Raw genomic sequence first — 121,607 nt, 5'->3', positions numbered from 1 at the left:
TTATTTTCTCAGGGTTTAAAGAGCTTGAACCTCCCAACAAGAGCTCCCTGGGTTTAAAGAGCTCGAACCTCCCAACAAGTCTTTTGCTGACTTTGTGATGTAAATAAGAAAATATAGGCCCTGGCTGGTTTGGCTCAGTGGCTAGAGCGCAGGCCTGGGGACTGAAGGGTCCTGGGTTCAATCCCGGCCAACGGCACATACCGAGGTTGCAATCGGTGTGTCTCTCTCACATTGATGTTTCTCTCGCTCTCTCCCTTCCACTCTCTCTGAAAAGCAATGGAAAAATAACCTCAGGAGGGTTAAAAAAAAAAGTGCTCCTGGGCCATTCTTCCTCCTGGCGGCCAGGAATCAGATCAGAGAAGCAGGAAGTTTTCTGCCCCACGTGTGGGCCCAGGAGCTCATTGGCAACGTTGACACCTGCACAAGGGCAGCGGGTGATCATAGCTACACACGGAACCTTCTCTGCTTACGGCTCAGGGCGCAGCTAGTTCCGGGTGTGGGGAAACCACAGAGCCCCTGAACCCCCACTCCCCTGGGAGAAGCAGTTCAGTGCAGTGGGAAAAAGCTTGGGAGCCAGAATCTCTGCCTCTTACTGAAAATGAGGGCCCCTAGCCTCACTTTCCTCATGTGGGGTGTGGATTAGTTTGCTAGAGCTGCTGTAACAAAGCAGCACACGGCAGGTGGCTCAGAGGACCGAAATTCATTGTCTCATAGTTCTGGAGGCTCGGAGTCCAAAACTGAGGTGTTGTCAGGGCTGGTTCCCCCCGAGGACCATGGCGGGAAGGATCCGTCCAAGGCCTCTCTCCTTGGCTTGTAGATGGCCACCTTCTCCGTGTGTCTCTTCACATTGTCTTTCCTCTGTGTGTGTCTGTCTCTGTGTCCAGATGTCCCCTTTCTGTAAGGACACCGGTCATACTGGATTAGGGTGCACCTTAATGACCTCATCTTATCTAATTCTGTCCATAAAGACCTCTCTCCAAATAAGGTACATTACTAGGGGTTAGGACTTCAGCATGAATTTTGAGGAGGACACAGCTCAACCCATAACCAGGTGGCTGTGATGGCGACAGGAGATCAGGGCTGAGGAAGCGTTCAGAAACATGTCCCCTCTGCTCTCCTGGAGGCAGCGGGGGCCTTCCTCTTGGGGACATTTCTACTGTCCTCATCTTCCCTGAGCAGAAGAAACAACTCTTGTAAGACTCTCATTGGACGGTTCCCAGCATATTCCAGACGATTCCACCATACACCTGTGATGGACATGGGCCAAGAGCTCAGCATAAAATGTCCTCGGGGAACAGAAACCTGGTTCAGTGAGTTCTTCCAGGCCATTTTTTCCTCCCCAAGCCCCAGGCCTCTTCCCTTGACAAGCAGTCTGGTGTGGCAGCCAAACTCCAGGCCTCCCAGGCCGACTCAGGCCCATCCGCCTCCCGGTGCCCCGCCCCCATCCCTCGGCTATAGCCCTCTGCCAACGCCAATAACCTTGGGAATCGGGAAAATGAATCGCATACTTTGTGTCCCGGATGTAGTATAATCTTGAATCATATCTATCAAGTGAACGTATATTCACCATCTGTCCTCTGTCCTAGGGCATGTTCTCTCTCAGCCTCTGTCTTCCTGGCAGCTTGTCCAGGCTCTGCTTCTGTTGTATATCTTTTGAATTTGGACACTGCCCTGTACCATTTGCTTTAGTATCTATTTTGTAAACAGAGTAAGAGTTCCTTAGCCCAAGGCATGATGGGTAAAGGAGCCATGTCCCCACCCTGTGACTGACTAGTGGGTGTCCAGGACATCCCCAGTGAGCTTCTGCCCTGGGCGGGCTCAGGAGGCAGCCCTGCCAGGCCCCCAGCCCCCTGCTGCAGCTGGTGAGCGGGGATGAGCTTCCGGGCCCAGGGACAGACCTGGCCCAGGTACACCAGGTGGGGATGTGAGGACCCCTCCCCCAGCAGGATCTGTGACCTCTGAATGACATTGGGAGGACAGTGCTCTGATGTGACTAAGGGGGGCTCCAATGCCCAGAGATGCTGGGCAGAGTCTCCCATGTGAGTGGACATTCCCAGTGTCAATCAGGCAGGATGCTGGGACAGGAAGTAGTTTGGAAGGCGGGCCCTAAACTGATGAGTGGTTGCCACCTTCGTTCCTGAGGACCCCTCTGTGGGGACCTGGCCCCAGGGAGTGAGTAGCAAGGATGGGTGCCAGGTGTTGTCAGGCAGTGGCCACTGCCCAGGAGGAAGCTGAGCCAGGCAGAGGGCAGTCTAGGGTGGCCTTCAGGGTTCTGAGAGCGGTCGTGTTGATGGCAGTTGTCAGTTATTCTGTTTATGTCCCTTTGGTGCTTCCAAGGTCCCCTGTAAAATCTTGCTTAACAGTCCGGCCTGGTCTCAGCGGAGCTGGGCCAAACTGAGGGAGGGAGTCAGCGTTCAGGGTTAGGCCGGGGAGCATAAAGGACAGCCAGGGTCTGTGACACCAGAGGTGCGAGGACACAGGGAGGCCTGCCCGCATCTAGCGGGGAGTCCCCTCCCCACGGCCCATCCCGGGGAATCGGAGGTGGAGGTGAGAATTTAATGACGCTGCTGGGGGAGGCACAGCCACCCAAGTGATCGAATCCCTTCTCTGTGGCTTTCCCGCCCACAGACTGCGCCGTGGGCTGCACCTGGCTCAGGGGTGCCTTGAGGGCCAAGAGAACCCGTCCCGGAGAGCCCAAGTTCAAACTCCAGGAGGCCCAGGCTTGTAGGGTCAGAGCAGAATCAGGCAGCCGGCTGTAGAGTTTAGGTTTTAAAAACCTTCATCTGTGTCTTCAGACCCCCCTGACCTCACTTCCCAGCACTGCGCTCAATCGGCCAGGCCCCTTGCTGCCCTGTGAGCATGGGGAGGGCCCCCGGATCCAGGCCTTTGCATCTGCGGCACTTCTCCCTGGACCCTCCTCCCAGAGGTATTCCCTTCACTCAGGCGTCACCTCAGAGAGATGGCTCTGACCACCCCAGGGAAAACAGCAGCTCTTGTCTATCCCCGACTCTTTCGTTCCCAACACTGGCTTCCTAAAATTACATTCTGTAGCAGGACGTCTGTGTGTTTATCTGATTATCTGTAAGACTCGGGAGGGCAGGAACTGTGTTCTGCTCGCTATTGACTCCCAAGGGCCTCGGACAGGACCTGGCACATAGTAGGGATCAGTGAATATTTGTTGAGCTGAAGATCAAAGGCAATGGGTGTCTACTGGGCTCCTACTAGAGTCCCAAGGCTTGGAGTATCAGCCGGCTTAAAGGGGCAGGCATGTGGCGGAGGCAACACTGACGAGCCACAGTTCTTTCCACCAAGGCCTTTAGTGACTGTCTCCCATCCCTCTCTGTTACGTGGCACCTTCCCTGAGACCCAGTCCTCTGCGGGGCGCCTCGACCGTGCCTCGCACGTTTTCCCCTCCTTGCCTGTGCCCCTGTTGCCTCTTACAATGTTCTTTCCCCCTTCTCTGCTTTCCCAGTCTCTCCTCTTTCAGGTGAGAGCTATTCATCCTTCCAGGGCTAGCTTGAGACTCTTAAACCTTCTTGTAAAAACCCTTTTGTGCCCACAAAAAGGAATAATCCTTTCCCTGGGAACTCAGCATTTCTTTATATAGCCTGTAAGGCAGTTTTTACAAATCTGGCCTGATTAAGGGCTTAACAGGGCTCTGTCCACCTTAGAAGGCAGGTGAGATTCTTAAAGGTGTGAATGGAGGCTTGATATCTATAGGATTTTGCATATACTAGGTGCTCAATTAATGTTCGCTTAATTGAATAAAATTGACATTGTTCTCTGAGTTTAGCTGGGACAAAGGAAGTGATTGAAATGGACAGTGTTACATACTGTGCTCATAATGCCAGCACTTTATCTCCCCAAATCCTTATTTCCAAAAAACAGTAACCTTACAGGGTGTATATCGCCACCCCTGTTTTACAAATGAGGCTCAGAGAAGTTGTGTGAGTTGCCCAGGGTCACACAGCTAGTTAGAGGCAGAGCCAGGGTTAAAAGTCCGACTTATATTTAAAGACAAAATGACTTATCGTCAGTTAAATGGCTTCTATTCAGTTAAATTATTTTTATCTCTATAAACTCAGTATGAAATTCTAGAACATGACACAGCTAGATAGAAACAGGCATGGATTTGTAAACCTGATTCTAATATGCCGATGAGTAAATTAAAATATGTACTTTCCCACAAGGAAGAGCATAACTATATCATGTTCTTTTTGTTTGAGGAGTTGCTGAACTACGGAGACATCTGCCTCCAGTGAATCAGAACCATTGGCCACAATGAGATCCCATAAATTGCTGATGCCCGATTAACATATTTTTGGAGGCTGGAGCAACTGGTGTAGCTTACCTAGGGCTTAAAAGGGCAAGAGAGGGATTTATAGCAACAGTAATAGCTGATTACAAGTATTTGTATGCCAATTAAATTTATTCTAGGAAATCTTCAAATTACCAAGTTTGGTAGCTCGTCAGCTGAAGCTGCTGTTTAAAATTTGTATTTTTAAAATCTCCATTGAAGTTAAGAATAGAAAAATAAGAGAATTGCCTTGGAGTTGTATCTTAGGGTAAATTTAGCTCAGTTCCCGAAGAAATAAAACTTTAACAACAGTTTAAATGAAATTTTAAAAAACTATCCATAAAAAGCATCTTTCCAAATAATAATGTACTCTGCCATTTAATGGAACTTATCAGGCATGAAAATTGCTTTTTAAAGCCTTTCCATGAACTCCTTAAACTACATACTTCCAGAGTGAAAGTAAATGCATTCTTAAACTTACATGCTTTTTTCCAGAAAAAAGTTGGTTAGCAAAAAGCATTACCTACAAACCTGAACAATGGAAAAGCTTTCAAAAACCTAAAAAGATTTATATATATTATAAGAGGGGTTGGATGGAAATACCTTTATATATAACTACAGTAATTTTTTTCCTTTTAATGATAAAGGAGCAAAGGCTTCTCTTTTTTTTTATAGAAAGTCTGGAATTACAGAAAAATGTTAAAAAGAACAGAAAAGTAAAAGAATTTGTCTCATTGCACCAGGAGACAGTCACAGCTAACATACGGGTGTGCTTCCTTCGCTCTGTTTTGCTTCGTGTGAGCTTGGTTTTTTTGTTTCCCAGTTTGCCCATAGTTACCTGGCCCTTGTTTTGCTCTCAACAGTATCCAGACGTGGCAAATGGAGGTCAAGGGAAGGGCAGGAGGCTGAGCTGTGGTCCACGCTGAGATCGCTGTGATCCCAGGTGAGTCATTTCTCATCTCCAGGCCTAATGTTTACAGGTTGGTTCTGAGAATCTGAAAAAAAGAAAAAAAGAACAGAAAGAAAACCTCTGTCCAAAACTGCACAGAGACCCACAGCACCCTGCAAACAAGTTCAGCACCATGTCCAAGCCCCTTAAGCAGCCAGGAGCCTCAGGTTCAAGGCCCCGGAGCGAGGTGCTTTCACAGACCTCAGGGCAGCTGACAGCCCTGCCGTCTCAGGGAGGCTGTCACAAGCCCCTGTGCCTTCTGAGTAGGAAGCAAGGAGCAAAGAGCCTTCTCTCACCGCCTGCACCGCCCTGCAACCGGTTTCCTTCTCTGTGACTCTCGCAGGCAGGCTGCCGGCAGAGGGAGGTCAGCAGGCTTTCTGCATGATCCCAGTCCGCACTGCTGGGGACACTCAGATTAAAACAGTCTACAGTCACCAGCTGCATAACGACATTTTGGTCAATGACAGACCACATAGACGATGGTGGTCCCATAAGATTACAGAGGAGTTGAGTTTCCTGTAAGAAATGGAAGGAGCCCTGGCTGGTGTGCTCAGTTGGTCAGAGCATCGTCCTGTACACCAAAGGGTTGCGGGTTCAGTTCCCATCAGGCCACATACCCAGGTTACAGGTTTGATCCCCTGTCAGGGTTCATACGGGAGGCAACCGATGGATGTTTCTCTCTCTGCCTTCCTTCCTCTCTCTCTAGAATCAATAAAAAACATATCCTCAGGTGAGGATTCAACAACAAAAAGAGACAGAAATGGAAATACTGTAGGCTGGACCAGATGTTAGACTGATGGGGTCAGACTGGACCTGGGTTCAGCAACCGTAGTACTTAAGGCCTGGCTAGGAAAGAATTCATAGCCAAGACTCAAACTATAAGAGAGCATTTATTTATAAAGTTACAGAGGTGGAAGAAGTACTTTGTAGACGATGTGGGCTTAGGAGACAAGTTACAGAGGCAAAGCAGTGGTCCTAGGAGCTTGGGAATGAGGAAGGTAATGGTAATTGGCCTGGGGGGTGGGAGGGAAAGGAGGGGGAAGGGAAAGGGAAAGGCACAGGGGTGCTCCCAGGAGGGAGAGCCACTGGGTCCTCCGTCCTAAGGGTTTTAAGGGTGGAGATTTTAGGGGAGGCCCCAGGGGAAGATCTCAATACAACATTCAGCAGCTTTCCAGGTGTGTCCTTTCAGGGTCTAGGTCTCCACTGATTGGTTGTCGCCAGGGCAGGGGGTCATTATCTAATGCAACTCATCCTAAAGTCAGCTGTGGGGTCACTTGTCTGGTTTTGCTGCTTTTCTGGGCCTGGAGCTGAAACACAACTGAGGCCTAGATGTTATCTCTAGGGAGGAAAGGTCAGGGGGCCCAAACCGCATGACCAGTGATGTGCTAGGGAAGGATAGGTCACCCTGGGGGCAAGGTCCCCCTCCCCTACAATTGTCCATTGCTGGTCATCTGGGCTTTCTACCCTGGTGACCTGCTGTACCTGGCCCATTGTCCTTGCTCTGCTCATGTCTGTCTAACTGCCTGCCACAGAAGGATATGTGGTTCAGGAGGAATTTTTTTTTTCTGACTGGAGTAATATCTCTGGGGCTTGGAAGTAGATTCCCTCTCACAGCACCTCAGTTTTGAGTGCACAGGTTACATCTCAGTCCGTCGGCCACTGACCTGGTTCAGCACCGAGGAGCTTGTCCCCCAGTGCTATGTATTCAGAGGGCGCCACAGCCCTCCCCGATCCAGCTCATGGTCTTCAGAGCACATTGCTGTAAATTCTTTGTTGAGGACATAAGGTCCTGTACAAGGACACAGGTCCACAGGAGCCACCTTAACAGGAAATAAGGGCCAGGACCACGTTAGTGAACGCTTTCTGTGGGAGTGTGGAGCCAGTCTCTCCTTGTACTTGGAAATATTTTCAAGTTATAATTATATAAAGCGCAGATAAGTTTTATTTCTGCCATCAGCTCAATGCCAGAAAGAGCCCTATGGGCCAGACAGCCAGGGTCAACAGACGAAAACCAAATTTCCAAAATCATTGAGTCCTCAGGTTTATAAACTCTCTCCATGTTAAGAACCCGATTTTTTAATTGACTACCACAAAGTTTCTTAATCTGATCACTGCTTCGACAGGCAATAGCCAAAACCACATTGCCATGACAACCCCTATGTTCCTTTATCTCTCCATCTTCATTTCTTATTCCTGCTGACTCTCTGACCTCCTTTCCCGCCCTCGTGACTGCCACCGTTAGGGTGATCCACGCCTCGCCCAGCCGGTTCCTCTAGATAATTCCGATCAGTGCAGCCCTCGCCCCCATCCACGGAGCAGCACCGGCAGCTTCGTGTTCTGCTCCTGGCCCCGTGCGAGGGAGCAGGGGAGGCTTGTGGGGCAGGGTTCAGAAAGGCCACAGTGGTGAACAGTGTGTCCAAGGCCCTCAAATCAGTCGCCACTCACCCAGAGCAAGCTCCAATCCTGCGAGCTCCGTTCGTGGAAGCTGCCCTGTACAGGTGTACATTTTTTATGTTTTACACCGCATTTTTACTGCACCTTGTCCACCTGTAGATAAATGAATACTTACCATTGGGTTAGTGCGGCCTACAGTGTTCGGTGCAGTAACTGCCATAAAGGCCAGAAACCCAGAGCAATAGGCCACAATACATCACGCGGCCTGGGTGTGCAGTAGGGGGGTGTGAGCTCACTCTGCGATGTTCACACAATGGCAGAATCGCCTAATGTTGCATTTCTCAGAACGTACCCTTGTCACTGAGCAGCATATGACTGTACCTGTGTCAGGGTCAGGAGAAGAGAAGCCATTAGTCAAGGCTGAAGGAAGGATTTTGTTTTCTCTGGCCCTGGAAAACGGTCTGGATTCATTACATGCCCTGGCGTGCATTCGGTGCCACCTGGGCGTGAAGGCCACACCCAGGCCCTGACCACACAGGGTCCAGGGCCAGCAGGACAGTGACTGGATCCAAGACTTGCTGATCTCCTCAGTCACAATATATGGCAACAGTGGCACACCCGGTCTCCTCTCCGGGGACACAGCCAAGCCAGCTCGGGGGCAGTGCAGAACGGGAAGGTCGTCCGCCGGGGACAGAGCCAGGTGCTAGCAGGCAGGGCAGAGGGCCTAGTGGGGTATTTGGGGGCCCAGGGGTGAATATTTGAGAGTCTGGAAGAAAGGGAGATGGGGTAGAAAGGAAGCTTCCTCTCACTGAGTATTTACTGACCCTAATTCCACGTATACGGCAATGCTCTTGTTCTGTCTTCTCAGTACACATTGTTCAGCTATTTGCCTAACAGATATTATGGGCTAGCGACACTGGGCCAGATGCTGGGGGACAGCAGCAAACAAACGCTAAGCCCCCACACCCCTGGAGCTCACCTTCTAGTGGGGAGCAGACAAGAGCAAATGAGGTGAAAAGCCTGAGATGACAGGTGCAAGGGGCCCGGAGGAAAACTGAGCTGCCTCAGGGGACAGTGAGGGGTGGGGTCAGGTGGGGCCTCCCGACCTGTGCCATGTCGGGGGGGCTGAGGCCCCAGGCCGAGGGCACAGGCAGGTACAGCCCCAGGGGAAGTGTGCTCAGCCCAAGGAGGGGTGGCACAATATCACCGGCCATGCTGGGCACTTAGGATGTTGTTTTGAGTGGGGGCTGAGATGGTGACCAGGCTCTGGCCTCCAATGTGAAAGTATCACTGTGGCCTCTGGGAGGAGAGTTAGACCACAGGTGGGCAGGAGAGAGAGGAGGGGCCACGTTATGACCTCCTGATTATAGATGAAGATCTGGAGGCTCAGGAATAAACCTCGAAAATCTGAGAGCGCCATGACCACCCGAATCTTCAAGTGAATTCCCTTCACTGTTAGGATCGAGCATCACGGACTAGATCCCACATGCTCTGTGTCTGCGTCGGCCTCCCTCCCCAAGATCCCCAGCTACCCCACTGCCTTGGGGCTTCTCTCTCCTTACTCCTCAAGAGGCTCACATTCTGCTACTTAACTGGCCTTTGGGCATCTCTCCTGAGACCTGCAATTCCCTCTTCCCACCTGTTCAACCCGCTAAGTCCTGGTCTTCCTCCATGTCCTTAAACACCTTTTTTTAGGGAAGCCACCCCTATTCCCACTGACCAGGCCAGGTGTGCTGGGTACCTCTGTAGGGTCCCCTTCCAAAGTGGCTGCATTCTCCACCTTTGGAAATTCCTGCTCCTTGACAGTCCCTCCCTGGCCTCCAGGATACCCAGGGCAGGCTGGCTCCTGTCTCAGTCACCCCAGCCAGGTGCGTGATCTGGTACATACCATGGCAAGAGATAAAAATACTTTGAGAGTTGAATGGAACACTTGCCCCAAGGTCACACAGCTAATACGTGGGAAGACCAGGGTTCAGACTTCTGATTCCAACTTCCCTGTTGCCTCAGGACTTGAACTCAAGTCTTGGCTCAGCCCCAGCTAGTGATGGCTCATGAAAGAGCTATTTTGTTTCTCTGGGCCTCAGTTTTTCCAGCTATAAAAAGAGAAAGTTGAACACTGAGTTGCTGTCCTGAGTTACATGCCCTGGAGGGGCCCTCCAAATTCATTTGACCACAAGAACCTTCCAGGCCACGGAGCTTCTTAAAAGTACTTATTCCTGGTCTCGCTCCAACCTGCAGAATGACAACCCCAGAAGATCAGCCTGGGATCATGCTTCTGTTCTTTGGCTTAATCAAGAGCCCCAGTTCTTACCACCAAAGAAGGGTTAGAAACACATTTCAATGGGGCTTCTTATCATAGGAGGCTCCCAAATGAGAAGGTCAGGCAGGAGTTAAAGACATGATTGCAATGACTGTTTCAACTCCAATAGGTGCTTCTCGAATGCCTCCTTTCTTTTATAGAAAGAAACTCTGCAACTAAAGCCTGATATTTACTTGTGTGAATTATTTTGGGGTCCTAATAGAAGGTTCCTGAATTTCCACTGAGAGTGCAGTTTCCTGGACAACTCTAAATAGCACATCGTCAAAGAGCGGTGACCAGGCCTGAATGAAGGAGCACTCACAGGGAGCACACGCAAAGGCAAGGAGGCTCTCACAGCCCCAAGAAGAGGCGGAAGCCCAGAGAGAGGTTAACCAACTTACCTGGGGGCTTAGAGCTCGTGGGCGGTAGAGATGAACCAGATCCAGCTCTCTGTGCCCCTGGCTGGCATTTTTCTTCTGAACCACAGGAGTGTGCCAAGGCAATGTGGGTTCTGCACAGAAACTGTGACTCCCACACCGCAGAGCAAAAGGTGCCCCAGAAGCATCGCGTCAGTGAACAGTGCGTGGCACACAGTAGGCACGCAGTAGGCAGGGGCTAGCTGCTTGGCAGCCCCACTCCCATCACCCTGACCTGGGGACAGGGCACCTTTCAGACGACTCCGTCCTCTGCCCGGTTGGGGTGAATCTATGGGATACCTCAGGCGAGCCCCGCTGATGAAGCAGAAGCGTGTTGGGTGACTTAAAAATCATCACCGCAGGGTCAAGGGAGGCAGACGGAGTCTCATGCTGTGACTCCCCTACCTCAGTTTCCTCATCTGGGAAGTGGGGTGATGCCTCTATCGTTGTGTTGTTGGTGAGGATTAGATGAGAAACTGCATGGGGCCTGGCAAAATCTGTTCAGTAAAAGAACAGACAAATGAATGGCAGGGAAGAAGTGGTTTGTCCAGCCCCGGATTTGGAATTTGTCTTCCATCCTCACAGCCTCTTACTCTCCTTATCAAAGCAGGATTTGAACCCAGGTCAGGGTGCTTATACCATATTATTCATTCAGTGTGTATCGATTGAGTGCCCGCTCTGTGCCAGGCACAGTGCTAGGCTTATGGGATGCTGCAATGAGCAAAGCAGATGAAGACCCTGCCCTTGCAGAACTTAAGTCTGTGGGAATCTAAAATTCCAGTGACGTCTAACAGGAAAGGGCAGGCAGGCCTTCCGAGGTTGCCGTCGTGGGCTGAGCGGCACACTCTCTGTGTGTCTGTCTCACATTTCACCACATGGAGCAGGGGACTGGGGGTCTCGAGGGTGGCAGAGGAGGAGGCACGGAGCCTCTCCCCTGACTGCCTGCATGAGACGTGTAAGGGTTTAAGTCCTTCTGATCAGAGGGGATTGTCTTAACTAGTAAATGCAATATTTAGAGTAATGGTGGCCTTGATAAATGGCGACTGTTATTCTTATTATGGGACTAATAAAGTACAGCCTGGGTCTGTGAACCTCAGTTTCCTTCTCTGGGAAATGGGGTAGCAATACTCCGTTAGCAGGGTTTAATTAAGTAAGAGAATGTATGGAAAGTCCTCCGCGCACAGCCTGAAGGAGCGTAGACAGCCAATAACCGGCACACAGCCCTGCCCCGGGTGTGCACTCCACCTTCCAGCACTTTCTCGCTGTTAGCACATTTATGTCTTCTTCTAAACTTAGTTTCACTTTATTCCTCTGTTTTTCGGAGATTTATTGAAGCCCTACTATGTGCCAGGCACTTTCTCATGAGGCCACGGGAAGTACAACTGCCAGCCCTCCTGTTCTGTTTTCTGAGTGCCTCGGTGCTCAGACAGCCCCATGCTAGGCTATCCTGAGAACAAGCACCCACTGGGTGCTCCCGAGTGTCCCACTGGGGCACACAGGTAGGTGAGCTACATTCCCCAAACAACTCCTTTTGCAGTCCTTCCAGGGCAGCTGTCACTGAGGCGATGTGGAAACCATGTGGGGGCAGGCTCCCCAGTGCCAGGCAGGCAACATAAGTAGGTCAGTTGGCCAAGGGGCACCAACCTGCTTCAGATCATGACCACAGTCCTTAGCCCTTGCCGAAGCTGACCCCAGGGACTCCCTCTTTAATATATCTTATAACATGCTGCCCAAACTCAGTCATTTCTCCTGTGAGTTAAAAAAAAAAAAATCAAACTCTGGATTTTGAACATTTTTGGTTGTCACAGTTTGGGAGGGGGTGCTGCTTATATCTGGTAGGTAGAAGTCAGGGATGCTGTTGAACAGCCTACAAGGCACCCCACAAAGAATTATCCAGCCCAAAATGTCAAGAGTGCTAAGGTTAAAATGCCCTGAACTAGAACAATTGTCTCACTTCGCTTGTAATTTTCCTTCCTTCCATAATGAAAACTGTTCTGGAAATCTCTTTTAGATTTGCCCAGATAATTGGAAGAAAGAAATTAGTCAGTCTCTCTATTTTATCCCATCTCCAAGCACAGTTCATGCACAAATACTCCACCCGCCCGCCCTTCCTCGACGCTCCCTGATCCTTCCTAGTGAGGTTGGTCCTGGTAAATTCTCAGGACGGCGGCGAGAGCCACACTTTGTAAACATTTGAACCTTCCTTCTAGCCTCTTTGCTTGGTTTTAAGGCCCTTAAGACTGTTAATTAAAAATAACAAATCACTGTGTGTGTTCCCAGCTGTCAAAGGAGTTGATTGTAATCTAACTTTTGAAATATCTCCCTTTGTGCCTGGCAGTTCCTTGGAGCCTCTAGTCACAGATTGTTCTAAATGCGGTTGCCGTGGGGAGAGGATTGAAAGGAAAGTTGACAGGAACCTTTGGTGTGAGGCTTGCAGCATCTCAGTCCTGGGGAAGGGCTGTTATTACAATATTATACTCTACTCAAAGGTTTCAGAGGTAGCTATGCACTTCCTACTTCACGCACTTGCATTTTAATTTAAAAAAATAATGTTTAAAATTTGGTCTTTGCCTTCCTAGAGATCATAAGCTCCATTAGGGCTTCTACTCTATGATTTTCAAAGAATGAAAAACACGATTCCCATGCAAACGTATAGTGAACACATGTCAAAGATTTTACTCAATTCATTAGTTAATGAGGGTACCAGTAAGATGTTATGACTGGTTCAAAGGATCCTTTGAAGAACAGACATTTGTGTAGGCAATCAGGAATGCTGGCATGATTTTTTAATTATTATTGATTTTGGAGAAAGGAAGGGAGAGGGAGAGAAAGAAACATGGATGAGAGAGTAACATTGACCCTCCTGCATGTCCCCTACTGGGAACTGAGCCTGCAACGTGGGCATGTGCCCTGACCGGGAATGGAACCTGTGACCTCCCAGTGCATGGGACAGCACTCAGCCAACTGAGCCACACCAGCCAGGCATGGATTTTTGCTAATGCAAAATTTGTCACTATCCTGTAGGGCAACAAAATTTTATGTTTGGAATCATCTTTTCTGCAGGCTAGAAATGAAATGATCTCTACTGGAGAACATGCACTTTGAAAAGCTTTTTCACATAAAGTAACAGATGTGTGAAGTTCACAGAAAAGGTAAAATCTCATTGCTGTTATATCTCTAAAACGTTCAATCTTGCTCTAAGAGAAATGCAAATCAGAATTAGGCAATAGTATTTTTACTTCTCAGATGGTCAAAAATCCAAGTTTGATGACGTAGCCTGTGGATGAGTGTGAAGGAAAGCAGGAATCCCAACATATTGCAGATAGAAGTATTAAGTGGAGGGTCCCTTAAAATTAAGGCAATAATGCACACGCTTTTTAGTTCCATATTCTTTTTTTTTTAAATCACTGTTTATTTTTCAATTGCAGTTGACATACAGTATTATATTAGTTTCAGGTGTACCTCCCAGTGATTAGACATTTATATAACTTACTAAGTGATTATCCTGATAATCTCAGACCCATCTGACACCATACATGAGCTACAAAGCAATCTGCAGATGGCTGCTACTTGTGCTGGGCTTGGAGGTACCCAGGCCAAGCTGCGAACCAAGGCTGGCTGCCGCTAGTGCCAGGCCTGGGGCCGCTTAGCGAGAGGTAGGTACTAGGCATGCCAAGTCCAGATGCTGCTTGTTTGAGAGACTTTAGGAAACCCTGAAGCATGAGCCAAGACAAGCTATTTGTATGGAAAAGCCACTGGAAACAGCTTGGATGGGCCCACAAGTTGGGAGGGGAGGGGTCTCAGGGAGTCACCAGGGCGGGCCCGGCAGTGGGACCCAGGCTGGTGGAGACTCAGACGTGGCACCTGCCTGTGGGCTCTGCGGCGGGAGGGCTCAGAAAAGGGACAAGGGCCTCTGCCAGCATTCTGTCTGGGACAAAACCTCCCCTTCTCCCTCGCCCCGATGCCAGGCAATCCAGTTCCTTCTCATATGTCCCAGGTGCCATTCAAGCTGCTGCCTCAGTGCTGGAGCTCAGAGCAAGTGAGTCCCAGTAAGTCTGTGCGCTGGCCCTTTAAGAGGAGCTACTGGGACCCTCCCAGCCTCAGCCCCCCTCCTGCTGGTTTTTACTGGCAGCAGTTGTGGGGACCCCCCTTCCTGGCATTGGAACCCTGGGCTGGGACTCCTCACTCAGGGGGGCCTTCTAAGCCAAGATGTCCCGCCCAGTTTTTACCCACGCCCTGTGGGTGTGGGACCAGCCCCTGCCCCCAGTCCCCAGGTGGCTTTGTCCCGTCCTCAGCGGTGGGCCTTCCACTCAGCCAGACGGCAGGTGACTGAAAGGCCCTGGATGGCGGCTCTGCGGTTTAGTCGCGATTTCGATGTGGGAGGGCGTGAGCACCACATCTCCCCACGTGCCGTCTTGACCCGAAGCCCCCAGTCCCGTTTTTCTGAAGGGTCATTTACTGCCGTCTCTGTCGGTCAGTTTTTGGAAACGTAGTTGTTTGTGGAGGAGGTTGTCAGGTTAACCAGAGCAGCATACTCGCTGACTTACTTTGTTTTAGTCTTAGTGACTCAGAGAAAAATGCCCGAAGTCCTGCATAAGGAACATCTTGTCAAAGACTTCGGGTTGTTGGAGCACCGAGTGTTGGGCACTCTGGCGATAATTTGTCTCCATCGGCACTTCATTTCGAATGTCACAGAACCCTGGTGACTTTGCTGAAACTCAGTCTTCTTACCCCATAGTGTAATTTTCTTTACTGTGGTTCACTGTTTGACCCAGCACCACCCAACAGACTACCCTGCGATGACAGCAGTGTCCTCTGTCACTGCCCCAGGTGGTCACTGAGCCGCCTACTGGGCCACTGAGGAACGTGAAGCCCTGGGGGCTTGCGACATTGGCACTTAGTGACGGAGCCTGAGTGAATCTCCTGCCTCTAGCTGGGATGCCACGGTGCCTCATGTCTGTGTCTCATTTGGGCAGGAAAAATGAGGAGCAGTTTCAGAAAGGGAGACTAGATTTTTGTATCTAATGACTGTGTGTGTATGGAAATAACATCACCCCTCTATCCTTGCGTATAACAAATGACATAGAAATGCAGTTGTGCCAAAAATGCAGGACTGAGGGATTCGGGCTCCAAGCCAAATTGAACCGAACAAATCATGGGGTCCCGTCACTGTCTGCCCAAGACGGCCCGGACCAGATCTTAATGTTGTGTTCTGGGTTTATTTCTCCATTCACTGATTGAATGCCTACGATGGTCTAGGTAGAGTGGGTGTTGGGGGAAATGAAAATGGATAAAAATAGGTGAGGCGTTCAGGGCCGCGCTCCACTGTCTACGGGGGAGCACAGGCCATGAGGGTTTTGCCTATCTTTGGGTGTCCTGGTGTGTTAGCGCTCTGGAGGCCAGATCTGGGTTCGAATTCGGTGCTTCACTTACTAGCTCTGTGACCTTGGACAAATGGTAAATTATTTTAGCCGCCTCTTTAAGATGGAGAGAGAATATGCCGCTGCTGTTGCTAAGACTACATAAAATAACACACGTAAAGCACTCAGCACAGTGCCTCCTTCAGAGCTAACCCATTAAACATTAGTGCTCGCCGCTGCTGCTACTGTTGTTGGTATTAGTATTATCAGAAATAAAAATGAGCCCTGTGAGGCTTAATAATTCTCTTCATTTTGCAGACGAGGAAACTGAGGCTCAGAGAGATAAAGCAGCCAGCATCCCACTGATGAAAGGTTCTGGACCAAGCCTTGAGGCAGGCGGGAGCTGGCTGCTCTCAGGAGGGAGAGCTCACCTGCGGGCCCCACCCGGGGAGGGCCGCCTCTGAGCCCGAGCGCTGGGCCTCCGGGAGTGCTCAAGCAGAGGCCCCTGGCCCGCGGGGCTTCAGGGGGGGAAACATCAGGCCTGCCGAGAAGCCTCTGGGTGCCGCCTACCCCTGCCGTGCCTGTAGTGTAACTTTCAGAAGTTTCCTGAACCTTGTATTTGTTGTCCTGGAAATATGTACATTCAGGATGACTTTAAACTTTAAATCAAACGATGCTTCTGCCTGCACCTGTTTTGATAGATTCTGGGATAAGTGAAAGAGCTGATGTTTCTGTCCGTCATTCTACGGTCTGTCTGTTCATCCATCTACCTATCCATGTTACAGACGTTAAACACCTACTGTGAACTAGCTACATCTTGAAGGCACTTTTCTTTACACATCTTATTTTTCCTCTCAGACAGTGTTCTCAGTTCAAGACAGGGGTGATGTGTGAGACGTGAGATGCACATGGGTGAGTGCAGTTAGAAGAGGGAACGATTCCTCCTGGCAGAAGGTTTGCAAGGCCAGCCTGGCAGCAGTGAGGACTGTTGGGATGGCCGGCAACTCACAGCGGGAGGGGCCGATGTGAACTGATTGATTAAGGCAGGTGTGTTCCCTGTTCAGCGGATGCCTGTATGCACATGTGGAAGAATATTGCTTTATGCCATGTTATAGCTCCAGCCACTAGCATTGTGATTGGTACAGACTAAGGAACCATATGATTTGGGTTTTGTTTTGGTAAATCGTTTTTAAAAGTCTGTTGGGAGCTGGCAGTGAAAGCGTCTGCAGCGGCTGGGGGGAGTCCACCCAGGCAGGTCTGAGTTGGAAGCAGTAGAGGGGGAGTCCCTAGAAGGGCGGTGGCACTCCAAGCAGAGGGCTCTGCCTGGGTGCAGGAGGGTGGGGGCTGTGAGAAAGGGAGGGGGTGAGCAGGGCTCCTGCCTCAGGAAAAGGTTGCAGTCCGAGTGCCAGAGGTGCCCGGGGGCATCCCAGCGACACTGCCGTGCTGGACCAATGGAAGTGCATAGGGAACCCCAGGCTTAGCTATTGTTGAAACACCCAGCCCAGTCCCCACCAGGTACCTGGCCCCACGCAGCTGTCCAGGGGCAGGTGAGAACGTTTAAGGAAACTTAGACATACAGGCGGCTCCACCGCAGGTCCCCGTCCTGGGGGAGCAGAGGTCCCCGGGTCCCTGGCCTTCTCCGCCTCCAGGGCAGACGCCTTTCCTGCTGTCTCCTCCCAGAGCCTCTCCGGAAGCCTTCCCGGTGGTCCCCACATAAATCATTCATGAGCCGGGCGGAGAGCAGGACCGCGAGGGGTGAGGGCAGCGCTGGCCAAAGCGGGAGCTGGACAGGGGCGCGCAGCGAGTGGCCGCCCCTCGCCCGGAGGAGCCCGGGGCCCGGGAACCATCTGCGGAACCGCCTGCGGGGGTGAGCGCGTCCCGTCTAGAAAGCTGGGGGCGGGGAACGGGGAACTGAGCGGCTCTTTCTGCACCCCTTGCCTCCCAGCGCCCCGAGACCCCGCCCCGACACCCATGCAGGTGATGGGAACCCCGAGAGCAGCCGGGGAGCCAGAGGGGCTGCAAGGTGGGCGACTGTGGTCTGGGCGCCCCGCTAGGGCGCGTAGGCGCGCAAACTTTGCGGGCTGCCTGGGGAGTCGTCTCTCCATCCACGGGAGGGGATCCGGCCGCTGTGGTCCCCAGGTCCTGGGCGCGAGCAGGCGGTGGGAGCAGGCACGTGATCAGGACCCAGACCCCAAGGCCGTGGGCTCGGTCTCGGAAGGGCAGCAGACCAAGGGGGGCGCATCAGGGGCTCGGGAACTGTTCCGCGGTGAGGGGGTGCTGGTGTGGCGCCGGACAGGGGCGCACGCTGGGCACCCAGCCTCCCGGTGGGCGTGGGAAGGGGCCACCATTCTGTGGTTTGCCCAATGGAGTGCGCTGTGCCAGCGACCTCAGCGGGGGGCTCTGGGGCGCAGCGCAAGGGCGCCCCCCGCCTCCGCGAGGGACTCGCTAACCCGCGAGGAGCAGCCCCCTGCCCCGTGGGCGCACCGCGCGGGGACCTTCCGCGATTTCGGGATCCAGAACTCGGTGCTGGGGCGCCCCCGGCGGTACGGAGCCGGCGGGACAACAAAGGGAAGCGCGGACAGAGGAGAGCTTGGCGGCGAGGGGGAGTCGGCGAGGTCAGTTTCCCCGAAAGCTCTCTCCGAGGGGCGAGGGATCCGGTCGCTGGGTGGGGGCCCCCTTCTCCCCGTAGACCCGGGTCAGCGCCAACCCGGCTGCGGAGCCCGCGCGCGGGCAGCCAAGTTTCTCGGCGCCCCTCCCGCCGGAGGCTGAGCCGGGGAGTCTTCCCGCCGCCCGGCCGCCGCGGTTCTTTTGTGTCCCGCAGCCTGGAGAGGCCCGGGAGGGGAGCGGGCGAGGGCGGCGGGTTAGCGGGAAAGGCTGGGGAGCGCCCCGCTTCCTGCAGCAACTGGTGGCGCCTGCAGCCCCAGGGCCGCTGCCGGTCCTTGCTCAGCTCCCACCCCGGGTCCTGCGGCGCTGGGTGCCCTTGTAAGGATCAGGTGTGTGACTGGGGTCCTTAAATGCACCCCCGCCCGGCACTGCAACCGCCAACTGCGGTCCTGTGTTAGGATGAACTATATGAAATAGCATTTTTTGTGTGTGGTTGGCAGACTTGACTATCGGTAACTTCAGATGCTTCAGCTACTTACTTTTCTCACCCACTGTGAGTTTTCTTTCAATATCCTTGGAGCTGCCCTGTCTCGTCAGGGTGAGAGCACTGCTGCTCACAGGAGGGGTACAGAGCCTCTGTTGGCTGCCAGCTGTGTGCCAGGTGCTGAACCTATTCTGTCCCTAAGCCTGCACCACCATTCCAAACCCCGTATCCCAGGGGAGCCCAGGAAACCGCGGAGAAGGTAAGCAACTGTCAGACTCAGTAAGCCGGACTCCAGACTCCAGCCCCGTTGTCTCCACAGTGGTGCCCTGTAGTTTTGTTTTATTTTCTTAGTGTGTCTCATAATATTTTTTATGGACTGCCTTATGATTCCATGCTGGACTGTTTCTGTGAGTCTCAGACAATGATGTAAAGAAGTGCATGAGAAGACAGGTTAAATAGTAAAACTTTAAACCACTGTTTTGTTGACTGTTTAAAATATGAAGGAAATAAGTTTTGCAGGGGGACCTAGAGCTACCTCTGAGATTTGTTAAAGATCGGGATGTTTTGTTCCAAATGATAGATGCCAACTCTGGATAATTGTATTGGGTGGCTCAGAGAAGTGACAGGAGCCCAGGGAAGCAGGCCTCAGGACATGCAAAAGAGCCCCTGATTTGTGTATGACTATGGTTGTCACCATGATGAGACTGAATGTGGCTGCTGGCACCGCAGAATGAATGAGAAACAGCCTCTGCCTCAATGTGCTGCTCCATGCATAAGCCCAGGAGCAAACCTTTGATTGGCTGAGCCCGAGTCACCTGCCAGGGCACAGTTTGGCCTCACAATGAGAGGCAGGGCTTGCCCACCACAGACTCACACGGGTGGGCTCAGAAGTTGGGCAGCTCCCATCACGCCCACTCCTACCCCCAAGCCCCAGATGACAAACATCCATACAAAGATCCTTTTAAAAGATTCCATCAAAAAGAGAAGATCAGAAATGAAGCTGGATGGTCACCATGCTTGCTTTTAAACCAGAGTTTGTGGAAGTGCCTGACTCTGGACTTCAGGCTCAGGATCATGGGAGGTATTTGCTTCAAATTCACACTCTTGGGCCCCTTCCCCAGTTTGAACTCAGTACATTTGGAGTGAAAACCAGGAATCTACACCCCATACACCAGGCAAATGGTGAGAAAACTTTATTGATCAGCCTAGCACCTAGGCAAGGACATAGCACCTGACAGAACAGTTTCCAAAGCCTGCTGGGTGAGGGTCCCAGCAGAAACTATGGCCTCCAAAAGGGTAGAACACTTCTTCCCTCCGTGACTCCAGTGAGGAGATAGTCACTGCCTGTGTTGGAGGAAGAAGCCACAAGCCAGCCAGCAGCCCCCTTCCAGAGGCCACAGGACTGCTCATAAACAAATGGTTGATACAATTTCAAAAGAGGTAAAATGGCCATCTGTGAGCCTACCCTCGACCCTCCACCATTTGGTTTCAGCAGTCCTTACTGAGTGCCTACTGTGTGCCTGACTCCGCAGGTGAGCACAGGGATAAGTAAGTCAGACACCTCCCAAGGCACTATAAGAAGGGCGGCAGGGCAGTGTTTGCATTACTTCTGTTGTCCTGTGGTTGTGTTTGGGAAGCCTGAGGTGCCTCGGGACAGCCGCCTGAATGAGCCAGGCAGCTGCCAGGAACAGAGCTGGTTTTCAAATCTTAGATGTCTTAAGAAGCACTCACCAGGGGAGCTTGTTAAACATGCAGATTCAGGGCCCTCATCTCTAGAAATTAGTTCTGATCATCTGCATTTTGAATAAACAGCCCCTTTGAGGCGGATGCAGCTGCTGGTCCAGGAGGGTTTTCCTGGGTTATGCTGGCAGTTCTGGGAATCGCTCTCAGGCACACTTGCTACGTGTGTGTGGTTTAACAGGCCAGCGCCCGGGCCTCTTTTGGCAAAGCTGGTTAAAACTGGGGTAAAAAAGTTTCCTTTTGGACTTGACTTTTATCAGTTGTCTAGTGTTTCAGACAAAGTGAAATTTTAACATTTTCTTCAAATGTATTCTGAACTTTAAGAGGGACCTGTACTTTGGAGCAAGGTGTAAAGATGTCTGGCCTGGGGCCCAGGTGCTGTCTCACCCACTGACACTCTGGCCTCCCCAGCACCTCCTTTGGGACTTCCCACTCCTGCTGTTTCAGGACGGAGCCTGAAAGTCTGTTTATTCCCATCTCTCCCAGGGGCCTCCTGCCACGTCTCTCCTGCTGTGTTTCTCACTACTCCCGGCGGGGGCTTGGTGGCATTCCCCGGAAGTCAGCCTTTCTTAGCAGCTGAGCCTTTAATCCTTCCAGCTGCTCTGCTCCCCGCCTGTCCTTTAGCAGAAAACAATATGTGAGTGTGTGTGTGGGAATGCGTGTGTGGTGTGTATATTGTGTGTGTGCCCACATGTGTACATACGTGTGTTGTGTATTAGTGTGTGATGTGTGTATGGTGTGTTTGTGCGGGATGAGTAGTATGTCATTGTGTTGTATATGTACATGGTGTGTGTGTGCGTGTGCAGTGTGTGTGATGTGTGTGTGCACACCTGCCTGCCTGCTTAGAGTAGCTCTGTCCCACCTAAACAACCACACACACCCCGTTTCATACCTTCCTCCTGCCCTGTGCAGCCCTGGAGAGTTCCAGACGAGGGGTCCTGCAAAAGCTGCCGCTCTGTTCTCTTGCTCTTTCTGGAAAGGGGTTGAGGACTGAGCAGAGCGCTGGTTTCCTGCTGGAAGCAGTGAGGGCTCGGGCGCTGTGGAGCCTGAGGACAGCTGTTTGCAGGGAGATCGCCTTTGGGAAACAGTTACTGGGTCCTGGTGTGTCTGTGGGTGAGGTGGAGAGCACACATGGAAGCTTGGGGTTAATGAGGCCGGTACTGGGAGCCACTAGGGGACCTGAGCAGCCTCGAGCTGATGAAGGAAGAGTTTAGGGCCATTCTATTGGTGCCTCTTTGCAGCAGTGATTGGAGTGGGACAGGACTTAGAGGACAGGCAACCCCTAAGGGGATTCCATAGGAGTTCACATCATTCAAATAGCTCACACAGTCCTACCCCCTTCTTTGACTTGGTGGAATGCAGGGAATGAGTCCACTGGCCCCTTGTACAGTGTCTTACTTTCTTGATGCTCCCGCTCACAGTGTGTGTTTTAAGAGCACTTTGTCTTTATTTTGAAAGTTAATGTCTACTATATACATAAAATCCTGGGTTCCTGACACCAGGATGGAGGGAACCAGCAGAGCACCCCAGTTCCTCTGGTACGTTCTGTTTTGTTCACTGGCGTCGTACAATAGCACAAACAAGTCAGCTGGTTTGGCTTATTTATTTTTACATTCAACGGCACTTTCTGAGCCCCTACTGTGTGCCCTGCCTTGTGTTCAGTTCTGGGGGTGGAAACACAAAGAGAACAGGGGCCACACTGGGCATTCTCAGTAGACGCTGAGTTGATAGCTGCTTTTAGGATTCCTGTTTTCTGTCTTCCTTTCCCTGGGGGGGGGGCAGTCACCCTCTGCCCTCTCCCTCGTTGATCAGGTGGTGACTTGGGAACCAAGGTTTCCATCAAGACTATCTGGTGAGCGTGTGAGACAGATAAATTCTAATGTCGTCCAGCCTTGATGAGTTTGGTCCCTGCCCTTGAGACCATGCTCTTCCAGTTTGGGTTGGGGTGAATGGGGCGGGGGTGTTTGAACTGAGATCAGTGAGCAAATAAGTAGACACAAAGGGAGAGTAAGATTTGTCTCCAGAGACAGGGAAAACAGCCCAGGCTTGGAGGAAAAAGGCTGCAGTCTGTTGCTTAGGGCCTCTGAGCCTCTGAGCCCCTGAGCCTCTGACTGGAGCCCTGGAGGGAGGGCTCTGGAGGGAGAGACTTGGGCTAGGAATTCTGGCCTCACCTTTAATCAGCTGTGATGCTGGGCAAGCCACAGAAATCCTCCGCCAGTGTCCTTATCTGTAAAATGGGATAATGCCTTAAGCAAGGTCCTACCTATAAAGCATGCAGTAAGTACTCAATAAACTTTAGTGTCTGGCGCTTCTTGAACCCATAAGGAGTGTGGTCCCTGACGGAGGAGGGACCTTCGCACCTTTCATGCCCTGGGCCCTGAGGCAGCCTCACTTTGCTCCCCGCCCCCACCCGGATTAGGCTGATGGGCTTGCTCTAAACCTCGCAGACTCCTCTGGGGCAGCTCCTGGGACAGGCAGGCTGCTGTCAGTGACCGTCGCCCCTTTTCTCTCCGCCAGGGATGCTGCCTTGAGCAACTGACCCCGCTGCAGATCGCACATGCCAGCCCTGCCAGAAAACGGAGGACCCCGCAGACCCAGTCGTCCCGGCCGGCACCCCTTCTGCACAGAACCGCGGGCTGCAGGCTTCCCCGCGGCTGCCAGGGCCTCTGAGGCGGGGGGCCGGCGATTCTGCCTCATGCGTGGGGCATTTCGCTAGCCATGGCCCTGCTGCTCCGCGTCCTGCTGCTGCTGGGACTCTGCCCGAGAGCCGCTTCCCAGGGGCCCTCGTCCCCAGGCCGTCCCGAGGGCCTGGACTTTGAATTGCCCAAAGCAAACTATGAGACCAAGGACTCCTACAGCCCTGGGCCCATTGGCCTTCTCTTCCCGATGGTCCACCTCTTCCTGTACGTGGTGCAGCCCAACCCTTTCCCAGAGGGTAAGTGACCTCGTGAAGCGATCGGCGGGGCGCTCAGCCTGGTGCTAGTGACCAGGCGACCGGCCCCTAGAGAGTGCAGTCGGGTTCTGAAGCGGGAGGTTCGGGGTGACTGATTTGCACAAGAGCAGGAAGTAGTGAGAAGTGAAGAAAACTTGTCCCAGGTTAAATAGGCTGTCAGGAGTGCGAGGGCAAGAGATGAAATCAAACTGCGGATATATTGGTTTTACAGTTCATTTTTTTTTTTTTAATATATCTTTATTGATTTCAGAGAGAGGAAAAGAGAGGGAGAAAGAGATAGAAGCATCAATGATGAGAGAGTCATTGATCGAACCCACAACCTGGGCATGTGCCCTGACCAGGAATCGAACCCTGATCTCCTGGACCCCAGGTTGATGTTCAGCCGCTGAGCCATGCCCGGCCGGGCTGGTTTTACAGTTCTTTACCCTCCTTCTCTCTCTCCTCCCCTTCCCCTTCCCCCTTCCCCCTCCCCTCCCCTCCCCCCTCCCCCTCCCCTCCCCTCCCCCCTCCCCTTCCTTCCCCCTCCCCCTCCCCTTCCCCTTTCTCCTTCCCTTCCCCTCCCCTCCCCTCCCCTCCCCTCCCCTCCCCTCCCCTCCCCTCCCCTCCCCTCCCCTCCCCTCCCCTCCCCTCCCCTCCCCTTCCCCGCAATGAATTATTCTCAAGTATAAGTAAAAATTGGGGTAAAAATGCAAATTCTTTGTCATCAAATGAGAAGTTCATAACTACCTCATGGCTTAAACATTTAATTCTCCGCCCACCACATTTCAATTTTGACATTGCTCCAGCCCGGCCCAGCCTCCACCTGAGTGCAGTGCCTCCCTGCAGGGCTGGTGAGGAAGGAGGGCATCGGCCTCCCCACTCTCCCTCTTTGTTCGGGTGACCTTGGCCCTCTCACCACCGCTGCCCTCCTGGCCGCACTCGGTGCCTTGGGGCCCGTGTCCCAGCAATGGGGTTGTGAAGCTCACCAGGCCTGCGGCAGGGTCTGCCCCGCTCGGCCTAAACTGGCACCTCACGTTGGCTTAATGCCAGGGCCACCCCAAGCTTGTTCTTCAAGCCACCAAGGTTTCACCACCGTCGTGCTTACTAACATTATAAAATCTGTAGTGCTCTTTATCCTTTCCCTTGGCTGGTCCCCTTGTAAGAGGCATGTGTGTGTGAGTGTGTGTGTGAGTGAGTGTGTGTGTGTATGTGTGAGTATATGTGTGAGTGAGTGTGTGTGAGTGTGTGTGAGTGTGTGTGTGAGTGTGTGTGTGAGTGTGTGTGAGAGTATGTGTGAGTGTGTGTGAGTGAGTGTGTGTGTGTATGTGTGAGTATATGTGTGAGTGAGTGTGTCTGAGTGTGTGTGAGTGTGTGTGTGAGTGTGTGAGTGTGAGTGAGTGTGAATGTGTGAGTGAGTGTCTGTGAGTGTTAGTGTGTGTGTGTGAGAGAGAGAGAGAGAGAAACGGCAGGAGAGAGAATGTATTTAGTAAACTTCAGCACTTGTTTACGTTATGAGCAGTTTGTGGATTTTCATTAAAACACATTTATATTGAAATGATTTTACATTTATTTGTCTTAGATTAAGCAACTGAAACAGTTTTAAGTGTAGTTCCCAATTTTTTGTTAAGTTTAAATTTCAGTTTAATGAAACTTCACTTTGAGCCTATTGCCACTGAAGGAAGTCCTGGAAGCTGCTTACTGTTTATGTCATTGCTTCAAATACTTAATTTGGAGATCCGAAAGGCAGAAGTAGAAAATAAGCTGTGTTTATTGATTTACTTTGAATACAGATTCACTATTTTCAGTAGATATCTCTTCATTTGTAGGCTTGATGTAAACATTACTGAATAAACACATGCCTACTAGTGTTTCTACTGGCTTCCTTTTTTATGTAAAAGACATAGAATTCAGTTGTTTATTATGAATTTACAACGACTTCTTAAAAAGATTGTGAGGATCCCTGTGTAAGGCATATCATATAATAAGTTAATCCCATAATCTCTCCCCAGATGTTGTTTTATTTCATTTCCTTTGGATTTCAGAGAAAGGCTTCCTCATACATATTTTACCAGGGAAAGCAGTATTTTAAAAAGTCTTCATTTAAATGACCAGTACCTTTCATTTTAAAAGGTTAAAAGATATCCTATTTCCAGTACATTCTAAAGGTTTGAACTCCAACATCATTATTAGCCTAGAAGCAGGCCTCTGAAGAATTTAAATCCTCGTGTAATCTGAGGGGGTTAGTCTTGCTCGTCCCTTGACCTCCTTCAGTACTTGTTACTTCAGAGAAAGAAGTTCTCAAACGTTTCAGCAGCACACAGAGCAGGCAGCCCTGCCCCTTTCAGAAGGGCTGCTTGGAGCATGTAACCTTGAAATTAGCCGTCCATGTCCTGGAGTGCTGGTTCCCTGCCCCACTCTCGTTATGTCTGTTATTTCACCCAGTTACTAAATTTTATAATAGCCTCAAAGTGCCCATCAGGGGCTTTACAATGTAAAGGGCACACACACACACGAGACAAGCGTGGCTTTCCCCCTCGGGCCATTGCGTTTCATGATTGCCAGGTCATAGGTAGGTGTCTGCGTAATTGACGATGGAAAAACAATTAAAAAGAGATGGATTCTTATTTATTAACTAACTTTACACACTCGCCGAAATAGAAGTCTTTAGGATGAGTCCTGTATGGAGTAACATCTTCACAGAAGATATCCCGCAGGTACACTCTTTCATTTGAAAGAGAATAGGCGTTTGAATGCAAAGTCCCAGGGCAGGAGCAGAAAGGAAGAAGGCCCTGGACACTGGGCTCCCTCTTTTCATGCCGTCGGACTGGGGGGTTTATATCCTGTGTCCAATCAAAAGGTTATACCAAATTTTTTTTCCTCTCATTTGGAACTCCAATAGAAGTGCATGTTGTATCCTTAAAATATCAGATGGAAAGTCTTGTTTAGCTGGGACTTGAGACAAAGGCCTGTTAACTTCCCGGGAGAAGAAAGATTGGCTGAGGTTAGACCAGGAGGTCTACGCGCAGAGGCGGAATGTGCTCTAGAACCTGGTGCGGGGATTTTATAAAGACCGGTCTGGGTCCGAAGCTGTGAGAGACATACACGTCCAGGGCGTGGGCTCCCTAGGAAGGGAGTCTTTTGTCCACTCATTCAACGTAGGAAGGGTATTGACGGCAGGATGACCCGGGGTGTTGAGGAAAGGGTGTTCCAGGGGGCACACGGCATTCTGGAGGGTGGAGGAGACTGTGGTTCACGGTGGACCCGTGAGGTGGGGGCGCATGGAGTAAGACTGCCGAGGTGGGGGCCAGAGCTGGAGGACCCTGACGGCAGGCCAGGGAGCTTCGGGAGGGAAGGAAGCTAAGGGAGCACGAGCAGAGGTTTCGTTCATTCGACAGGCACCTGTTGAAACAGGGTGGAAGCGGAATCGGGTTCGGGGAAAAGAACCTGACAGCAGCTGGTAGCATCAGTCACGGGGAGGGAGAGGCTCCTGCAGTGGGTCCAGAGGGAGCTGGTAGCGAACCAGCTAAACGAGGTAAAGGTAATGGAGGAAGCGGAGGCGGAGCTACTTTATGTCCAAAGGACTTGGTTCAAATCCTAGCTCTTGCCTGTTACCTGCTGGGTGATCTTGGCCACACTGTAATTTTCAGAGACTCTGTCCTCGTAGATGCACTATGACTATAATCATAATGCACTTCACAGTGTTGATCTGTGAGGCTCAAAGGGCTGCTATTAATATTATTATTAGAGAGGAAACATTGGCCAAATCTGATGCAAGATTAGTGTCAGGAGGGGACCTGGGAACACGAAGGTGTCTCTAGGAGGATCGTTCAAGCGTCCTTGCAGCTGCTCCCTCGGGAACATTCCACCCCGAGTTGCCTGGTCCAAGAAGCGGTTCCCTTCTGAGCGGCTCTGTCCCTGGCGAGCCCCGCAGCAGCGGGACCGGTGAAGGAGCCGGGGCTCGGGTGCAGTGCGTTTCCTGAGTGGTCTTTGCTCGTCCGCAAGGGGAGCTACATCTAAGGAGCTCTCCTCTCCTGCTGTCCCCCGTATCTGCTGAAAGATGTGCTTTGCTCAGTGGTAGCTCATTGACTCTTCCAGCATCTTTGAGAGGTAGCTGATGGTGGTCGAGGGTGGTCTTCTTTCTACTTATTGTATTCCCCCTTTACAGATTGGAAAACTAAGTCAGGACGAGATTACATGTTTCAGGCATGCAGCTAGCTAGTGGCAGAATGAGAAACCCGCCTCCAGGGCTGGCTGTCTCTCCTGTATCCCACAGCTCACCTTGTGGGTCATTTATTTCCCTTTTATTTTATCGTAGTGCTTGCAAACTGACTGTGGGTTCCTATGAAAAAAGAGTAATTTTTACACATTAAAAGTGTGCATTGCAGAAGATTACTGGCATGGGTGACAGCCAATGCCCTTCTCAGTTTGATGCGTCTGTGATGAATTTGGCAGAAATTGTGCCCCAGATGAGAGCCCTTGTGATGGAACAAGCAATGGAAATGTCCCCTCTGCTTTTCTTTTTATAGAGATTCTCTAAAGTTATTCTCCGCCTTGTTTTGGTATATTTTTAAATTAGATTATAGGATGGTTGACCTGCTTCTAACAGCGTTTCAGCTAATCTGACTTGCTCCTGGGACTGAGGGTGTGAGAGTGGAGCTGAGTAAGTGGTCGAGGGGGAAGAGGGCAGAGGGGAGCTTGGTTTTTGTGGAGTTTGAGATGCCGTGAGGGGCTTAGGTTACTTGGGAGCTCTCTCTGCTGCAGGTAACAGAAACCTATTGGCTGGGGCAGTCAAAAGAGGAGTTTATCCTCAGGACTCCGGGCGATCTCATCACTCAGTGAAGGGGTGAGCCTCCAGGGACTGGACCTCATGCTCTCGGATGCTCCCCCTCCCACCTGGCCCCTCTCTGCATGTAGCCACTTCATTCCTCCCCTACCCCACTTTCTGGGTCCCCCCACTCCTGGAATCTCAAGGTAGGGAACCAAGCTGCTAAAATTAAAAGTTTCAGGACAGCTTCCTGGACAGTGGCTGGGCATTTTTTCTCTTTCTGTCCCAAGTCCCAATTCCAGCCCTTCCTGAGCCAACCACCAACCACGGGCCCATGAGTACCGGGACGCTGTCAACCATCACTGTCCTCATAGCGTTACTCACGGGGTGGTTCCCAGGAAGCGTGGCCAGGCCAACAGCCCAGTGAGTGTGCCTATGCCAATATCCACGTAGAATCAGGATATGATATTATATCCAACACCTGCATGTTCTTAATTCAGACAAAGCCAGCTCTGTCTCTTAGATCATGTGACTCATACTGGCAATGGGCCTGGTCATATAAAGTCATGGAGGGAAAGAGCTAATATCTATTGTGTGCACCCCTTCCTCTCCCCCCCCCCCCCCCGCCATGCTGGGCCATACATAGCTGCCATCTCTTTTCATCCTACCGATTATAGCAGCAAACAGCTATAATGTGCCTACGTTCAGGGATCTGAACAACTCTACCCTCTATGTGCTGGGTGCTGTTCCCATTTTACAGAAGGGGAAGTTCAGGCAGAGAGCCAGCTAACCAGACCAGGATCCCATGCTGCTCATTGGCAGAGGCAGGGCCTGAATCCAGGCAGACTGGCTTAGAGTCCAGGCTCACAGTTGCCACTTAATATTTTTCTGGTAAGGAAAGTAAGACTCAGGAGGTGAAGGGACTGTTCCAAAGTTACACACGCTGCTGGCTGAGTAAATGGCTGAGCTGGGGATTGACCCAGGGCCCTGTGATGGCCACACTGGGGCCCTTCCCCAGTGCTCCTCGGTGCCTCCATGGAGACCTGCTGTACAACCTGCTTTTACACGTCCCCAGGGAACTGTGAGTGTGGGGGGGAGTTGGCTGGGAGGTGACAGAGGTGTCTGCAGATTGTAACGGGGACTCCTCTGATCCTCCTTTGTATACCTGCCTCTTCACAGTCCAGCTCTTTCAGCTAAAGTAAAAACCTGGTCCTGTCGGCTACATTCCCAGAAGCCTGCCTGCAAAGTCCTGCTGAAATGGGCTCCTGCCTTTCCCATAAGCAAACAAGGAGGCAGGTGTGCCCTTCTGGGAAATGCGTGCCTGTCCTGAAAAAGACATAAGAAGGAAAACTTCCTGCTTTCTTGGTCTCCAGCGATTAGGAGGACTTCAAATACATGCAGGAAATGAAAGATTAGTACAAATGCAAATAAAAAGAGGCTACCCCAGCAGCTGCTGGATGAAGTCAGCGTGGTCTTAAGTATTGCTTGTCCGTTGGAGTTGAGTGGTTGAGAAATCTGAAAATGTGCACCTGGAGAGGTAGCTGTACAGTGTGGTCTGCACAGGGCAGCTGTGGGTCAGTGCCACAGAAGATGGACAGCTCCCAGAGAGAGGGCCCAGGCGGCCTGGCACGCGCTGCTCGGCTGGGGTCTGGGTCTGGAAATGAGCCTCGCACCTGAGCGGTGGGGCGGAGCTCCTGTTCTGCAGCTGCTGCCTGGGTTTGAGTCCTGGCTCTGATGTTTACCAGCTCTGTGACCTTGGGCAAGTTACTTAAACTCTTAGTTTTCTCTCTCTAAAGTGGAAATAATAATAATAATCGTACTTCTTGGGTCATCATAATATTTACATAAATAATATTTATAAAATAATTTCAACGATGTCTGATATAGATGAAGTACTATATTAGTGCTTGTTAAATAAAATACAAATGTATACAATCTATATTCATTTAGAAGCTTTTAAATTAACCTCAGGTCTGGGTGATCATATGGACTAAAGAATAAGTATTTATTTGACCCCAGTCTCTATAGCTCAGTGATTAGAGCACTAATCTTGTATTTGACCCTCACTGTATTGTTTTCCTAGGGCTGCCTGACAAATGATCACAACCTGGGTGGCTTAAAAAACCCCAGAAATTTGCTCTCTCACAGTTCCGAGGGCCAGAGCCCAGGGTCAAGGCACTGGCAGGGCCATGCTCCCTCTGAAGGCTCTAGTGTAGAATCCTTCCTTGCTTCTCCCAGCTCCTGGTAGCTCCAGGTGTTTTAGTCTCTGCCTGTCTCCACAGGGCCACCATCTGTGTCTCACGTCTCCCTCTGCCTTTCTCCTATACGGACAGCTGTCATTGGATTTAGGACCTTTCCTGTGTCCAGGATGATCTCAAGGTCCTTAATTACATCTGCAAAGACCCTTTTTCCAAATCAGGTCACATTCACAAGTTCCCAGGGTCAGGACTTAGACACTTCATTTTGGGAGTCATGATTCCACCCAGCAAACCTATTACATAGTTCTTTAGTCTTCGCCAGCAGCTCAGAGATGCTAAGTAATGTGCCCAAGGTCATATTTCTGAAAAACAATGAAACCAGACTCAACCCTGACCGATTCCAGTGCTTGTATTTTAGTCATGTAAATATGCACTGAGCTCCTACCCGGCAGCCCGGTGCTGTTGGCAGAGATGGCGTCGACTGGGTTTCTCTGTTCGCCAAAGGCTGACGTTGAGTGAGGAGACCGCCACCTCCACAGTGGGCTGTGGTGCAGGGCAGCTGGTCACACTCACTGCCAGATCTGAAGAGTGAGCTCGTGGCCGTTCAGAGGGGGGATTAATCACGATGGGCCAATCAAAAGGGTGCAGATTGGAGGACTTCTCTGCCACTCACCTCCAAATGCCATCACAGGCGGTTGGGGCTTTAACATGGATTTGGGAGAGACACAGACGTTCACTCCATAGAAGGGCCATTATGCACAGTGCTGCTATGAAGACTTTTGGGGACTATATATATCAACCAAGTCTTTTAAACATGTTTTTTATTATTGAGTCTGATGCATCCTCACTTACCTATTCCTCAAGCTGCAGCAACTTTCAACTCAAGACCAGTCTTGCTGTTCCTACCTCTACCCATTCTTCCTACTTACCCCCTTCATTCGGAAGCAAATCCCAGTCTTTCTATCATTTATCTGTAAATATTTCAGTATGTGTCTCTAAAAATAAAGACACAATACTATATTATACTCTAGAAACTTAGCAATAGTTCTTCAATATAATAAATATTCAGAAAATGTTCACATTTTTTAATTGTTTCATAAACGCAATATTTAAACAGTTTGTTTGAATCAAGATCCAAATAACACCCATACTTTGCAATTGATTGACATGTTTCCTTATGTCTCTTTTGAATTTATAGGATGCTCCTCCATGTCTTTTTTCCCCCTTGCAATTTATTTGTTGAAGAACCTAGGTGCTTTTCCTGTGGCATTTTCTATAGACTGAAGTTTGCCTACTGTATCACCATGATGTTCCTAACATGTCCCTCTGTCCTCTGCATTTCCTGAAAACTAGTACTTATAAAGATCAGGTGCATGTTCATTTTGAGTCCAAACAGTTTATAGATGGTATCGCACATTTGTGTCAGGAGACATATGTCTGGTTTTCTCTCTTTTTGTAATGCAGCAGCACTGATGATCACTGTATATCCATTAATTCATTCACCCATTCATTCATTCATTCATTCATTCATTCATAATAGGTCCAATCTGATCAAAATCATTTGCAAACATGCTTTCAAATATAGTGAAACTCTTAAGAAAAAATGGGATACTCTGCATATTCTGTAACTTAAATTTTTTACTTAGCAATATATTTTGGATATTTCCCCTTGTCTGTTCCCATAAGGATGTTGACTAAAATAAATATGTTTTTAGCAATGAAATTAAAGCATTCTTTCGCCAATCTTTTGATGTAGGGCCAAGGGCTTAAAATTATTTTTATTATGAATTAATTGTTTGAAGTTTTACGATTAATGTTTCTGATATAAACAGCACACACCCAAAATGCATCCTCTCTATTTTTGGTTTCTTTCTTCTGATTTCTTTGAAGTGGAACAAGACGCTTGGAGCTCAGTGTTCTAGATTTGTAGTTTGTTGCTTTCTCCCTGGGCTTTTATGGTTTACCCACATGTAATTTCATCTCACTGACTGGCTTTTATTAAGTCTTAATAGAACCTTTGACTTAGTTTTCAATGCTCATTCTTTTTTATGTTCTTATTTCTTCAGTTTGTATAATATTTAATTACTTAATTACATAAACAGGCAGAAAGAAGCCTGGGAATAAACCCAGTGTTATGGGTTGAACTGTTTCCCCCGCTACCAGAAATTCACACATTGAAGTCCTAACCCCCGGTACCTCTGAGTGTGACTATATTTGGAGACAGGATTGTTGCAAATGCAGTTAGTTAAGATGAGGTCATACTGGCGAAGGGTGGGCCCCTAATCTGACATGAATAATATCCGTATTAAAGGGGGAATTTGGAGGCAATGCAGACACAGGGAGAATGACATGGGAAGACTGGAGTTATGCTGCTTCAAGCCAAGGAACTACCAGGAGCCAGGCGAGATCTAGAACTGTCCTTCCCTAGGGCCTTCAAAAGGAACAGGACTCTGCCCATGCCTTGATCTCGGACTTCATGTCCCCAGAACTGTGAGACAATGAATTTCTGTTGTTTGAGCCACTCTATTTGTGGTGCTTCATCGCAACAGACTCAGCAAGCGAATCCATCCAGTAAGTGCCCAGTGAACAGAAGACACGTGCAGACGGCCGGGGGCACCCGGCAGGTGGTCACCTCGCCCCAGGAGGGACTGTGTGCAGCCGTGTCTTCTGAGGGAGAGAACTGATGGCCAGGTAACCTGGTCAGCTGGGAAGTGGGGGTTAGATCCCAGAGCCTCTGCTGTACATTTACACCCCCGAGTCGCCTCATCCATTCATTTAAGGACGGATTCACCCGCATGTGCTGAAGAGTAAAAAAATGAGAAATGACTTGCAGAGTACACATGATCGCTCACCTTTTTACATGTAGCACTCACCTTCATTAACGCCTAAAAGAAAAACGGCCACTGCTTGTGGAGACAGATCTAAGGGGTTTTCACGGACCGTTCCTGGTTTTTGTTCACTGTGGTCCCTGCCGGACTTGAGGACCTAACTTCTCAGGATCAGACAACTCATTTTGCTGCCTTTTGGCCTCCACGGGCCCCCGACAAGCAGTTACTTCTGAAAACATCCCTCAGTTGGTACCATTCTGAAATCTGGTCCCTCCGTCTCATTGCTTTGTCTGTACTGTTCCCTGCTTCAGTCAGACAGTTTTACTCCTGCGTGCTTAACACTGCCTTTGAATTGCACTCTCAGCCTATAAACTTACCGGTGCCAGCTGTGCCTGGCACACCAGCGATCCTTCATAATTGCTGGCTTTTATTTTAGTATTTTTGAACTTTTATAGAGATCGACTTCCCAGTTCACTGAATTTCTTTCCTCTGTTCACTCAGCGAAGGTTTAGTATTTGCTGTGTGCACTCTCCTGAAATATTGGTGTCCTGATGATCCCACTGAGCTATCAGACAGTAACACCGTCAGGGCCATGAGCCTTTCTAGAGCGTGTTGTTCTGCTTTTACATCTTCTTCTAAAACTTCCTATTGTCAGGGTTTTAATGACTTCTGTTAATTCCCCTATGGTCAGCTGCCAGTGCATCTCTGCTTTCTTCAAATCCCAGTGCTTCATGTTACAAATTCACTTTATACAACTATCTGGGGAGTTGTCGCAGGTGGCTCCATTTCTCCTGTAGAATTCAGAGTGCGTGGATTTTGTGATAGCTATTTATGTTTCAGAGACTTGAAACTTTATTTCCAGGATTACTGCCTTTTTTACTTTCATGGCAAAACTCAAGATTATAATATTTTAGCCAACAAGATTCTGGGACTTAATACTAGTTAAGTGTCTATGAAGAGCTCAGGGGCAGGGAACAGCTGTGATGTGAGGACCATCTTGTGGGTCATCACCCGAAAGGGGACGAGGGCTCCTGGGGATGCCTGAACTGAGAGGAGTAAGTGCTGAATTTAGTTCAAATCATCAAATGAGTCCGATGACATCCATTGCTTTCATCTCAGTAGTTATTAAAATAATTTGAAGCTAAGTTGGTTTTTTAAATATAAAAGCAATATATGTACATAAAAGGCAAATCACATTTAAAGGTAATGACTGCGAACAAGATTTTTACGTAGCCATTTATTGACTCATTCACTCAATGGATGTTTAGCGAGTGCTTTCCAAGTGCCACGCTGTGTTCTGGGCTCTGGGGAATAGATACTCACAGATGTTTTATATACACGTGAGTGCATGTGCGCGCACACACACACAAGCACTTTTTTCCCTAAAGGGATTACTTGATATGCTCTTCTGCCTCTTGCTTTTAAGATTTAACATATCTGATAGATTATTCTAGACATCCGTTTTATTTCTTTTTAACTTCACAAAATGCAGGGAAGTACAGAGGAAAAAAACCTCCACGTGTATTTATTCTCCAGAATGAACATGTGGCGAGAGTGTTTGAAATCAAAGAAAGAAAACGTTAGTGATGAAACTGGAGTCCCCGTTCCAGTTTCCCGGCTCCTGTTTTCTCCCCTGCCTCCCCTCCTTCCCGCGGCCGCAGAAGCGTGAGCTCTCTCATGCACGTTTTTGTGTGCTCGCCGTGTAAGGAGAGAGCATTGCTTTGTGTCCGCTTTTTGAAATTTAACTCCCCGTTATGTGTTTGGTTTCTATGCACGTTGAAGCCCGCGGATTCCAATCCACTCGTCTAGCTGCGCTCGGTTTTCCATCGCGTGAGAGAGGGACATGTGTACCCCACTTCCTAGCAGTGGGGTGTTAGTCTTTCCCCTCATCTTTGTTGCTGCTAAAGGCTGTTCTGTTGGTCAGACAACGCATTTCACTGGTGTATCAGTGGATCCTTGGGTTTCCAGGTTTTTTCAAACGCTGTGACAAAGACCAGTCTCGAACGCGTAGCTTCGCATGCACTAGCTTTGCAAGTGCAGCCAACGGGCGAGTCCTGGAAAAGGGGTCGCTGGCACGTGGCGTGTGCGGTCGGAGTTTTGATCGGTTCACCAAATTGCTCTCTAATTTGTGTACCAATTCATACTCCTAGTGTTGAGAATGCTTGTTTTCCCCACACTTTTCCCAATGCTGGTGATTAAGACATTTTAGTGTTGACATGTGATAGGAAAAAAGTCATGTTTTAATTTGGGTAACTGTGATCACAAGTGAGTCACACCCTTCTTTCGTTTGTATTTCTTTTTCAAAGAAACTTCCTGTTCTTGTCTTTGCTCATTTCTCAGTTGAATTATTGGTGTTTTCCACTTTTATTTGTAAAAGTATCTCACCAAATTTTAAATACTGACACTACTAAGAATGCAAAGGTGCAGAGTGACACCCAGGACCACACGTCGTCTGTTCCCTTTCTGATTCTCAGCCACCCAACCACCGCTTTCAGCTATATGTGTGTATATGGTCTTTTCTCCACAAATGACAATATGTTGTCTATATTATTTGACACATGACTTTCTTTTTAAACATACAAATTGGTCCTTATTTTGAATTAGTGCATAAGGAGCTTCCTCGATCTTTTTTTCTTATTGCTGCATGGTAGTTCATTACTTATTAATTAGTGTTCCCCATTTTGCTGTTACAAGCGCTGTTATAAGAAACTAGCTATTTCATACACATGAAAGTATGTATGTAGGATAAATTCCTAGACACAGAATTGCTAGGTCAATCTGTAATTTTGTGAATTTGCATGTTTAATAGATATTGCCTCATTGCACTCCGTAAGGATTATACCAGTTTAACCCTCCAACAGCAGTGCAGAAATATCTCACCGAACCTTGTCCTGTGTCTTGTGAGGGGGACATCACCTCTCTATTACATGCCTGGAAATAGAGGCTCAGAGAGAGGAGCTCACACGGCTTGTGAGTGGGCAGAGCAGGGATTTGAATTCAGATCTGTCTGATTTCAGCATCGTTCTCATTTAGACCAGGCTGTTGCACAACACCTTGTAGTGGGACTGGGCACTGCACCTCACGGAAAATGGTGTTTTTTTTGTTTTTTTTTAAAATATATCTTTATTGATTTCAGAGAGAGGAAAGGAGAGGGAGAGAGAGAGATAGAAACATCAATGATGAGAGAGTCATTGATCGAGCCCACAACCCGGGCATGTGCCCTGACCGGGAATCGAACCCCGATCGCCTGGATCCTAGGTTGACGCTTAACCGCTGAGCCAAGCCCAGCCGGGCACGGAAGATGTTTTATAAGTTCCTCTACTTTCTAGAAGTCCAGAAAGGAAAAAAAGGAGAGTGATTAAAGGTTTGCTATAAAGGTTCAGTCCAGGTATTGCTCAGTGGATCTCAGGCCATTTCCAAGGTGACTTTTCAGACATTGTTCTGCTTGATTTATAAATAAGTCCTCCCACTGGAACAGGAATGGGCTCAGGATTAAGGGCTGGCCTTTACCAGCTCCTAATGTGCCTCTTTAAAAGAAAAATTATGTTCATTTTGTTCAATCTATTTTTAGTATTTCTTCCCTTCTACACCTAGAAGTCTATTTAATTTTCTTTCTTAACTTTTTGAGTTAAACATTTGGTTATCTCATTAAATTTTTTTTTTTTTTTCTTTTTCCTGTATAGAGTTTGGCTTATAATTTACTGATGGACTTCTCTTCCTAGGGCATTTGTGAAGTTAAGTCCCAGAAATTTTGGTTACAGTCTGTATTTATCTCAGAAATATCAAGTGATTTCTTTTTTATTTTTCTTACTTTCGATATTATTTTGTATTGGTTTCAGGTGTACAGCATAGTGGTTAGACAATCATATACCTTACAGAGTGTTCCTCCCGATATTGCCAGTACTTGTTTTTATTTCCATTTCCTAATAAATGCATTTGTCTATAAAATTTCGTCTGAGAGCAATTTGTCATCCTGTAGATTTTGAAATGTGGTGTTTTCTAATAGTTTATCATTTCAATTTTGATTTCCCCTCTTACATAGTTGGACCACCATCAACTTAGTCAATTTTGCCTCTTTGAGAAGGATTGAATGATAAAGACTAAGCGTGGGCCCTTACAGTTTGTTTATTTAGCACTTTCCAGTCTTCAGCTGTACGTCCCGCATCCCCCCGGGCTCTGTCCTGAGCTGTGAGCTGTCCCCAGAGAGATCCCCAGGGAGCCTCCGCGTCCCCCCTCCCTGCTTTCTGAAACTTCCCTCTGCTGCCCTGTTGGGATGCTGTTGGAGCAGTTGTCGATTACGCCTGTTTGCCTTGGGCGAGAGCCCATGGAAAAACCCCTTCTTTCTAATCTTAACGTTTTTCCTGAACCGTTGGCCTGAGCAATGAGCTCTCTGTGGCTTCTGGGGAACTTGAGAACAATGCCTCCCATGGGAGCCAGCAGGCGCAGGACTGCCCCTGAGTCCCGTGTCCCTTTGCTACCAAGCCAGCGCTGTGGGCATGGAACCAGGCCCAGGAGCTTCGTCTTCTGTCCCTGGGCTTGGTTTTCTTTTTTCTTCTTTCTTATCTGTGTTATCTTAATTTTATAGTATCCTTGTTAGTGTAGGTAGAATAGGAATAAGAATTTAAAATCCTAAAGGCCAAATTTGTATTGAGTAGGATTGAAAAATTAATTTAAACTAGGTGAGGGGGAGGGAGAGGGCTCCCAGGGCGGCAGTCCAGGTGGAAGTCTCGTCGGCCTCCCAAGGACAGGAGGGTGACTAGTCTACAGAGAGCCGCTCGACACAGGCTTCCGCGCAGTGATTCCGTGGGGCGCAAACCTTAGTCAACGCCGGGAGCCAAAAGGTGGTGGGACAACTGTTTATTGGTGTTTGGCATTTCTTTACCATTTATGACATCGTGTGGAGATCTATAAATCCCTGAATTGTCATTTTTAACTATTTTAAGTTGATGGTGTCACTGATTCAATAGGACACGTTTATTGATTGAGATGAGAGCTCTCTCCAAACCTGACTGGAGGTGACTGGCCTTGTGTCCCCGGGAAGAGAGGCTGCACTGCATCTGTTTTTATATCCTCTTGGAAATCCGCTGACCCAGAAACCCAGCCTAATGAGATTTGGGCAGCAGGCTTCCAAGAAGGAGACTGATGGCGACACGCCGTGCTTAGTGCAGCCAGGTCTGCGGTGGTGCGGAATGAACGGATCCCCGCGTTGCAGGGAGCCGCACGTCTGCGGAGAGCCATTCCACATACAGCTCGTGCAACAGAAATAAATAGCGATTTCGGAAATGAGTGCTTCCCACGTACTGCATGGCACTAACCGGGAGCGGGCCAGTCTTCTTACAGACCAGTTTGCTCGCAGGTAAACCCAGATGTGCCGCGGTGAGGTGTCTATCAGATGTGCCCGCTGCTCTCGGTCAGGACTGTCCTCCCAGCTGAGGCTGCCCATCACCCGCACCATTGCAGCGGCTTCCGACCTGACACAGCCGGCGGGGCGGGGTGTACATAGCAGCCACCTAAGGGCCCTAACGGTGACACCAGCTGGCCTCCCTGCTCTTCTGGAACCTGCCACGCGATGTCCTGCCTCAGACCCTTAGCGTCTGACTGTTCCCTGTGCTCGGATCTTTCTTCTGCGTGGCTTCTTTTTCATGTGGCTTGAGCCTTCGCTCGAATGTGATATCAGAGGAAGCGTCTCTGGCCACACTCTCTAATTCAGGACCCCTGTCCCCGCTCCCTGACCTTGCTTCATTTTTCTTTGTAGCACATATCTTGGTTTTATAGTAAATACTTCTTTGGCTTGCTTATTGGACTCTAAACGTCTCGAGGGGTGGGACGGCAGTTTGTCGTCCTGCTCAGCACTGTCCCGTAGCCTGAAGCAGCGCGATGCTCCGTGGATATCGTCGCATGCATTGGTGGAGACGCTCGGACACCGCAAGTGCTCGCGGGCCTTCTAGCTCCGAGAATCCCCAGCTCCCCGGACCCTGGCGCCTCTGCGGGCGCCGCACCCCCTCCCGGCGCCCCGCATCCTCTCAGCGGGCGGCTGCTCCTTCACCTACAGATCCCTGCAGGCCTCCGCCCAGGCCGCCTCCCCAGCGAAGCGCACGGCCCGCCGGCCCCCTCATCGCTTTCTCTTCTCCGACTCAGCGCCCCCCCATCGCACTCCCACAGCCCCGCGACTTCCCTCTGTGGGCACCCACAGTCCTGCCCCCCTCCCCCCCTTCCCCACTGTGATTCTCCTCTGGCAAAATCCCAAATCTCTTTGCCCCGTTTTCTGGGCACTGCCTTGTCTCCTTTCTCTCTGGGAGGACTGAACGCTCCCAGAAAAGATTGCTGTTGTGCCCGCGGGACTCTTTAAAGGTGTCCCCACAGATCTCCAGGACACTCCCGCTCCGGACGGTCCTGGCCTTGCAGTAAATCCGTTCCCACGTCTTGCTTCATTCATTCCCTTCTTTCTTCTACCCCGAACCCTCCCCTGCCAGCCCTGACCTCCACCTTCACGAGGGGTTGGATGGAAACCCGTGGAAGCTGACTCACCTTTCCCTGTTTTTATTTCCTGTTTCCTAGGGCTAGTCATGAGTTTAGAATTCTTTACCCCAGATACAGTTATTAATCAAAAGATAAGGTCCCTTTCAGAGTTTTTAAAAGAATTATCAACTTTCCAGAAGGGAGTGGTTTATGCCACTACCAGTTATGTGTTGGATATTTTAAAAACAGAATCCTTTGCAAGGAACATACTTCATATTTTAATATACATTTTGGTTACTTGTGAGATTGATTGTTTCCCATCTGTTTTTTCCTTTTTGAGGCGTTTGTTTCTGAAAAATGCCTTTTGTCTGGTTATGTAGCAAAGTCTCATTCTGTTTGGTATCGGTTCTGTGACGTTAGCTCTTTACACAGAAACCCTTTGCCTAATCTGTTTACTGTGAATTGGCATTAGGTTTGGTTTTAGAGAATTTGTCATTTTTGGAAGGTCATCTGGTCATTCAATTTCATACTTCCATTTTACAGATGAGAACACTAAGGCCCGGAGATGGGCAGCTTGCTCCTTAAAGACCTACAGCCAAGTAAGAGCTGGTAGGATTAGAAGCATGAAAGGGGGGAGGGGAGGTGTGGCCTGGGAGGTTTCTCAGCACACAGCGTGGTCTCCTTTGCTGACTGAAATTAGGTCCCTGCTGCTTGGAGCATAGTAGGAGCTTTTGTTGAATAAATACACTCTTGATGACTAAGTAAGCAAACTAATAATTTTTTGTAATGTCATTTATTACAAACACAACAGACATACCTTTATTTATTTCCAGTTTACAAGCAGTATGTGTTAATGCAAAGTGCACAGAAACAAATAGAAAAAGGTCCATTCTCTACCCAGAAATAACCTGTGTTTACATTTTGGTCTATTGCTTTTCAGATTTTTCCCCCAGGCCAAGGTTATTTTTGGTATTGGTTTTATGCAGTTAAAAATCACTCTATGTCCCCGTATAGAATGTAAGCATAAAGGCATGGCCAGAAGAAAAACAGGTCTGTGTATGCAGATTATCTAAGACTGACTATGCTGAGGATTTAATGATTTTTTTATTATTCTAAATGAGACTTAAAAAAAATAAATAAAAGGTTGCTCTTTTAAAAACCAGACAGAATTAAGGACTTAGAGCTATAAGAAAATCACATTTTGTCTGATGTTTAATGTACCACTGGAATGGCTGGGGTTTCCAAATTCAACTATAATGGTGATTTCAGATTCTGCTTTAGTTTGTAAGAGTTTGATCTCTCAGCTGCATCCCTATTGGGGCTTAATAAAGAAGCTGAGGTGAAGGACGTGCCAGAACTTCTTAAAACAAAGAAGAGGAGCCCGAGCCAGTTTGGCTCAGTGGTTAGGGCGTTGGACTGTGGACTAAAGGGTTTGGGTTCGATTCCAGCCAAGGGCATGTACCTCGGTTGCAGGCTTGATCCCCTGGCCCCGGTCGGGGAGCATGCAGGAGGCAACCAATCAATGTTTCTCTCTCACCTAGATGTTCCTCTCTCTCTCTCTGTCCTCTCCACTCTTTCTGAAAAGCAATGGAAACAGTATCCTCAGGTGAGGGTTCAAAACAAAACCAAACAAAACAAAAAACAAAGAAGACAAAACTCCTTTTTTAAAAAAAAATCTTTTTTTTAAATTTATTGATCAATTTTTAGATAGAGAAGAAGGGGGGAGAGAGAGAGCAAGTGTGCGTGTGTGAGAGAGAGAGAAAGGAGCATTGATTTCTTGTTCCACTTGTTCATGCATTCATTGGGTGATTCTTGTATGTGCCCTGACGGATCGAGCTCAAAACCTTGGCGTATTGGGACGACACTCTAACAACTGAGCTACCCAGCCAGAGCCAAAGACGAAACTCCCTAAGAACACTACCATGTTTGTATTTCTAGATTTTTTTTTTCCAGGGAAAATATTCTGGCCTAGAGGGTTGGTATTTTTGGGATCACATTTAGCTGTTGTGTTTAGGGCATGCACGCTTGCCACAGATGCATAAAACTGGTTAGAGATGATGAGATTTACGTGGCGGAGAGAACATTTTCTGCCTTAAGGAAAAGACAGCCTCCAGATGAGGAAACAAAACATGTTTACAGAGAATAAAGAGTCCAGGGAACTCGTACGCCAGAGGACCATTAAATGTCACACAGGAGAGATGAGTTGGAAGGGTTTAGCGAAGAGGGAAGTCAGCTGAGGACCTTAAGTTTTATTTAACTTAGAAGGATAAAGTGAGGGTTTGGTAGGTGGGTGAATAGCATTGGCAAGTCTCAGGGGGGTCATGAGCAAGTCAGGTTCTATTTGTGGGACCAGGAAAGAGATCTGGCTGATTGAAGGGGTCTTGTTTGGAGGGAGATACCATTATGGCAACTGCCTATTGCTTAGTGTGTGCTGGGCCTCTTGTTCAAGGCTTTTCACATATTATTTCTTAATGATGGGTATTATTATCTTCATTTTACAGATGGGAAAATTGAGGCCCAGGGATGTTAAATAAATTGCCAAGGTCACAGCATTTAGTATCAGATCTGGAATCTGAACTTGAATCACCTGATTTAAGGTGACATTTAATTTATCATCTAAACAGGACATTTTAACAGTAAAAGGGAACACTGGTAATGATTAAGCCAGAACAACAGGTTCTGTCTGGACAACCAAGACTGAGCAAACCCTACGTATATGTTTGGTCACCCTGACTCAAAGCCAGGGCTTGCTTTGATTTGAATGGGAAGGATAGGGCTACGTTATAGATGGTTTTACAGATAATCAGTGGAGTCAAAGTAAAAGGTGTTGTAAGATAATTAATCTGACAGCGCTGAATACAATGGAACGGAGTAGAAGAGACATAAGAGGCCAAAGGAACAATTACTTGGTGACTTCATTAAAAGTAGGTTAGATGTGATGAAGATCAGAATTAGGCGGTAGAGTGCTGGGGGAGTAAGACTTCCTATAAATTGTTTACAATGAAAAACTTCAAACCTACCCCAAACTGGAAAAAAATATATAGTGAATCTCTCTGTGCCAGTTGCCCAGATGAAAAAAATGATCTGATTTTGTCTTGTTTCACCCTCTTGTTATTTCTTTCTTGACGTTTTTCTTCGCTGGGACACTTAAAGCAAACTCGGACGCAGTATCATTTCACCTTTCACCTCAGTGTGAATATCTACAGAATATGGGCATTTCTTACCATCCACAGCATCATTACCAAGCTACCAAATTAATAGAAGTTCTAATTTTTTACTCTTAATGCTCATTATGGAGGTCAATATCCATATTTCCCCAGTTTTGTTTTTTTTTACTGATCTCTTTCTTCCCTTGAGTTAGAATCCCAGTAAAGAAGGAAGAAACCATAAAACATTGTGACTCCCTAAATCTGAGTCCAGAAGTTTTGAGCTTAATAAGCAGGACAGTCGTTTACCTGGCCAAGTGGGTGCTGGGAGCAGAGTGGGAAAGCTTATGGGGAACATTGGCAGGCCCGCGACGGAGGCTCTTCCCCAGGTGCTCAGGGGCTGCCCCCCCCCGCTCCCCAGCAGCAGCGGGGCGTCCCCTGTGTCCTACAGGCCCCTGCCCCAGTCTCTCATGAGCACCCAGTGGAGGCTTGCACACAAAGGTAAACCCATTGTTCTGGGCCTTCCAGAGCCTTCCACATGGACATGTAAGCCCACGGTTGCCCTTTAAGCGCTTGTGAGCATTTTTGGCGATTTCTTTTGTCCTGTTTGGCACTCTTTGGAAGTAGCTGCTCCTCAGCCTCAGCTCTCGGGTGGCCCGGGAAAAGCAATGTCCCCTGTTACCTGGATGGCTCCCCTCGCTAGTGAAGGAGACTCTTACCTCCTGATTCCTCCCTGACATCCTTAATGTTGGTGGGTGTGAGTTTCCTCATAGGAATTTCCCAGCAACACACTTTCATGATTTCCAGGCAGGGTTTTATTCACCTGACAGGGATTTGTGGTGTAAACTGAGGCTGGTTTTTTTATAGTTTTCCCCCTGAGCTGCTGCTGCTTTTTTTTAAATCCTCAGACGAGGGTATTTTTTCTATTGCTTTTTCAGAGAGAGCGGAAGGGGCGGGGGAGAGAGAGAGAGAGTGAGAAGCATTGATGAGAGAGAGAAAAGCATTGATTGGTTGCCTCCCACACGAGCTCGATCTGGGCCAGGGATCGAGCCTGCAACGGAGGTACAGGCAGGAATCGAACCTGGGACCCTTCAGTCCTCAGCTCTAACCACTGAACCAAACCGGTGAAGGTTCTCTCTGAGCTTCTCAGGTTTCCTCCCCTACATGGAATTTGACAGCTCTTTTTATCTCTTTAAAACAATGCCTGTTTACTGAGTTTTTCAAAGCATTCAACGTAGAATTTATGTAAACAATTTTTGCTGTGCATAGTCATGTTTTATCTGCTTGCGTAATCTTTACATAAATTATATAATGACATCAACAAGGGTAAAAAGCGGTCTGGAGACACAGAGCTGAGCTGGCCAAGGGAGAGGGATGGACACACAGCAGCAGGGAAGCTGATTCTGGGGCATTAACAAACCACCGGAGGAGTGTATTTTATCCAAACCAAATACTTTTTGGGACAAAACTGGGCTTTTCCAGATTTCGAATACTTCATTAATTCTTTTCTAATGATTATTTATTGGGCAGCATCTAAATTTCTGCAGATTTCAGTCTCATTTCTTTTCAATTTTTTTCCCCTTTTAAATGACAAATACTAAAAGCTGAAATACTCTAAAAATGGCTTCGGGTCACATATCCTACACCAGACATTATAAAATCAGATTAACATTTATAGGAAGTGGAATTTTTAACTTAATAATGTTAAGAACTATATCTTCTTTATGGGTTTGTTGTTTTGTTTTGTTTTTGGTGGGGGAGGAGTAGAAAACTATGTCATTAAAAGTTCCTTTTTAAAAAAACTTTAATTCTTTTAAAAATTAAAAGTGAGCTCAGTGTACACAGAAAAAAATGTCCCCCTGCTCCTAGTCCCACTTTCTGCCCCCTGTTGGGGGGAGGTGACTGTCAATTGCTGAGCTTTCTGTCACACAAAGAACAGAGCAGGGTTCAGCCTACTCGTGCCCTCACAGGCGTGTGCGTGACATCTCATGGACCTAGGACAGACCAGAAAATGTGATTCAAACCACGTTCCTTGTAAAGACCCTCCAGGCCAACTTTCCAGGGCTGTCTTAGGGGTGAAACCAAATACCACGGGAAGGCACTTTTTGCCTTCTTCCTTGCTCCCTCCCTGGATTTGCCAGTGGTCACAAGGCTGCCATGCCCATGCCAGGTCCTGGGGGGGCTCCCCAACCCCTCCCATTCCTAGGGAGGCCCTTCGGCCCTGAGCCCTCATGAGACACGCAGTGTCAAAGACACCGAGCTCCACGAGACCCGAAGTCTCTCTTCCCTGTGCAACCCGAGCCCCTGGTTCCTCTGAAAGAATCTGAAATGATTTAAGGGCAAACTCAGCAGCAACAGACTCGATTACCTGCTGTAAAGGTAAAATAAAATCCCAGCGCAGGGGTAGGTGTGGACACGTGGCCCGGCCGGGGGAAAGCTACGGGGACCAGGCTGGTGCCAGATGTTTGCACACGAATAGCTTCCTGCACATTTCCCCCGAGCACTTTTCTGAGAGGGGTCAGTGTCCTGGCTGATTCCCGGTCAAGGCCACACACATGGGTTGCAGGCCCGATCCCTGTCCCGCAGATCGCATGTGGAGACAACCAATCGATATGTCTCTCCCACAGCAATGTTTCTCTCTTTCTCTCTCCCCACCCCCTTCTACTCTCTCTAAAAATCTATGGAAAAATATCCTCGGGTCAGGATTAACCAAAAAAACAAAAAAAAAGAAAGAAAGAAATGGCAATAACATTCTAAGAATACAGTAATATAGAGAGGTACAATAATTTGTGAATATATTCACAAATTAGAGGTACAATAATTGTACCTCTCTATATTATATATATAGAGTGTATATATATATAAAAGTATATATATATATATTCTTTTATTTTCTAAATAAACATTTTGAACTTTTACTGAAAAAGTAATTTACTATTGTTTTGTGGCTTTTCCCCCAGGTATTTTAAGAAAAATAATACAAAGGAAGTTTGACCTCTCCACTGATTATGAGAAGGTAATTTTTATCGATGTGTTTGTTATTAAAATAAGCATGAGCAAATTTTGACTGACTTGAAAGTAAATCTTTAAACAACCCATTATTTAATCTGCAAATTTAGTAAGTGTTTTTGACTAAGACATTTTATGGAATATTGACGCACCTTATAAATCTCATTTGAACTACAGCAGAAATGACAAAAGGAGCGTTTAAAGAAACGTTCGCCTTTCAAGTAGTAGGTTATGTAAAAACTGAAATTTCCTTAAAGGAAATATTATGCTACTTTTTTAGCTAAGGGAGGAGAATTCCCTAAGTAAAGGTGACCTTGAACAACGTGGGGGTTGGGGCATAACCCCCATGCACCCGAAAATTCAGGTATAACTTTTGACTCCCTGAAACCTTAATTACTAATAGCTGCTGAACAAACTCAGAAACAGTCTGGAGGCTTTGCTAGAAATAAATGACAAAGATATACCCATGGATTTTAGAGTCTGCAAACTGGAACACAGCTAGACCAAACCCAGAAGTGCTGCAAAGGAGAAAGCAAAGTGCAGAGTTGAGTTGTTATAGTCAAGTCCCATTCTTGAGACCAGCCCGCCCTGCATTCGTGGCCTCTGGACTGGTCTGAGTGGTGATCTCCTAGGTGACCTGGTGGCCTGGGTACTAGATGTCAGGTGGTCTGGGTGCATGAACCTTCTCTCCTTAGCCCGTCAGGGAGTCACCAGAGGTTTGATGGATATCTAGGCATTGACACAGGGCTTGAAAGGCCAGAAGTTTAAGTTCCCAGGCTACTTACAACACAAATAGAATTGTCTCCTCGCACCACAACCTACGTGATCTCAGTCATTGAACAGCCCAACCATTCTCACCTTCCCGCTCTTCCCCGTGGCCCACATTGGCCGTGCAGATGACATACAGTCAATTGACACATATGCTGTACGTTATGTGTATTTATACTGTGTTCTTGCAGTGAGGTAAGTTAGAAAAAGTGTTATTAAGAAAATCATGAGGACAAAAAACTACATTACGGTACTTTGTGTATTTATTGGAAAACCCATGTTTGAGGGTCAACTGTAGAATTTTTTGAACATCCCTAGAAATAGGGACGGGTGCTTTGTTTCAAGAGACAGTTTGTCAGGCAGTGTCTTCCTACTTGAACAATGTGTTTCGGGCCGTCTGTGTGTACCTGCCTAGGACTGGAAGGGAGATGGAGGTGAGGAAGACAGCCCTTGGTCTCAAGAGGCTAAGATGCTGTGGGATTCTAAGATCCAGTCCGTCATTGTCGATGGCTCCATCTCAGACACTGGACAATGGAAATATAAAGAAAAGATAAGAGCCAGATGCCAGGGACTGTCTAATTCTGTAGCAGAAGAAGGAAATAGTAGATTTACACGTAACATACAGAGCAACATATAGAAAAATATAATTCATGATGACCAGAAGTTCTCCCGTGAGGAGGTGCCTTTGGGGCTTGTTGCGAAAAGAACAAGCAAGGCTGGAGTAGCTGGGGAGGTGGCTTTGCTGGCACTCCAGGCTCGGGCCACATGGGCATGAGGACAAGATGTGAAAGAAGGAAGCTTGTGGACAGAGCGGGTGGGTGAGGAGGGAGAGGAAGGAAAGGTGAGCTGGGGCCGGATCACGGGAGGGCCCTGGGCACCTCGCCGTGGTCGGTGGACATATTTCAGAAACTATCCAAGCACCTTGCACGCCTCTACTTAATGCCAGGGTATCGCTAACTTACTCCACGGCTTCTACGATTAACTACCTGAACAGAAGGATGCATTCTTTTGATTTTGGTCTATGACGACTATAGGTTGCCAGCAAGACAAACAAGTACTTGTTGCATTGAATGCTATGAAAATAAAAAATAGTGAAATCCGTTTGTCAGGTTCTCGGTCCTGCAGGGTCAGGCACCTCGCTCTCTCCTTTCCTGGTGCAAAGCTGGCTATCGAGACAGCAGTGAAAGCCCTGGAGCTGGGCCGCCACCGTCCATGGCGGGACTCTTGGTGGGGCAAGTCCTTGGTTGGTTCGTATCCCATTTGGGGCTCCTGTAAAACTGCTGCTCTTTGGTTTTTTGTGTTTTTATTTTTCTCTCCACATCAGGTACCTTTGCAAACTGATAAAAAGCATCGGAGTGGGGGCAGAGTGGAGAGAGGAGACTGAACTGCCCACATGAATGAACCGAATCCTACCCTAGATGTGGATTGGGTCACAGTGGCCACAGCTTTCCAAGGAAGAGGGATGTAGTTGAGCAGAGACACCACAGAAGCGAGGGCACTTTGGGAGGCAAGCTTCTGGTTGGCTTTAGTCTGATGGAAGCTGGGTGGGTTCCCCCGGAGCAGACCCCGAGTGCGGGACTCAAGGGCACTCCACAGCGCAGACCGTTTGTTCCATGTAACTGCCTCCCTTCTGGACGTCAGCTGAAAGTTAAAAGCAGTTCATTATGACCCTTGGCCCCTTCTCCTCCATGACATTTTTTTTTTTTACTTTCTCTCTCTTGTTTCATGTATTCGTTTAATTGCCATTTAGAGCACTCCCTAGGAGCAGTGCGTGGGAGGGGTGCAGACAGGGCCAGGATGCCCTTTCCCCGGGAACTGGCAGCTGGGGAAGGGCGGCTGTGGGGTAAGACACGTGCAGGGGTGTTGCGTGGAGATCACACGGCAACTCGCTGGGCCATTCAGTGGGGCGTTGGGCCTGCAGTGCCCGAGCACTGTGCTCAGGATTCAGCAACGAGCCCTGCTGAGCACAGCCGGCGTTGCAGAGCTGAATCCATCCCCGGGGCTCAGAGAGGGTGGGCGAGCCCTTTCCATATTGCCCACGTGCTGGCTGACCTTAAACGAAGGGGAAAAACAGCATTGCCCACCCCCCGGGCTCACGTGGGGTGTCTGCAGATAGCGTCTCGGCCTCGCGCTTGTCAAGTAGGGGCCGCTCAGTTAAACGAAAGAGCACAGCTCTGGTGCTCAGAGAGCGCTCGGCTTGGGCCAGTTTAAGCAGGTGACTTACTGTCGCTTCCCACCAGTGACCCAGATGTGGTTCCCGGGTCTAGAACCTTCACAGAGGATGGTTGTCCCGGCAAGCCCACCCCCTGCCATCTTTTCTATTCTGCGCATCCCTGTTGGCAGGCATGCGAGTGTCCTCCGGGCGACTTCGCGAGTCCCCTTCCCGGGGCTCATGGTGCATCCCCGCTCCCGCCTCCTGGCTGTGTCTTCCTCAGTCATCGTCCCTCAGCCACTGCCTCGCCCCTCCTTGACGCTCCCTGGGTGGCGCTTCTCACGACCTCACTAGTGCTACCGGCCTGGGATATCGACTTGACACTTGCTGGGCATCAGGCGACCCTTCGGGTGGGTTTGATGTTTGAAAGCCACCCTACATGCTCTGGCAGGTGAGCTTCCATATCTCCCAGCCTCCGAGAGCCCTGGAGCTCTGCCTGTAGGAAGACGCCCTCCCTCCCAAGGAAGGAGAGTGTCCTGTAGCGGCTCCGAGGCGTCTGGCGAGAAAGCGGAGAGCCCTCGGCCGGGGATCATCTGAAGCTCGGGGGGCAGAGCCGAGAACAGTGCTGACGCGCATCGATTATTACGTTTTCTCATTGTTACCCACTGAGCGTTACTCGGACAGGCTCTGGTCCAAGGGCTCCCCATGAATTAACCTGCTTCACGTGCATTAACTAGTGCACGCAAAGCACTTAGAACCGAATGATGCACAACACAGGCTGCTCCTCACTGTTTCTCAGGTTGACATTGAAATAACTGTATAAACAGGGTCTCTGCTTGTCCCTGTCCTGTCGCTAAGGTAACCACGGCTCTGAGTAGCATTGTACCCGCGCCGAGACCCAACCCCAGAGACTCTGATGTAGTTGGTCCAGGGTGCCTGGTTATTGATATTTTTCAAAAGATCCCTGGGTGACGGTTGTGGCAACTAATTGGAGCAGGGAAGCACCGACTCTCAGCGGTGGAGCCAGGATGCAAACTGCTCCATCGCACATCCATGACAGCCAGCAGGGGCAGGGAGAGGGTGGGAGGGCACCCGGCGCTGCTGAGGGCTGTTGGCTCCCCGTCAGGCATCAGACCAGGCCGCTGCGGGAGCGGGAATTAAACAGGAGCAGCCAGCTGACGGGTGCAGCTCACGGGCTCTTCTGCGCCGTCTGCAGCCCAGCGTCACCAGCCCCAGGAGCCAAGAGCCGGCTTCCAGACTTACCTACTCGTAGCATGACCGGGGCCATTTTATTTTATTTTATTTTATTATTATTATTATTATTTTTTTAAAATATATCTTTATTGATTTCAGAGAGAGGAAAGGAGAGGGAAAGAGAGAGAGAGATAGAAACATCAATGATGAGAGAGTCATTGATCGAGCCTGCAACCTGGGCATGTGCCCTGACTGGGAATCGAACCCGGATCCCAGGTCAATGCTCAACCGCTGAGCCACGCCCGGCCGGGCAGGGCCATTTTAAAGACAGATTTGTGCTCTCATCCGAGTCTCCTGACACCCACTTCAGGGGAGGAGCCTGAAGTCAGCGTTTTTAACATCCACTGGGTAGTGCTCGTGGTAGTGAGCTTGGGAGGAACCCAGCCTGTGGGGCCCTCACCCAGGAAAGGGGGGGCTGGGGTCACTCAACATGCCCCATGTGACCCTGAGGGCAAAGGTATCTAAACTGCCCACGCCAACATTTTGGATACCTCACTTAAAAGTTAGTATCACAAACATTTTTCTTTGCCATCTCTGAAAATCTGCCATCTGAAAGGATAGTTTCTGAAGTTGGATTTCTTGGACCAGACAGTTTCAAAAAGATAATCTGGGGAACGACATAGAGCCACCTAATTTTATTTTGCTACATAAGGACATTTATTAAGTCAATCATAATAACTTTGTTTTACTTCATGCGCAATTTGCCTCCCTCCCCCCAAAAAGGATCGTCTTAAAAATTGAACAAATTTCTGCTTCACTGCGGGTTGGTCTTTCCTCATCGCTGACCAGTCCCTGTCGCTGGACCACTGCTTAGGAGTGTTGGTCTGAGGCAGTGGCTCCTACTCCCTCAGCTTATCAGTTTATCTGGTTCTGAAAGGGCAAGTATTGGGTGCCAGGTCCCCGGCTGGGCACTTGGGAGAGAATGGTGGGTGTGACTGTCATTGTTCTCAGGCCCCTGGGGCGTGCAGGACAGCCAGTGGCCCTAAGTGGGGTAAGCGCTGTGAAAGGGCAAGTGTAGGACTAAGGCAGTGCGAAGGAGGGGGGTACACAGGCCCAGTCTATCAAGACGGACTTCCTGGAGGAAGGAACATCCAACTAAGGGTGTTGAGTTTCATCAGGGGAAGCGTGATGGGAACAATATCCTGGACAAGGAGGCATCGTGAGGGAGCCCAGAGCGAGGAAGGGGAGAGTGGTTGCTTTCTGGAGACGGCAGTGGTCAGGAAGAGGGGGAACGATGCCAGGGTTAAATGAGGTTGGACCGCGAAAAGAGTCTGAACTAATCGTGGCGGAGACCCGTGCGATGCTATTAAGCAAGGCAATGATGCCATCCGAATTTCATTTTAGAAAGGACACGCTGGGAGGCGCTGCCTCCGGCCCCGGGTCCTCGGCAGCCGCTGCTTCTCTGTTTCACGAAGTCCGCGTGGCCGGCGTGCTGGGCATCTGTACCTTTCCCCTCCGCTCCCCTGTCCTTAGCTGACTAGCCTACCGACGAAAGGCCTCTCCAGAAATCCAAATGCGAATTCACGAGCAAGGCCTAGAGCCTGATTCTACCCCAGACACTCTTCCTCTGATAAACGCTCAGCTCTGCATCCCTGCGTTGTGCCGATCGTCCTCTCGCGTGACTTTCTCTGCAGCTAACTTTTCTGTTCTCTCGCTGCACGCTGCCGATGCTTTCCGCAAACCCGCAACCGCCGTGGCTTCCACAGCCGGAGAGCGTGGTGTTGGCTCTGAAGGTACAGTCCCTGTCCGCTCTTCCCTGTCGCTCTGTCTAACGCCAGCGAGTCGTGACGATGTAGCGCTTTTGCCAGAACTTTCTATCCTTTGTTGTCATGTGCACCCTGATGGTCTCTAAATCATGAGTCTCCGTTTGTTTCTGCCATCGTCTTTAGTCTTCCTTCAGTTGGAGTAGTTCACGGAAGAAAAGTGGCCCATCTCGGCAAATTCAGGTCCTGGTTTTCTTTCAACGCAATCCGTGGAGTGCTCCAGCAATCCTGGTGTTTCAGAATGTCATTTAGGTCCTTTAAATGACCTCTTGTCCTTATGCCGTCTGACCTGATATTTAGTCACACTGGAAAGCTTGTATATCAAAGATAAAACTTGTGTTTGGAGCTAAGGAGAGGATATTTAAAACATTTCAGTACACATTCTCTCCTGGGTTTGGGTTCAGTGTTTCTTAAGATGCAGAAAGGATTTTAAATTCCTTGAGAAATAGTAAATAATTTAGACTATTTGCTGGGAAATGATAGCTATATGTATAAATGAGAGCCCGGGGTGTCTAGAGCTGGTTTCTCAGTCGGCCAATGACATGAAAACCTCAAGGGAGTGTTAAAAGCGCCCCCAAATAAAGACCCTTCCTGCCTGCGGGGGGGCCTTAGTTTAAGCAGGACCATGTATTTGCTGAACACAGCAACATCCAACCACTTTTTTTCTTTTTAGCATCTTAACCTTTATATCAAATAGATAAGATAATATTGAAATGCCATGTGCCCCCGACTGAATACTCTTAAGCATTTGCCGGCAGAGTTAACTGATAGGGACTGAGTATCTGCTGTGTGCTGGGCTCTTGGCTAGTTGTTTTCCCATTAATTCATTTTACCGTGTGTCCCTCACAATATGCTTATGAGGTCGGTGCTACTGTAACATTTTCCAGTTCAGGGAACCAGAAGCCCCTACCGGTGTTGAAAGCCCGTCTCTGAATTCAAGCTCAGCCTTCTCTCCCAAACATCACCTTTGGTCCTCAGACCGACGCTTGTGTTTTGTTTCGCTTTGCTCAGCTTGGCTTCAGGATCTGTTGCTAACTAGCTGGCCCATTAGTGGCAAACTGCCAACCTGTAATTAATTTTCTGCCACTCTTTGAAAATGTCTTGCTTTGTGGAAACATGAAGTAACTGCCTGTGAATTGCAATGAGATGAAGTTTAGTTAAACAGTTGCATTGGTTTTTATTTATCCCAGAATAAGGTCAGGAGAGATGATGAAAACATATTTTGGTCCCATGATTGTATCTGGGACCATGTTGTGCCAGTTGCTAGGAATCTAGGAGCTGTCTGAGGTGCAGGCAGCCAGGCTCAGACTCATGGGAAATGCATGATGCCACTTATTAAGTGTCTACCCTGTGCCTGGTACTTTACTTGGCACATTATTGCTAATTCTACGTTATCTGCAATGGTCACAATGACCTTACAAGGTATGTATTATGATTCCCAGTATGCGGATGGCGCAATGAGTGGCCGTGCCCGGCTCAGAAAGTCTGAGCCTTTTTTCTAAATTTCAATGTATCCCAGATTCTTTTGTAACTGACCATGAACTTGCCATTAACTGACGCAATCCAAACTGCTTTGCATTCTTAATAACTTCTACTGGTCATTTTTCTGGTGAAAAGCACCCTCTGCGTAGATTCTTCCTTATGCAAGTATTTCTGCCAACATCTGTTACACCACTTAAAAGTAAACCCAATACGTCCTGGGGTTGGACTAGACCCATTTGCAGCTTGGCCCTGCATTTAGACGTTTCCTTGGGAGTGGAAAGAGGACAGTAACCGCTTGGTCCCGTGTTCCGATCACTCAGATCTCTGCTCCCTCTGTTTCAAGAAGGAGCTTCGGTGGGAATGTGCGCAGAGGCCTCTGGGGCCGGCGAAGGAAGGGCCGTGGGCGCCGTGGGGTGTTCCACCTGCCCTGTGACGCACACGCTGTCTCCTTTGCTTGACTTTCAGGTCATCCACTATGAGATGGGGATTCTCTTCTGCGCTGCCGTGGGGCTCCTCTTCATCGCTGTCATGCCCCTGGTGGGGCTCTGCTTCGGTGTGTGCCGCTGCTGCGGGAAGTGCGGCGGAGAGATGCACCAGCGGCAGAGGAGAAACGGGGCCTTCCTGAGGAAATGCTACGCGGCCTCCCTGCTGGCGCTGTGCGTGCTCATGAGGCGAGTAGGACCCGACGGCCGCTGGCTGGGCCCTGGCGGGTCAGGAACGGCTCGTGTTTTACCGTTAAACCAATGAGGTTACACAAAAGCAACCCTCCCTCCCCCCCAAAAAAGAAGAAAAAGAGAGAACAAAAAGGCTTGTCCAGGGTGCCTAGGAAGCCGTCAGTACAGCAGACGTTGGCCCTGGACCCGAGCTTTCCTGACCTACGTGCTGAGCCAGCCCTCCGCTGTGTGTTCATCTTGAAAAGCATTTGCTAGTTGCCGGGTGCGCCCAAAGGGATCTTAAAGGATGGGCACCGTTCCCGAATTTGGGAATTGGAGACTATTGTAGAACGGAATTAGCTTCCTGACAATGTGTCTAAGTTTCTTAAATTTGCAGTTAAGCTGCTACCCTCTCTTGAGGTCTGGGACACAGGTCACCATTTAGGATGTTTCTCCTGTGGCTCCTGCTGCAAAAGTTTTCCAGCTGGCTGGCCACGTGAGGTGCCCTGCTTTATTTCAGGATGGTGGCGTTTTGTTAAGAGTCCAAATCAGATTCCTCGGCTGAGGACTGTGCTCTGTGACACTGGCCCCTGCTCATGACAGTCGGTCATCATTCCGCATTTCCTCATTCGCTCAGCCCGCTGTCCTTTAGCCACAGAAGTCAAGCACTGACGTCAAGGAGACTTTGCTCAGAGACAGTGAGGATCGGCAGTGGGCATCCTCGAGGCCGTTTCTCTAAGTGCTGCATTCGCTCAGCAGCCCCGATTAAGATTTTTCAAGGTTTGCCCTCGCTGGTGTGGCTCAGTTGGTTGGAGCGTCCTCCTGTGCTCCAAGGGGTCATAGGTTCGGTTCCTAGTCAGGGCACAAACCCAGGTTTTGGGTTCAATTCCCCCTCCCCCCTCCCCCCTCTCCCCTCTCTCCCCCTCCCTCCTCCCCCCTCTCCCCCCTCTCTCCCCTCCCCCCTCCCCCTCTCTCCCCCTCCCTCCTCCCCCCCTCTCCCCTCCCCCCTCTCTCCCCTCTCCCCCTCTCCCCCGTCTCCCCCTCTCTCCCCTCTCCCCCCTCTCCCCCGTCTCCCCCTCTCTCCCCTCTCCCCCCTCTCCCCCCTCCCCTCTCTCCCCCCTCCCCTCTCTCCCCCCTCCCTCCTCCCCCCTCTCCCCCTCTCTCCCCTCTCCCCCCTCTCTCCCCTCTCCCCCTCTCCCCCCTCCCCCCTCTCCCCTCTCTCCCCCCTCCCCCTCCCCCCTCTCCCTCCTCCCCTCTCCCCTCTCCCATCTCCCCTCTCCCCCCTCTCCCCCCTCTCCTCCCTCCCCCCTCTCCCCCCCTCTCCCCCTCTCCCCCCTCTCCCCCCTCTCCCCCCTCTCCTCCCTCCCCCCTCTCCCCCCCTCTCCCCCTCTCCCCCCTCTCCCCCCCTCCCCTCTCCCCTCTCCCTTCTTTTCTCTCTAAAAATCAGTGAAAATATACCCTCCGGTGAGAATTTTTAAAAAATTAATTTTTTCCCCAAGTTTTTCTAAGTAACCAGTATTTGGGAATGTTAGCAGAAAACAGAATTAAACAGAAATTAAACAAAATTTAAAAAAAACAATTTAAGCTGGCTTATCAGCTGGAGTTCTAGATGCATATTCAAGAAGAAATGCTCCTTGAGTTGGCCATCAGTAGGGTGTGATGTACGCCTTGGGGTGTCCATTTATTGAAATGAATACGCCCTTCGTAAAGGACCGGGCAGCTCGTCACGTGCTGATACAACAGTCCCCAAGTGAGATGAAGTGAAAGAGCAGGTTGCAGGCCACGGGTAGAGCAGGGAGCTGCAATAAAAGCCGGAAAGGAGGGAGGCACAAACCCCTGGTTATGTCTGCGTAGAGCACGTGCGGGCGGATTGCCACGGCTCGGCAACCGCAGCTGCCTGTGGGGCAGAAATTGGCGGTTGTGAAAGGGAAGGAAGGAAACTCGCTTTTTCCTGCAGGTGAGACTTTTTGCCCCCTCTGAATGCTCTGCTGTGCTCAGTCATTACCTGCTGTACGAGTTACTCTAAAAATCAAACCCGAGCAACCAAAACAGCCCCACAAAGACCAAAAGCCAGCGCATGACCATGTATCCCAGGGCAGCAATATTTTTTAACAAAGACATACTTTTGCTGAAAATAGTGAAATAATAGACTTTAACAATATACTTGTGAACTAGATCCAAGCACAGGCGTTAGCTGATTCATGCACCCTTATTTGGCCACCAGGGTTATTCTGTGTTCTCTCTGCAAGATGAGGGTTGTGGGCATCTATCTCCCTCCCTCCCTCCCTCCCTCCCTCCCTCCCTCCCTCCCTCCCTCCCTCCCTCCCTCCCTCCCTCCTCCCTCCCTTCCTCCTCCCTCCCTCCTCTCTCTCCCTGTTTGTCTCTGTCTCTATAAATAATTTGAATCTGTTTACTCACATGTAATTCTATAAGGCAAGTCAGGATCAAGACAAACTTAATTCCAGATGTCCCTGTCTGTCTGCTTTGCATTTGAAGTATTTTCAGGAATGTGCGGGCCCTGCAGCTGTTACCTCCTCCCCAGCTACCAGAAAAATGTCAGTTATAGTCCACAGGCCTGTCCGACCCTGTGCCAGGCCTATAGGGCTGCATCCTGCGGCCTTTATTCATGCAAAGACTTGGGCAGCCGAGCTTCTCCCCCTTAGCACACCCTGGACGGCAAACATGACGCTCAGATGAGAACATGTCATTTGGAAATACTTGCCCTTCCTGTGATCACTGAAGAACAATTGAATAGTTTTCACTTGATACAAATACGTATGATGTAATTGAGGGATATTTTTTATAGCATGTAGTTACTCATTCACCTGATTAAATGGCTTTGGTTTCTGTTTGTTCTTTGTTAGGGTTAGGTTGAGAGTTGAGCTTTGGTATACTGCTAGGCTCAGTGTTAGGGCTGAATTTAGGATTAGGGTTAAGGTTAGGGTTAGGTTTTCAGAATAAATGTTTACATATGTAATAATACGCTTTCTTTTTTTTTTCTGAATGAAGAATTGATTCTGTATTGGGTTTCTGTTTTTAAATTGGACTTTTATTTGCATTACGTATAATTAATTATGTGTCATAGTTCACCCTGAATTGATGTCTTCCTTTTAAAACCCCCTTGTAGTTTGTAAGTCTCTTCAACATCATGGGTTGAATAACGGCTATGTGTTATTTACAAGTAATCAAAATTAGCCCAGAAGAGTGAAGACTGGGGGGAGCACAAACATTTCTGTGATATGATTAGATAGAGGGGAGGAGGGAGTATGTCCACAGAGTCAGCAGGCGAGATGATGGGAACGTGTGGGAACAAAACTAGGGCGCAGAAAGAGAGGGGGGCTCTTAGCCTCTGGCCTGCAGTGACCTCAGCAGGGACTGGGTACTGTTGATCAATAATCTTTATATACGATTTTTTTTTTTTTAATTCAGAAACCCAGGCACGGTTGTTCACTGGCCCTTTATCAGGCTCCGTTCTATTTTGTGTCTCTACAGGAAGTGTTACAATGAAGTTGGTTTTGAAATTGGCCTTGGGTGCTCTGACTTTTCATCCACCCTTTTTTATTTAAAAACAATTAGATCTTTTTCTTTTTTAATTGAGAAAGACATAGATGTTAGGGAGAAAGGCCCCCTAGCACATGTGGAATATATGTGTTCAGCGTCTGTGTGAGCTCTTCCAGAGGCAGCCGCGTGTCGGAATTCCAGGCGCGGACACGTGTGTGCCTAAGTCTGTGGCCGTCGGTGAAGATGGAATTTCCACCTCGCACTGCAGACGGTTTCAGCAGATGTGCCCTGCTCCAGAAAGAGCCAAGTTTCCTCTTCTTTCTTTCTTTCCTCTGTACTTGTCATCACTAAATTTTTCAGAATTTCATAAAAGGTTATAAACAGCAAAAAGGAACACCCATGCCTCTGTTTCTCCAGCATATTTCTAAGTTCCTGAGTCGATAAATCAGCTCTTGCCAATTACCACGGTGAAAATGGAATCCCAGTCATTCTCAGGAAGGTGGCTATTTTTCCAAGTTCGTTTTTCATAAGGAGGTGATTGTCAATTCCTGGCTCGGAGGCCACAAGGCTCCAGAAAAGAAACTGAGCTAGCATGCCTGAAAATCACGAGACTCTCTTAATGTGAACGAGAAGGCTAGTTATCCAAAGTTTAACAATTATCTTTAAAAAATAAGGGATCAGTTACAGACTGGAAGCATTTATTTGGCTTTCATTGGCTAATTTCATTAAGCCAGTAGAAATTGGTAGAAAAAAAATTGCTACAAATTTTAAAGGTTTAGCCTTACACTTTAAAAGCTTTAAGTATTTGCTCTTAAGCGTCTATGTGAGAAGATTGGTCTTGTTATTGGAGTAATGCGTGGGTGGTCTTTCTTCGTTGCTAGCGGGAGTGGGGTTCTTGGGCCACCCCGGAGCAAGCGTTCCCGAGGCCCCCACGGGAGGGTGAGGTGCTGTAGGAAGCTTTAGTTGTGTGGAATCACATCCCTGGGTTTCCAAAGTCCCATTTCCCTTAACCCAGTCCTGGAAGAGGTGCAGCTGGGGAGTCAGCAGAGCCAGAGGCAAAGGCAGTGTCCAAAGTTTCCGTTCCATGGCCGAGCCGGGTCCTGTTCAGCATCAGGCTAGTTGTCGTCCATCAGTCCGTTGTGTGGGGTCCCCATGGCCATGAGCCGTGTGGGCGAGTGCGGGAGCGTGAGAGTCCCGCAGCCCAGAGCGCGAGAGGCAAGCGAGAGGGCTCCTCTGTTCAGGAGATTAAGAATCTCAAATTTCATGCCCCCGCGGTGGCCACGCCTAGGTCGTACCTGGCCAATGACCTGTTCCCAGGTCTGACTGGCAGGCAAGCACCTTCCCCGTGTCACCCAGACTTTCCTGGGCAAGCATCCTTCCCCTGTCCAGTCCCTTCCCGTAGGGACCTGTGGGGAACAGGCCCGGGGAGTGTTGAACTGCAGCTTCCTGGCAAAGCTGCCCAAACCACGCGCCTGTGCTATTTGACCTTCCCTTTGCTCCTGTCCAGTTATGAACAGTTGGGCTCATCACAATGGTAGCAGCCTGCCCATTATAAGATACAGAAGATATGCTACTAACACGCCATAAAAATTAAAGTGCCTATCTCCTGTTAGGAATTTCAAGAGATTTTATTGTACTGCATTAAAAAAGTGCATTTTTGATAGCTTTTGTGTTTAAATAGAAGTTTCAGATTAGAGATTACAAACGGAGACCGGTTGGTTTCCCTGATATTTAAAGTTTCTTTTTTTTTCTTTGATTAGTTGCTAGTATTTAGAAACTGGGAGACTTTTACCTAAGAATGCAGATTTCCTGGTTTTTGTGGAGATCTTGCAGTACCGGTCTGCCGTCCTGGGAGCATGAGCCCCGATTGCAGAGCAGCTGCCCCCCCCCTTCCACCTTCAGCTCCCATGTCTCTGCCACACTCTGCCCTTCCTGCTTCCTGCCTGCCCATGCAGGCGTCTGAATCTTCCATGCTTAATTAAAATATAAAATTTACAATGTGGTTTGGGCCTGAAAATCAGCTTTGACAGTTGCTGAATTCTATTCCAGAATTCTGTTTAATACAATTTTTAAAAAAAATGACCAATGCTTTCATTTTAATTGGATCCATAGTTGATGAGCAGAAATGTGGGTCTTTTCAAATACCGTACATGGCATTGAAATTCAGTGTCGTATTGCAACTCATTTTACTGATTGATGATCTTGTGAGTAAAGGCATTTATTCAATAAAGGAACAAAGACAGTTTCTGACTTGGACACTCCAAACACATGGCTAATCTTCTAAATGGACCAAACGAAACAAAGTCTAGTCTTTAAAACCACCTTCATTGAGCACCCACCACAGGTAAGAGACCCTGCATTATGCAAAACTGACAAAGAAGCAGTTTCCATCTCTTTTTAGGGAAATTAAACAGGAAAAAATAAAGACAAAACAGAGTGTGAAGTGAGAAATAGACAATCCGGATTTCGGGAGAACCCTCTAGGAATTCAAGGCAAGGAGGTTCCATGGGGGAGAGGGAGGGGTGGTCAGTGAAGGCCAAGAGAAGTTGGACTTGCTGTTTGTTTCCCAAATTCACTTTGACTTCTTATATGACACAACGGGTCTGGAGCAATGATGAATGACAGATAACTTGGACATGCTGGGGAGAGAGAGCAGGGGCCCCCACTATGGAATGATGTCGTGGGCAGGTGTGTTACAGTGGTGATCCTGACGTGTCATGGATGTTTGAAACTTACCATGATAAAGCTCCAAATACATTGTAATGACTCAACTATTTTCCCTCTGTCCACACTGCTCCAAAGTCATTATTTTGGGTCATCTGGCTTTAGATGGCATGAGTGCCTCACTTAACTATTATTGCTATGGTATAAGTTGGCCCCATAAATACTGATACAGACTTAAGAGTGACAGAAATGGATTATAAGGTGCTCCAAATGGCACAAAATATTGTTAACATTTTAAAATATATATATCTTACTGATTTCAGAGAAAGGAAGGGAGAGGGAGAGAGTGATAGAAACATCAATGATGAGAGAGAGCCATTGATCGGCTGCCTCCTGCACGCCATCACTGGGGATCGAGCCCACAACCCGGGCATGTGCCCTGACTGGGATTCGAACTGCGATCTCCTGGATCCTAGGCTGATGCTCAACCGCTGAGCCGCTTCAGCCGGGCAACATTTATTTTTTTAAGAGGACCATCAGCATGGACCCAAACTTAAAAAAAAATAAAAAATCTTAGGCATCCAATACCCCTCTCCTTTGTAGCTTGAGAAGCACTTGTTTAATCTGATTTTCCATTTTGTGATACCACCTGAAGCTCACAGGAGGAGAGTGGCCTCAAGCTCACACAGTACGAGTTAAGGGCAATAGTGACAAAATCCTATTTCTCTAGTACACATTCCACTGGAACTCATTAAACATGAGAAATATTGTTCACTGTTGTGTGTTGCAGACTTTTTGGATTAGTTTGGGAAGCCTCATGGTCCCATGTGATACTGCTATGGGGAAATGTTTTAGGTGAGACCAGTAACGAGCTCATGCTCCTTGGAATGAATGATGACTGTAAATGGGGTGAATGACTGTCTCCCTTTACCCAGGGAACATGGTTTCCTGGGAACACGGAACTTCTGATGCAAAGATGGACACTTGGCTACCCAACCTGTAAATATATGAATGCATAAAGCCTAAGACATTGCTTCTGGTACAGAAGCCAGGTATTGAGATGCTACCTCAGAATGTCCCCCCCAGAGTTTGCCCATTATTTGCAAAACTCTGTTCTATCGAAGCTTGGTTCTATCCATACCTTCTGTTTTGAATGGTTGCAAACTATTTTGTTATTGCCTCTGTAGGTAAAATGGTCCGTTGCTGTGAGTTTATGTAATTCTTCACCGCCACCTAGTGGCTGGATCCCACAAAGCCTTGGTAATGAGCAACTTTAAATGTAACATTTTAACGTTCTAATTAAGGCTTGGACATCAAAACGAACCGACTGGTCAAATTAATTTGTCAGGAGATTGTTAGTAACTAGCCATCATTAAAAGCCCTCAGAATGATTAAATGTATACATTTTTTAGCTTGAAAAATGTTATGTGTTTTTATGTAGGAGAGCCTTTCGTACAGTGATTTTGAGTCTTTACTGATTTTGTGCCGTATGTAAAATGGAATGGCGTGGCAGGACCTCATTGTTTGCAGCTTTTATGCAGCGTTTTAAGGCTGAGGCGACTCATGTTGCTTTTCAACCCGGACTATAAGAAAACTAACAAAAAGAGTTAGAGAAACCAAAGCTGGTAGGCCAAAGCAGCCTTGTCATTTTGGTATTTTTTCCGACAGTCTTCTTTGAGGGGCAGAGGGGTGTGTGTGCGTGTGTGTGTGCGTGTGTGTGCGTGTGTGTGTGCTGCACAGGAGGCTGTGTACCTGCAGTCACATCTGTACAGAGCGAGACTGGTGCACACACTGCCTTGTAAGCTTTGTCCGTTACTAAGGACCTTCGCAGTTTATCTCGAGCATTGTTCCATTTATACGGTCCAGGGTTTAACAGAGCAGCGTGTCTTCCTGGCTGTGTGTCTTCTCGGGGCAGACTGGGTCCTGTTCTGTGGCCCACGTGTTGGTGGGTGGATTAGGGGGTATTGGGCCAAAGGAGAGGCTGCAGCAGTGGCTGGGCCTGGGGGGGTGGGGAGGAAGGGCCTGTCCCTCTGGGGTCCCTGCTCAGGAGCCCTGCCTCTTCCCTGCACCCGGCCAGTCCTCTGCGGGCACACGGTAGATGCTCTTCCCCCTCTCTGGCTTTTCTTGCAGCATCGGTATCCTGTATGGTTTTGCAGCCAACCACCACCTCAGGACCCACATCGGGAAGACTCGGGAACTGGCAGACAGCAATTTCAAGGACCTGAGAACTCTCCTGAACCAAATTTCATCGGTGAGAACCCCTGTCTGTGTGCCCCTGATGCGTGGAGCTTGGGGCCTGTCCGAGTTCCTGTATATATGTGAAATTTCACTGGGACCTTCTGGAAACCCAGTGAATAAATGTAGACAGGTGTTATCTTTTAATATTTATTTATTTATTTATTTATTGGTTTTAATGTTATTTGATCTAATGAAGATAATTTAATTCTACTGTCAGTTACTTGAACGTTTCTTACTGAGCTACAGGGAGCAATGTGTTCATAATAAAAAAAAATAATGCTTTTTATGTGATAATAAAGGGTTTGTACAACCCTTTAAATCTTTTCTATGTTTAAAGATTTCAGTACTTCAAGAGGCAAAATATCAGAAGTTTTTTTTATCCTAGATGTAGTCAAAGGCCTAGCAAGTGATTTCCGAAAGAGTACAAAAACATGATTCAAAATTGGTGTTATTTTATATTATTTTATTAAGCGTAACATAAAATATGGGACATATTGTCAACGTGCTTAAGCGTTTTAAGGGTCTCGTGATTTCTTTTTCAAAAGAAAACCCTTTGGGTGCCATTGTCTGCTTCTGTTTGGCGGGACAGTTAACTCTCCGCTGTTGGCATGAAAGTACTTTTGTAATGAAACCTTTGTTCTTTACAAACATCCGTTTGCTAATGTCTGTGCAGACTGGGGAGTGGGCACACAGCTCGCACGCACACACAGGTTGTCTTTGGGGGACAGGAACATGACGGCCTGAAGGCCCCTTTTCCCTGTGTCCCAGTAGCATGTTGATGTCTTGCCTGCTCAGAACGTTGTTTTAAAAATGACTGAGCAGAAGCCAGCGCGAGCATAGGTGGCTGAGCTGAGGGGACCCACCCGGGGAGGACGTGCGCTCCTATGATCTAGCAACGGGCCCGTCGGGGTCTACGGCGCTCCTCACACAGCGTGTGCAGTCTGAAAAGTACTGACGCATTAAGTACTGTGCTAGTTTTTAAATATGTGGTCGGAACTGAAACAGCAAAGAATGCAGGCTTTCTTTTAATACTGAGACTAGAGAAGCTAATTTTATAGCAATACAGAGAGGGAGGTGTTCCATTTCTCCAATCTGTGAATAAAAGTTCATAATATTTTTATCTGTCACTGTAAAAACTCCAAAGTGAAACCTTTTTTCCCTAAAATGTTGGCAAAATTAAATACATAGCGATCATGGCTGGTGAACGTCGGGGTTGCTTTCATAGACTTGGAAGGATAGTAAATTGTTCTGACTTTGGGGGAAACATGTCTACTTCAGAATATATGCAGAGCTTTTAAGAAGTCGGTGAAAAACAAGGCCGAGAGTGTGTATCGTTGTTTTACAGAGGAAACATACCTGGCCCCAAGCACAGTATGATGTTTCTCCTTACACAAGTCATTGGAGAAATGAAAAGTTAGGTAATGACACACGTTTTCACCGAAGAGATTGGCCACAGTTTTTTAAAATAACAGCAGCGTCGTGCAGGGCGTGGGGAAGCTGCTGCAAAGACGGACGAGTTAGCAGCCCCTCGAGGCAGCTCGGAGCAGCCCAGGAAAGAGGCCCTGGTGAGGGAGGTTACAGCCGGCCTCCAATTCTTCCTAGCCTCCCTTCCAGAGCTGGATCCGTCTACACCCCTCAAACCCGGGCCGGCTCTGTGACTTGCATTGACCAAAAGAACTCGGCAGACGTTGACCTTAAGCTTCCCGAGGCCCCGCAGCCTCCAGCCCTGTTTTCTCACTGCCAGGACCACAGTGTGAAAACAGCCAGGCTGCATGCTTGGGAGGCGAGAGGCCACAGAGAGAGAGAGGGGTCCCTGTGTCCCCAGCCGTGCCGGCCCCGACCAGACCAGCCACACGACCAATGCACGGAATCCTCAGAAATAACAAATCATGTGTCTTAAGCCAATAAGCTCTGGAGTATTCTTAAGAAGTCTGGGTGTCAGAAAATGTAAACATCTCTAAGAGCCTGCTTTCTTATTAAAATGTTCTGGTTTGGAATAATTTTTGTACAATATATCTCTTTTTATTGTGGCTTTGGGCTTTAGAAGAGAAAGATACATGTTATTTTATTTATTTATTTTATTTTATTTATTGAATTTATTGGGATGACATTGGTTAATAAAATTATATAGGTTTCAGGGGCACAATTCTATAATACATCATCTGTATATTCTATTTTATTTTATCTTACTATTTTATTTTACTTTATTTTAGCAAGTCAATTATGCGCTGGACCAGTACACCACCACTAAGGAAAAGGCATTCTCAGATCTAGACAGTGAGTAAAATTTAAAGTTGCCTCGAATTTTTTTTGTCTGTTTTGGCCAGAAGTCGCTACGGCCACCTCCCAGGTAAAATCTGCTGTTTCTACAATTTCTGTGTGAAAGAGGGAAAAACAGAAAAGTGATCCCCTAGAGTCTGTGACACTGCAGAGTGTGACTCGGGATGAGCACCTGGCATTTATGGTGACAGTGCTTTGCTTTCCTGCAGTCACAGGGGCTTGTACCTCGTGTCCCACGTGAGGGAGCAAATGCACGTCTGTCAGGTTCATTGTTAAAGACAGAGCCAGGCCCCGGAGAAGCCCAGGGGCTTCAGAAATAGAGGGTGGTGCGCCCGGCCCTGCGGCACACAGCCTTGCTCAGGGTGCTCAACCTGGGGCTGTTCCGCCCTCGAGGCAACAACTGGTAGCACCTGGAGGCATTTTTCATTGTCCCAACCAGGTGGGGGGGGGGGCTACCAGCATCCGCTGGTAGAGACCAGGGATGCCACTAGGAACCCACAATGCTCAAGACAAGCAGCCTCCACAGCAAAGAATTGTCCACCCCTAATAGCGACAGTGCCACTGTTGAGACCCTGGTCTGGCTGGAGACACTAGGGCCACAGGCAGTCACAGCTCACGATAAATACCGTGTTCCTAGTACATGAAATACGAGTCTCTGCTGATTAACTCCTCACTGGGGCACAGCAGGCGGGCACCTTGCGAAGAGTCAACGCCCAACCAGGGTCTAGAATAAAAATGGGGTTTCATGGCGGGAGAGCCTAGAGGCCCGGGCGTGACCTCCTGCGCTGCGCAGAGCAGGAGTGGGAGGAGGGGAGAAGCGCGTGGACGGACCCTCACGCTCCCTGTGCTCTTTGATTTAGATATTAAGTCATTACTCGGAGGCAGAATTCAGGAACAACTGCGGCCTAAAGTGATCCCCGTTCTTGATAGCGTCAAGGCCATGGCAGAAGGTGAGTGCTGTGACAGACAGAAACGACGGACAGTGTCCTGTCGGGAAGTCTCGGCTTTCCAGGCTCACGGTCCCTCCCCGTGGCTTCCCTTAGAGGCGGCCAGGGCGACAGCCACAGCCTCTGCTCCTGCAGGCAGGCCAGGGGAAGCCACCTGGTGTCATAACGGTGTTTTTTATAGTTGTGTCATAGTTGTCATACCGGTGGTCTACCAGCCATTTGAAATAATAATGGTGGAGTTTTAGGGGCCCGCCCCCCGTTTCTGTTGATAAAGTTACTGGGACTCAGACAAGCTCATCTGTTTGGCTGTCATCAGCAGCTGCTCTCACACTAGGGTGGCAGAGTTGGTTACAGCAGGGACCCGGTGGCCCACAGAGCCTGAAATGTTTACTCTCTAGGCCCTCGGGGAAAGCCTGTTGGCTTGTCCTACAGCAAGACTAGTAGCCTGTGGGATTTTACGCTTCAGGGTCTACTGAGTACTCTTTCCTTTTCCCCAAAAGAACAAGTTCTGTAAAGTGGAAGTATGTATAATATATTCGAAATCACCACAGTCGATGGAATAAGTGAACGAATATACTTAATAAACGAAATATTTGACTGCAATATGAATAATAAAAAAGACCTTCCAGGCCCTTCCAGATGCTGTGTACCAGGTGGCCACAACTCCGTGGGCTGGTGCAGTCCCCCGCATTTTACCAACTCAAGAAAGTACAGCCCCGAGACGGTGTGTCTAGTCCAAGAGCAGGGAGCTGGGCCGCGGTGGAGTTGGGATTCAGACCCCGGCCTGGCTGTGAAGCCTGTGTTGCCTGGACCAGCCTAGATGGCGTTTGGGTCCCCTCGGGAGCGTGAAGATGTAGGGTGCTCCGTGCCGTCCGCAGCAAGACCACAGTGCCGCTCTGGAGGAAGAGTTAGGGTTGTGGACTCGAGAGCCGGTGTGGCCACAGCAAGAGGCCCTGCGCCCCCCACCACTCATGCACTGTGCCTTTGGGATATTGGTCAGCCAAGGTCCAGCTCCCAAACTCTGTGAAGGAAGGGGCTGGACAGAGTTCATGGATGGTCAACTCATTTTGTTCGTAAGATTCCACATATGAGTGAGATCATGTGACTGCTTGCTTCTCTGCCTGGCTTATTTCGCTTAGCATAATTTTCTCCAGGTCCCTCCATGCTGTCCTGAAGGGTACGAGATCCTTCTTAACAGCTGCGTAGTATTCCATGGTGTGAATGTCCCGCAGCTTTTTCATCCACTCATCTACTGATGGGCACTTGGGCTGTTTCCAGATCTTAGCTATTGTAAACTGTGGTGCTATGAACATAGAGGCACATATATTCTTTCTGATTAGTGTTTCAGGATTCTTAGGATATATTCCTAGAAGTGGGATCACTGGGTCAAAAGGCAGCTCCATATTTTATTTTTTGAGGAAACTCATACTGTTTTCCACAGTGGCTGCCCCAGTCTGCATCCCCACCAGCAGTGCACTAGGGTTCCCCTTTCTCCACACTCTTGCCAGCACATGTCATTTGTTGATTTGTTGATGGCAGCCATTCTGACAGGTGTGAGGTTGTATCTCATTGTGGTTTTAATTTGCTTTTTTCTGACGATTAGTGACTTTGAGCATTTTTTCGTATGTCTATTGGCCATCTGTATGTCAAAAAAAAATGATGCCATGTGGTTGGCATGGACCCTGACTTTTTGCCCCATGGTTAACCCAAGTGTTCATGTTTGAATTATAATTCTCTCTGGATTAAAAGCAGTGAAAACACATTTATTTTTCTCTTCGGTGCCTCATGCATTCATGTTAAAGTTCTATTATTTTTAAGTCAGGCCAAATAAGTGAACATTTAGCCTCGGGTGTTTCCAGGGCTTTTTAAAATGTGCTTAATAAACTGCTTCAGCCATATTTTTTCTAAAAATTCTCTGCAGGCTTATGTGTTTAGTAGCCTTTGGGGAGAGCAAAAACATGCACATTTATTTTTGCAAATCATATTTGAGCTGCATGCCAGGATCTGTGAAGGAAATGTGCTGTGAGCTGGTATAATGTTAACTAAAGTGGAGAATCTGAAATCTCTCTTCACTGACTTTAGATACATAATACAGGTGATCTTGACAGGCCTGACATGACTCCCAGAGTTATAACCCACTAGTTATTTTATAGACATAAAATGCTTTGAAGCCCTTGGAAAATACATATATATATATTTATACCTCTAGTCCTTGGGACATAACAGAATGTGCCCATAGCCCAGAACGCCTGTAGACGGTCCCAGCTGGACACATTCCCCAGGCATCCATTTATGTTATCATCCATCATCTGTTGTTGTTGTTTGTTTCTTGCTATAAAATAACTTACCTTGAAGTCAGAGTGGAAAGTGGTAAACCACACGGCGTGAAGATGCGAGGTGTGTGCTGTGTGATGTGAAGTGTCTCGTATGCCCTTTTGCTCTCTGTGGTGTGTTTCTAGTCGCAGCTGTGTCCTTTGTTCCTTGCTTTGCTATGGTATACGTTTATTTAGCCTCTGATGTGAGTGTGTGCCAGCTCCATTCTTTGCCCATAGTTCTGGGAAGTAGGTGGAAGAGATGAGAAACTGAGGCCCAGAGTGACTCTTTGATAAAGTCTTAAATATCGTTATAGTCTCTAACACTGTTATGATACAACTGGAGCATATTAAAGAGAAGAGATAGTTTGAAGCAGGGGATCCATGGGGGCAGGAGGGGACATCTGTAATACTTTCAATAATAAAGATAATTTAAAAGAAAAGACTTGCTCTTCAGATGAGGAGATAGAATTTGGGCCCCATGGTCATACAGTCCAATCCTGGAAGCCTCCCCAGGTCTCATCAAAGTGAGGTGCTGAGGTGCCAACCTGGGGACATGGGCAATGCCATCTCCTAAGTGCAAACCTGCTATAACTACAGGCTCTCCTAGTAACCGGGAGATGGCCCGACCAGCTTCCTAATGACAGATGAGGAAACTGAGGTCGGGAAAGGTGAAGGAGTTTTTCAGGGGTGCTCTTACAAGGTAGTAGCAGAACTGGGGGATAAGACCTCAAGTTACTTTTTTAAAAAAATATGTTTTTATTGATTTTAGAGAGAGAGGCAGGGAGAGTGAGAGAGAAAGAGAAACACCGATCGGTTACCTCCTGCACACCCCTGCCCCCCATAAAGGGACTGAACCCACAACCCGGGCATGTGCCCTGACCTGGAATCAAACCAGTGACCTTCTGGTGCATGACCGATGCTCAAACAACTGAGCCGCAGCAGCCAGGGCACCAAACTACTTTTGATTCCACAACGTGGAAGCATTAAAGTGTGTGCGTGTGTGTGTGCGTGTGTGTGTGTGTGTGTGTGGTGGTGGTGGTGATGGTGGTGCTGTTGTTGTTTTAGCAATCAAATTTACGTGGGAGCCCAGGAAAGTTAGGGGAATGAGTTTTTAAGGACATTCACCCTTTCCTAGCAACACCCAAATGCAGCTCTGCCGTCTGATTTGTGGGCCTGGAAGACTTAGTCACTCGGGAGAGCAAGGCCCTGTAATTTAAATTTCCCGTCTCTTCCTGCTGGGGCTGCTGGGGCCGAAAGTCACAGCAGAAAAGAGTTGTAATTTGCTTCCTCCCTAGTCATGCACGCGGAGCTCTGCGCCCCAGGGAAACTGGGGGAGCAAACAATTTTTAGGGATTTCCTAGTAGAAGAACGTGCCCCAGACTGCGGGGCCCCCAAAATAAAACAGATGAACTCACTGCCACCGAGGAGGTTCAGTCTGATTGTTCTGATCCCCACGTTTCACGAGGAGCATGGGGCGGTCCCACCATTTGCAGATGAGGAATTTGCCTGAGCACACTCAGGAGCTGGCTTTGGGGACGCGGCGCTCGGGGAAGCTCGGGCCTGCACCTCGACCCGCCTGAGCCCCAGCCCGCGCTCGTCGCTGTCGCTCTGTGTTTAAGTCCGGCTCTTCAAATCGCCACAGCCACCGTGTGCGTGGGCAGGATCTGTTTTTAATGTGGGTTAAAACTACATGGGCGTGAAGATGCCAGCTGGTCTGGGCTGGCGTCTTCAAGGCCGGGCGGTGCTGGGGCGGCGACACCTTCTCCTGAGGCTGCTGCCCGAATGGTGGCCGGTTCATGCCACACCCATATGTCCCCATCACGTTCCCCAAGTGGGAAGGCTGGGAGCTGGTCGGCGTGGCTGGCAGAGGAGGCCAGCAATGTCCCTGTGTGCCCCTCTCAGACCGACCCTCACAGCAGGCTCCTCTGGGAGCCCTCCAGTGGCACTTACAAGGTCACCCCAAGGTCCTTCGTGGGGACTCTGTAGATGAGCCCGCGGATGCCTCTGTTCTGAAGCGGACTATGTGCCCGCAGAAATCGTTGAGACCAAAGGCGACCTGTTGAAGACCAGCAAGAGCTTAGGGGAGGTGAAAAAGGCGACTGCAAAAATCAACACCGACCTGCAGGAGGTGAAGAAGGACCTGGAGCAGGCGCTCAGCGACCCTGTGTGCTCCTTACCACCCCAGGACAAGTGCAAGGACATCAGAGCGACTCTGGGCCAGCTGGACAACAGCACCAACCCGGCTCAGGTGAGGAGGCGACCCGCTGCTCACCGGGCAGCGTCTTTGGGACAGCGGGCGGGGCGGGCGCTTGGGCCGGGTCTCCGTGCGCCTTCCCGGTGAGCCGGCTGCCACGCCGGGATGGCCCCGGCCGCGGGAAGGCGGAACCGGAGACCCCTCCTTGAGAGCCGTCTGCCATTGATTTGACCCAGCATAGAGTAAACTCAAATAAAAATTAAAAAAAGAAGCAGACTGCATTTGTGTAGACCTTTAAAGTTAAAATACATTTTGAAATGATGGTCCTAGTACATTGGCCACCTATAAAGTATATGGGCTTAAATAGTATATGCTTAAATATAAAGTAATTTCTCATATTCCCAAAGAGAAAATTAGGAAGGAAAAAAAAAAATTGGAGCAACTTGAATATATAAGGTTCTGGAACTTTATATATTCCAGAACTTGGGTATAAGATGATATAGACAAAATAATCATGTCTCCTTATGGTTTTTAATTTATCGAGATTGTGATATATATGTGTGTGTGTATCTATATCTATATAGATATATATAGATATAGATATAGCTCACACTGATATAGAACAAGATTTTAATTTAGCTCTATTTTTCTCAGTTTCACATTTCATGAACCAGTTTTACTCAGACTCTTCGCATCCAGCATCTGTGTCTGCGTATCTAGTACAGTCACTTTTGTCATCACTAGACAGTTTTTTAGAGCCCAGGATCTACACTTGCGTTTTAATTGAGACCTAGTCCTTCTTAGGTAACGTGTTATTCTGGTCTACTTTCAAACATGCAGAAAACCTGCGAGAACGGTGCCAGGAACCGCCGCGTGCACCCTTTACGCAGACCCTCCAGTCGCCAACGTTTGGCTCCACATGCTCGATCATCTCATTTCACCCGTTTATGCGTCATGTTCCTCCCGTCCCTCTGTCCGTATTATCACATAAGTGCATAAAGTAATATGCATTTTGCCCTCTTCTTAATTGCTTGGCGGTGAGGTGCAGGCATTATGCCCCTTTACCCCTAAATGTTTCCTAACTTTATATAGCAATTAACACAATTACCAAAGTTAGGGCATATAACACGGACCTAATCCCACCCTCTAAACCACAGTGTAGATTCATATTTTGCCAGTTTTTCTAAAAATGCCCTTTACAACTGTGTTTGTTTTTTTACCTCGATCCAGTCTAAGGCCCAGTCCCGGGTCACACGTGGTCTTTGCCTGTCACGTCTCTTTAGTTTCTTCAGTGTGGAATGGTTTCTGAGTCTGCCTTTTCCTTATGACATTCACTTATTTGAAGATTACAGGCCATTTACTATATAGAACGGCCTTCGATTTGTGTTAGTCTGATGTTCCCTCATGGTTAGATTTAAAATATGCGTATTTGTCAGCACATTACAAAAATGATAGTGTGTTCTTGGTGCATCGTGTTGGTAGGCCCGTGACACTTGTCCCCCTTATTGGTAAGAGAGAGAACACTTTAAGTCCATGTCTGATATAAAATGAAAACTTTATTCCAGACCATGCACCAGCGTAACCACTGCCTGTATTACTTTTAAATGTGTTTTTTAAAAGTTAGTTTACCACTTTATCCAACAATATTCAGTACCTGACATTGTGAGGTCACATCTGCCCAATCTGTGTTAAATCTCTGTCCCTCATTTTCACCTGACTGCAGCAAGAGACCCCCCAACATCTAAAATTGATGCTTAACACAGGCTATTCTGAGCTGAATGTGTTTTCCCCAAACAATACTCTATTGTGCAAAAGAAATTTAGATCACACCCTATAATACAGAGGTCTTGGAACTTGGGTATAAGATGACAAATGATTTGGAGGGTAACCACCTTGCCTTGTTTCATTTTACACATTCCAGCTCCCATCGTTGAATAAGCCAATTGAGAATATTGATAAAGTTCTTCAAACAAATTTATACAGCCTGGTCCAAGAGGTATGTTTTTTTGGAAATATACAGGAGCTTATTTTAAAGCGTAGACGAATGCATAAGAAAACAGGTAACAGCAAGAAAGCAGCGGGATTCTGCAGAGCGATTACCAAGAAGGGTGAGTGATGACTGTTGGCTTCCTGGTAATTTTGCTCATAATTCCAGCTCAAGAAATTTTTACTGAGCATCTCTTATGTGCAAAGCACCATGCTAGGACCAAGGAGGTAAAAAGAAACACACGCCCTCACCTTCCCAGGGCTCAGAATTTGATGGTCAGTGCTGGACCCCTTGCTGACTCTGATACCAGCTGCGCCACCCTCTACCCATGGGTCTGCCACAGTGGTGGTGTGTGTCCCACCCCCCGCAACGCCTGCTGCACAGGCTGTCACTATGCCCAGCACCAGCATCTTTCTCCCTCTCCTTTGCCTAGGTACTTGGACTGCTAAGCGCTGCCTACTTTAAGGTTGATATTTCACTTTTTCTTTTAAATATATATATTTTTCAATATATCTTTGTTGATTTCAGAGAGAGGAAGGGAGAGGGAGAGAGAGATAGAGATGGAAACATCAATGATGAGAGAGTCATTGATCGGCTGCCTCCTGCACGCCTCCCGTTGGGGATCGAGCCCGCAACCCGGGCATGTGCCCTGACCGGGAATCGAACTGTGATCTCCTGGATCCTACATAGGTTGATGCTTAACTGCTGAGCCATGTGGGCCGGGTGATACTTCACTTTCTTGATGAGGCCTTTCCCGGATGTCTTGACCAGGTCAAAACCCTTTTTAGTACATTCTTACAGCATTGCAAGTATTCTTTGTGAAGTTCTTCATGATGATAATTACTGCTTTCAGGTGTTCCCGCTGGACTGTAGGCCCTAAGAAAGGCGGGGACCACTGTGGCCTCAATTTCCAGAAAGAGAGCCTGCCAGTGGCGGCTCTTCATTCCACCAAGATCTTGAGTGCACTGGGGTATTTCTTTGTAGGTTAGGATTCAGAGGCACTGTCCTGGGCTATAGGAAAGGGAGAGAACAGTTTTTTTCTTGACCATACATCTTTTAGTAGGGTATAAAAATATCATCACATATCTATTAAACTCATCTACATATAAACCAAGTGCATATCCCCTTAAACAAGTCATTGAAACACTTCGTCTTTGGTTTCACTTGGTTTGTTAGATCAAAGGAATTGATCTGTAAGGCTCCTTCCTGCCGTTAAACCTCTTATAACGGGTGACCTCCGCGAGCCCGCACGCAGATACACGCGGCGGGGTCAGGAGTGCAGCGAAGCAACACAAGCCCCAGGGCGCTGGGCAGCCCAGTCATCCTTGTGGGGACAGTCGGCACTCTTCTATGTCTTCAGTGTTGCCAGGCTAAAGCGGGACCTGGCCGGCCCCATAAATCTTACAAAGTTGGTAACTTGGACGGGACTGCTGTGAACAGCATCGTAGGCTGGCTGCTGTAAACAGCAGACGTGTTTCTCACAACCTGGTGGCTGGAATTCTGAGCTCAGGGGCCAAAATGTCCGGGTCCTGGTGAGAGACCCTGTCCAGGTTGCAGGCAGTCATTTCTCACTGTGTCTTTTTATTTATTTATTTATTTATTTATTTATTTATTTAATTTAATTTAATTTAATTTAATTTAATTAATTAATTTATTTATTTTTAAATATATCTTTATTGATTTCAGAGAGAGGAAAGGAGAGGGAGAGAGAGACAGAAACATCAATGATGAGAGAGTCATTGATCAAGCCCACAACCCGGGCATGTGCCCTGACAAAGAATCGAACCCCGATCGCCTGGATCCTAGGTCGATGCTCAACCGCAAGCCACACCCGGCCGGGCTCTTTTTTTTTTTTTTTTTGTAAATCCTCACCGAGGATATTTTTCCCATTGATTTTTTCAGAGAGAGTGGAAGGGAGGGAGGAGGGGGAGAGAGAGAGAAACATCGATGTGAGAGAGAGACACATTAATTGGTTGCCTCCCACATGAGCCCAGACCGGGGCCAAGGATCGAACATGCAACTGAGGTATGTGCCCTTGACAGGGAATCGAACCCACGGCCCTTTGGTCCAGTAGGCCAACGCTCTAACCCTGAGCCAACCTGTCCAGGGACACGGTGTCCTTTTAGCGTGATCTTTTCCCCCACCTGGCCGAGAGGGCTCTCTGGGGTCCTGTATAAGGCACCGATCCCATTCACGAGGCTCCTCTCTCCTTACTTAACCACCGCCCAGAGGCCCCGCCTCCTAATACCATCACTTCGGGGGTTGGGATTTCAACATTTGCATTTTAGGGGGACACAGACGTTCAGTCTGAACAGGTTACAGTCGCTACAGTGTCCCCAGGCAGGTAGCTAAATGCACCAGCTGACATAAACGAGCACAAACTAAACCCCTTCCAGAGAAAAGGCTGGAGATTTCGGTGAGTGACTAGGAAGAGTCCCAGAGAGCCCCACAGTGAGTTAGCCGGGCACGGCTGTCCTCATCTTTGTTTTAGCCTCACGACAGTTTGTATTCTCTAGAAGCTGCGTTTTGGGGCACTTCTGTGAGACTAGGTCGCCAGTTTCACTCTGTGATTGTCCTTGGGGGACAAAACTGCCCCCACTTGAGAAACACTGGTATGTATAGTACAGATGCGTGTAAAAACTAAAACTTTTAGCGTGATCTTTGATCGATACAATTTAAAAGTCCCAGCTAGAGGGAATTTTTAAAGCCTTTAAACAACCATGTAATGATAATTTCTGCCTTAAGGTAAATGTTATATTTTAATTTTGCTTCTTTACTCTGTACTAAATAAACTACTGGTTAACTGTTCTGTTTACTCTGCACATCAATTTATTTTGAACAATTTTTCAGGGCTATAAATCCTTTAACAATATACCTGAGGCGGTGGAAAAACAAACCACGGACATGGTATCAGGTGAGAGTCACAGTCTGAAATAATTTTGTATCCCTCCTTGTTAAGAATTGGACAGTTAGCGCAAAGAAATGTATTAAGAATTATATTGTTCTTTTTCCCTCTTAAAAAATATTCTCTCACTAAAACCTAGAAAATTAAACAAATATCAGAACTTTTCAATAGTGCTACCTTCACAACTGACATCGATTTAAAAAATAATAATCCTCCTATTGACCTTGGATTAACATTAGTCACCCTGCTGGCGGGAAGCTGCCTGGCTTGGGCCGTGGGGTGGTGACGAGCCCTCGGTGTGAGCTGTCAGAGCCGACAACAGCCAGAGCTTGGAGGCCACATGGGGAAAAAGCTAAAGATTACTGTATTTCCTAAAAGAGCTTAAAATTGATTTTTTTTTAAATTTTTAAATTTTTTTTTAGGAATCCTACGTATGAGGATTTTTTTTGTCTTAGCAGAAGACGTTTATTTGCCCTCTGATGCTGACGGAAGGGTATTTTAGGCTCTGAAGGTTGCTCACAATTTTGGAGACAGGCTGATATTGAGCAAATTCTACCAGTCTCGAGTGATTGAATCATGTTGTATTGAGGTTAGGGTGTTGCAGAGAAAGCATGCGGTGTAAACAGTTCTTGGTGCAGGAATGGAATAAACCTGGGCAACTTGCTAAGAGAAGAAACCTCTGAAGCTGTGTAAAACCAGCTTCTCTTTTAAACAAATCATTTTCTCAGTGCTCCTTTTCAGCAGGTGACAGAGTGGTGTAAAATATTGTTAGAGGTACTTGATTTTTTTTTTTTTTGGTAATAGTATTCTTTCAACCCACTAAGACTTGGTAAAAAAAGTTTTTCCTACTACAGAGTGCTTTGGATGTCTTGTGGGTTCCCTTTTGTTCCATCTAGGGTGCCACCTGAAAGTATCCCAATGGTAAAGGCCAAGTCCCCGCTCTCCTACGCTAGCCCTGAGCGCTGACACATGCCGCACGTCTGATAGCCACGTGCTTACTAATCTGTGTTTACTTTTTCTGTCTCCCCTTCCTGGACCTCTTCTGCCAGTCGTGCAGCCCTCCCTTGTAAGTCTGGCACAGCGAGGTGTGCAGAGAGCGAGTGTGAGTGCGTGAGCGAGGCCCATTGCACGCACCATCATTGCCCAAACACAAGCCAGAGTTTTCCCAGGTCCGGGCGGGTGCCACCCCATCAGCCAGAATATTAACTGCTTATTTTCATGTCCTTCCAAAACAAATAGAAACTCTTAGCTCCCATGTTTTGATCATTCATTCAGTCCTGTCTTGCACACACATTTCAAGCACCTACTGTGTGCCAGGTTCTGCTGGCCTGTGGGATGGAAGATGAATAAGGCATCACCCCTGCTTCCCCCTTGGCTGGACATGGGTACAGGTGCCATTTGTTACACTCTGGTAACCTGTCGAGGTACTTGCAAGGGATCCAAGGTGGGCAAGGGTGATGGAAGGCTTCCTGGAGGAAGCAACTTCTGAGGCCTGAAGAAGGCATTAGCTAAGAGAGGGCACCAGCAGGTACAGAGTCCCTGGAACTTACAAGGCTGGGGAGCTGTATTGTGTGACAGGGCAGGACAGCTTGAGAAGCAGATGGGGCCTGATCCTGGGCTTAGGAACCTGTCCATAAGAGAGGGGGAGTCCACAGACCTCATTACTCAGACTCCCAGAAATCCCAGAGGTAAAAAAGAGGCCCATGGAGTCACCGCTTCGAGGATCCTGGGGGCTTTTGGCACAAAAGCCATTTGGAGGATGCACTGAGCCCCTGCACAGTGATAGTCTCCTCCTACGAGCTGTTGAGACTGAGTATATTTGTGAACAACACACTTTGAGAAAGGTTCCTGCCATTTTTATGTAGCTCCGTTTTGGACCACACTGCCACCTACCCAGAATTCGCCAGGAGGGCACTGTGAGGGCTGTGAATCCTGGCTAGGCTGCCACAGGGAGATTTCAGGATCGGGACTTTTAACCGACTTGTATGTCCTCGGTATGCCCACGTCAAGAAACCAACTTCGGACCTTGTGTGAGTGTTGGATGGGGTAACACCCTGCACCCCAGGTTGCCTTTATCTCAGGACCTGTCGTTGTGGACACTTTCCAGAAAGCTAGCATTTCCCCCCTCTCTGAAAGATCAGGGTGGATGTTAGTGAGAACTGCTTGACCACTGGCTATTTGCATGTAGGAAACACAGATGCACTTTAACGAGTCTCAGTTTGTATGAGCCACACACAAATTTAACTACGATACCCCCGGGAGCCACTTGTTCAAAACATGGGCCCTGGAGAATTCTGAACGCCACCTCTTAGAAGGAGGAATTATTATGCTATTAAATTATTTTCCTGAAATCCCTTAACAGAAGCATTAGAGTTAGATAAACTCCATTTCTAGTGCTTTCTGAGGAAGAGACATATGGGCTAGTATTTCCTTTATGCGCCCCAGGGTCGCTGTGATTAAGTGGGAACAGGAATATGTGCCTCGGCGGAATAACTAGGCCAACACCCATGAAAGTGCCTGGCCCCGGGTAGGTGCACAGTGTGTCTTAATCACCTGACCTTTGAAAAAATAAACAGAAGAAAACTCTGGCTTGATGTGAGTACCATGCCGTCAGGGTCCGCGCTCACAGCTTGCTGCTGCATTAAGTGATTGCTTTTGGATGACTTGGCTGCTCAGTGCTCGGTACTGAACCTCGTGTTGGAAGCATATGGCCCGTGCGGGAAGGAGAAGTGGTTCAAGCTCTTCTGTTTGGGTCCCCAAACAAAGGCTCTGTTTCCCCCGGGTTTGAAAATGCATGACTGAAGTATTTTTGTTTCCAGGTGTCAAAAGTACCTTGAATACCTTTGGTTCAAATATCGAAACTATAAAGGAACAGATTGCGATCGAGGACATGGTGTCGCAGTACATGAAGCCCATTGATTCCGCTGAGGCCTACGTGCGCCACAGGCTGCCCACGCTGGAGGAGTACGACTCGTACAGGTGAGCGCCAGGCCACCGCGCCGGCCGGCCGCGGTGAAGGGGGACACTACAGCAAGGGAAATCGTAAGAGGGCAAGTGGGACCACGGGGCCACGGCCTGATGTGTTCACCCCAGTTTACGCTCGTTAGGAAAGCTGAAGTGTCCCCTTCGTCAGGACACACGCTAAAATTGAAACTACACAACATTTCAAGCGCCCCCCTGGCCCCAGGCATGGTTATTACAGTATTGTTGACTGTGTTCCCTGTGCTGTAATTTATATCTCTGTGACTGTTCCGTAACTACCAGTTTGCACTTCTTAATCCCTTCGTTGGGGGGGCCACTCTATAAAGTATGTGACTGTTTACCCACTATGTTCTACATCTGCAACAAATAGAGAACACTATTGGATATAGACTGTAACTGAAAAAAATCACAGCTCATTAAACCTTATTAGTAAATATATTATGGAAATTAAAAAAATAAAATGAAATTGAAGCGTTAGGAAGGACACGAGCATAGTCGCTGCAGAGATGACCTGCAAATTCAGGAAGCATTCCATATTTTTATTTAATTTGAGGGCTGGAAGTTCTTGAGCCAAATTTTTAATTAGTTGCAATTTTGATGTCATTAGTGGCTTCCAGAATCTTAGTTATGATTATCTAAGACGTGTATCAGGATTTTAAAACTTAAAAAAAGTTAAGAAGGACAAGGGCATTTGGGTAATATTCTTCCCATCATTGGTTTAAATAAAAATATGGAGAGGCTGGCACTTACAGAAAGAGCATCCCTGAACCTGGTCAGTTGTTCAAAGAGCACAGGCAAGCAGCTTTTTGACCCACTAGAAAGTGCTAGAGGTGGGGTGTGGCCCCGGGAGGTGCCGGTGGACATCTCAGATCGAGTGCGAGGGAGGAAAGGACTTGGAGACTTGAGGTATTTAGAACATCAGGAGAGATGTTGAGAAGCACTCCCCTCTCCCAAAGGCTCAGCCCCAGGACCTGCCCCTGGCACTGTTCTTAGTGCCCAGACTCAAGGACATTCCAGAGACATTCATTCCTACTCGGGTCATTTATTATGCAAGGGCACAGGGTAAATCATAACAGCAATCACTAGCCTTGAGGGAACAGTTACAGCGTTCCCACCAAGCGGTGCACGGGTGACTTCTCCTACAATACACACAAATATCCCCTGGGTTGTGCGCTCTTTATAGCTTCGTCTTGTAGGAAATTGAGGCTCAGGGGAGTGGAGCGACTCCCTTAAGGGAGCAACAACATGGCAGAGGTGCATTTTCGACCCCCATCTAACTGTTCTCTTCATTATCTCCCTGGAATCAATAAACCACTTTCCTACCGTGGGGCTAGGCCACCCCAGTGGGTATCAGGACAAACATAAGATAGACCCTTTCTCAATGAACTTACAATTTCATAGAGTTTCACAAATGGAAAGGGGTACAGTCATCTGTTTACATGTCAGCTCCCCCTGCCCAGAGACCATCAGCTCATTTTTAAAAGAAATTTGACTCGGCAGATGAGACACACATTAACGGTAAAAGATTTCTGAGGCCACGTTCCATGGCTTATTGAATTATGTGTCCCTAAGGATCTGGAACAAAACACCGCAGAATGAATGCAGGTGGCTATTAGTATAATTATCAAGATTGCTCTTAATTGAATGAAAAGCTTTAGCAGCAGGCTTTTGTCTCATAAGTAAATTCTTTATTTTTTAGTGCTTTAGAGGTTGGAAAGCATTTTTACCCCCAGCTGCTGGGAAAGCTTACTGTGTACATTCCAGGACTGCCAGTAAGACCTAATTGAGGATCCATTATCCTAAAATGTCAAACAGGACCATTACAAAATTGAGATTTGCATTCTGCAGGCATTTGATTTATAATGCTGGCAAAATTCTAAAATATTCAATGCACTCACCATGTAGAGAATTTCTGGTTCTGTACAGAACACAGTGCCTCTCCCCCCTACTATTCCTGCAGCCACAAGATATTTTAGAGAAAGACTTGGGGAAAGAGCTCAGTGTTTCCTTAATTGTTGACTAACTGTGATCTTTTAATGAGCACATACAGCATTAGGAACCTTGAGAGAACATAAAAGCCTTAGGGCTCACGGCTCCCAGTGGCCCAGGAGAAGCTGAGTAAACCCCACTTAGGAGTTCCATGGAAGTTAAGCAAAGAAGAAAATAATCCCATGACCTTGGAGTGAGCACGCTTCTAAGCCAAGATAAAAATTAAGGTTTTTTTGTCGGGCGGGCTGGAAGACTAGCGGTGGGAAGGCACCGTTTCTCATCGCCTCTGAGGAATTAACAGAGGCATCTGATGTTTCATTGACAAGTATTATCCTCAGTTGCCCCTGCCCTGGTGCGACAGCTTTGCGTTACGATGTCACCTCTTTCACCTATAACAGCACTGTGCTTGCTTCGCCAGGTGGCTGGGTAGCCTGATTGTCTGCTGTTTGCTGACACTCATCATACTTTTCTATTACCTGGGCCTACTGTGTGGCACGTTTGGCTATGACCCGAATGCCACCCCAACCAGACGAGGCTGCGTCTCAAACACTGGAGGCATCTTCCTCATGGTGTGAGTGTTGTTCTGCCTTGCCACGTGGAGGGGTGGGACTCGGAGGAGGTCAGGTGGTCCTGGTGGTCCACGGAGCCTGTGGCCTCTGAGCTGAGCACTGGGTTCCAGTGGTGTGTGGTGTGATCATACATTTATCAATTTTGGGAAATTTCGTCAAGAGTAAAAATGTAAAATACAATTCTAAATTAGCTGCACTTTGCTAGACCAGCTTAAACACGCAGTTTGCTTATGGTTTGCAGCTATCATGAATGCTATTTCCAAGTTTCCTTTATTTATTCCCGTTGTGTTTTTCCTATATTCATATCCATCGATCCATTCATTTATCCATCCATTTATCCATCCATCCATCCATCCATCCATCCATCCATCCATCCATCCATCTGTTCACTCACCAGATACTTGTTAAAGACTGATCTGTTATCAGACACTGTTCTGTACAGTCATCCAGCTTGTTCCCTTTGAAACTCCAGAAACTTGACTTAGAACAGAGGTTGCCTGTCCATCGCATCCTTCATGCTCTGCCAAGAGTATTCTTCTTCAGAGAGAAATAGGGTCGCGTTTCTCCTGGGCTTAAAGCCCCTCAGTAGCCCCCCTTCTCTGGGTCCACCAGCCCCTATCCAGTACACCCTTACCTGCCTCTCAAGCTGCCGTTCACCACGCTCTGTGCCCTCTCTCTGGATACAGAACTGTGTTGGCCCCTTTCTGACTCCTAAGGGCACATCTGCTGCCTCAGAACCTTCCCACTCACTGTGTCCTCTGCAGAAAGCCTTGGTTCGCTCAACTAACTCAGAGCCCATGTCTGAACCATGGTGCTGGCTGCAGGTGGACCAGGAATAAGCCATGAGTTCCCTAAATAGGTGTGTGCCTAGGACTGAACGACCACAGTGCTTACCCCTTTCTGTCTTCACTCTTGGGTAGGCTAACCCGCCTAACCTGCACACAGCCGAAGGTGCAGCGAATATGCAGAGTCGGTAATTACTGGTCGGTAATAGTGAATATTGAATAACTCCTTGTAGAAGTCTTAACTTTCTCTTTTTCGCAGAGGGGTCGGAATCAGTTTCCTCGTCTGTTGGATAGTGATGATCATTGTGGTTTTTTCTTTTGTCGTTGGTGGAAATGTGCAAAAATTGGTCTGTGAACCTTACCGAAACAAGGAGTTATTCCAGGTAAGGGTGCTTTTGTGTGACCATGATGGGACAGCTTGAGCCAAAACTTGGGTTTCCCCATATCTTGTGGGTCTCTCCAAGAGCCATGCAAAAAGAGGAGCAGTTTGGTCTTCATTCAGTAAGTTGATATTCCTGCTATTTGTCAGAGCAAAATATCTGGCATTATTTATTTTGTAAGGGAAATCAGTACAGGAGTTAAGGCATGTGTACCAATGGGGATGGTAATATTTTGGGAGAAGAAAATTTTCCTGAGTGGCAGTTCTCAAATGTGACTGGAAATGTCAGAAGATCAATCGTGGCTCCTCCGTACTCCAGGAAGCCAGTGTCTGAACTGTAAAGAGTTTCCCAGGTGACAGCTGCCCCCACGGGTGGCTCCAGGCCATAGGTCTGAAGCGAAAGGAAGGCTAGACTGCACGCCTCCTGGCTGCTTGCCCCGCAGAGGTCTGCGGGACAGACACGGAGCTCAAGCCTCCCTCCCGCTACACCGACCACTGCGGGCCGGGGCCACGTCCCACTTACCTTTGTTAGGTAAGAGGGACACTTGGCTTCCCGTGCCTGTCCTCTAACGTTGGCTCTCCAGCGTTCTTCCCCAGGTTCTAATTTCTTAAACGTATTTTTCTTTTCCTGTTTTATTGTATATATTTCCCACCTTGGATCTGCCATAAAATCAGGCGAATGACTATTAAACTAACCAGTTGTCGTCCTGGTCCTTTAGGTATTCAGTTGGTTGCAGAAAATTAAATTGAGAGCATTGATTTGTCCAATTATCCCCACTTGGGCTCTTGATAAAAAATAGCAACAGCACATCAAGCCAGACTTTATTATCTTCCATGTTGTGTTAAATCGTTAAAAAAGAATTCTTAAAAAGTAGGGCATATTTTGAAACATACGCAGCCGTGCCCTAGTTGGCCCGTGTGAGGCGCAGGTCAGGAGACCTGCGAGTGTTGGTTCGCTGTGTCTGGAGGGGAGGGTGAGGAGCTGGCTCAGCCGCTCCGTGGCTTCCTCTTAGCTACTCTGATAATCGTCTGTGCTCTCATTCCTAATGTGTTTGTTTTACTAAAAAGTAGTGTTTTCCAAAGTAGTTTCAGTAATTCCTGTTGATGCTACCCAGTGGTGGTTTAATTTATTCCAGTGACACTATTATTTTCTCGTTTTAAATGGAAAATCAATGAAGAAAGGCATGACATGGAAATCCCCAAAATATATTTAACAGAATACTCATTTTATTATATGTGTATATGTCAGTGTAAAACTGTCTTTTGTTTTAAAAAAACTTTTAAAATTTGTTCTAGATTTTGGACACACCGTATTTACTAAATGAGAATTGGAAATACTATCTCTCTGGCATGTTTCTTAACAAATCGGATATTAATCTCACTTTTGAACAAGTTTACAGGTATAAATAATTGCATTATGTGTTCTTTGCTAGTTCAAATGTTGTTTTTCCAGAATGAGAATTTTACTATCAAAGTGTCTTTAATGTTAATGGTAACATTTTCCAGTTTCAGAATTAAGCTATTCTCTAGTCTTAGCAAAGAAATAGTAGAAACAAGACCAAAAAGATGACCCTTCCCTTGAAAACCTTTTACACCTTGGAATGGTGATGTCTTCAGGTCCCTCTGTCTAGTGATCACTAGGTCACAGTGGCGAAGGGACCTTAAAATGCATAACGGGACCCTGTGGAAATTTGTTCAAGGATCACCCTGCCCCAAGTAAATGCCATGTAGGAAGAACTCAGTGGACGGGTCCAAATCACAGACATGCTAATGGCATGCAGCTCGAGGGCTGGGCGTGCAAGGGGGCTGCCTGGGTTCCAGTCCTGGCTCTGCCACAGCGGCTCTGTGACCTTGGGCAGTTCCACTTCCTCTCTGTGCAAGAGGAATTAAATTCCAGTGCCTCTTGTCTCCTCTAGAAGAGACAGCAAACGAGTGGCACAGGCGTCCACCATCCTGGCCCCTCGTCCTGATGGCAGACACTGCTGATCAGTTGTGGTCTTCTGCTCAGCCCAGAGACTTCTCAGGATTTCTCTCAACAGCAAATGTTCTAGGCAGACGTTATCAATCCATTGGAGTTTCTATGCATGATTAACTATCCCTATGCTGAGAGGACAAGACCAAGCTCTCTGTGTTTCTGGCTCCTGCAGAACTCTCTAGTCTTCCTTCCGACTGTTAGTCCATCAGGCTCTCTGTTCCAACAGCAACAGCCTACTTGGGGTTCCCTGGAGAAGACTATCATAGCTCCTAGGGATGTGGGAATATTTCTTCTCTCAGGCACCTCTCAGAGCTAGAGGGCTCTGGCTACAGGACATGAAGGACATGCCCTCAGGAGGTGGCTGTTTGGGTTGCAGAGATATGCATCAGATGAAGCTGACCCTTCTTAGCTCAGAGGAGGCATTTTTCCCATTTTAAGGGAGCACAAAGAGGCGAGGCCAAGTCAGGTTCTAGCCAAAGTACCCTGGATATTAGTAGCCCCTCCATGTCTCCATCCTGCCATTAGAATATGCATCCAACTGTGTGTTTAGTAAACGCAGCTCAGCCCTGGGGATATGGAGGGAGATGGTCTGGCAGAGGGTCGATAGAACCTTTCTATAAAGCCCGTGATATGCCTTGTAACACCCTGTTTTCTAGCAAGTGTTGTTTTGGGGTTTTTAAAATGAGAATTTATTTCTTCCCAATGCGTAAATATGTTATGCCTCACAGCACTGGCAAGAACACAGAGACAGATAGAAGAACGCACCAACCCTACTGAATCTGTTCCCAAATAAGACATTTTGTAAAGTGGGAGTGAATTCAGGAACGGTGGGCATCGGGGGGGTTCATGTGGCCGTTGGCGACTGCCCCCTGCGCCGACACCCAGCAGCCACCGTGCCCACAGGCTCAGCACATGAACAGCCCCCCGTTCCCGTCGTCACTGGCAGTGGACGGCAGCCACACCGCCTCCCTGGCTCATGCTGGCCCGGTTTATCCCCACAGTGACTGCAAAGACGACAGAGGCATTTACGCCGCGCTCAAGGTGGAGAACAGCTACAATGTCAGCGACTACCTCAGCGTCCAAACGGTAAGTAATTAGAACCGACCTTGAAATTCAGCACAGCTTTTCACTGAATCCAGTTGTCTTTGTTCTTTCCAATCGAGGTGAAATTCACATAAAATCGACCACTTTGGAGTGACATTTCCCACAGTCACAAGGCTGTGCGACCTCACCTCTGTCTCATTCCAAAACACTTCCGCTCAGCCCCTTCCCTCGACCGGTTATCTTTCGTGGGGGGGCATTAGCCTAGGCCATCCCCGCTCCCCCCAGCCCTTCCAGGCGTGCGGGAGAGAGTCCAAGGAGCCTGCCTTCTTCTGCACGCCCCGAGTGCAAGCAGAGAGCAAGGGGCACCAGGAAAGAGGCTGCTCCCCAAGCCCCGCAGCTTGTCTACTGAGGTGCCACAGAAGGCTCCCAGCGGCCCCAGGACGTCACCATGGCCCGACAGTTTTCACATGTGAGGAGTTTATTTGAAAGTGGTATACAAATTTTACATCGATTATCTTCCCTAAATATTCCTTGCATATATACATACAATAAAAATGTAATTTTGTAACTAAGCCCAGAATAAATGCCCTCCACACATTTGCCCATCAGGCCGTGCGCCAGGACGAGTAGGGTAGAGAGGACCCAGGACACTTGGGCACCGCTCGCTGCCTGAAAATCCTGACTGGCTCTTAGGACAACCCCAGCGCATCCTCCCTGTTCCCAAACGCAAGCCTCTGGCCCCCTGAGTCCTGTGCGTGCAGCCTGCCCGGCCCCTGGTGGCATCTCTGCTTCTCAAGGCTCAAGCAGAAGCCACCTCCTCTCGGCGTCCTGGTGCAGTCCCTGTGCCTTTATTGTGACACTGCCTCTTCCCTTCGAGGTCTTAGAGGCTGAGGATGTTGTTTCGCACCCCACCTCCTCACGTAGTGCTCCGCACAAGGCGTAAGGAATGAGGCAGGGAAGGGGCGGGAGGGAGAGAAGAGTCGGGGAGAAAGGCCAGTCAATTGCACTTGGTGGGTTTTTTGTCCGCTGTAACTTTTTTTTTTTAAAGATTTTTTGAGAGAGAGGAAGGGAGAGGGAGAGAGAGAAACGTCGATGTGAGAGTGAACATTGATCAGCTGCCTCCTGCATGCCCCCTACTGGTGATCGAGCCTGAAACCCAGGCGTGTGCCCTGGCTGGGAATCGAACTGGCAACCTTTAGGTGCAAGGGGCTACGCCCGACCCACTGAGCCACACCGGCCAGGGCTGTCCCGGGCAATTTTATTGCTCTTTTGTGATATCATTGGAGAAGAATGGACTTACTAATTTTTTTTTTTTTTTTTTAATTCTCACCCGAGGATATTTTTTCCATTGCTTTTTCAGAGAGAGTGGAAGGGAACCAGAAAGAGAGAGAAACATCGATGTGAGAGAGACACATCGACTGGTTGCCTCCCGCATGTGCCCTGACCTTGACTGGGGAGTTGAGCCTGCAAACAAGGGATATGTCCTTGGCCGGAATCGAACCCGGGATCCTTCAGTCTGCGGACCAATGCTCTAACCACTGAGCCAGACCGGCCAGGGCATGACTTTCCTGTTTTTTCAATCCCCCAGCATACTGGGAACATCAGCAGTAGCTTTGAAGAATGGGAGGTGAAGCTTGACAACATGGTCCTGCTGGACGATTCAGGAAGAAGAAACCTCCTGGACTTCAGCCACTCGGGAGTAGACAAAATAGATTTCGACACTTACTTGACTGAGGTATGACCCATGTGTTCACGCTTGATCTTTGGGGGGAACATTAGAGCGCAAGTATGTTGTTATTTATTTATTTTTTTACTGAGATGAAATTCACGTAACATAAAAGCAGCTGTTTTTAAGTGAGCAATTTCACGAGCGTTCAGTATAATCACAGTGGGACACAACCACCACCTGTCTCGCTCCAGGGCACCTTCGTCGCCCTCAAACAAAGCCCCGCTTCCCCGAAGCAGTTGCCCTTCTTCCCCCCTCCCAGCCCCTGGCAACCGCCCATCTGTGTTCTGTTTCCATGGGTTTACCTATTCTGGGCGTTTTACATGAATGGGATCAGGCAGTATATTAACACCTTTGTGTTTAATGGCCTTACTGGTCCCTTTCACGTGGCCCAAAGTTCCTGAGATTCGTCTCTGTGACAGCGCCTGCCATTCAGACTTCATGTGTCTGTGCGGTTGAATAGCGTGGTTTTATGTGTCTAAAGGACAACGCGGGTGTCACCTGTGCAAGCGTTCCCCGCCGGACTTCATGGACCACGCTCACCCTGCTGCCTGTTAGATGTCGTTAAGATTTAAAAATCCCACAGCCATGACACCGTTTTTTATCTCTCTTCCAGACAGCTAAACCGCTCACAAAAGTGAATCTTTTAACATTTGCGGATGGTCTGAAAGCAAAAGCCGACAAGTTGGTGAGTTCAGAGCATCCGGTTAAATTCTGTAATCGCTCTAGAGGGCAAATGTCAGTGTGACTCTCGGGAGGGACTGAAGAGGTTCCTCACACCACAAGGAACCCCTTCTTTACAAGCAGCGCCCCGAGTCCCCGCCAGCAGCCGTGGCCACATGGCTGGGGAAGGTTTCCAGGGCGGCCTCAGGGTGCACGCAGCTCTCCCCGTGACTGCTTTAGCGCTGGCTCTGCTCTCACCTCACCAACCCCTCCTCTGCCGAACACACGTGCCCACCTTTTCCTTGCCGTGTCGGGGATGGTGACTGGGGGCACGGAGGGGGGTTCCCTGCGGTCCTTGGCATCACCAACCAGAGGTGGCTGAGGGAAGGCAAACGCACCATCCGAGCCTCCATCGACTTCTGCTGGCGATTAGAAGGTCCCTTTGGAGAAGCAGCAGAATGTGGCGATGGGGCACCTGGGCTCCGGAGGAAGACCCGATGCAAATGCCCACTCAGCCACTGACAGCTGGGTGCAAGACACGCCCCCCTGTGCCCTCGCCTCCTCACCTGCACGGCGGGGCGGTGGGACTGTCCCGCATCCACGTGCTGACACTGCCGGCGGGGGGGTTAAGGAAAGCTTGCCCCGTCAAGCCTTGCTTTCCTCTTTCCAAAAGGGGGACGTTGGCACTGCAGTGACTCCATAGCCGCGCGCTTGCGGGCCGTGGGCATGCGGGAACACAGCCGGCGCTCAGGAAGGGCCGAGCGCGGGTTGTTTGACAGCTTGCGGTTCGTGACTTGGTGTGGGCGCGGCCTTCCCGCAGCCCCCATGCCCACAGCTGCCCTGGCACCAGCAGGGCCGGGAGTGAGAGGGCTCTGCCATCTGGAAAAATGCTGTTGATCTTTGTTTATTTTATTCTCTTTGTAGCCCGAAGGAAACCTCAAAAAGACCATGCTAACTAATGTGCAGAAGATTAAAACGATTTATCACAGCCAAGTCCTGCCTTTGGAGTCGCCAATGGTAACGGTCAACCTCTGGCATCTCACTGTGACCCGAGCGCGGCCCGTTTCACCCGGCTGGCTTTCCTTTAGCCTGACAACGCGTGGGCATGTCCCGGGTCCAATGCGACTGGCCTCAGGCTGAGAAGTTGAGCTATTTTAAAAAGAAATGATACTCCCCGGGCTTTCCAGAAGACATGTTTTCAGTTTCAGCCTCCCCTTCTGCTTGTTTCCCGTGTCCCTCTGAGTGCGGAGGGTTAGAGGAAATCCGGGGTGCTAGGCCCTGTGCGCTGACTGCCAGCGCTTTGGCCCGCCTGCCCTAAGCCACGCACTTGGCTGCCCTGCGGAGGCTTCCGTTCTGGACTTACCCTCACTTGTTCTCAAATTCTTTTCCTCCAACACCTGCCAAGAAACATGTGAGGTCAAGGGTAGGCCCTTTCCCCTCCGCCTCCATCTAGCTCTGTTCGCCTCCCTTCTGGCCGCCTTGCTGCCTGACTTTCCCGGGCCTGCTCTTCTCACCGTCTTCGGGCTGCTTCCCCGGGTGCTGGAAAGGCCGTTTGTAGCAGAGAAAGAACAGGGGCTCTGGCGTCAGGCAGATCTGGTTTCAAATCCTGCTTCTGCCTCTTTACAGTCATGTAGCTTACAGTCTCCCCGTCTAGAAACGGTGGGACCGGTTCCTGCCTCGCTGCTACCGGTTCCTGGAGATGAAGGATTTCACACGCCGGGGGGACTCTGTAAAGAGGAGGGATTATTATTACACCTGGGGGGTCACATTTGCAGCTGTCGGGAGGACTGTGTGGAAACAGGGTTACAGAACCAGCCTCTCAGGTTTGCAGAAGCGTATTAGCTCACTTGACCTCAACTTCAGAAGCTTCCAGATCTAGTTTTTACCATCGCTCTTCTTTCTCTTCTAACTTTTTAATTCATCCCTGTATTCACGAATCCTCCTATTGAATCTTCTTAACGTTTGTGCTGTGCTCACCACAGGTTTCTGCCCCACTTGTTTATGCCGGCCCCAATTTGTTAACATTTGAAGCTGGGTTTTGCGTGTTCCTTAAACGCCTTCCTTCCAGTAGACATGGCTCCCTGGCCTTTTCAGAGCAGGAGCAACCCGTCTGCAAATAGGCGAGTTGTCCTGTGCACGTGACCCACAGTGTAAACCAGGGGTAGGCAAACTCTGGCCCCGAAAACAACAGCCTGTGGGCCAAAGCTGGCCTGCTGCCGGTTTTTACAAATAAAGTTTTATTGGAACATAGCCGTGCTCACTTATTCACAGGTGATCTGTAGCTGTTCCTGGCTACAAGGGCAAAGTTGAGTGGTTTGGACAGGGTATGGCCCACAGAGCCTACACTCTTTACTATCTGGTCCATGCTGGTCAAGTTTGTCAGTCTCTGATCTAAACCATACAAATCAAGCCACTCTTGTTGGGCGGCTTTATTTTAAAGAATGGCCTTGCCTGTGATGTGCTGCCCTTTGAGGCTCCAGAATACGTATCCTGATTTTCTAGTTTTCCCACGCCAGAGGTATGCGAGGGGCACACGGTTGCTGGAGGCTGGTGTTTTTTTCCGGAATGACACCATTACAGATGAAGTTGAATCTGATGGCCGACTTGGGGGATGGGGGACACAGAGCATGTGCTTTGCTGCTTCATGTAATAAGCTGGAGAATGTTATCTCTGTTTATTTACCAGAAAGCTCTACACCAACGCATTCAGGACCTTCAACACAAATGCAGTGGATTGGTGGTAAGAATTTGTTTTCTTTTTCTACCATGTGTCTTATTGTAAAAGCTCACAGACTTTCAGAGATGTTGGTTTTCCAGGTACCCTACTGGGATATTTTTTTGAAAAATCCCAGTTATCCACTTATTTTATTTTTATTTTTTATTTTTATTTATTTATTTATAAAATATATATGTATCTTTATTGATTTCAGAGAGCAGAAGGGAGAGGGAGAGAGAGAGAGAAACATCAATGATGAGAGACAGTCATTGATCGGCTGCCTCCTGCACGCCCCCCACTGGGGATCGAGCCCACAACCCGGGCATATTCCCTGACTGGGAATCGAACCGCGATCTCCGGGTTCATAGGTCGATGTTCAACCACTGAGCCACGCCATTCGGGCTATCCACTTATTTTCAATGCCACACTGGGTTTTCCTACCATTATCTCTCCATAAGTACATGCACCAATGCAGACCCCATCTCGGCACGCGGTTAGGGCAAAGGAAAGCTGTGCGTTGGCGTGCGGGATGCAGGCTTAGAAGATGCGCCCGTCACTTTCACCGAGAGCGCTGCCTAACAGCCAGCCTCCGGCCTCGGCGCCTTCAGACCACAGACGTTCACTCTCACTGCTGGGCGGAGTGCAGGCTTCTCCACATATCGCCCTCCCTGGAGACCCAGATTGGAGGAGCAGTTTCTGCCGGGGTCACCTCATGTCCTCCTAGTGCAGGACAGGAATCTAGGGATGAATGGGACACAGGTGGCCCTTGAAGCCACCTCTTGGAACCAGCACAAGGCCCCTTCCTCTACCTCCCACTGGCCAAAGCATGGCCCACAAACAAGCCCATCAGCAGGGTGGGGAGGTATACCCGTCGCTGGGCAGCCAGGCCTGGGAAGGTGTCGATAATCACGGGCAGCTAATACAACCCACCGCAGGGGCCCCGGGTTGGAAACACTCCCGCAACGGAAACCGGGCTCCCGGGGCTGTGCCCGCAATACCAGCAGGCAGCTCAGGAAATGCTTCTCATTGAATGGCCTGGGCTACGCAAGAAGGTTTTGGAGGTCAGCCCCACAACAGAAAACTACCTGTCCTCCCCTGAGCTTTCCTCGGGGCTCCCATGCTCACCTTCCTCACAGGATTCTTGCCACGTTTGACCGGGTCTCTCCCCCCCACCCCGCCCCAGTAAGCTGTGAGCGCCTTAGGTTGCCAGTCGGTCCTCTCCCTGGGCAGCACTGAGCCTGCCTCTTTGTTGATGTGCCAAGGTCCTGACTCAGTTCCTCTGAAGACTACTAGGTTTACTCTGCTCCGGGGCCATCCCTGTACCTTTAGTCACTGTTGCCATTTCACAAGAGTATGTCCCATGCCAAGGGAACCTGGAGACAGACTGGTGACTGTGTGCAGGTCCTGTGCCACCCCAGTGCACCTCGACATTCAGGGCGGCCATGTGCAGCTATGTGGGGATGGGGGGTCAGTGGGGGCGGAGATTAGCACTTGACCCACTGGCCAGGCTGTGTGCCCAGGGGTCTCTGGGCGCCTCTTCTAATTTGCACCAAGCTGCCATGTGGGTTGGCAGTGGCCTTTTCCTTATTTGTGTGACAGTGCAAGGAGTGTGGACTTTAGAGTGAAAAAAGATGGGTTCAGCCCAGCTGGTGTGGCTCAGTGGTTGAGGGTGGACCCATGAACCAAGAGGTCCCAGGTTCGATTCCCGGTCAGGACACATGCCCGGGTTGCGGGCTCCATCCCCAGTAGGGGGCGTGCAGGAGGCAGCCGATCAATGTTTCTCATGCGTGTTTTTCTCTCTCTCTCCCTCTCCCTCCCTGTCTCTAAAAGTCAATAAAAACATTTAAAAAAATCCAATGCAACCATCCTTTAAAAAAAACTGGGTTCCGATTCCAGGTCTTTAGCTTGTCCGCTTGGCGAGAAGCAGAGTCCGAGTCAGCTCCCGCACCTGTGAAGGGGCATAGCGGTCCCTTCCTTTCAGCCCCGTGGGCCTGCGGCGATGCGGATCAGATAATGGACCCGGCCCAGAGTCTGGCACGAAGGAAGTGCTGGCTCTGCACCCGGCCCCTGCCCCCTGCCCCCTGCCCCCAGAGCGCCGGCTGCTTCTGTCGCCTCCGTAACTAGCAAGCTGTGGTGTGTGGGACTGAGCTGCTAGCATTCACATCGACACGTAGACTGTCCAGTGAAACCCTTTCATTCCTTGCTACCATGTCGATTGTCGCTGTGTTTTCCAGGTGAAAGTGAACAATATCATTGCCTCTTTGGATTCTGCTCAGGACTTCATCCAAAACAACCTTTCCTTTGTTGTTGTTCAAGTAAGATTTTTTAAAAAAAATCAGTATACCAATAAGTGGGAGTGTGACCGTAACTACATGACTCGGTGGAGCGGGGTATGGTCGTCCTAACGGTTTTCCTACTCTGATTTCTTTCCAGGAAAGTAAGAAGTATGGGAATACAATCATTGGATATTTTGAATATTATCTGCAGTGGCTCAAGATCGCTGTAAGCAGTTTATCTTTTATGAACATACGGATAATATGTGACCCCTTCCCTGCTTTCTGTAAAAGTAACAGTGACGCCTATAAAGGGACTGTGTAATGTAGTTTGAACTTGGACAGACACAAGGTTATTAACATGACTTGCCTTGTAAGGTACAGGTGAGCCAACCAATGCAGGAAAGAAATGGCGCATCTTATTGTCCATACGCCAGGCTTTTTTGAACGAACGAATGTAGCTCTCTTACGTCAATGGGATTGGAGCATCTGTCTGGGATTCATTAAACTTGTTTATTTTCGCCTCCTTAATGAGTGCATTGTTTTCTGCCTTCTAAAACAGGGCCAGCAGGTACTGCTGGTTTTATAAATAAAACTTCAGTGGCACACAGCCGCACCCATTTCTGTGTGTATTGTCTGTGGCTTTTTTTGCCATGTCAGAGTCGGGCCCGTGGGACAAGTACACCTTAGTCTCACCTGCAGGGTCTAAAATGTTCCCTCCCTGTCCCTGTATAGAGAAAGCGTGCTGGCCCCTGTTCGACAGTGGGCACTTATTAGTTAACCAACTTTCCATTTTCTTCCCACATCCTTTGTCAGACCACAAAGGGGTCAGGTAAGAGACTCAGACTGAGACACTTTGCTGGGCAGGTGTGCTTTTTATATTCCCTCAGGAGTCCAGTGGGATGGGTCCTGTTGTTTCAAATGACAAGGGAGGAAACTGGAAACCAGGGCTCAGCAAGAACCAGGGGCTTGCTTTCAAACACGTACTTTTATACATCGTGGAACTCACCCACAGCAATCTGCTGCCAGCTCTGTGCCTCGGCGGAGAGAGAGATCCTTCCCGTGAAAACAGGCGGAAGGAACACAGTGTGTCTGGTTCTCGTGGATTCTGTGGCTCTGGCTCAGTTTGCCTGTGTTTCTTTCCCCCTTAGATCACAGAGAAAATTGCAACCTGCAAACCCGTGGCCACCGCTTTGGATTCCACTGTTGACGTCTTCCTGTGCAACTACATTGTCGAACCCATGGTAAGAATTCACCTTTCAAAATAGGGACAAACAACAAACTCATCATTTTTGATTTTTCCCCGCTGAGATTGTACTACACGCTGTAACATAAAATAGTTTTCTGTTTGGATGTGTTATGTTTAGATCTAAAATGTAAATGAATGTGTTCTGATACCTAATTCACCAGAAAAGCCAAAGACCTAACTGCATAGCTTTGCTCCTTCCTAGAATTATATTTACAGGAGGCAGGAGACCCTCATGAAGAAAACTACTTGTCCAGAATAATTGGAAAGGAATAGCCATTGGTGTGCAGATGGCCAATATTCAAAAGTATTCTTAGTGCCACTATATGTATATGAGCCCATAGCTACAGCGAACTTAATTTTGTTTGTGATTTAAAAGCCCATTGAGATGCTACTATTGGGATGGTCAGTTCCAATTAACCAAGTTTATTCACTCTGCAGTCTACACTGACTGTCTCCACGAGCCAGTCCTCTCACTTCCTTATTGCTTCCAGTTGCTGTCAAGATAAAGATCAGGGTCCTTCATAGAATGCTCTGGGCCCTGCGTGACTGGGTCCCTGCCCATCTAGGCCACTCTGATCACCTTTCTTGCTATGCTCTAGACATACTTGGTTTTTTCACTTCTTTAAATAGATCTTGAGTTCCCCACCTCAGGGCCTTTGCACATGCCATGACATCTGCCTGGACTAGAGATGACACATGCTCTTCATCTCTCTCTCATCCTTCCCTTCACACCCACACTCCGCCCAGCTAACTCCTCTAGGTCGTATAATATAATGGTTGAGAACGGACTATGTTTCTCATGTTTCAAATGTCACGTCTACGTTTTCTGAACTCTGTGACTTTGAAAAAACGATTAAAGCTTTCTGAGCTTTATCACCTAAATGTTGTTTTTGTGATGGTTTAGTGAGAGGTTACGTGTAAAGCCCTTGACACGATTCTGGTACAATACAAGCTCAATAAATTCACTACTATTAGCTGTTGTCTTAGCTCAGGACTGAGCTCAAGCATGTCTTTTTTTCCCAGGAAGCCTTTTCTGGTTTCCCCACCTAGACTGAACCCCCTCTTCTACACTCACGTAGACCTCCATGCTTTTCCTTTAGAGTCATTATTGCTGTTTGAGTTGTGCGTTTGTGTGGTTCTATGATGAAGACTTGTCCCCCGCAACACACAAACTAGCCTCTGCACTCCATGCACACAGAGCCTGTGTGTTCACTGGCGTGTCTCTGTCATCTGGTGTGCTGCTGGCACAGGCAATTGAATGAATGAAGGGTAACTGACAGCTGCCTGTCACTGTGCATCCGCATTGCTCTATTTGTCCATCTCCCTGTCCACATGTCCATCTGTCTGGGAGTGGACTTTTGCACCCGGATGGAGCTGATCCTGACATTCCCAGTCATGCAGACCCTGATCCTTGGCTTCCTAGGTGCTTCCCTCCTTCAGCTTCTTACCCGCTCTGTCCTGCTGGGCAGGGCTGCTCTAGGGTTACTCAGCTCAGCCTAGGGCACGGCGTGAAGACTGGAACCCCTCCTGGGACCTGGCGGTTGTAGATCCACAAAGCAGGAGAAGCGTCAGACCCTGGCTGGTGTAGGGCACACACAGGGTCACCCTGGTGGTGCACAGCTGTGTCCGTTCTGATTGGTAAACAAGTTTATGTAATGTTGGCAGTCACCCCTGCAAAAGTCAGTGGTGTGGTCGTGGCAAACTGAAGGCAACACCCCTCTGGAAGGAAGAACCACCCCTTAGCTCCAGCTGATGCCTTATGGGGGGAAAGGTTCAGTGTTATGAGATCCAGCTTCAGACTTTTCAAGAAAAGACATAAATTCAGGTTTCTAGATGAAATCTGACTTGGGGATACTGGCAACTATTTTTTTATAAATACTGTATTTATTTATTTTTATTGTTGAGAGTATTACAGATGTCCCCGATTTTACTCCTTACCCCCCTTCCCCTATCTCCCACCCCACCCCAGGCCCCCACCTGTCTGTCGTCTGTAACATTGATTTTTAGACAAACAGGATTGAATCCAGCCTACAAGCTGCCTTAAAGATTGGTTAAATTAAACGGAATGTCTGTTGCCCTGGCCGAGTAGCTCAGTTGGTTAGAGTGTCGTCCTGACATGCCAACATTTCGGGTTCGATCCTCGGTCAGGGCATATATAAGAATCAACCAATGGGTGGGTGGATAGGTGGAACAACAAATGGATGTTTCTCTCTCTCTCGAATCAATAAAATAAAATAAAAGTTAAAAAAAATTAAACATGGAACGTTTATTGAGGGCCTAGTACGCACCAAGCGTTGCTGTGTCTTCCTCACACAATAATGTCACGGAGTGAAGAAGCTGCTGTCCAGTGTTCAGAGGCAGAACAAAGCCAGGAGAGGTTCATAGTCACCGTAACATCCAAGAACTCACGAAGTGGACGGGAGCTCAGCCGGCCGGCTGTCCATGCCCTCGCGGTTGGCACCAAGGGGGGCTGGTCCGCAGCTATTTTAGATGTCCTGGAAACAACCCCGGCTCCCCCGCCTGCCACCTCTGTTACTCGTTTATAAATAAGCATAATGGATCTCTTCAAGGTTTTTAAAAAGAGTGAATGAGTTATAATAATTTGTAGCATTTCACCCAGTGACTGGCTCCTAGCAAGTTTACCAGCGGTTTTGATGAACGAAATTAGAGCTCATTTTAAAAACTTGCAAAATGGACTTATTCTCCCTAAGCAACTGCCGTTTCCCATTTTCCACCTTCATGCATTTACTCCTCGGGGTTTTCTTTTTGCCCCTAGAATCTGTTTTGGTTCGGCACGGGGAAGGCTACCATACTTTTGCTTCCAGCTATAATTTTTGCCGTGAAGCTGGCCAAGTACTTTCGGCGGATGGACTCGGAGGACGTGTACGAGGAGTGAGTACACGCAGGCGGCTCTGGGGCCGGGGCCTGCTCGCTGCTGGGATGAAACTCGCTGGTGGGGTTTTGGGGGGGGGGGTAAAACTACTGAGTCGTGTCTGTTCAGACGTTTTCTTTGTACCCATTTTCCCAGGCTTGTTTCAACTATTTTCCCCTCTTGCCTAACCTCAGCTTCCTAACCAGCCTTCTTATTTCTTATTTGCAGTTCTGTCGCGGAGACTCGGCACTTGACCTTATAACTGCTTTGGCTCATTTGCGCTGTCACCCCGCGGCCCACCCCCGCCCTGCTGCACGCTCCGTGTTTATGTCACTCTCCTCCTCAACCTGTACTTCTCCTGAACTGGTTCTGTCAGCGTCGTATTAGGGTGAAAATGTGAGGGGATGCAGCTGTTGAGCTAGGATGGTAATTAAAAAAATAATAATTGTATCTTCTTTTTTTTTTTGTATTTTATAGTGTTGAAACGATATCCATGAAAAAGTAAGCCTTTTCTTTTTTTAAACCATGTTCTGTGAGACTGGGGGGGGGGCATTTATTATTATGCGCTGGACTTTAAAGTAAATGAGTAACATCTTAAAATCACATAACAACAAGAGATGCATCGCCGTAAGAATAAATGCTGAGAACTGGCATATGGGTGCTGAAGAAATACTTGCTGAAGTCATGCAGATTGGGTATGTTAGCTGTATTAATATATGGAACGGCTGTTCTGAGATTTGGCTTTTAAAGGGCACACTTTTTGCTCCCTTTGTAGGTTTAACAAGTGTTCACATGACCATTTGCATCTGTCTTTCTAACCTACGATGTCAGTATTTCCTCTTAGAGTTAACGCGCTGTTTTCGGTGTATTTATTTTTGTTAAATACGCAGAAGGGTAATATTGGTTTGCATAGCTGTTACGCCGCTCAGCCTCTATGAACAAAGTTGGTAAACAGATCCAACCGCACTGTTCTTGACCTACAGCGTCTCCAAACTTTGGACGAGAAGCCTGTCCTCCAGGAGCTTGTAGGTCTGGCGACGCCCTAAGAAACACGCACTCGTGGGCCCAAGAAGGAAGAGCCTGTGTCCCACCTTTGGAAGCCTGGCTTTGATCATCTGAACCTTCCATAAAAGTTTAAATATGTAGCCCCTTCCTTCATTTTCGGTTTAGCCTTTGGAACCAGACACAAATTGTGTCGCATTTCATTGCACTGGAAGTTAGACTTTTAGTCGGTGGAAGTTCAGCAAATGGCAGGTGTGTGTGAACAGTAAAAGAATGATTCCCGAAACCTGACTCTGATCTTCTTAGAAAATATATCTATGCTATAGTTACCACGTAAGGCACTGTATTATTTTCTTAGGGTGGTTGTGACAAAGTACACAAACCGAATGGCTTAAGCAACAGGATTCTATTCTCTCACCGTTCCGGAGACCGGGAGTCTGAAATCAACATGTGACCAGAGCTGGCTTCCCCGAGGGGGCCTGCGGGGGAGTCTGTCCCATGCCTGTCCCCTCGAGTCCGATGACCGCCGGCTGTCCGTGGGGTTCCTTGGCTTGTAGACTTAGCACTCCAGTTTCTGCCTCCGCCTTCACATTTGTTTCTTATGAAGGCTCCGTGCCTATCACTTGCCCCCTCATAGAGTCCTCCCACATCCCTATGAGGTCAGCAGTTTTACTCCTAATATAAACTGAATGGCCTGAAGCTGACAGAGGCGAGTGATCCAACGTCACGCAGCTCCTACGTGCTCAGGCCGGACAGGGTCCAGGTCCCCCAGTCCTACAGCTCCTGGTTCTCAGCACATGGGCAGCAGAGGCCAGGGTGGGCTTGGCACAGACCGTTTCCTAACATTTCAATCTAAAACCACCAGACAGGTGCCCAGTGTTTTCTGATGATGAAATGCAATGTGAGTCAGCACTGCTCAAAGTGTGGCCTGAAGGCCCAAAGCAACTGGATCACCTGGGGAGCTCTAGAAATGCTAACTCTCAGACTCCAACCCAGACGCACCAAGGGTGAGGCCCAGGAATGTGTACTTTAACAAGCCTTCCAGATGAGTCCAAAACACAGTAAACTTGGCCAAGCAATATTGCAAATCACCGTAAAGGAAAAGTCTTAGTCGATTTAGAAAATAGCTTTTGCTCAAGGAATGCAGCTGTACCCCACTGCAAACCACAGGTTGTTGGCAAAGCAGCTTGTGCCTACGTAACCTGTGCAAGAGGGAAGGGCGAAGGCAGAGCCGGTGCCAAGAGTGTGTTTGTGGCGGAGTTTTCCAGGGCTAACCACCAGCCCCGATGCCCACCATCAGCCTGAAATGTCCGTCTCCACTCCTGTCTTCCCCTCGTAGGGCCTTCTGTAGGCCCTCATGCCTTCCCTGAACTGCCGCCACCACCCCCTGGGTCCGATCGGTGATTTCCACCACTTCTCAGTTCTCTTCTAAATGAGCATTTATTTATTTCATTGCTCTCTCCCAGCAAGATCTCAAACACTTGTGAGCAGAGCTCACGTCTTAAGCTCCTTTGGTTCCCCACCATGCTTTAGAGGAAGTGTGGACCTCAGTGCCAGTGTGGCTCCCCCTTGAGAAGGAACACGAGCTCCCTTAGCCTCAGCCCCTCTGCTGAATGGGGAGGGGGTTGCCCCCACCTCATCGGTGGGTGTGATGATCAGCATGATGCCTGGCCCTGGTAGGCTCAGAGTGGAGCCAGTGCCACACCATTGTAGGCTTCCAGTAAACAGCGGGTCAGGATTCTCTGTGAGGCGGGGACCTCCTTGTCAGTGGGGCTTCAAGCAAAGGCTAGTCAGTCTATATATGTGATGTCCTGGGAAGAGTCTCCATTCGGGTCCAAGAGGAAAGGGCAGGGAGGACGGTAGAGAAGGAAGCATCACTGTCTGCCCCTTGAACAGGAATAGCGCTGGCAGAAACTCTGATGTGACCCTTTTTGGAGCTCTGGTGTCTACTGAAGGGTTGCAAATTCCAAGGGAAGGCTTGGGCGGAAAATCGTTAACTGGTCAAGTTCAGCTCTTAGCTCTGCAGCCCCCCACCGTGCCCCACCCCGGTCCTTGTGTTCCCAGAGTACCTTGTACACAGACTTGCAGTGGCAGGATGGGCAGTGAGGACCCTTTGCTCACATATGAGAGATTTGTGTTCGGATCACTGATTGCTGCTCTGATCACAGAGGAGCAGGCAGAGAAGTGGGCGGCCATTGTCGCAGCACCGCTGGGGACCAGCTGCATTAATGCTCACATCTCACGTGTCTAGCTATGTAGATAGTCCACAATGCTGCTAACACGGTCTATCCAGCCATCAGACCAGCAGCATGATCGATTGAGTAGAAAAGAAATGGGAATATTCAAAGGGGAAGAAAAACACTTCGTATTCTGATCAGGTCTTCCGGATAAGATCGCCACATGGTGGCGATGTGGAGTCAACAATGCCCCTGAAAATGGGGAACAGAAGTCTCCCAATCATACACACCTGGGACAACGACAAGGTGCTGAACCTCCCTGAGCAAAACCCTCAACTGTGAAGAATCTGTCCTAAAAGTTGGGGAGTGCAAGTTAGTGTGTAAGACATTAAATCATTAAATCACTCAGAGGATTGTTTTATTTATTTATTTATTTATTTATTTATTTATTTATTTATTTATTATTTTTTAATATGTCTTTATTGATTTCAGAGAGAGTAAAGGAGAGGGAGAGAGAGAGATAGAAACATCAGTGATGAGAGAGTCATTGATCGGCTGCAGCCCGCAACCCGGGCATGTGCCCTGACCGGGAATCAAACCCTGATCGCCTGGATCCTAGGTCGACGCTTAATCGCTGAGCCACGCCCAGCCAGGCAGAAGTTTCAGGTCTTAATGGAGAATGGCAGTTATTAGATTAGGAAAATAGATTAGGAAAATAGATTACTGAGAAAAGGTGAGTGAGCTTTTTCCTGCTTTCAGGTAATCTGAAGTCCAAAGAAGAGGGAGGAACAGGTTATTAAACCAAACCTGGCTCTCGGGGCAATGAGAGGCCCCTAGGAGAGGTCATAGCCTCATGAGGCTTCCTGGAGGGAGTGGGTAGCAGGGAGGGTTCCCCTCTGAGTGCTTTGAGGGTCATCTCGTCTGGCAGGACCAGCAGGAGCCACCATGCAGGGCATGGCGCTGGGCAGTGAGCCCCAGGTCTGCTCCCTTCTCTTACTCTGGTGGACCAACCATCTCTGGCAAGTGAGGGTCCCCTTCACCAGTCCATTGGAGGCTGACATTGACTATCGGTCCCCTGGCAATTACCACCCTCTGGAGACACCCAGTTGATTTCAAATCCAGGCAGGCCCACCTTCCTGGTCAGAAGCTAGGTGTAAGGTGCCCTCCTTTTGGAAAGCTGTGACTTCCCAGATGTTAAGGTTGCTTCAAGGACAAATCTCTTTGCTGCTGCTTGCCTTGATGATCCCATGACTCGTCCCAGGACTCAGTGTGGCATGAGGGATCACATCCCTAAAGACTGGTGGCCCAATGCTTAATGAATAAAGAAAGGAAGGGATAACATTTGGCTCCTGAAACCCCTGAAACCCCTGAGCTTATGAGTGGTTGGAAATCTCTGGCCAGTGTGCTTGGGCCTCCTGAGTACCCCTGCTTATCAACATGCTAACATCCTCCCCTTAGAACAAAATTGTTGGAAAGTCAGGAGCTGCCTACATTGCTTTCATGGAGGTAGACCCCAGCCCCTTTGAGGTTGATTGGGACACCCCAGAAAAGGAGGCGGCGACTCATGTCAAAGGCCACTCTGGATCACCAGGAGCTAATGTGGAAGATACACAAAGAAAAAAAATTGGTGCACACAGGAGACGGGAGGGGGAGGGGGGGAGGTTAGCCTCCTGGAAATATGGATTTGAAAAGATTTTGTTTAAGGAGGAGGGGAGAGGGACTGATTATGCTGCAGGCAGGGCCTTCCACGGGGCACAGTGCTGGGCTCTTGGAAGAGGGAAGTTTTCAATAGAGCTGTCATGGCCCTGAGAGTTCCCAGAGAACTGGTGTCACTGAGAGACACAATGGTCTCCTCAACAACTTGTTTTAATATTCTAGCCTGGCAAATAAACCTCTATATAGATTTCTATTTTGCCCCAGGCCTTAACCTGTTTTTATAAACTTTCTATCTTGTTGCCACCCAATATTGTTTAGAGGGCAGATTGAAAGGCACAGAATCTTCTGAAACCCATTAGCTGTACCTTGTCTCAGAGCCAGGCAAGCTAGCTGCTCATGTGACTTGGGACTGATTCAAAGCCTACCCTTCCATCAAAAATAAAAACTAATCAGGAGCAGCTGGACACCATTCAGTAGACCATGGGTCTTATTACTCCTGGTTTAAGTGCTTTCTCTGGGGTACAATCCAGAGGCCTGAACCCTCCAAATAAGCCAGTTTCAGTTAAGGCAAATGCTTAGACCCACATCAGTTCGAGTGGGGCCCTCTTGGAAAGGATACTCTGGTCCCACGCCCGGACGACACCACCTGGCCCAGGAGCTCACCGTGGAGACTATCACCTCAGATGGCAGCTGCCCAAGACCTCGCCTTAGACCCCAAGCCCTGTGCTAGAGACAGCTTCACCCTGATTTCAAATCTCTGCCCTCGCAGTGCCTGTGGACTGCCTCTCCTAAGGCACGAACTGGACCAGGACATATTTTGGCTTTTCTTCCTTTGAAATTAGGACTCCTAGTGGGTTTCGGAGCTCACTGTCTGCTTGGCCCATGATCCCGGTCTACTCTTTGCTCTCTTCCAAAATGTACACCCCCCCCTCCGATGCCTAAAAGGAACCTGGTAGAAGTTACTACTGCTGTGCCATCCTAGAAATCAACGAAGATTATTGCTAGCCCAGGGCACCCTGCTTCACATCAGTCAACTCCCTCGGCCCCCGGGGCAGAGACGCTCCCACTCCTCAGTGTCTTCCCCTCCTACCCACCTCCAGCAGCCACCGCCACCTGCAGCCACCGCCACCTCCTGCAGCCACCGCCACCTCCTGCAGCCACCACCACCTCCTGCAGCCACCGCCACCTCCTGCAGCCACCACCACCTCCTGCAGCCACCGCCTCCTGCAGCCGCCACCTCCTGCAGCCACCGCCTCCTGCAGCCGCCACCTCCTGCAGCCACCACCTCCTGCAGCCACCGCCACCTCCTGCAGCCACCACCACCTCCTGCAGCCACCACCTCCTGCAGCCACCACCTCCTGCAGCCACCGCCACCTCCTGCAGCCACCACCACCTCCTGCAGCCACCACCTCCTGCAGCCACCACCACCTCCTGCAGCCACCACCTCCTGCAGCCACCGCCACCTCCTGCCTTGCATCTCTGATCTTCACCACCACAGGCAGCTCTTCCCCTTAATTACACACATACCACCAATCTTTACATATACTTTATTAACTTATCAGTTCATAAGTTAATAACAAAACTGCCATACCTGCCACCTTGACCCAAGAAATACACCAAAACACTATTGTCAAACTTATACTTTTAATAGTAGAGACCTCCCAAAATCCCAGCTCTATTTTCTTGGATTATGCCTTACAAATAGAAAATCTATTTATGCCCTGGCCTATAAGGACTCCATACATCTCTACTTGTGTTCCTCAGTGCTACTTGCGTAATAAAATGTTTTCTTTGCTGTTTGGGGCAACTTATGCCCTGTTCCCTAAAAGTCTCCATGATCACACCAACTACTCTTTATAAGATGCCAAAACATCAGAGGACAGATTGATCATGTTTTAATATTCTGTATCTTATGATATTTTGACTTCCAGGAGGTGACGGTTGTGTAGGATCACTGTCTCAAAAATGTACCTTTGAGATTTTAATTCATGGAGGTGACTGAGGGACTATAGGAGAGACGAATGCCGTGGAAAGAAAACCTTGTCACTTACGTTTCCCAAGAGAAGGGGGCATGCCATGCCATGGGGGGCCACGAGGGAAGCATCTAGTTTGGTGAGGAGGAGGCAGAATCACAAGGGAGGGGTGAGCTGAGGCCACGGCCCTTATTGGGGTTTCCAAGGGAGAGGTGAGGAAAGACAGAGTGAACAGTTTGGGATTGACCGGTCTGAATAATTGCACTGGGCTTTGGGGCACAGGGGCTTCCCTAGCTGTCTGGTACCTGGCCCTGGGCAGGGGGAATATCGGTTTGATGTGTGAGAGTTCAATAAAAGAGGTGCTTAAATTGCATTTGAGAGGCGTAAAGTTATTTACTACCATGCTGAATTAACCAGCTCTGGCGGGGCAGATTGGAGCGTGCGTGTGTGTGTGTGTGTGTGTGTGTGTGTGTGCAAATGAGTTTGGAATAACAGGCTGAGACAATAGGGAAAGGTCTGCATAGCCTGGTCTAAAATTGTGTGCCCTTGCTTGAAATAGAAAGATCAAGGCCGAGGTTGGGATGGGATCACAGGAAAGCTGAAGCTGGGAAGCCAGTGGGGGAAGTTCTGGGTTCCCTGCTGAAGCTTAGATAGATAAACAGTTCTCGGAAAAGGCCCCGGAGTCCATGTGTTTCCTCTAAATAGGCTTTGGTTCTGACCTGCCATCTTCCTCCAGAAAAAACAAAACCTGGCTGTGTCCTGACGATCAAGCTGAATTTCTCATTATTTCAGAGGCCACCCTGATCTCTATCTCCCCGCGGGACAAAGCTGCCTTATCTTGCCCGCATATAATAACTTCCTAAAACTCCGCACTGTCAGTGCCTATCTGGGGAGGTCACGGGCCTATAAGGTGGCGGTCAGGACGATGAGGATGGATCTCTTCATGAGCCAGTTTTATAAGAGGCTTGGAGCTTGGGGGAATGGCCACCTCCAATGGCATTTACCAAAAGACTCTTTGAACCACTGAGTAAACCAGTCAACATCCAAAGCTCTGTGACCTTGGAATTCTCAACAGGTGGGTCTTGAGTGGAATCCAGCCTCAGTTAGGGCTTTTAGTGTCTTTATTGGGGGCCAGGACAGCACTTTTAGAAAATTTTAATTAGATGCCAACCCAGTTCCACATACACACATCTGGATGTTGAGGCATTTCTTAAAAGTTCAAGAAGTCTCAATTGTTATGTAAAAAAAAAAAAAAAATGTATGTACAAAAAAAATATCATGATGTCTGAAAATACCGGCCCCAATGCCACATGTTCTCAATCAGGTGGGCTGAGTGCTGACCCTGAGATGCCAGACCCTGCCCAGATTGCCCCATTCCCCCCCAGGTTGCCCCCCTGCTCCTTTACTGTCTCAGTCCCAAAGGCAAGGTTGGTTTTCATTTATTACCATTCATGTAGTAGTGCTTTCTTTATGGCTGAGTTATGAAGAAAAGTACAATCTCTTGTGCCCAGATATGAAAAGGGAGGTGACAAAATATAGAGAAGTCCACATCTTCTTTGAGGAACTGAGTCTCCTTCTCTTTGTTTAACAGGAAAACAAATTATGTCTATTTTTAAAGAATACAACTCAACTCCCCATTATGAACCAAATCTGCCCCCCTTCACTTTATGTTAGTAGCTCAGCCCCATGAGTAATTTAGTAGGAAACCCTAAAGGAGGTACTGTTATTGTCTGCAAACTGTAGATGAACAAAGAGAGGTTCAGAGAGGTTGTGTGACAACTGTGACAGGGGCTGGGTGAATGCTGTGTCCGGGACTTCACCTATGTCCTTCTGGGAGGGGGCTGCCTACCAAAGTTGACCAGAATGAAGTTCCCACATGTGACCTGAAGGTCAGTATTTTCAGCAGAGAGTCCAAGTGAGGAACTCGCTGTCCACCAGCTGTTGGGAGCCCAGGGGCTCCTCTGCCCACACATTAACTTCAGGCGCCTCAGCAAAAGAGGACCTCAGAAACTGAGATGGCTTCCCCCAGCTCACCCACTTACTCACCAAAGATTTACTGAGAGTGGCTGGTAGGAAAAGATCAGACAATGGATGTGGGGAGTCCCAGGTTTAAACTCTGAGCCCCTCATGCTCTTAGCTGTGTGACCTTGGACAATCCCTGAATATCTCCATGCTTCAGTTTTCTATCTGTAAAATGGGTGCATCACACCTTCCAGTATCATAGAGTGGATGTGACCAGAACAAACAGAGAGCTTTGGGCAAAATGGACCTAGCATAGTATTTGGCAGCTATGATTATTTTTGTTGTTGTTTATAACTTTCCCCAGAGATATTGCTGCTGGGGTCCCTGTCCCATCAAGGAGGGTCTTTGCAAGTCTGAGCTGTGCTCTCAGACTGGCCGCTGGGGGAAAGGGAAGGGCTTGGAGGACACAGTCTAATGTCCTGAGTGTAACCCGCCGCCCATGCCCATGGGATTACACCAACCACTCTCCCTGCAGGAGCTGGCTCCCTCCGAAGGGGCGGGGCCGGGAGCAGTATGAATAGAGGTTCTCAGGTGTGCGCCTCCTGAAGGCCCTGTCTGCCTGGGCTCCTATAAAAAGGGCCTTCCCTGCCTCGCACTGCAGATGAGACAGCTGTAAGCCTGCAAGCTCGCTCTGGCATCTGGGATTGCCCTGCATCTGCATACGCAGAACAAGGTAAGAGCCTGGCTCTCTTAAGCCTGTGATTGCCTGCCCCACTTCCAGCTTCCCCGAGGACCTCAGGCTCCTGGGGTCTGGATCCCATGGAGACATGCGGGGGCTGAGTCCCCATGCCGTGAGGAATGAGTGGGTCATCTGGTATACCTGGCCTCCCACCCGCCTGCATTTGGGAGCCCATGTGCCATCACTGTCTCACTTCTAATAGCAGGTCAAATCCTGAGGGTGGAAATGAGATCGGAGCCATTTCCCAGGCCAGCCTCTTTTTGAAAAAAATCAGCATTTTCTTTTAAAGTGGAGCACTGATGATATGAATCATCTTGTCATCGTGAATTAAGCCAAACCCAATGCTGAGTTGTTTGTGATTGCTTTCTTATTTCTTGCCAATATTTTTGAAGGGCAGAGCAAGGTGAAGGCAAGAAGAGTGGTATAAAGGACCAGAGAGACAAGTTCTGCCTGCCTGTCCCAGCTTTGCCACTTGCCCTTCATGGGATCTTGAGCAATTTATTTGCCAGTCTGAGCCTTAACTGTCACATCTGTTACCTGGAGAGGTTTATTATTACCTGCCTGGGAGGGCTCCTGTGTGGATTAACAAGGTGAGAATCAGACACTGGTCAGGTGGGTAGAAATGCTATTTCTCGTCTCCTTTTAAGTGTGGTTTTGTTGCCCACCTGACAAAATCTACGTAGGTTAGTGTAGCAGTTAAGGTCATCTTGTTTATTCAATGATTTGTTTTTGAAAGCATTGATAAAGGGCATTCTACATGCCCAGCACTGTGCTACAAAACAGTCTAAATGCTCAGGTGGAAATTCACCCCTACCCACCCTGGTTCCTTTGGCCCAGTCAAATGGGATTATCTCCCCTCCTTCATGCCTTTCCTTGTGCTCTTACTTCATCCCAAATGCCCTTCCTCACAAACCCACCCATCTCAGAGTGTACAAATCTCATGCGTGTTTAACCTTAGATCAAACATCTCTTTTATGGCATTTACCATGTCCTTTCTCATAGTGTGATCATCTGAGTCCATGTAGAACTGTGAGGTAGAAATCCAGCACACCGGAGCTAGAGAAGAGTGGGCAGTTATGGCATCCAATGCCTTGATTTCCAGATAAAACAACTGAGACCCAGAGGCGGAGAGTGAGCTGCCCAAGATCAAGCTGGGGACACAATTGGGACAGAATCCTGGTCAATACTATTGAGAATCCCCAATGAGTTGCCTCTAGGTTTTTAAGATGTGAGACTTCCTTATCTACCTTGATGCATTCAACATCTAGTCTAGAGCATGGCATATAGTGGGTTCTCCACAAATGCTTGTTGAATGAGTGAATAAAGGCCTGAGTGAGCAAATGAGTGACTGAATGAGGGAGTGAGAGTTAACGAGGTTCAGAGAGTGGTGAAGGAAGGAAGGGTAGGACGTTTTTGACATTCAAGACACCAGTCAAGCAGAAATGTGAATAGATGGGCTGCTTGTCTAGTAATTCCAGGAACCAGAGGATTCTTGAGCTCACTCCTAAGCGGGTAGCATGTGGTAGGGTGGCCGGGGATCAGCTTGCAGCCCTGCACTGCTGGAATGCTGCTTGGCATTGACTCACCTGCCTTTTGTCAAACAGGTTCCTACCAAACTGAAGACATGAGGATCCACAGCCTCATTCTGCTGGCCTTCCTCCTCCTGGTCACTCAGGTGCTCTTGGTGGAAGGCAAAAAGGAAGCAAAGAATAGAGGTGTCCACAGAGCCACCACAGATAAAACGTATACTCCAGGCAAACCCCAGACTGAGCAGAGAAGCCAGCCACCCAAGCACCTGACCAAAGGCAAGTTTGTCACCCAAGACCAAGCCGACTGCAGATGGGTGGTCACCCAGAAGGAGGAGGACATTGTTCTGAAGGTCGATTGCATGCGACAGGATGACAAGTTTTCCTGTTCCTTTACTGGCAACCCAACCGCATGCCTGGAGTCGAGCAAAAAGGGCGTCTATTGGAAACAAATTGGCCGGAGCCTGCGCTCTCAGAAGGCCCTGTGTGGGGACTCCAAGAGCACCCTGAAGACCAGAGTGTGCAGGAAAAAGTTTCCAGAATCCAATCTGAAGCTGGTAAACTCTACTCTCATTAAGAAGAAACCCAGCCAGGAGTCAATGGAGCCCTCTCCCAGGGAGCAGAGCTCGGTCAATGAGGCCTCCATCATGGAGCCTAACAAGGTCAAAGAGAACACCCTCTCTGGCCCAGAAGAGTCCAAGACCATGGACTTGAATGATCTTGAGTGTATAGAGGGCCAAGACATGGCGAACCAGAAGAAGGTAGCCCTGGAATACTGTGGGGAGTCCTGGAGCTCTTGGTGCAAGTTCTTCATCACCATGGTGCAGGGTGATTCATGCTAATGAGGTAAAAAGAGAGCAGAGTCTATTAAGTGTCATATCCAAGCCCTCCAGGATGCTGTAAAGCTCTCCAAGTTCTCTGCAAGATGAACATTTCTATGAGTGTGCAGGGGATTGTTTAAACAGATTTTGTAATTTTTGTTTTTGAGTTTTGGAAGTTGCTTTCCATTCATTGCCTTAGGTGTGATTTTCAGAGGTTGTTGAATGCATTGTTTCCACAGCCCACAAAGCTAGTATATCTGAGCAGTAATGGCCACTCTTTGAGCTGAGTGAGCCAGGGGATGATTTCAGTGCAATGCACTTTCTGCTGAATTAATGAAAATAATAAAGCTCTGTGCATTTTTCAAAAATTCTTTCAACCATTGTTTGGCTTCTCTATGTCTAGCTCCAGTGAATTCATAAGCAGGCTCCCATATATCAGTGCAAAAAATATCTAAGGGATGACTTCCTGTTCCCCACCCATCCCAAGTCAATCCCACAAGGTGACCCACTCCAAATCCAGAACCACGCAAGTGGTTCAAGCTCCACAGGTGATCACAATGTGCAGCCAAGGTTGAGATCCCAGCATGGTCTCCTCGAATCCTCAAGCCCATCCTACAGACCATCCTACAGATAAGGAACTGGGGGTGCAGGGAGGTATGAGATTTGCCAGGTCAGGGTGAGTAAGAGGCAGAGTCTGGCATCTCCCCAGGCAGCCTGCCTCCAGAGCCCATACTCCAGGCATAAATAATGACTTGAAGGCACTAACCATGCAGCAGAGAAAGCAAGGACCTGGGTTTGAAACCATTGCTCTCCCGCCCCTCGCCAGTGTCTGAGGGGCCCAGGCAAGTCATTTCATTCCTCTGATCCTCCCAGCCCTTGACTGCAGAATTGGGGGGATCTTACCATCTTTGCAGAGTGTTGGGAGGATTCAATGTGATGCTGTCCATGAAGCTTTTTTTTTTTTTTTTTTTTTTTTTTAATATATCTTTACTGATTTCAGAGAGAGGAAAGGAGAGGGAGAGATAGAAACATTAATGATGAGAGAGTCATTGATCAGCTAGCCTGCAACCCGGGCATGTGCCCTGACTGGGAACCGAACCCTGATCACCTGGCCGGGCCCATGAAGCTTTTTACAGGGTTTCTGGACCATAGTTCAGTGCTTGGTTACTTATCTTTATTATTAAACCATGTGGCCAAAAATGGTTCCACAGCTGATACTGGCAGATGTGAAGGGAGCAACATCAGTTATGGTAAGACCCCACTGTTGGAAAATTAGATTGTTGTTAGTTGTTTGTTATGATAAACAATGCTGTTAGGAACCATCCTTCAAAATAAATCTTTGTGTTTTTTAACATTAGAATGTTTTTCTTTAGGGAAAATTCCTAGAAAGTAGACTGTAAGGTCCATCACTGTGCTTCTGAAAGAGGATTTTTATCATCTTAAAACTCAAACATTTGTAAGTAAAGGGACAAGTGTAATAAATGTCTAAGTTTCCTTCACCCAGTTTAGACAGCAGTCAGCTCGTGGCCGGTCTCCTTTCACCTATAAAAGGCTCCAGTTATCCCCTCCCTTGGATTATTTTGAAATAAACCCCAGACACACAGCATTTCATTCATAAACATTTCAACTTGTACCTCTAAAAGATAGGGCGAGAGCACGCACATTTTAAAACCCCTTGGAACATATTGCCAAACTGCCTGCCAAGAAAATGTTGCAAAACTTCTATTCCTGCCAACAGTTTAAGAACATGACCTGTCTCCTCATTTCTGTCAAGCCCAGGTGAACCAGTTCAGTGTCCAGGTCAGAGGGTGGGGGTGGGAATAAATTCACAAAGCTAAAGCACAGGGTTAACAGAGGTGGTTGAAGATGGGGAACCAGTTACAATAACGGTAGAAAAGCTAAAAGGACAAACAAGGCACCATGAGGCAGCCCCATAGCCAGGAGTTTCCTACTCTCAGCCCCAGGGCTGGAGAGACAAAGGGAGCAGGTAGGGACCGAGCCCGGGGCCAGGGCACGCAGCTGGGGCTGGGACACTGGAGGGAGGAACCCTCTAAGGGGAACTAGCGTCAAGGCTGCTAGAAATGCCACCAGAAGCAGAGAGAGAATGTCCCGACTTCTTCCCTCCTCTGTTCCACTGGTCAATCCTAACCTGAAGCCAGTGATGGAGGGAGTCCGGGAAACGAGTTTGCATCTGTCCCCCCACCCCCACCCCACACATATGGAGGCTGTGCTGGAGTGGATGGATGGAGGAGGGTCTGAGAGCCAGCAGGCCCGTGGAAGCACCCTGGGCACTGCCACTTTGGTCAACTTTGTTAAGTAATCTGAGCTATTTATGGCCCCAAATGTCTGCAAATCATGAGCAAAGACATGAGATTGACAAATATAAAGTGCAGACTAAGGAGCGAAAAGAACATGTTGTTGAGAGAATGTAAATTAGTGGAGCCCATTTTGAGTGGAACTTGTCGATATGTCTCAGAATTTAAAATCACAAGCCCTTCAGCCTCATCACTTCCCTTTGAGAGATTTAGGTACAATTACCTAAATCTGGTAAGGGTGCTGGTTGTGGCATTATTTATAACAGCAAAGCACTGGAAACAACAGGCCTACCCACAGGGACTAGTTGAAAACCATGGAGGGGTTAGTGGGATTGATTCTAAGAGATGCGGCTAAAGAAATAAATGCTAAAAAACAGAACAAAAAACACAGTGTGTATAGCACACTTTCATAGGTTTATATATTAATATATGTATAGAATATGTCTCAGATTGTATACAATTGTTTTTCAAATCTCTGGCAGAGCTATTGCCTTGGGGAGAGAAGACAGAAGATTGGAATAGGATGGAGACCTATGTACTCTTTGTATTTCTTATATTTGTTCTCTATGCTTTGTGTTAGGGTGAACCATATGAAATTGCCAACATGGTGCCACTTTTGACCCACAAAACAGAAATTTCATATGTTCCAAAGTAACATTTCTTTTCTGTAATTTATTTTTTATTGTTGACAGTATTACGGATGTCCCCCATTCCCCCTTTACCGCCCTCCACCCAGCTACCTCCTCACCTACATTTCTTTATCAACAAAAGCAGTAACTAATTTTTAAAAGATCAACCAGGGAGCTATTCCATTGGGATGTGAACTTGGAGTTGGCATTTTCAGGAGAGTAAGAAGGTGACCCATGATATGCCACCTGCCCAGGGTCAGGGTGATTTCATGTCTTCTCAGAATTAAGTGAGAAAAGCCAGAGTGACATCTCATGAGCTCGAATCTTGCAGGAGAGTTGATGAGAAAGGCTCCTTGATTCTCAAGACAATATCAACTCTTTAAGAGGCTTCAGATGAAGGCAAGTTGGGAGGCAGCGTGGGCTGTGCACGCTGCTCCGTCAGCTCTGAGCGCTGCCCTAGGCGAGGTGCAGCAAGTTATCCTTTGAGGAGCTGTGTAGCTACCTGTTCCTAGAGCTTAAGTACAAATTTCCTCACTTTGCAAGATAAAAAGCCACTTAAGCAACCTTGACAGCTTTCAACAAAAGTCACCCCAAGGCCCTTCCCAGTCCAGAGCCTGCCAAGGACGAGAGGTCCTTGGACAGAGGACTGGACTTGTTCCCATCCCCCAGGAACGCACATCACTTCCCTCAACCGAGGCTGCCGTCCTACAGGTAGGGGCTTCTGTTGCTCAGAGGAGGAAAATCGAGGCAGGATCAGGTTTAAACCCAAGGGATCGGTGAGCAATGATAACACCCCTTCTTCAGACTGTTTGAAGAAGTGAATGAGATAATATGTGTGCAATTACCTGGGGATATTCCTTGCAAGGTGCCGAATCAGAGGTACCTGCAGCGATGATGGTGTTTCTCGTATGTACGTGGGAAACAATGATGCGAGAATGTGCTGAGAGGAGGAAGGTTGACAGAATGGTCGCTGAATGTCCCTCATGTAGGCTGGGCGGTGAGCTCTGTGCAACCAGGGACCACGTCTGCCTTACCTCTGAATCCCTAGCACAGCCCCTCACTCACAAATATGTGGTTATTTAGAAATCACTGCCGATTAAGCTGCTGGATCTCTCCAGAGCTGATGTTCTTTCTCTGCAGACACCCGTGTCCTAGGGTCTGACACCTGGAGAAAATGCCAGGCACTGGACACAATGCCAGGTCCATAGAGTGCTCAGGAAACCCAACCAGTTCTCACTGGTGACTTCCTGTTGGCAGTTGAATTAATTCACCTCTCGCTCATGAATGAGACAGCTTTCCGAGCTGGGGAGACCTTGGTCCCACCCCTAAAGAGCGGAATCACTCGAGCAAATGATCTGGCCTCTCAGCCTCCTTCCCTCCTCTGTCCTATGACGTGGTGATGGGAACAGAAGCTTCTACATGCAACTATCTCAGACCAGTCCAGGGGGCTCCCTCTGTGGGGTTCTCACCCAGGGGATGGGTTGATGAAGTGCCATTGTCACTGCACTCATGAAAAAAAAAGGAGCTTGGCAAATCAGGCCTAGCTTTGTGTGTGTGTGTGTTTATCTTTATTATTGAAAGTATTACAGATGTCCCCTTTTCTCCCCCGTTGACTCCCTCATGTGTATATGGAATCTAAAATAAACTGATGAACAAAACAGACCCAGAGACATTGAAACATGCAACAGACTGATGTATTTCAGAGGCCAGGCTTTTTAAAGTTTCCACCCAGTGACACACTCATTTCCATTCCCTTCCTCTGTCTAGTGCTTGGACCACAGCCTGCTCACTTCTTTGTCGCATGGCCCCCACTTTCTTAAGTCAGGCCAGTGGCTTGTGGTGACTTGTGTTACTGAGTTTTACCTAAAGCTGGGCTCATCCAAAATGCTGCTGGAATAAAGTGGCACGTGGGAACTTTAGAGGGGAGCAGGGAGTCGAGCTGCAGCTGCTGGATGCTATGGCCAGACAGAGCAAAACCAGGCCCCATCTGGGGACTTCTGGGAGGTCCCTGAGGCCCGTTTAGGGGCCCATAAAGTCAAAACTATTGTCCTGACGCACTAAGAAGCCATTTGCCTTTTCACTCGCTCCTGGAGACCAATGGAAGTTTTGAGGTGACTGGACGGAGCAGCAGACAGGGGCCCCTGCAGGCATCCACCTAGCCAGATGGAAAGAGATCTGCAAAAATGAAGAGCAATGGCACTCTTCTCATTACTTTGTTTTGGAAATTACAGTTGTTTTCATAAAAATTCTTCTGTTAACATCTCATGGGTTTATTATTGTTTTAAAATAATCACTTTAAATTATCTCAGTTTTAGTTTCCAATACAATAACTATTAGTAGCTATAACTCACAGAAACAAGATGTTCTTGGAGTTCTCAATAATTTTTAAGAGCGTAAGGGGTCCTGAGGCCAAATGCTTGAGTCCACTGAGCCTGGCAGTCAAGAGGGCAGGGTGACATCCCACTCAGAGGGCCCTGGCGAGGACCGGCCGGTCCTGGCTTGTTCAGAGGGGCTGGAGTTGGGACTCAGGGGAGCAGCAGGGGTCAGTGGTGACCAGGGGGCAGAGGAGGCAGAGGGGTCCTCCAGCCCACCAAGAAATGCCTCCAGGGCATTTTGGAGAAGGGTTTTATAGACACCACTCTCTCTGCCCCCCAGAAGTCTGGAGGCGGTGGGTGTGCGGGCTCTTCCTAAATTTCTGACTTGCTGATTCAGTGACATAAGGAAGCAGCTCTGGGAAGAAGGACCCAAAGTCGAGGTGGAGGTGATGTGTGGGGTGGCTTCCTTGTCACTACCTACAATGAGGGAAATTGGTTTCAGGTCCCTCAGCAAATCTGGGATAAATGAAAAGATGCTTAAGAGAGTAGATCTTAAAAGTTCTCATCACTAGAAAAAAATTGTAATTGTGTGCAGTGATGGATGTTAAGTGGACTTATTGTGATCATTTCATAATACAAACAAATATCGAATCGTGTTGTACACCTGAAACTAATACAATGTTATATGTCAATTATATTTCAATTTAAAAAGTGCTTTATTAATGGAAACTCATAGTCCTTGAAAAATATATAGTATAGTGGTTCAGTCCCTCTGGAGGCAAAATGCTGTGGACTGGGAGTCTGACGTTGCCACTTACTGGCTGTAGTGGGCTGGCAGTTCTTGACCTCTCTGGGCCTCAGTTTCTCACCTATAAAATGGTAAGACGAACAGCCCCTATTTCTTAAAGCTATTGTGAGAATGGGGTAGGGGTGCGGGACTGGGAAACCTTTATCATCCCTTCTAAATTCCCTTTCCCTCTCCTGCCTGGGGCTGCTTTAGTCACCCACTTGGCATCAGCCGGGGCTTGGTTGCCTAAAGCAGGGGAAAGGAAGGCAGCCTGCCCTGCCCCTCCCATGCCCAGGCCTCGCTCCACTTCTAGCCTGATGTTGCCCCATTGGCTTCGGCCAATCAGCGCAGCCGCTGACCTCACCAGGTACCTGGTTCCCACCTGCTGCAGGGAGCCCAGCCGGCCTGAGGGTGCGGGAGGACTCTCTTCTGGCCCCCGCTCTGCCTGTACCCACTACCAGCTTTTGTTGACTCTTGACCCTATCTTTGCTTTCATCTCACCCTTCTCATTTCTTTTGAGGGCCTCCTCCTCTTAAAAGGCAGGTACCTTAATTTCTAAGGGGGGCGGGGAAGGGGAGGGGAAGGGAGTCACCAGGCGAGAGGGCATGTCTTACAAGGTTGGCCTTGAGCCCAGCTTTTTATTTTTTTTCCCTAAGACCCAAACTGGCTTTCTCTGCTGTGCTGGCAAAGGTTGTCACAGGGAGGCAACTGCACAGAAGAGAAAATGGAAACCCAGGGAAAATTGCTGGTTTGGTGTGAAGATAGTGGAAGGAGCATGTCTGGGCAAGAACCTCCGGAGTGGCTGCCAGGCAACCCCCACCAATTCCACCACTGGTTTCCTTAGAGCCCGGAGCTCCATCTGACCTTGAGGCCCTCACTTAAGATGATCCTAAGAGAAGACCTGATGTCTTGGTTAAGTAGTATCAGTAATTAATTACGATGTCTTGAGTATTTACAAAATGGTAGGCATCCTGCTAAAATGCTTTTCACATCGTTGTCACATTCAATCTTCTCTCCTGGGAAGTTTGTATCATTGCCCCTAATTTTCAAAAGAGAAAAGTTAGGTTTAAGGAGAGTGATTTACACAAATGGTAAGCAACAGAGGTGGGGAGCAAAGCTCTTGGTGTAACCACTCTGCTCTCCCACTTCTCTTACTCCATAACAGATCAATTGACATCAGCTGAGGGTCAAATGGAACATTCTAGTTTCCTTGACAGAGGACAAAAGAAGACAGGAGAAAATATCCAGTTTGATGATAACTGTCTAGCCCATTTTATCTTCATAGCAGCTCATCAGAAAATTCCATGATTTATTCATTCAATCATTCAACAAACACGTGTTGAGTCCATCTATGAGTTGGGCACTATATTAAGATGCAATGATCAGACATAAGTTCATGCTTTCATCGAACTGACATTCTAGTGGGGTGGGGTTGGGGGAAACAGGCAATGAACAATAAATGTAGGAAAATAACAATCTAATTATATAGTAAAATAAGTGCTATGAGAAAACATAGCGCGTGATAAGAGGGGTTGAGAGTGCAGGGGAGGTGAAAGCAGGTTGCGATTATAATAGGGTTTTCAGGGTAGGTCATTGAGAAGACAGCAAGGGTATTGTTATGGGTGGGGTATTTCTTTCCCTACTGAGTGCTAGGGGTAGAGTCCGTACAATATCTCGAGAAAAAGAATTTTCTGAGACTCTCATGGGAGGATGAGTGATATTTATTTGTGTGGAATTACACTCCTAGGTTTCCAAAGTCCCATTTCCCTTAATCCAGTTCTGGAAGTAGTGTAATTGGGGTTTCAGAAGAGCTAAAAGCAAAGCCAGTGTCCAGAGTTTCCATTCCATGTTGCAACTGGGTCCAGTTCAGCATCAGGCTAGTTCAGTCCATTAGTCCATTGTGTGTGGGGTCCACATGGCTGTGGGACATGTGGGCGAATGCAAGAGAGCAGGAGCATGAGAGCCCAGTAAACCAGGAGTCGACCAAGAGCACAAGAACACAAGAGCCAAGAGAGCGAACTCCTTTATTTAGGGGATTAAATATCTCATAACTTCCTGAGCCTACAGTGGCCACACCCATTCTGACCAATGACCTGTTCCCAGGTGAGACTGACAGCAAGCAGGTTCGCTAGCCCCCCAAACTTTACTGGGCATGTGTCTATCTCCCCCTTGTCGGGTCCCTTCCCCCAGTGATCTGTAGGGAATGGACCAGTGGCTCCCTGGGGACTGCAAAGCTGCAGCTTCCTGGCAAAGTTGCCCAAATACAGTGGTACCTTGGTTTTTGAAAGTCTCCGTAGACGAACATTTCGGTTTACGAACACTGTAAACCTGGAAGTCGATGCTTTGGTTTTCAAACACGCCTCGGAAGTCAAACATTCTACACGGCTTCCACTGAGGGCAAGATCCTGAGGCCTAGCTGTTGGCTGTAGATCCCTCGGTTTTCTAACGTTTCAGAACTCGAAAGGTCTTCCAGAATGGATCACATTCGAAAACCAAGGTACCACTGTACATGCCTATAATGTTTGGCCTTCCCTTTGCTTCTTTTCTGTTATGAACAAGTAGGTTAATTACCATGGTATTAGTATGAGCTTGTTGCTCTCTCAGGAAAGAATTTTCTAGGGAGAGGAAATGGCCAGTGCAATGGTTCTGAGGCTGGAGTATACCTGGAGCAGTAGGAAGCCAGTAGGCTGGAGAGAAGAGAGGGAATGAGTGAAGAGGGAAGAATGACAAGATATTCGGTCTGAAGGAGGAGGGTCAGGTCATATTCTATAGGACCTCGCAGGTCATTGTAAAGACTGACTTTCACTCTGGGTGCCAAGGGAAACCATTGGAGGACAGACCTGATCAAACTTTCATTTTATCAGAATCACTCTACCCCTATGCTGAGAACAGCACTCGGGGGTCATGGGTGGAAGCAGGAGACCATGTAAGAGATGTTCATGGCAATCCAGTTGATGGATGATGGTGACCAAGGACCGAAGTGAGAGCAGTGAAGGTGGGAAAAAGGACTTGGATTTCGGATCACTTTTGAAGATAGACTCGATAGGATTTGGTGACGAACTGGATATGGGTCATGAACAAGAGGTGTCAAAGGCGATTTGAAGGTTAAACTGAAAGAATAGAGTCTCCATTACCTGAGACAGGAAAGGAATGTTGGTGGTGGGGATTAGTGGTTCACTTTTGTTTCTCAGCAATTATGCAAACAAGTGACAAGACACAGTTGCATTTGCTGCGGGGGCTTCCCCGTGTCCCAGAGCTCTGTTTTGTTATTTTCGTTGGACTTGCACAATACCGTATGCCCCCAGCTTTCTTCCTAGCACCACCTCCTGGAGAATTTCTACTTACCTTTAAAAATCTTAGGTAAATGGCTCCTTTCTATGAGTCCACTGATGATACCAAGTGCATAGTGTCAGGCCTTCTTCCTCTGGACAATCTCAGCCCCTATGGTTTGTGCCACCCAATGTGACACTTGTGGTTCAATACTTCCTTGAGGCTTGTTAGCTACTGTTCTTAAAAGGTCAAGTTTTGCCCTGGCTGGTGTGACTCAGTTGGTTGGGATGTTGTCTCATACACTGAAAGGTATCGGGTTCAATCACTGGTCAGGGCACATACAGGAGGCAACCCATTGATGTTTCACTCTCACATTGGTGTTTCTCTCTCTCTCTCTCTCTTTCTCTCTCTCTGTCTCTCAGTAAAAAGCCTGTCTTCAGGTGAGGATTAATTTAAGAAAAGGTCACGGCTCAGGCTTTAATCCTTCGTACCTAACACAAGGAGCTTGGCTCTGAGTGGGACTTCATCAGAGCTTGTTGATTGAGTTGCTTTTATACACTGGGGTAACTGACCACAGTCATACCAGATGGGAATCACAGATTCAGGATCCTGGAGTCAGCGCTTCTCTAGTTCAGAAGTCTTGTCATCAGATGTGAAACTTGGGTCCCACAGAGGGGAAGTAACTAGTCCAAGGTCTTTTAAGGAATTAGAGATAGAGAACTAGGACATCATAGCTCCGATTTTTAGACTGGTGATCTTTCCCTCACTCTCATAAATGGGCCTTGGGCAACTGGCATCTCCTAAAACAGACTCCAAATGAGACTCTAATTGCTTAAGAGTGGATACAAAAGCAGGTGTTTTGAAACAGACAGTCTCGAACTCTGTTACTGGTAGTATCATTGCCACAGCAATTCGGCAATATCCAATCAAATTGGTCAATGAACAAACCCTTTAACCCCGAAAATCATTTTCTAGATATTTGCCTTATAATAGACTCAGGTGTGTGGGAAACAACATTTATCCAAGATTAGTCAATTACATCAAGGTAATGAATGATCACTGTTGTAGCAAAATCTGGAAGCAACCTGAAAGACCATGAATAAGGAAGAGACAAAATAAATCATAGTCACCGTGCAAGGTGTGCATTGGGAAAAGGAATGCAATAGGTCTTGTGTGCTGATGTGAAATCAAGTGCAAGGAAGAAAGGCCACTGTGCAACAATGTGTGCACAAGATGGTCTCGTTTGTATAAGAAAAAAATGAGCATGTCTACATAAATATATTTATATATACATAATATATCTCTGGAAGGACACACAAGAAAATAATAACAGCAATTATATCTGAGGAGAAAACTGGGGGGGAGGCCTATGTATGTATACATATTGGAATCTTTTTCTATTACTTTTTAATTAACAGTATTAGCCAACACTAAATATTGCAAAAAAGTTGCAAGGAGGTCTTGTCACACCCTTTTTCATGCAGATGGCCTGGATGAATAAGTCTGCTGTGTCCCAAGGAAGGAAATCTGGCAGGGACCACTTCTCTCAGGAAGCTCACCCATTCTGTCACCTGCATGTTCATTCTTGCTGGTGACTGTTGACAAATAGGGAAATGACTCCGCCATCGAGGTGTCCTTGAGAGGCCAGACCTCAGAAGGGGATGAAGAAGACTAGCTTCCACCTGCTGCCTTTCACCTGTTTCCTGAAGGACTGGTCCCAGACTTGGGCAAGTGTGACTCACCCACTTCTCCATGAAGAAAGGAGACCTAATATGGCAGCCACCAGTTCCCACCTAATGAATCAGAATCTATGGGAAGAGTCTCTGACAGGTACACCCCAGCCCCCAACACACCCAGGTAGTTCTGAGGCACATAGCTTTGCTAACTGCTTCTCTCTCAAATTCACATTTAACCTCCCTGAAATGTAGATTCACTATTAGAGGGACAATTTCCTGAAGGGACCCTTCATATGATGACATACACAGTATCACCTATGAAGTTGTAGTAGTCAGAATGCTTCCCCCCCCCAAGTCCATGTTACAATTCCTAGAATCTGTACATATGTTATCTTCCATGGCAAAAGGGATTTGGTAGAATTAAATGAAGTAATTTGAGATGGGGATGGTACCCTGAGCACCCATGTGAGCCTAATCTAACCATATGACCTTTGAAAAGAGGAGAACCTTCTGAGGGAGATGGACTACAGAAGACTGGTCAGGGAGTGCAGTGTTGCTGACTTTGAGAACGGATGAGGGGTTCCAGCCAAGGAAAGGGGTTGTCCTCTAGAAGATGAAAACAAAACCAGATTCTACCCTAGAGCTTCCAGAAAGGAACACAGCCCTGCCAACACCTTGATTTTAGATCAGTGAGACCTGTGTTGGACTTCTGACTTCTAGAAAGGTAAGATAATAAATTTGTGTTGTTATAAGCCACTAAATTTGTGGTAATTAGTTATAGCAGCAATAGGAGACTAAGACATAAAGTATTTAATATGAATCTAATCAAGTGGCTATGTTAACAGCAAACAGCATCAGATGTTAGACCTTGGTCCTTGAGTTCAGAGCCATGACTTGAATACAAGCAAAAGTTTATTTAGAGTCACAGGGATAGAAGAAGTGAGCCATGGAAGAAGTGAGCCAGCTGGGCTGCGTGGGCTCAGGAAACAAGTTACAGAAGCAAAAGAACGGCCCTTGGAGCTTAGAAGAAAGAAAGCCAAGGTACATCCCTTGAGGGTAGAAAGGGGGAGGAGAGGCATAGGCATGCTCAAGAGAGATAGAGAGAGCATGCCATCTGGGTCCTTTGTCTTAAGGGCTTTTATCTGGAGGTCTCAAGGGAGGATCTCAATAGACTATTCATCAGCTTTCCAGGTGTGTCTCCTCAGGGTCGGGGTCTCCACTGATTGGTCAGAGTCAGGGCAGGGTGTCATCAGTCATTGCAGCTGGTCCTGACCTTGCTGCTTTTCTGGGCCTGGAGCTGAGATACAACTGAAGCCTAGATGTTATCTCTGGTTTGACCAAAACTCTGTCTCTATGATCAACAGACCTGAGGCTTTGTCTCTAAGATTATTTGATGCAGGTCAGAACCTCATTGTCCTGAGGGCTTAATATTTAAGGGAGTGGTGGTCTTGCAAGGGCTTGTTTGGGAGTCCTGTGAGGCTACTCTCTGCCCCCCTTGTTCCTCCTCTAAGGGGGTCTACCATATGACTAACAACATGCTAAGGGAGAAAAGGTTGGAGGGAGGGTCTTGAACCATATGGCCATTGATATGAAAGGCCAGGGGGGTTAAACTGCATGACCAGCAATATGCTAGAGGAGGAAAGGTCACCCTAGGGGGGAGGTCCCAACCTACGCTTGTCCACTGATGGTCACCCAGGCTTTCCACCCTGATGGCCTTCCGTACCTGGCTTATCATTCCTACTCTGCTCATGTCTGTCTGACTGCCCAGTACAGCTGTACTTCATTTAGTTTGCAGGAAATACAGGGGCTAAAGGAACAGCATAAATGGCATCAGGAGGAAATACCAAACTTCAAATGTAGCATTTTCTTGAAGACAACTGGCCTAGGTTATTTCAAAATAAATAGTAAGGACAAAATATCTAGGAGGGACTGCTTTGGATTAAAATAGAGGAAGAAGATGTAACCAAAAGCAATGTCTCATACTTGATTAGATCTTGATTCAAAAGAAGATGTGGGGATAAGCTATAAAAGATGTTCTTGAGAGAAATCTCCAGAGAAGTTTTATTACAGGTCATGTATTAAATTGGATTATAGAATTATTGTTAATATTCTCAGATGTGATTGTGGAATTGTGGTTAGTAGGAGAACATTACTATTACTGGGAAACACTTGCCTGAATGTTTAGGGGTAAAATCAGAGGGTCTGCAGCTTAATTTCAAATAGTTCTGGAAAAAAAAGAACAGAGAAAAGAACCGAAGGCATAAGGGAAAGGCAAGAGGAGATAGAACGTAAGAAAAGAGAAAGAAATAATGTAAATGACAAAATGCCAGCTCTTGTTCAACCTGGATGGAGGGTGTCTGTATACAATGAGTTTATCGTACATTCTTTCAGTTTTTCTCATATTTGAAAATGCTCATAGCAAAACTTGAGGGGAGGAGAAACCTGAGATGGTGGAGAATTTGAAGGCAGAGAAGTGGATCCTGAATCACCTGTTCCTGCAAATGCTGTCGATGGATTGATCCCTGTGTGTAGGGTTTTGCAGTGTTGTCTACTCA

The 121,607-nt window shown here is 48.2% G+C and overlaps 2 protein-coding genes across 5 annotated transcripts; both read left to right on the top strand.

Annotated features, from left to right (window-relative positions):
* Positions 1–17,416: 17,416 nt before the first annotated feature.
* On the top strand, positions 17,417–97,541 carry PROM1 (prominin 1). 4 transcript variants are annotated; one of them, XM_081136253.1, is made up of 25 exons: positions 17,417–17,582; positions 23,061–23,478; positions 45,832–45,887; positions 53,765–53,970; positions 62,248–62,368; positions 64,569–64,632; positions 65,496–65,585; positions 69,931–70,145; positions 72,013–72,087; positions 74,929–74,992; positions 77,803–77,962; positions 80,373–80,525; positions 81,568–81,691; positions 82,984–83,087; positions 84,664–84,748; positions 86,295–86,441; positions 87,049–87,120; positions 88,020–88,112; positions 89,781–89,834; positions 92,045–92,125; positions 92,244–92,312; positions 93,235–93,327; positions 96,109–96,224; positions 96,682–96,705; positions 97,188–97,541. In XM_081136253.1, the coding sequence occupies exons 2-25, from the start codon at positions 23,262–23,264 to the stop codon at positions 97,231–97,233; spliced, it is 2,529 nt and encodes an 842-aa protein (XP_080992379.1). In that variant the 5' UTR covers positions 17,417–17,582; positions 23,061–23,261; the 3' UTR covers positions 97,234–97,541. The 4 variants fall into 4 exon arrangements, with proteins under 4 accessions (XP_080992379.1, XP_080992378.1, XP_080992380.1 ...); XM_081136252.1 differs by lacking the exon at positions 17,417–17,582 and adding an exon at positions 18,099–18,330; XM_081136254.1 differs by lacking the exon at positions 17,417–17,582 and adding an exon at positions 18,240–18,330 and having other exon boundaries at positions 97,118–97,240.
* An 8,102-nt stretch (positions 97,542–105,643) lies between these two features.
* LOC308567658 (fibroblast growth factor-binding protein 1-like) lies at positions 105,644–108,081 on the top strand (the record flags this gene model as incomplete). The annotated part of the gene is made up of 2 exons (XM_081159477.1): positions 105,644–105,707; positions 107,318–108,081. Exon 2 carries the CDS (start codon positions 107,338–107,340, stop codon positions 108,079–108,081), a length of 744 nt encoding a protein of 247 aa, XP_081015603.1. The 5' UTR covers positions 105,644–105,707; positions 107,318–107,337.
* Between the last annotated feature and the right edge of the window lie 13,526 nt (positions 108,082–121,607).

Source organism: Miniopterus schreibersii, assembly GCF_964146895.1.
Source record: "Miniopterus schreibersii genome assembly, chromosome: 1".
In the NCBI taxonomy this organism is placed as follows: Eukaryota; Metazoa; Chordata; class Mammalia; order Chiroptera; family Miniopteridae; genus Miniopterus; species Miniopterus schreibersii.
This window is presented reverse-complemented; position numbering and strand designations above follow the sequence as displayed.

What these genes read in the sequence shown, in the direction of transcription:
- PROM1 (XM_081136253.1), top strand. Translation starts at nt 23,262, where the DNA reads ATGGCCCTGCTGCTCCGCGTCCTGCTGCTGCTGGGACTCTGCCCGAGA. An exon ending in TCTCCACTGATTATGAGAAG is followed by an intron (nt 45,888 to 53,764) that starts GTAATTTTTATC and finishes CTTGACTTTCAG; the next exon opens with GTCATCCACTATGAGATGGG. An exon ending in AAGCAAAAGCCGACAAGTTG is followed by an intron (nt 87,121 to 88,019) that starts GTGAGTTCAGAG and finishes TTCTCTTTGTAG; the next exon opens with CCCGAAGGAAACCTCAAAAA.